A 111,804-nucleotide genomic window follows, 5' to 3' on the forward strand; every position below is an offset into this window, starting at 1 on the left:
ATCTCAGTACTTTTATAATAAAGCACACATTTAAAATGAATCCGACTCCAGCCCTCCCAACAGTTTACACTCCAGGAAAAGCATGTTTACCCGTTTTACCCCCCTTTCACCCCGTTCTTGTAACACACATATTTCTCTCGACATCATTAGCATCTGTATTAGTGTTACTATTATCATACGGGTTTCCGTTGCAAATCGAGTCTTCAGGCTGGAGAGATTTGTGCTCGCTCAGCGCTCGACCTCCCGCCGTCATCCTATAATTTATTCTAATGTATATTTCTATAGGTGGGAAATATAAGCGAATCAAACACCAACATAAAAGGTATTGCAGCATTTCAGAGAAAAGTGACATTCTTTTTGAAACACTTGAAGATGATAAGTCGTCCAAAACAAAAAAACAGTCCTATTTTTCGTTTATGTATACAAACAGTAGGCCTACATATAGCAGTATATAAGCGCAGCTTATTCACATGAATCCAAAATATTAAAAAAATGCTTGCTACAAATATGAAACATTACAGCAAGATGGATTGCATTTAAAGAGATGTCTTATATATATATATATATATATATATATATATTTGTATAATTTATTTTTTAAAAGGTATACATTTTTTTTATTTGCATTTGAATGCATTTCCCCCACAAAATATATTTCATATCAAAAGAATATAATGACATTTTTTTTAATAGATATTTATTCATCCAAAACAAAACTAGCAAAAGTCTTACAAAGTAAACATACAATGTATGGCTTTTTAATGCATCGAAAGAAAACAAATTAAAATTATAATGGAGCCATTTGACATGGGGCATCCACCACGTCTCCAGAGAATCCATCTGGACACTGGCTAGACAGAGAGTGACCTTCCTAATGAGCTGGTGCTCCCATCGTAACCCCGCCATGCTCCTGTAAGGTGCAGGGGACAGCAAACAGGCCAGCCGCAGCCAGATTCCCGATGACGATACATTTTCTTGGATTTAAAAGCAGAATAAGTCAGTGTCTTTTCACTGGATTGATGGAAAAGTCGACGGTCAGAATTGAAATCAGCAAATGAAACCATTGTTGATAGATCATTAGATATTTTACCTTTTGAAGGGTGCAGGGGCTCCTGTATGGTGATGGTAGTGCTTCTTTAAGAGTCAGTTAACCTCCATGAAGTGTGGAGATAAATACAACATTATCCTGGTCCTGAAGCTGGTACTCCAGTTCTCCCTGCAAAGGACATAGGTGGACATGCGCGCACACACAACACATGGTAGTGGAGTAAATGTCAAACCTGGTTAACCAAGAACATCTTTCATAACATTTATAACACATACGCACACAGAACAGTATATATTTAATGTTTACTGTAGAAACAAATAGAAAGACTGGACTCATTTGAAGAGACTCTGGACTTTAAATCAACAATTGATTTGCTGATTTCAGTCATCATTGACAGTTGTCGAGACATTGACTTTTTCAATTGATTGTGTTTCTTTAAATTACGCTCTGATGCCAATACACTTTTTCCTGAAAGAACTGCCAAGCACAACCTTTATGTACACTAGATGAATGGAGGAGCTGATACTAAACCTAAAATGAGCATGTCATTAAAACAGAGAATGGAGGGAGTGATTGAGGATGTACACCCCCCACCCCCCACCCCACACACACACTTACCATCAGTTCCCAGTCTGCGTCGTTAATCAATACAAGAATACCGGGTCTACTGTGAAGAGAAAAAAAAAAGAGCTCATGTAAGTGATGTGGGCTACACTGAGACATGACAGTAACGCAGCTCTCTGATAATATAATGCAAACCGTTTACACACAATGAAAATTGCCAGTCCTGCTGTTTCTCAAAGACCCTTGCATCTGCCTCTCTTGTACAAACATACAATATACAGTATGTATATATATATATACCTATGTGTGTGTGTGTATATATATATATTATTTTATTTTTTTCTCCACGGTATATAAAGAATAATCATAAGAAATGTTTTGTATTATTGAAATGTAATCCATTTAACTGACTACTAAGATAGGTGAACGGATGGTCCCCATTGCTAAATAGTCTATGGTCAGGTTTATAGACCAGGAAAGTGTACCCTGTTTACTGCAGTTACCCACAGCAGATATTTTCTTCACTTTACAACAAGGTTGCATTCATTAACATAAATTAAAGGAATATTCCAGGTTCAATAAAAGTTAAGTGCAGTTGACAGCACGTGGCACGCCTATTACCTCAAAATGTTAAAACAGCATTTTACATGCCCTACAGTAACCTTGATATCTAAATTTAATTTTTTTAAAGAAAAGGAGGGACGAATCGAAATGATATATTTTTGGTAATCAACATTATGCCACAAATGCTGTCGATTGAGCATAACTTGTACTGAACCTGGAATATTCCTGAACAAAAAATTATTTTGCAGCATTTATTGATCTTGGTTAATGTTAGTTTCTACATCCACCATTTTTTTTTTTTTTTTACATTAGTTCATCAATTATGAACTAACATGAACAAAAGTATTAACACAAAACCAATTAACCACATTAACCAAGATTAATATATGCTCTAAAATATTGTCTATTGTTAGTTCATAATACCTAATGCATTAACTAATGTTAACGAATAGAAACTCACTGTTAAGTGTTACTAAATATAATCACATCAGGAAAAAATAATTTTCAACCACTGTTGTCTTTGCTAAGTGAGCAAGATTGAAAAGCAAACCGTACTAATTCCAAGCAGACCACTCACATGCTTGAACTTACAAATAAATGTCTTATGAAAATGTATGCATTTTAATGCATCTGTTGCATTAAAAAAGGAAGTATTTAATCTGTAAAACACACTGCACATGGGAACGCTGTGCGATTCTACCTCCTTGGCCTCACAGCGAATCTATAGAGTACATGCATGTTTGCCTAAGCATCATCCTGCATTGGTAATGTATTTACTGTGCATCTGTGTGTGTGTACTTACACAGTGTCGCCCTGCATAAAGAGCTCGGGGCGCTCCTTCAGCATGTTCCCTCGGATCCATGCAAGCAGCTGCTTCATGTCCCCTGTAAGAGCACCACAGAGGTCAAAGGTTACAGGTCAGAGTTCAGCGAGCCAGCCCTTCGGTCGATGTGACGCGACAGAGCCTCGAATGGGAAGCGGGGGGCTTAATATAAGGCATATCAAGAAAAACTCGGCCACTGTCACTTTCAAATGCAGCATTGAAAATTTTGCAGTGATGCCGATTAAATTCAGATTCGTAATCAGACTGTAGCCGTACCAATCTGATAGCCTTAATCAGGTAAATGTGACTATATAGGTATGTTTTACACTATGGAAGGATAGCACATAAAAGCAGTCTTAATATCTATAAAGGAGGAGGGCGTTGATGATTGATGGATATAAACCCAACGCGCCCATGTTGAAATTCAAATTAAATCTAGGATGTCTGCAACTGCATGCCCTCCCCCACAAAAACAAAATGTACTAGAAAGCCAACATTTGTAACCTTATGGTAAGCAACAGAGTTACCTTTTCGAAATGTTTCCCAAATATCTGAATGTTATTTCAAATACTTTTTAGAGATATACTACATAAACCACTAAAAATATCACAACCTGAAATCATGCAAATATAATCTAATCACAGCTATTGGTTGCTATTTCACTCAGGCAAGGGTAAAGTTTAGACTTCAAGATGTGTGTTGTGTTCTGTGATAAATCTAGTATATGATAATTCATGTTAATTGCTTTATATCAGTGCATGTGTGTGAGCACTGAAGCTCTACTGCCCAACATGGCGGAAAAGTCAGTATATCTCTGGTCCAACATCAACATTGTATCATCAGCGTCCATGTCTGGTTCATACCAGTTTTCTGCTCAGAGGGGTGGCGGTGACAAGACAGAGAAAGAGCAAGAAAGGGAGAGAGTGTCATGGGCAAAAAAAGAGAGCATTTTGTTTTCTTTGATTTGGGGAGGAGCTTAAATTCATTGTTTGTGAGTTTGCTTTGTTCAGCATTGTTCAAATGACAGAGACTGAAGAATGTTTGTGCGCTCTACAAACGCCAAATTCTTGGAGCTCACAAATTCTTCCATATGAAGAGCTATTGCTTTTATCGGAAATGTGACATCACAGACTGAGCTTTAAAACACGTCAAAAATAGTGTCCGCCCACCCTATCCAAACAAATGCGAACACTCATCGGCGCAAATTCTAGTAAAAATATCCAAACATGCATATAGATTTAGCTGTGCCGATTACAAAATCCAGTGCAGTTGCTCAATCTGTGTGAAATCTAGAAAAAGCATTGCAACAATCTTTGTGACTAACCTGAATCGTTAAAAAATAATTAGGATGCAAATAGAATCATATGGTTGTAATGCAATCCCAATCTTGTTAATTTTACATCCTCCAGCAATATTTGATACATAGGAGTATTAAAGAATAGCTGGCACTATATGTGTAGGTGTTTGCTCTTATGCATGTCAACATATATCTTGGCTCTATATCCCATAAGAAATGTTTTTTCAATAAAGGATCCATTAACAATAGCATTTGGCAACATTTAATGCTGAACGTCATCCTTTCCATTTCTGTGCACAGTACCCATCCTGATCTGAGCAACGGGGAGGGACATTATGTCTCAGGTGGGCGATGGTGACTAACATTGGGGGGTGCCAGAGAACCTAGGAGCAGGAACAGGGGTTGCGTTAACCGAAAATTCTCTGTCATTCACTATTTGTTAACACATTGACAAATAATTCCAAATGCTTTCCATCATTTTGACAGATAGAAAAGTAACGAGAAAACTATTTTAACCTAGTGCATAAGTTCTGAGTTCATTCCATCTCACACACACTCTCACTCCTGCTGTGTGCGTGTGTGCGCATTCTGTGCCCTGTCTATTGCCTGGTATTAAAGATGCATTTCTGGCGATCCTATCACAAGTGGACAGGCACTTAGCCATTTAGCCTAAACCTGGTAATATGCATCACTTTTGACCACTTGCATTCAGATTTTGAGTGGAGGGCCTCTGATTTCATGACTGTATAAATTAATCATTATGTGGGTTACTGCATGATAATAAAGTGCAAAAAGAACAAAAAGCAAGCACAAAATAAGCAGCACATAGTTTCTGCCAGTTATACGTGCATTTACTCTAAGGGCAAACATTACTTTTAGAGCAGAAGTGTCAGTCATTTCAATTATGCGCTTTTTCACGTTTTATGATCAGACGGTTATTTCCTTTTAAAGCAGCATGTAACCTACAACATTTTAAAATCTTGTTTTAGCACAGTGACTGGCAGATTAAACTTTCACCCTAGAACTCCTTGGTGTTACCACTCTCGCTTGAGGTATCAAAAACTTGATTGGATTGAGGATACATGATGACCAGCGGATAATTTGCGATTACAGTTGCAACAGCCATTCTGCTACAATTAACTGGCTATGCTAGCTTCTGTAATTAGACCAGGACAAATAATAAGCAATAGGATGAAAGAGGAGGGCAAATGGGAGCAGGCTACACAATACTTTCAACTAGAACTGAAGCTTTTAGAGATGTCAGCACCAATGCGTGCAAGTCTGTGAGTATGCGAGTGGGTGGCATGCTTCTCCGAGAGAGGCAGAGGTCGAGAAACAGAGGCTGTTTCAGGTTAATTGGATCGCTGTCAGCCCCTTCAGTTGTGTAACGATCGCTCTACCTTGCAGCTCGGCTAGCCTGCAATCCTGCACCTATAAAAAAGAGTGATGCTTGCCTCAGTGATGCGCTACCGCAATTAATATCGACTAGCACCAAAAGCAGGGCGCAAAAAACAGATGTGATCACTTTCAACCAAATCATCTCATTGCTTGGGGGGGGGGACTTGAAAACAGTGAATTGAAAGTCGACTGCTTCATTTTCTCAAACAAAAGGTGGTTTGTGTGGGCCAGGCGCAAAGAGCGAAGGGTCAACAAGACGCCCCATGCCTTCGTCGCCCCCTTTTCTTGTTTGGCGAATAGGACTGGAGAAGTTGCAGTGAGGTAGGAAAAGGAAAGATACCATGCGTGGGGCAGGAGGGAGGGGGCAGGAGTGCCTGCGTCACTGCAGACAGTTGCATGCTGGGATATATGCTGCTTGGGAGGGTGATGCCATTTGCGAATCATAGTGCCTGGCTAGCACTCTCCTTTTCCTTTCTACGAACATGATGGTCATCATTATCTGTGGGTGGGAGGGAATTAAGTCATTCATCTTGCTTGGGATATGAGGGTTGGCATTTCTATGACGATCATGTGTGTGTCTGGGGGCTCAGTACTACTCATCAATCACAAAGAGGGGTCTGGACCAGAAGACAGCAAACTTAGGAGGGATTAGTGTTGAATGTCAGTGTCATCCTTTGCAAACCTAGCTAGCCATCCGTGACATACTCAAATCATGCCCACAAACAAACATTGGGACTATAGGCTTCAAAGGTGCTCCAAGGTCAACCTCTGGGCCCCGTTGAGGTCTCGGTGGCTACATTCTCTCCTGCCGTCCACTTTTGTGGGCAGGTTGTCGTGGATACTCCAGAACGACAGAGACTGACCCTTCTCTTGTTTGCCGAGGTTTGTGGAGGTTAGCAAGGCCACCACAGCACAAACATATGAGAATGTTCCCAACCTTCGAGCTGGGTAGGGGATGCAAAAATGTATACTAACATATTTGGTCAGAATTTCTAGTCCCGTTCTAAACAACACAGACCACAAGCAGCGGAAATATTCAGAAGAATAATTAAGTCACTGTCTACGTTCCTGGCCTATGCTAGTGCCAGGAAACTACAAGCAGCAGGACACTACATAAATCTAAACCAACCCTGCCAGTTCCTAGATATATCTGAAGAAAAGATACTTTTCTACCACTGAAAAAACTAAAAGTAAAGTTTACATTGTGGCTTGTTTTAATTACTTAACTATTTGCTAGTTAAGGTAAAGATGACCAAAGTTATATGACCCATCATTGGCCAATGACTAAATATATTTGGATGAAATTGACCCTCAATGTTTCTCAGTGGTACAAAATATAGTGACTGAATGCTAATTGCTAACATTACATTTACATTTATGCATTTGGCAGACGCTTTTATCCAAAGTGATTTACAGTGCACTTATTACAGGGACAATCCCCCCGGAACAACCTGGAATAAGTTTCTTGCTCAAGGACACAATGGTGGTGGCTGTGGGGATCGAACCAATGACCTTCTGATTACCAGTTATGTGCTTTAGTCCAATACGCCACCACCAATGCCAAAAATTGGTCCAGCTTTTCTTTATTCAGTCAATTTAATAATAACAAATGAGATGATTATGCACCATTCTGCTCTCTAGATATCAACATTGCTATCCCATTTGAAAATTGTATTGGTCACCACATCGGTTGACCACTTATCCTACACCAGAAAAATTATCTGCAATTCTTCCAGATACTTCTTAGCATGTGCATGGTATAGATATCTTGCATCGCCAATCTACTGTATCTTTTCTGCTAATGACTCTAGAATGACTTGTGTTCCAATCCAGAGATGCCAGAGAACACGTCACCCACTCTCTGGTTAAATAGAGGGGGGAAATGCCAGTGCTACCCCATAACCAAACATCCCACCACTTTCACCCTGAAGTCCCACCAGGAAGCTGGAGGAATGCAAGGTGGGAGTGAGGCATTTGTAGTGTCAGGCATCCCAAAAAATTACTACACACAAAAAGGACTTAGTGCTTTGTAACAATTGTCCCTCCCTCCTTTACTAGCCCTCCATTCTCCATACCATTCCTGTGACCCCAGCACTGGGCATAAAAGATCCATCAACAGTATCACTGGCTGCATTTACAAGTGAAAGGGGCCCAATAATGGAGCAGTTAGGGGAAGAATGGCTGGGAGCAGGGAGGCTCACAGATGTTGGTTGTGGTTGAGGGGGAGGTGGGATGCCTCGAGAAGGGGCTCAAGCTCCATTGTTGCAGAGAGAGGGGTGGAAAGTAAAAAAACTCTATTTGTGATGGGAGGCCGGCACTGATTCGCCATTGGCCCAACATCAGGGTGAAACAAGACTGCCTGCAAGAAAAGGAGTCCAGGGAAGCGTGTGAACCAGTGCTTGGATAGGTCAAGGGAGGGAGAGAGGTGAATGGAAAAAGTACATCAGGCAGAGGAACAGCAGAAAAAAGATATATGGAGAAAGAGCCACATAATTTGGTATGATGTGTGTATCTTTTTTTCTGTGGAAATAGAGAAAAGGAACCCTTTAGTTCCAGCAGGGCAAAAGGCCAATAAGTGAATCCCACACCCTGATTCTAGGGCAATTCTAGCGGAAAGGGTGGAGAAATTTGGAGCTTATTAAGTCATCAGTATTGTATATGGTAAGGCACTGGTTTGTCATGTTAAAAGATCCAAACTTATGAAGTTTGGCAGAAATTTCCCAAAATATTAAGCAAACTCACAAGACCATCTGGGCATTATAAACGTTACAATATACTCTTAAAACAAAAAATTATAATTCTGCAAAAGTTTACATATATATTTAGTGGTGCTTGCCCATGCAAAACTTGCAACCACAATGCTAGGGTTTTATGAGTGGTTGCCAGGGCATTGCTGTGAGGTTTGTTATGGTGTTCTGAGTGATTGTTAGCACATTGCTATGCGGTTGCTAGGGTGGCGTGAGTGGTTGCTAAGGCATTACTATGTGGTTGCTTTGATTCAGGTCATAAGAGCACACCTCCAAGCCTTAATTCTGCTCCCTGGATTTGGCAAGGGCCCCTCCTTTAAGTCTATTGGATTTTATAATCCGCCAAGCAACAAAGTCCCGGAGTTTAGAAAAGTAAAAGCATAGTAACAAGCGGCATGACTTGAAGTATCATTCATCCTCATAGCACAATTGGTGCAGGACTAGTAATGCATTGAAGTGCTTAAGGTTAGTGATTTGTTCAAATCTCTAACAGTAAGTAATTGTGATGCTTGCCTTAGCAAACACCATTTACAACACACATGTAAACTACATTGTTATATACTCACAGGGATCTGATTGGCTGGGGAGTGTCACATGATGATTCTTGACTCCGTCAAACAGAAGTTCAGCTCCTCCCCTACAAAAATGGGAATGCACACAAATCAGTAAATTCCCCTTACAGCTCAAACTTCTATACTGTACAAAAATACCTATCATATTAATGTTTGAGTAATTTCCTCCCATTTACAAAATGATCTCACAATATTCTTCATGCAGTTTTAATTTCCAGAAGCATAATACACACAAAACATATTTATTCAATAGCAAAAAAGGAATCCATTTGTTTATTGTCTTTAACATCATACACATTTAACAACAGATGTGATTGTCACAGAGATAAAAAAGACCATTAGATGCTTTTAAGCAGGGCAGTATAGCATCCAGTTTAAAAGGATTTAAAACTACAGCATAAGTGTCAAAGAAGTTACCTGTAAATGAGCAGAACTAATTAGGATTATCCAAAGAAAAGATCTCCCGCTCTCCTGCCCATAATCCTAATCCTACCTATCCTATAAAAGTATGCAAGACCACCCCATCTCCCTCTGTTTGCTCAACCATTCAATCATTAGAGGGACAATAGGCATGTGACTACTAGTAAATAGGGATGCAGGATAATATTGGCACATAATAGGAATCAGCTGATAAAAGCTTACAAATTCATTATTGGCATCTGCCCTCTATGAAAAATGTTGCCGATATGCCTTGCCAATAAGATGACTTGTTGATTATGCACTGGCGACAACTCAAATTTGGTAAGGAATGCTAGTAATAAGATCATGTCAGCGGTGTGGACTTACATTACATTAAGCGAGACTGTGAGCAAAGTTGCTATTTGCAATAACAGCAAATCATCAGTCATGCAAGGAAGAGCCAATCCACACTCCAACACCACAAATTTAATAACGCATCTTAAGAATCATCATCCTGATCATTATGACCTTTTTATGAAGCGAAAAGAAAAACCAGCAGCAGCGAAAACTCGTCAGGAGCATCTTCTGCAGTGATTTGAAAAGGCAAAAAAAAAAATTCTAAATCAGCAGCGACCACCCAAAGGTGAAAGCTCTCAACAAAATATTATTGAAATGACTGCTCTTGCTAATCAACTCTTTAGCATGGTGGAAGATGTAGGCTTTCAGAGATTTATTTACAACTTAGAGCTACGGTATGCTGTGCCTAGCCATATACTTTTCAGACGTGGCCCTACCTGAACTGTATAGTGTCATCTATGTCCACATAGTGAAGCTCCACGCTGAGCTCACTTCTGTGAGCTTTACAATGGATATCTGGACTTCAAGTGTTAGTCCCTGTCAGAGCCTCACTGCCCAGTGGATTGACAAGGATTTAATTCTTAAAAAGGCGATTCTGCACAAGGCTCTCACACAGCAGCAATGATTATGTCCGCATTTGAAGGGATGATTGAGAAGTGGAAAATCCCTAAAGAGAAGTTGCATGTAGTGCTACAAGACAATGCACAAAACATGACAAAAAAACGAGGAGTTTGGTGTTCCAAGTTTACCATGCATGGCACAAACGCTGCCAACATGAACGTGTCCTATCGCAACACAGAATTGCAGATGTTGTGGCCTTAGGAAGGAGAATGGTGGGGCATTTCAGGCATTCACAACTTGCATGCAGTCACCTACAAGGGATATGGAAGGAGCTTGGGATGCCAATAAGACGACTTCACCAAGATGTCGCAACTAGGTGGAATTCAACGTTTTACATGATGCAAAGCTTGGTCAAGCAGAAGAGGGCACTAGGTGCATATGCCGCTGAATTTGAACTTCCAGCATCTTTGACGGCAAATCAATGGGGAATTCTTGAAAATATAATCACACCACTTGCCTCATTTGAGCAGCTGACCAGAGAAATCCGTTCTGTGGGGGCTTCTGCAGCTGATGTGATTCCTGCTGTTATGGCCCTGACAGCCAAAAGTACCCTACTGAAAGCAGTCAGTGATCGATTCAATGGTTATAGAGTGATTTTTATGTCATTGCAAAAGGGGCAGGTGGTAGAAGTCTGAGAACATTTTAGAATTTAGTATAATTTTTTTGACCACTTTGTTATTTTGATTATATTTTCATTTAGTTTAAAGTGTAATTTGAATTTAGAAATATTTTTAAACTTTGCACATGTCATAATAGCGCTGCACTTAGTGCTCTTAAAATAGAGCCAAGTGTGTATATTTAAGGCTGTGAACTGGCCACATTCACTTCCAGTGGCTTACTTTAAGTTTTTGCTTTTTGTTTTTGAAATAAACAAGAGACGATTCAAAATATTTTTTTGTGGTTAGCAACATTATGCTACAAATGCTGTCAATTGAGCTTAACTTGTATTGAGCCTGAAACATTTCTGGAAACACAGAGCATCCAAATCAGAGAGATTAAACCAAATGTTCCATTGTGAATCAAAATACCCCACTAAACATATATTGTAAATACAGTATAATTGTTTTTTACGCATAACCTTTTTAGACATCACTTGATGGTTATATAGGTGTTCTTTGATGTACCATGCACAACTTAAGTCAGAAGTTTACATACACTTAAGGTTGAAGTCTTTAAAAAACTTTTTTTTTTTTTTTCCACTCCACAGATTTAGTATTAGCAAACTAGTTTTGGCAAGTCAACTTTGTGCATGACACGAGTAATTTTTCCAACAGTTGTTTACAAACAGATTGTTTCACTTTTAATTGACTATATTACAATTACAGTGGGTCAAAAGTTTACATACACCAAGCTAACTGTCTTTAAGCAGCTTGGAAAATTGAATACAGAAAATGGAAACAGAAAATATCTTAAGCCTTTAGACAATTAGCTTCTGATAGGAGGTGTGCTGAATTGGATGTGTACCCGTGGATGTATTGTAAGGCCTACCTTCAAACTCAGTGCCTCTTTGCTTGACATCATGGGAAAATAAAACAAAATTGTGGACCTCCACAAATCTGGTTCATCCTTGGGTGCAATTTCCAAATGCCTGAAGGTACCACGTTCATCTGTACAAACAATAGTATGCAAGTATATACACCATGGGACCATGCAGCCATCATACTGCTCAGAAAGCGGTCACATTCGGTCTCCTAGAGATGTGCAAATCAATCCCAGAACAACAGCAAAGGACCTTGAAGGATACTGGAGGAAACAGGTAGACAAGCATCTATATCCACAGTAAAAGAAGTAATATATCGACATAACCTGAAAGGCTGCTCAGCAAGGAAGAAGCCACTGCTCCAAACCACCATTAAAAAGCCAGACTACAGTTTGCAAGTGCACATGGGGACAAAGATCTTACTTTTTGGAGAAATATCCTCTGGTCTAAATAAACAAAAAGTTCTGTTATGTTTGGAGGAAAAAGGTTGAGGCTTGAAAGCTGAAGAACACCATCCTTACTGCAATCATGTTGTAGCAGTGCTTTGCTGCAGGAGGGACTGGTGCACGTCAAAAAATAGTTGGCATCATGAGGAAGGAAAATTACGTGGATATATTTCAAGACATCAGCCAGGAAATTAAAGCTTGGTCGCAAATGGGTCTTCCAAATGTACATTGACCCCAAGCATCCCTCCAAAGTTGTGGCAAAATGGCTTAAGGACAACAAAGTCAAGGTAATGAAGTGAACATCACAAAGCCCTGACCTCAATCTGATAGAAAATTTGTGGACAAGGATGTCGAGCAAGGAGGCATACAAACCCGACACCGTTACACCAGTTCTGCCAGGAGGAATGGGCCAAATTTCTAGCAACTTATTGTGAGAAGCTTGTGGAAAGCTACCCAAAATGTTTGACACAAGTTAAACAATTTAAAGGCAATGCTACCAAATGATAAAGTGTTTGTAAACTTCTGTCCCACTGGGAATGTGTGTCCCGGAGGGAGGGAAGCTCAACTCCAATGATGTTTCTGGCAGTTGGCACCACCCTTTGCTGGGCTTTGAGGTTGAGGGCAGCACTCTTTCCATACCAGGCAGTGATGCAGCCAGTAAGGATGCTCTCTACAGTGCTGGTGTAGAACCGTGTGAGTATGCGTTGGTTCATTCCAAACTTCCTCAGCTGTCTCAGGAAGAAGAGGCGCTGGTGAGCCTTCTTCACAACGGCCTCAGTGTGGACGGACCATGTGAGTTCCTCAGTGATGTGGACACTGAGGAACTTGAAGCTGCTGACTCTCTCCACCGGTGCTCCATTGATGGAGATGGAGCTGTGTTCTCTGTCTTTTCTCCTGAAGTCCACCACAAGCTCCTTGGTCTTACTGACGTTGAGGGAGAGGTTGTGCTCCTGGCTCCTTGTGCATGGTTTTCATGCTCGAAAACCCTCCAATGTGGCTGAACTAAGCAGTTCAGCAAAGAAGAGTGGTCCAAAATTCCACCACAGAGCTGTGGAAGACTGACCTCAAGTTAGCGGTAGCATTTGGTTGCAGTTGTTGCTGCTACAGGTGGCACAATCAGCTATTGAGTTTAAGGGGGCAGTTCGTTTTTCACATGGATTAGGTGTTAGATAACTTTTTTGTTTCAATAATAATAAAAAATATCTGAAAAATGTATTTTGTGTTTACTCAGGTTGTCTTTGTTTTATATGTCATTTGAAAAATGTTGTATGAAAAATACACAAAAACAGAAGAAATCAAGATAGGGGCAAACATTTTTCCACAGTACTGAATATCAAAATACCTTGGTATTACTACCTAATACCATCACTGTACTAATTGTCAAACGATATTGGGTTTTCAATATGTGATGTCATTATCTAGACAGCAATGTGGCTGATATTATTCCTGTGAATTTGTGCAGATCAACAACAAAAAAAGACAAGACATTTTTCAATATTATTTTAGGCTTTACTTGCAACAAAGTTAAGTAGTTTTTAATAAAAGCAAATGAGAAGCGATAAAGAACTTTGTAAGTATGATAGATGGTCCTTGAAAGAGAAAAAAAGACTGATAAGGAGGAACATGAAGTCAGAGTTGGACTCATGTAGCAGGTGCAGGCCCAATAAAGACCACTCACATCTCCTGGAGAATGCCCAGTTGTCCTCCAGATCGCCAGGCCTGGCACACTGCCTGTACTCTAGCAGTACAGAGAGAAGCCAGCCTGTGTGCCAGCCTCAGAAAGGCCACTCACAAACACCACCACCTCTGTCCATGGACAGTCACATAGGACTCTGTTAGGACTTAAAAGCAGTGAGGTCTTTGACCGAGTGCCAAATGCAAAATTATTCTGCAACTGATGAACTCTGGCCAAGATTTGTTTTGAGATGCTCTCTCTTTCCCACTCTGATGCAATCTGCTCTCCCTGCAATCTCTCTGTCATTCAATTGCTATGTTCGGAATTGCATATAATAAGTCAAAATATGTAAAAAAAAATCGGACAGTGCTGAGGAAGTAATCCACAGTTTTTAGATTACGTTACTCACCTTGAGTAATTTAATGGAATACATTACAAATGCCAATTTACAGCATGTATTCTGTAATCTGTAGTGGAATACATTTTAAAAGTAACACTCACAACCCTTTCCGTTATTTACCATATGCTGCACATAACATCCGTATATCTCTTTGAAACATGTCTGACTGGGGTCACGTAAACACAACAGAGCCTAATTATACATTATTATCCTTAACGCCATCTAGTCAACTAGTCAAACAACCGGCAAACTAGTCGCCTATGAAATTTTTAAATTTTGCACATCCCTTGCAGTTTAAAAACTATGAACAATGTGCAAATGTTCTGTAAACATGGATTATTTAGAGAACCTAAATTTGCCAAAACATGCAGTATACATCAGAGCGCACTACACGAAACAATGTACTCAACCTCACATATCTAGTGGTATGAATAAACCAGAAATAATCAGCCTCTATTATGCCTCACGTTTTGATCTAATTAATGGATAATGTGTACTGTTTCACATACTGATTTAATGTACACTGAGAAATAAGTAGTAAACAGTATGCTAGTATTCTATTACAAACACAGGCTGTTTCTCCACAGAAACACAGAGAACAGCAGGTAGCGCACATGCTCCGACACACTGAGCTGTAGCGCTTCAGCCGCTGACTGAAGTTCAAATCCAGCTCGCAACATTTCCTGATCCCATTTTCTGTCTCTGCCAAACATTTCCTCTATAAAAGCAGCCAAAAATAATATAAAACTTAAAAGTCCAAGAATACACATTTGTCTATCAGTTTAACCATTCAAAGTAACCATTCGAGTAATTATACATAATGTTTTATGAAATGACATGTATATCTGGGTCAAGAATACAATATTAAAGGAATATTCCGGGCTCAGTACAAGTTAAACTCAGTCGACGGTATTGGTTGCAATGTTGATTACCACAAACATTTATTTTTACTCACCCTTCCTTTTCTAAAATAAAAAAAGAAAATTTGTGGGGGGTTATAAAGCATTCTATTTTAATAAAAGCACATTCATTCATCTGTTAAAACACATAGTATTATTTGAGCTATAAATTTGATTACAATTTTTTTATTTTTACAGTCATATTGGGGTTTGTGGACATTACATTGTCATGGCAACACAGTTGAAAAATCAGCTTTAACTTTATACAGAAAAGCTTAACAAGTGATGTTATAACACTAAAGTCATGTTTATACAAATATCATTTATGTATTGTGGCTATATAAAAATAAAAAATAAAAGTGGGTGGAAAAATGCCCCCCCTAAAGTTACAAAAAGTGCCTCATTGTAACCAAGATTTTTGCTTTTTTTTTTTTTAAAGGAGGGATGAGTCCAAAAATTTATTTTTGTGGTAAAAAATCCATTATGAAACAAATTCTGTTGATTGAGCTAAACTTGTACTGATCCAGAATATTCCTTTAAGAAAAAAGTTCAGATTTAATACAGAAGAATAAAATCCAGGAGAACTCATTATGGGGGTAAATTTGCCCCGTGCCCCAGCAGATCCAGCAGCTCCATTAAAGGAAATATCTTAAATATATATTATAATATGAAATTTTATAAAATATATATATATATAAAAGACAGCTATACTGTCGTCATTGACGTTACAGATTTTATTAGCCAGGTATCAACGATAAAGTTTCCGTCGAAACATCAAGTTGGTTTAAAGAGCTGTCAAACATCAAGAATATTGATGTAGAAGAGATAACACGCAGAAAAAGTTGCTACTTTATGAATAAAGTAATTAATACAAACCCGAACTCCAGGTGGAGAGCTAAGGGCGCTGCCATGTTGCAGTTAAACCCGGAACTAATCTAGCATCTTCTCGGCTTTCCCTAGAAGGTAACACCTAGGCATCCTAAATATCGCGAGAGTATCATTCGCTTTGCCTAAGGTTAGGTTTAGGGTTAGATTTAGTGGTAGATTAAGGGTATTTTTAGGTATAGCTATGGGGTTTCGGTAAGAATCTAAATAAACAGTGTGTGAACGTCGCATTATGGCTCTCGCGAGACTTTAGGTAAATGGGTGGTTACCTTCGACAGACACTACCGTCTTCTCCAGGACCCACTGAAAAGTCCTCGCCTTCTTTTTCCATTCAATTAATGAATCCAATTAATTTTAAATGAAATTCCATTATATAATTTTTTTAATATTTAAATGCGTCAGCACTAAATTGCTGATAGTTTAGAAAATACTTTGTTGTGCTGCTGCTCTTTTCGAGGCAGTCTGGAATTAAATTAGTATTTAATGGTGATGTTTATTTAAATGTTTGAATAATTGCATGATAACAATAATGCATTTTCTTTTACATTATATCATAAAGTTGTCTCTATCTCTGCATGAAAGTGGAAAGGGACAGTGTTGTCATGTATGGTGAAGTGATGCAGTGGTCCCCAACCCCCTCGGCTGTGACAGGTACGTTCGGACTAGAAGCAGATTGAATTGCAAATCTTCTGCCTTCTGTTGCCATCCGAGGCTGAACTGGCTCTTTGCAGCCGACCATTCATGTGATAATTTAAAATCTGATTTAGGGGGGTCACACAAGAGGACACTCAGGACTGACTCCCAAAAAGAGTTGAGTACACAGTATGCAAAACATCAGTTTTAAGTGGGCATTAAAACTGTATCAAATATGAGCACTTGATTTAGAAGACAAAGTGCCAAAGCACCAAGACATGTAATCCAGTCACTTCACATGTACTTAGCTGTTCAGAACACGACAGGCTGTGCATGTACAAGTGGAATTGCTGTAAATAAATCAGCTTCCATAAAACAAGAGAGAAAGAAGGACATACATTCACCACTACAAAACTAAAGAAGATTGTACAACTACTGTAAGCTGTATAAAAATTGAGTTGCACCTGTTTTTCATACCATTTAAAATGGCAAGTCACTGCTTTTCTCGATTGCTTTAACACTATTTCTGTGGCAGGGAGTGCATTTTCAGAACAGTAATGTCAAACTCAAAGCCCTCTTGTTTTGAAATAAATACATAAAAAAAACACTTTGCCCACAAATAGCCCAGAGGCATGCAAAAAGTATTTTCAAAAGATTGAAAAGCAAATAATAAAGTCACATAATATAATACTGCGGTTGAACAGCAGATTCACCTTGAACTCCCATGTATTTTTGTTTTTAAGATTGCATTTGGCTTTCAAACTCAGAGCAACTATTCCCATGTAGAAAGACATTTTCCCCTGGGAAAGACAGAAAGGCAATGTATCTTCTGTGATCAAGTTAGCAAGCTTTTAAATGGGTAGTTCATTGACACAAAATGTCTAACTAATGTCTATAATGAATATAACTATAATATAACTATAGTCTAACTGTAATAAAAAAAAAAACTTACAAGGTTCAAATATATATTAATGTATAATGAATTGTGTATATTTTAGTCTGGTCACCATTTCATTTTTAAGTTGTTCACCATTTTAAATATCCATTTCACCTGCACTAGTTCATTTTAAATGTGTGCAAGCTCATTTTAGTTAAAATATTCCAAATAATATCTCAGTTAATATTATGTCATGTAACTGTATGCAAAAGTATTATAAAATAATTAGCAAAATGCTTTTTAAATTCTCTTATAATTTTCTCACCCTAATGCCATCCCAGATGTGTATGACTTTCTTTCTTCTGCAGAACACAAATTAAGGGTTTTAGAAGAATATATCAGCTCTGTTGGTCCATAACTAAGCGAAAGTGGCAAGAATGTTTAAGCTCTAAATAGCACATAAAGGCAGCATAAAAGTAAGCCATTCTACTTCAGTGGTATAATCCATGTCTTCTGAAGAAATATGATAGGTGTGGGTGAGAAACAGTTTAACATTTATGTCCTTTTTAATATAAATCTCCTCTTTCACTTTCACATTTGTCTTTTTTTTTTGTTGTTGTGATGATTTACATTCTTAATACATATCGCCACCTACTGGGCAAGGAGGAGAATTTATAGTAAAAAGGACTTAACTATCGATCTGTTTCTCACCCACATCTATTACACCATTTCAGAACACATGGATTTAACCACTGGAGTTGTATGGATTATTTTATGCTGCCTTTATGTGCTTTTTGGAGCTTCAAAGTTTTGGTCACCATTCACTTATATTGTATGGACCAACAGAGCTGAGATATTCTTCTAAAAATATTCATTTGTGTTCTGCAGGTGGAAGAAATTCTTACACATCTGGGATAAAAGAGGGCTCAGGACTGGGCTTGAGCTCTGAGATCCCCCCTGGACTATCTGACTAAAGCAAGAAATAGAAGGACAATTTTGAAATAATACTTGGCGCAAGCGTTATATAAAGGTGGGGATGGGAAGGTGGAGGGAGGCTGGAAGAATCGTCACTGGTGCGAGGGAAGCAGCCACTTATACAAGATTGGCAGGCCCGGGATGAACAAGCTCTTCCAGAACTTGCATCTGGAGAATCAAATAATGTCAACTAACCAAATGCATGTCTTTTTATTATTATTATTAGTATTATTATTTGTGAAAGAAACATTATTAATGGTTTTAAGTATACCAAACATATATGTTTTAATAGATCACATAATAAACCAGTGTTTATGTCTAGGTCTTGTTTCAGAGCCAAATTTGTATGTATGCTATCATCTGTTCTATTCATATGCAATTTGGCTGAATACTCAAAAGCAGCCTTTGATAAAAGATCTTAATCTGCATTTCCACAATATTTTGAACACAGTGATGTGTGACGGACAGCTCTGCCATGTCTTTATGTGTTGAGTAAGTGGGCATTCGGTGCACAGTGGCCTCTGCATCCCTGTCAGTGTGCCTGCTTTGCCAGCAGTGCCTGTTGGACCTCACTCTGACTGACACAGCTGTGCAAGAGACAGCACGCATACTCATGCAAGATTTTGTATGCACACACAAACACAAACCCCCTCTCATAGCAACCATCTTGTCTTGGTGAAGTCACTTTAGCCTGATGCACACACAACTCAAAGCCAACAGGTATGCTCTGTGTCACAGTGCATTCACAAATGGGTAACATGGATGTTATTTTGATAAAAAAAACAAAACAGCAGTGTGAACATATTTTCAAATGTATACATATGCTTAATTAAACAGATGCATGCAAGATTGAGAGTTTGAAAATAACATTCAAAGTCAATCAGATTTGATTTGCCCAATTCTGACACAGTTGCAAAATTACAGAACATTTCTAAAATGGTTAATATAACCTAGAAGAGATTACATTTAATAATTATTATTAAAGTTGTGTTTGTATCAGACAGATAATAACATCTGTGAAATAGGACCAAGTGCTGTGAGTTGGCCATGTGAATGCTGACGTCAATGCATGACGCCCTGAATGCCGTATTGTGCGCTCTGGCTTTCCACTGCTTCCACCTTGTGGTCATACTGCAGAGCTGCACTGCATAAATTAAAGCAACAATTCACACAAAAATGTAAATTCTCTCATCATTTACTCACGCTCATGCCGTTCCAGATGTGTATGATTTATTTCTTCTGCTCAACACAAACGAAGATTTTTAGAAGAATATATCAGCTCTGTAGTCTAATAAATCCAAGTGAATGGGGCCAGAACTTTGAAGCTCCAAAAAGCACAAAACCACAGTAGAAAAGTAATACATACAACTCCAGTGGTTTAATCCATGTCTTCAGAAGAGATATGACAGGTGTGGGTGAGAAACAGATCAATATTTAAGTCCTTTTTTCCTAAAATCTCCACTTTCTCTTTCTCTTTCACTTCCTCATTCTTTTTCTTCTATTTTTTGACAATTCACATTCTTTGTGCATATTGTCATGTACTGGGCAGGAGGATCATTTACAGTAAATTATAAAATTATGAAGTAAATGATACCGTATATACAGTGCATTCAGAAAGTATTCAGGCCCCTTCATTTTTTTTTTCACATTTTGTTATGTTGCAGCCTTATGCTAAAATGCTTTAAATTAGGTGTCACGCAATGCTATGTGAAGGTTAGTCGCTTAAAGGCGAGCTCCGTTTAAACTTTGCTACAGTTATCCTTTTAAGCAATATTAACCGGTGAGAACTAGTTTTGTTTGCTAACTGTGCTGGGAGGGCAGGATGTCGAAAAATGTGAAAACGTTGGCCTGTGGGACATTAAAAAGCACCTACATTCTCACGCCTCAGACGCCTCGCATGATCAGGATGGTGGAGTTCCGGTCGATAGTGACAGTGAGCTTCGTGAAGTAGGTCGGGAGATCTTGAACATGTATGTTCGCTGATGAAAATCTCGACTAACTTGGAGGGCCTCGCAGAAATACGTCAAGCAATCACATCTATGGAAGCAAAACTTTCCACCCTAATCACAAGAATGGATGAAGTGGAAAAACGGATCGAGGCCGAAAGAGAGATACAGGCTAACCTGCGTGCTTCCAAGGCTGATATGGAATGCGTGTGGGAAAAACTACAGGATATGGAAAATTGGAGCAGGCGTAATAATGTTCATTTCGTTGGAATCACAGAGGGAAAAGAAGGTCATGATATGGTGAAATTATTGGATGGGCTTATTCCGAAATTGATCGACACTATCAAAATTGAGTGCACCCACAGAGTTTTCAGTCAGCTTCCCGTGGCGGGTGACAGACCCTGATCTCTCCTGGCAAGATACTTGCGGTCGGCTGACAGAGACTTTGTACTATGCGTGGTGAGGAATATATGCAAGTTGTGCTGGGAGGACCACAACATAATGGTTTTTCCGGATTTTGGTAGATCGACTCAAGCGAAGCGAGACGGATTAAAAGTGTGTCAAAAATTGCTTCACCAACAGAAGGTGCAGCTTCACACTGCCTTATCCTGATAAGATGATAATTGACGCCCAGTGTGGTCGCAAGACTTTTACATGCCCACGACAAGCAATGGCCTTCATAAAATCAATGGTGTGAGTGGGTAACTTTGCCTACATTTGATCAACAATACAGTCTACAGATCGTGCATTTTACTGACGCAGCGTGATAGGGTATGTTGTTCTGTTGGCTGCCCACTGACTCTCACTCTACTCTATTTTTTCTTTTCTCCCTTTATTGACTAGTTAAGTTAATTTGTACTTTTTGTGGGTTCGATGTGATTATTTACTGGGGCTTATTTTAGGGAAAATATTTTTATGGAATTTAATTGCACAGTTTATGTAAAAAACAAAAAACAATTCAAGGAGAAAAAAAAAACACCACCAGACTTGAGCAATCTGGTAGTAATAGTGTTGCGGAAAATCTTGTGAGCGTGTGTGGACCAGGGGATGATGTCAGTTGGGACTGTTGTGCGCAACAGTAGAAGTCACACTTTAATATAGGTAAAATGCTTCTCTCCATTTGGAATGTTAATGGGCTGGGGCACCCTATTACAGTAAAATAAGGAAGATTATATCTTGCCTTAAGCATAAAAAATATGATATAGTGTTCCTTCCAGAAATGCACATTTCTCCACAGAAAGCTAAAAAACTTGGTACGGTATGGGGTGGGCATGTGTTTTGTAGTGCTGGTTTGAGAAAGAGCAGGGGAGTCATCACATTGATAAGTAAACATTTTCAATTCAAATATCTCAAACAGATCAAAGATAATTTAGGAAGTCATTATTGTTTTGACTGAAATACAGTGGCAAAATCGTACTTTGGATAATATGTATGCACCCAACGTTGATGATCAGAACTGATTTATAGATCTTGTGGGGAATCTACAAGCCGCTTGGATCCTTCAAGATATGGTTATAGGTGGAGACTTCAATCTTTTAATGTATCAAGACCTTGATCATAGTGATGCAAAGGATGCAAATCCTTTATAGCAACAATACAATAAACACTTTATTTCACTTTTTAAACAACAGCAGTTGACCAAAGTGCTTTCCAACAGATTAAATAAAATAATATAAACATTTACATACACATACAACACGTTGCACCAGTTTACTCTGACTACAGTTCCCATAATTCCCTGCCCTCATCACTTTATGTATTTAATGCCCTGTTGTTTGCTCATACCTTGTCAGTTGGTATGTGTATTGACCTCCTGTGTAATCCAGTTCCAATCGTACATATTTCCTTTTTCCTGTGTTTTTCCATTGTGGATGTTTACTTTGTTCCCGTGTTTACCCTGTTATTCTGTACTTTGTTTATGTTAATAAATACTTTTCAAGCTGTGTTTAGATCCTTCTCCTGTGACCTCCCTCCATATAACAGAAAACTGACCCACCGAAATGGATCTAGCTGCACCCTTCATTTGGCTGATCCGAGCGAACTTACCCGTCCCGGAATATTCCCATCTGTTTTGTGTCCTTGCCAAATGCACTGACATTTTTGGCTCAACCCTGAAGTCCATGTACTGAATCAGACTCATTGCACACCAGTGGAGGGAGCTGCCGGCGACAGGAGACTATACATGGGTGGAATACGTGAGCTTAACTTTAGAAACACTTGATTCAGAGGGTCCTCCTCTCACTACCCTGAACCCGGTTTCCAAGCCTCCCACACCTGAGTCTACTCCATAGAACTGGCTCCACTTATGTTAGAAGTACACAGAGATATTGTACTACCACCAACCATGATGCAAGCCCTGATCAGTCTTATTCTTAACAAATATAAGGATCCAAATGAATGTAAAATTTATCATCCAATTTCCCTGATACAATCAGATGTTAAAAATATTGTCTAAAGTTCTAGCTAATCGATTAAGTAGTGTAATAACCCGGCCCCACCCTCCGCCCTGCCACATGGTTCTTCTGATAATATTAGACGTTTTATAAATATTATGTAGTCAGCAGCGAATGATCAGACCCTGATTGCTGCCATCTCACTTGATACCGAGAAGGCATTTGATAGGGTGGAATGGGAATGTTTTTAAGATTTTGGAAAAGTGTGGGTTTGGGAACACTTTTATTGGGTGATTAAGTTACCGTACTTTATTAACAACCGTTAACAGCAGTGCAAACTAATGAATTCATTTCAGATGATTTTTCTCTTTGGGGAACCCGGCAATTCTGTCCTCTCTCCCCTTTATTGTTCTGTCTTGCCCTGGGAGCATTAGCAGCTGCAATAATGAAAGATTGTTTTCCTGGCACTGGAGCAGGAGGTGTGGTGCATAAACTTCTACTCTACTTAGATGATATATTATTATTTGTCTCCAAACCCAGTAGATTTATGCCTAGCCTCCATAAATTATTAATTCCTTCTACAAATTTTCAGGATACGGGATGAATTGTTCTATATCGGAAGGTCTGAGGACTGCCACGGCTGGGGTACGCCTAACTCAGTTTAAAATGTTGCATAGTTTCTACTAGACTAGATTGTTTAGGCTTGGTTTAAAAGACACACCTACCTGCTGGCAATGTAATTTGCAAGATGGAGACATAGCCCATGATATGTGGTTCTGCACTAAGATTCAAGAATTCTGGGTAAGAGTCCAGATTTGATCTGTGAGGTTTCTGATTCTCAAATTTAATTTATCCCCAGACTATGTATATTGGGTGATGAGGTGGTTATTAAAGTAGGTGAAAAATATACAGAAAGCTGGGTCCACACTAGTATATTGTTGAGCAGAAAAATAATTCTTAGTGGATGGAAGTCAATTGGCACTCCATAATTTCAAGAATGGTTCACCGAATTGGGCAGGGTGGCAGCATTTGAAAGGATGTCATACAAGCAGTTTGGCAGATTGGACATGTTTGGTAAGCAATGGGACAGGTATTTGTCCATTCTGGAATGTTCTCATTGAGGACCATGTGGAGAGAAACTAAATTATGGTAGTAATTATGGATTCTGTTCTTTGTGGAATTCTTTGTTTTCTCTTTGTTTGTTGATTTTTATCCTTTTATTATCTTAATTTTTATTTATTTTTTTTATTGTTTGTTTGTTGACAACAAGTAAAAAACTGATTTTTGATAACTTTGCAAATTTATTAAAATGAAAAAAAAAAAAAATAACTGAAATATTACATTGACATACTGTAAGTATTCAGACTGTTAACTCAGTACTTAGTTGAAGCACCTTTGGCAGCGATTATAGTCTTTTTGGGTAACAAGCTTTGCACATCTGCAATTCTTCTCTGCAGATCCTCTCAAGGTCTGTTAGGTTGGTTGGGGACTGTTGGTGGATTGCCATTTTCAGGTTTCTCCAGAGATGTTCGATTGGGTTGAAGTCCGGGCTCTGGCTGGGCTACTCATGGACATTCACAGAGCTGTCCCTACGCCTTCGGCCCAGTCTGAGGTCCTGAGCTCTCTAAACCAGGTTTTCATTAAGGATATCTCTGTATTTTGGTGCGTTCAGCTTTCCTTCAACTAACAGTCCCTGCTACTGAAAAACACCCCCACATCATGATGCTACCACCATGCTTCACTGTTGAGATGGTATTGCACAGGTGATGAGCAGTGCATGGTTTCCTCCAGACATGACGCTTGTAATTGAGGCCAAACCGTTCAATATTTGTTTCATCAGACCAGAAAATCTTGTTTCTCACAGTCTGAGAGTCCTTTCAATGTTTTTTGTGTCTTGCACTCTTCCCCAATTGCTCAGTTTGGCCAGGGCGGCCAGCTCTAGGAAGAGTCCTGGTTGTTCCAAACTTCTTCCATTTAAGAATTATGGAGACCACTGTGCTTATGGGAACCTGCAATGCAGCCAAAATTTGTAGCCTTCTCCAGATCTGTGCCTCGACACAATCCTATTTATAAACTCTGCAGGCAGTTCCTTTGACCTCATGCTCTGATATGCATTTTCTGTGAGACGTTATATAGACAGGTGCGTGCCTTTCCAAATCATGTCCAATCAGTTGAATTTGCCACAAGTGGACTCCAATCAAAATGTAGAAACATCTTGAAGATGATCCAGAGAAATGGGATGCACCTGATCTAAATTTCAAGTGTCTTAGCAAAGGGTCTGAATACTTATTTCAGTGTGATATTGCAGTTTTTTCTTTTAATTAAATTTGGTTATCAAAAATCTATTTTTTGCTTTGTCATTATGGGGTATGCAGTGCAGATTGATGGGTAAAAAATAATTTAAAGCATTTTAGCATAAGGCTGCAACATAACAAAATATGAAACAATTAAGGGGTGTGAATACTTTCTGAATGCACTGTGTATGTATATATATATATATATACACACACAGAAACGTAGAAAACTACTACTACCACTGACCTGCACATAACGAGGGTTGCAGGGGCACAAGCAAATGTAAAGGTGCCCTTTTAAGCGGACGTGTCTTTAAGAGCGCGGAGATGTAAGTGGAGGTGCCTTTACTACAGCGCACCCCCCACTCAAGAACCCATGCCCCTGCTAAGGTCTGTGCACCTCACTGACTACTACTGCTACGTTAAATCATTTTAGGAGGAAAAACCCTCCACGACACTAGGACACAAGCTTAATGTATTTTATTTTTTGAAAAAAGAGTGCAAAACAGAGGACATACCAGTATGTACAGCACATAATAAAAGGATGCAGTCACATGACCTCGTCCACTTTCTTCATCGTCATCCATTGAAGGGTAACTATTTACAAAATGAAATAGTCACACGTTTACCTTTACAGAAACTTTTCAATAGAGAAACCAAACACACGTTACAAGCCTTTGACCTGTAGGCCTTATTAAAAAAAGTTTTAAAAGGTCCATTTATTGTTTTTTTAAGCTTACTAAACAGAGCCTTTTGCTGGCTAAAAGTGGACTTGCATATGATGCGCTGTTCATCCCAAAATGCTATTCTATACATGACAGCACCATCTACTTTCAGATGTGCCTTTATTAAGATACCTGAAAAACACCTTCGGAAAGTTCCCTGGAAATATGCATTGACTTGATGTGTAGCAGCCTGTATGTGATATGCAACATTAGATCTTTTACTCTTAATGGGTAAGTGTTGTTACCCAGAAATTAGGGTAGAAAATTTACATTGCTTTCAGAGGTATATATATATATATATATATATATATATATATATATATATATATGTATATATACATATATATACATATATATATATGTGACTTTGGGTTTTGTTTGGCTAAATCTACCAGAACATGAAAACAGTACTGGAATCCAATAAGGGCATCTGTGAATACAAGTTAATGAAGGTGGCCATGATCTGGGGCGTGTCCAGGATTTTATTGCCAGGGTTGGCAAAGGGGTGGAAAGAGTGACATACAGCAAGTTTATGTCTGGGCAGAACACTGTGTCCTCCCAGGCAAGGACGGGCTAAGCAGTTGCGCACCTTCTCCAGGACATTCTGGCCCCACCCCTGGCCATGATTTGCTGCTAGCTGAACTTTTTTGAACCCCTTACATTTTTATTTGTTGTTCAAATATTAAATTTTCTGAAAAAAATAAATTTTCTGAAGAAAATGAGAGGTGCTTGCCAGTGCAAATGTCTACACCACTATTAAAGGGTTTTGTGGGTAATTGCGAGGGTGTTGCTATGTGGTTGCTATGGTGTTCTGATTGGTTATTATTGTATTTCTAGGTGGTTACATACTGGCTCAAGTTAAAAAAGCCCACCCACAAGTCTCTATGAAGTTCAGGTCCCTAGATACAGTATGCCTAAGGCGACAAAGTCTATGTTATTTTTTTAGTTCATGTCATCATCTGCCAAAGTGAAAACCGTAATTTCGGTGAGGTTTTGAAAACCCCCAAAACCTAAGCTTGAGCAATAGCAATAGTGAAGCTTTCCTCGTAAACATCCTCCATGTAGCAGGTTGTGATATATATTATTGCCATAACATTTTTAAGAATGCTTAGTTCTTTAAACAAAATACAAAAAAGTAAAATTAAAGGAATGTTCCAGGTTCAATATAAGTTAAGCTCACTAAAAAACTTACAATGGAAGTAAATGGGGCCAGTCCATAAATGCTAAAATAAATACAGTTTCAAAAGTATAGCCACAATACGTAAACATTATCCACATTAACATTATTTTAGCGTGATAATATCGCTTATTGACCTGATCTGTGTTACGTTATTTCAAACACAGGAATACAGGGTTTTGTTATGTTGTCAAGGAAGTTATAATATTGGATATAACTTTACATAGATAAGTAAGCTATTTTATCACATTCAATTTATGTTAACACATATAACGTTTACATTTTGTGGCTATACTTTTGAAATGATATGTATTTTAGCATTTATGCTCTGGCCCATTCACTTCCATTTTGAGTGTCTTACTATAATCACGATTTTTGCTTCTTTTTAAAAACAATAAAAGTACGGACAGGTTGAAATATTTGTTTTTGTGGAAATCAACATTATGCCACAAGTGCAGTTGAACTGAACCAGGAACATTCCTTTAAAAAGCAAAGTTAGACTTTACTAACTTGCGATGCATGATCGAAACATGGACTAAACCTGGCGCATGACAACGTTAGATTGCTTATGTTGACTGTTCATTGAAAATCTTTAACCCAGAGTATCTTTGTTCCAGAATAGGGCACAGATTAGAAAATGCTCCATAAAGTTTGTCTACATGGGCTCTTGAATCATTTCATTCAAACTGACATTCATTGTGATCTCATCTCATTGATAATATGTGTCTAAAAAACTAGAAAGCCATATTGGCTAGCATGCTCTATGATGAAAGATATTAAAGACTCCACGAAATGGTTTGACAAGTAGATTTCTTTTCTGTATTGACCTACTTTCTAATTGGGAAAGACATATTGAAGGGCTTGACCTTATTTTAAATATCCAAATGCCCTTTTGTTTCCATCACAGCCGTGAACCATGATTTGCTATTTGCTATATTGAGTTGATAGCAGGTGGTATTTATAATTTGAGGGGAGGGGACATTCTCATTGTTGAGACCATGCTCCAGCAAATCAGATCATCAAAAGTAAAGTCATCAATACTTTTTAGGGATGTCCCGATACCATTTTTTTGAGAACTAGTACGAGTACCAATACTTCTTTTTTAGTTCAAACTATTCATTTTCAATATAATATTGTATAATTTTTTTTTTTTTATCAAATTAAGGGCTTTTACCGGTATATAGAACCTCACAGCATAATGCAAAATATAACATTGGAGTTTATTTTTGTAAAATAAAGTGCTGCACAACAGAGCATAACATGTTAGATGTTGCTTAAATATAATAAAATTACCATAGATTTTTTTATTATTATTATTAGTAGTATTACAGTAAATATTTCTATATTACATAACTATTCGGTAGTAATTTATTTCTGTCTTATTTTTCCCATTTAATTTGAGCTTTTATTTTGGCGGTAGCTTCTCACTTCTGGAAAATCAGGTCGCTACGTGACCCAATGTGATTATTAAACTGCAAAAGCTGCTTTTTAATTAAATAAATATGTAGTCTGTATGTGACTCACGCTACAAAGTAAATTAGCGGTCTGCTCACTGTCATCGGGTACAAACAGAGCATGTGATGCTCATGATGGTGTTTTTTTTCGGTGTATGAGCATGTACAAGTAGCCGGCATCAACACAGCACTGGTTCCACACACTCACAAGTGCTCACATTTAACTATACTTTATATTTATCTCATTAAATCACAGACTTTTGTGGTTAAAAATCACACTAGGACATAACGTGATTTAATTTGTGCGCTGAATGTTGACGTTATGACATTCGTATGGGGAATCTTTTTTTTTTTTATATCATAAAACTTTGTTCTAACAGACCTTGAGAGAGTGCGGTATCGGACCCGATTCCGATACCAGTATCGTATCGGGACATCCCTAACATTTTAAGTATTTTTTCCTGAAACAGAAAGACTGTAATTTTGAAATATATTTGCCAAAAGTTAATTTAGTCAACTTTTAAGAGTTAATTAGCCTAAAAGCTAATTGACATCCAATTCAATTTTATGGGTCTTTAAAAATAAAAAAACATTCTACAACAGAGCAACAGAAATACAGAAAAAGAAAACATCATGTTACTCTCTTTTTTAACACATACAGACAATAAAGCGCTCAGAGGAGCGATGCTGAAAAACCTGCAGAGAGAGTGAATGTGAACGCATGTAAGACACTCGTTAAAAAATAAACAAACAATTCCTCACAGTAGCTGTCTACTGATAAAGCCATAACAGCATCAAAATCCAGCAGGTATCTTGTTTAAATTCATGATTTGGCAACATACATTCAGACATTTGACAAGTGAGTGTGTGTTAATCAATTCCAGCAGTAAATCGTGCAGTTTCCTCTCTGCGCAAACAACCTGTATGGGAGATGACCTTTCTCTCGTCATCGACACAAAGCTAATGGTGACAAAATCGTTGATTCACAGAAAATAACTTGCACTTTATCACATTCTCTGTTTTTGAAAAAGAAGTTCTTAAACCCTTTATCACATTGTTTTTGTTGATTCTCTGTCCAACGAAAAGATGAGATTTTGGCTTTAGATGTGTATTTCATTTCATTGCTGCAGTTCACATCTGTGTTCTTTAGGGGCGCTATCATGCTCGCATAAAGCCTGTTCCCTTTTGTGCCTTTTCATTCCGTCAATGTCTTATTCTCCATTTCTGCAGTACGTTCACCCCCCCAAAACTTAATAGTCCGGTCTGGGGGTGGAAGTGACAGAGTGGGGAGTGATCATACCATTTGTGGGCGCGGGATGATCAGGGTTTGTGCTATAATTCACTGTGTCGTACGATAGGTTCTAGCTTGTGTGAAAGAGCGGTGAGGACCTTGTCAAACTTCTCGTAGCGCTCGGACTGGCCGCCTTCCGAACCTCGACTGCCCCATAATAGCCTCATCTGAAACTCTGTACAAAAGATTTCCAGTACCTCCTTACGCTCCTGGAAATCTGTGAGGAGAAAGCGGGGAAAAAGAGAGAAAGAGAATCACCAATCACACATAAGAAAACTGAAAACAAAAACAATTAGGCATATCATATGATGCCCCCATTTTCATGTCGGACAAAATAATGGACGTCTATGCTAATACGTGGCAGTTGTCAACCCTATGCTTCGGTAAAAGCTTTTTGGGCTAATCTTGCATACAAGTCCTTGCGCAACATAAGAGGATTTAGTGACGAGTCTCTTTTGACTTTAGCTAGATTTTCTAGATAGATGCTAACACTTACTTGCAAAGGCAAGCAGTCAAGGCTTAAGGGGTCTCTGGTAGCAAGATGGAATTTTATGACAGTGTATTATGTCCCAATACTTGTACCCTGTGTTAGAATATACCCAAAAGTATGAACTTTCCCATCACCACTGAAGTACATAGTCAAAGTTTACACTCAGTTTAATTGTTTACCATTTAATTTGCTCTCAGCGTTGGTGCAATACAATCCTCCGTGGTGAGCAATGGTGCGTGCTGCTTCCAAGTGACTCATGACCACGTCCACCCCAGACTCCACACTCTCCCAGGACTCCAGCGCCTCCCCTGCCGCCACACCGCGCTCCAGCATAGACAACACTGGCACCACGTGCGGGAAGGATGTGTTGGACAGTACACACGTCTCTGAGAGACACAATTTAAAGACAGTTAAACAGATCCTTGATCTGAAAGAACGACACATGGATGAAAAACTAAGAATGCACTCTTAAGTATAAAAAAATTACCTATTTATAAAAACACCACTGATTTCTATTCATTCATTATATCAGTCAGTACGTTTACATTCTGTTTAAAAGTTAGATTTTAGTCCGAATAAAATAATAATCCGTTTAAAAAAAATGTCACGTAAACGTACAGTCTGAGTGAAATCGCACCAGTCTGATTTGAACTTTGTTGGACTAACAGGCCTAGATGATGAGATTGTAGCTCGACTTCGTTCAGTAAGTTTACACCTTAATCGGTTCATCACTGGCCTCAGCGTTGTGTGCATATTAAGTATGATGAACAAATGGCCATAATAATGTGTTCCCTTTACAAAAAGCTTCACTAGGATGCTGCGCTGAGAAAAGCGCTTTGGGAACAATCCTACATTGTGACCAGCTGTGAATATGTGTGTCACGTCAATGAATGAACATTGACCGGAATTTATAGCCTGGGCTGGTGAGATCATTGGATGCACTTGTGGTCAGGCTATAAATAGATGCGTCACCAGCGTGTCGTCAGATCTATTTTTTGTGTTTGTGTCTCACAAGCCTGTCACAAACTTTCTTTCCTCTGCTAGGAGTTAGAACTTGGTTAGGCAGTCCTTGTTCTTCTTTCTTCAAAAAAAAAAAAAAAAGAGAGAGAGAGAATGACTGAAAGTCAGAGCAAACGATGCGTGTACTCTTGTTTATGCTCTATGGCTGAGATGGACACGCATCAGTTTTGCTTTGTTTGTTTGGGGGAAGAGTATGCCTCTCTCACGTTGGAGCGGGGCGGGCGCGAGCATTGCGATCTGCTTTCGGGCAAAATGCTTCACGCTCGCCTCGCTTACTTCTGGGAGTCAGCGCCCACTCTTTCATCGTAGGGCTCTCGCATATATCTGGCTGAGGAGCGAGAGACGGGTCCGTCCCTATCGCTCGCTCTCTCCCCAGATCCAGCTGATCCTTCTCGTAAGCCTGAAGCGTGCCTTGGCTAATAAAGAACGAAGTTTCTGTATTGCATTTCTGTCACTCTAAAGTGACAATATGTTTTACCTTTGCCATCATTCATGGCTTTCAGGAATGGCTTGAGTTTCTTCTCATAGAGAATGGCCCCTTCTGTGTGTCTCTGTCGCAACGTTATCCATGTCTGCTCCAGCCGTGAGATCTAAAGCAAACACACAGAACATATTGCATAAATACTGTATAGTGTGTATAAGTACATAGATATACTGTATATACAGTGTAAGTACCATACTGTAAGTACTTTGTCTTAAAAACTATAATTACAAACAACCTGAAATACTTCTTTGTTGTGTTGTATTTACTTGTTTTGCCTATATACCAAATGCTGACGTGCCCGTATCTTTGCTGGTTTGGCAAACCCCTAAAGCTATCCACTGCAAGAACCTTTTGAGAGACTGTACATTTGAGTTCCTGTCCTTGTCTTCAAGTCTTACAAGCATTAAAATGCCAGCTTGAAGGCGAACCAACTGGCTGGTGTTTTTATGGAGATTTTCAACCTGTCCCTCTCCCTGTCTGTAGTCCCCACATGCTTCAAAATGTCAACCATTGTGCCTGTACTGAAGCAAGCCAAAATCACTTGCTTAAATGACTGGCGCCCTGTTGCTCTGACCCACATCATCAGCAAATGCTTCGAGAAGTTAATCAGAGATCACATCTGCTCTGTGCTGCCCATCTCTCTGGACCCATTGCAGTTTGCCTACCGCAACAACCTCTCCACTGATGATGCCATTGCATCTACAATACACACTGCTCTCTACCCACTCACATGGTCCGTCCACACCGAGGCCGTTGGGAAGAAGGCTCACCAGCACCTCTTCTTCCTGAGACGGCTGAGGAAGTTTGGAATGAACCACCACATCCTCAGACGGTTCTACACCAGCACTGTTGAGAGCATCCTGACTGGCTGCATCACCCCCTGGTACAGCAATAGCACTGCCCACAACCGCAAAGACCTGCAAAGGGTGGTGCGAACTGCCAGACACGTCATCGGAGGTGAGCTTCCCTCCCTCCAGGACATATATAACAGGTGGTGTGTGAAAAAAGCTTGGAGGATCATCAGAGACTCCAGCAACCCAAGTCATGGGCTGCTCTCACTGCTACCATCAGACAGGTGGTATCGCACCATCAGGACCCGCACCAGCCGACTTCATTACAGCCTCCTCCCCCAAGCAATCAGACTTCTGAACACTTGATCTCTCACGATCAATAATCAGCACTTTTATTTTTATTGTATGTGAATTCTATATTGTGTGTGTGGTTTACTGTACATTGTATATAATTATTGTGTTGTGTAAGTATGTGTACATTTGATATGTAAATTGTGTTGTGTAAATATGTTGTTTTTGGTAAATTGGTATATGTCTAGACACTGTCATGACTGCTATGTTGCTCGGAACTGCACACAAGAATTTCACCTACTGTTGCACTTGTGTACATGGTAGTGTGACAATAAAGTGATTTGATTTGATTTGATCCTTACACATGTCCAGGCAGTTCATTTCTTTGCTCTCAACCCTCCCCCATTATATTTTTTCCACATTTATCTCTATCCTCACTCCCTCTCCTCTCACTGCCCTTCAATTCTTTTGTTATGACTCAAAAAACGGCTGAAATGGAATGTGATTTAACTGCTGTTGTGGTAAATGTCAGTGCAAACAAACACAATAGTGCAGCGACAGCTGTATTGTAAGCTGCAAATAACTTTCAATGCTAAATAATGCATCTGATTAACACTTCGATTTACTGACAATCACACAGGAAAAGTACACAGTCTCTCAGGTGCTACATACATACATTATATCTCAAACATGTGGCTTATTGAGGAGAGATGTGCAATTAAGTCTATATAATTGGACTTGACTGGACAATGTTAAACCAACAAAAAAATCTCATAGACTTACATTAAAGAAGCAACCTGAGCCATATCTAGAGACACAAGGATTGGGGTGGGCTCCTTTAACTTCAGCCATTTTTTTTTGAAAATGTAAAGATTTGTTGGTTTTTATGTTGTAAAACCTTCTGTGATTTTACAAATGTGTCATTTAGTAAACACTTTTTATCCAGAGTGACATACACTACACTACACATTGTTTATAGTTCTGGGTCACCCTTTGCACGATTTAAACCTAAAACCTTTCAGTTACCAGCCCAGATCTTTAACAACTAAGCTACATCACCATGATATACAATTTCTTTCCTTCTGTTCTCTGTGCAGATGGTTTCTTATCTCTGTCTTACCTGTGGTAGCTCCAGGGCTCTCATGACCGCTGCAAATCCATACATGTTGCCCATATTGCTCTTGAGTTCAGCAGCTAGTTGGATGGTTTTATGCAGGAGGGCAGCTCTCTCCTCTGTGCTCCCCGTACAGCCCAGCAAATCCACCGCCATCATTATAGACATGGTGTAAAACCTTTGCAATGAGAGACAAAGATAACACAATACAGATGATCACTTACAATACGTTAAAAACAAATGCGGTGATAACTGTTGAGCAAGAGGTTAAGTCGAACATTATGGGAAAGACATAACCCATCCGTAGTTATGTCTTTCTTGATAATTGCTATATTATGACAGACTGATATCACTGTGAATTCAGTAACTAGGTTGAAAATTCTACTGCAGAAATTGGTCTGTGCTTATTTAAATTTAAACCACTTCCCCCCGTGGCTGAAGTTGGAAGTGTTGTTAAACATATGGGCATGTGTGATCTCCAGTTTTCTGGGGAAATGTCCACAGAGTGGCGCCAAAAGCGAGTAGTTTTTTTAGTTGTAAAATTATGTAATACAATCAATAGGAATGGATATTGTATTAACTGTACTCCCTAACTCAAACCACAACCCTTAACCCAACCGTCAGTGGAGTGAAAATGTAATTTCAGAGCGCAAATACAACCTCAAAATCTCACTCATCATTGTTTATGTGAACACAATTACTTTTTCGTTATTGCTCACACAATGTGCAATTAGTAGCGCTAGAGGAAAGGTGACACATCTGAATACATAAAAGTGATGTGTATAGATATACTGATATGTCTATACTGATTATAGAGTATTGCTATGAAGTCAATGTGGATAGCATATAATTCAGTTTTGGAAGAAACTTTTTTTTTTTGATGAAAAAAATATTTGATTTTGGAATATTGTCTCTAGGCAAATCTGAGCACATGTTTGAGACATTGTTAAGATTTCTTCTGAAACTCTAGAGGTGACAAGTTTGATATGATGTAGGGTTAGGGATTAAAATCTGAGAAGCTTTTCAGTCAGCAAAAGTCTCCAGTTGCTCTCCATTTAATCTCTATTAAGGTATTATTGAGGCATTAAAGAGATCTCATAGATTTTAAGAGATTTTCTTTCATGTGTGTTTATTTTCAGCAAATATGCAGATATGAATATGTCTACATGGGTGAAAATGTGTGTGTTTCTGACCTAGCTATAATTTTTGTTACAAGGTTTCTGAAAAATGTCAGCTAAATCTAAAAATGATTGTTTTTTGGATATGCCCACAATGGTTTATAAAGTATCTTAAAGTGTTTATAAAATTTAAAAAAATGCTAGTTTTGTCAAAGCTATTGACAAGCTAAAAAACAAGCTAGTTTGCTGTAATTCAAATATGTTTACCTTTTGCTTTGGTGCTCCTGAAAGCATGTTGCACAATACACAGGTTCTGGTCCAATGGAAACCAGGAAGTAATCGTGTGCACATAATCAATGTTTCAATCCAAGTTGCAAATGTAATTTATGCCAAAAAACATAACATCGCAAATCAATGTGCAGATAAAGCCCGAAGTCAATATGTTCAAAAGAACAAAATCATCACTCCCAGGGAAATTGTAGCCAACATGACACTTTTATTAATGACATACTCACAGTTTAGAACATTCAGACAAAACACTGTGACGAACTTGTCTCATGTCTGGGAGTGACTGCGCATCCATCCTCAGTCAGGCCGTGTGGATCTATTTGATATTGTCAATAAACCTGATCTTCAGCACAGTTTAAGTTTGTATTCGACATATTTGCTCTGCAAACTCAATGCAGGCTTTGGATTTTCATGACACCGTTATTTCAAGATGACCAGAGCAACATTTCAGATGCGATGATTGATTGGTCTAGTTATGAACAAGTTTTTCAGTCACATTACATTTTATGTGCATCTTATATTCTTAATAAATTCAATATGAGTTTATTCTGGGGGCCTGGTATTGACGCTGACTACCACCCCTGGAATCGCAGTTAGAATCCTGGAATCATTAGAATCCAGGGTGTGATGAGTGACACCAGCCAGGTCTCCTAAGCAACCAAATTGGCCCGGTTGCCAGAGAGGGTAGAGTCACATGGAGTAAACTCATTGTGGTCGCAATTAGTGGTTTTCGCACTCAATGGGGCGTGTGGTAAATTGTGCGTGAATCATGGAGAGTAGCATGAGCCTACACATGCTGGGAGTCTCCGCGGTGTCATGTACAGCAAGCCATGTGATAAGATGTGCGGATTGACGGTCTCAGAAGCGGAGGCCTCCACCACCTGTATTGAGGTGAGTAACCGCACCACCACGAGGACCTACTTACTAAGTAGTGGGAACTGGGCATTCAAAATTAGAAGAAAAGGGGATACATTTTTTTTTATTTATTCTGTAAATGTGTTTCCATCATAGTTTATGTGCATTTCTTCATATCGAATAACAAATGTATCCACCTCAAGAAAGTGTATATGTTTTTTATGCACAAGAGATTTTTCTCGCATCTTGTTGTTTCCATCCAGTGCTTTTTTTGCGATATCCCAAAATGCCCATCCACGTATGATGAGCATGATTCAATAGTTGTATTTTTGCTTTAAAACAAAACTTTTGCTCCACTGATGGTTAGGCTTAGGCTGGATTTGGCGTTGAGCCTATTTTTGCGGCGCAGCTCACTCTAAACTCAGCAGAACTGGGTGCAGTTGAAAACTAAAATAATTAGATTAAAGAAAATGTATGCAAAAGCAAATGAAAAATATTTAAACAGAACCTACAATTCACTACAATTCACAGGTCTGCATACAAACAAATACAAAATAACTAAATAAAGGAAAGAATAAATAAATAGTATAGGCTTTAAAACATTAACCAATCATGTCCAAGTAAGCTGATAAACAAACAAGTGCACGTGACTCATGTACTTACGATTTCATGAAGACCAATTTGTTATATTTATCAATTACCTCTTCTCAAAAAATATGTTAAGGCCTTATTAAAGAAAATATTTGGTGTAGGAACCCAAAGATAACTTTATTTTCAGTGCAGAGCTGCAGAACTATCTCAAAGAAATTCGGCCACTGTGAAAGCCCAATGCGACTGCACTGCTCATGCATGTGAATAAGGCGTTATGGTTTGGGTTAGGGCGTATGGTTAATAAAATGTGCATTCCTGTTGACTGTATTACATCATTTACAATTAAAAATACAACTCACTTACCAACTTGCTTTTGGCGCCACTCTGTAGACATTTCACTCGGAAACTTGAGCTCACGTATGACACTTCCAGCTTTGGCCACTGGAGGCAGTGCTTTGAATTTTGGTAAGCACAGACCGATTTCAGCAGCACAACTTTTAACCTACTGTCACCTAATTCACAGTGAGATCAATCTGGAACCATCATCTTCCAATGACAAAGACGTGAACTCATAATTATGGTAACTCCAATATGACGTGAACACACCATAAAGCAAACTTTAAGAACAAAAGATAGAATAGAAAGTCTTTCTTTAGATAGCTGTGTGTGTGTTTTCTCTAACCTCTCCAGTAGATCCAGCCTCAGCTGGTGTCCATGCGGAAGAGTCAGCAACTCCAGCCCCGAGCTCACTCCCATCATCCTCTGCATCTCCTTGGTAACGCCCAGTATCCTAGCAACCTGCGGATGGACATAGAGTTACAAGAGCAATATATTCAACCCCACCCCTTCATTTCTTCGCAAATATATTCACAGTGAATACAGAAGACATCTAATTAGAACTCAACATCAAATGATGAATGTGGTAATCAGTAGGTGGAATGCTCAGCTCAAAGTTTATCAACCCTAAAGGTTTAGATGTCACTGTTAGAGAGCGAACAGATTAAGGTTTTGGGGTGCAGTCCAGACTTTATCAATCAGCTTGAGATGGGATGTCGTCTGTTGGGAGTTTGTCACTGTCTGAGCTCTTATTGATTAGAAAACAACAGTAAAGAGTGATGCTATCTGTCTGCTGTGGTTTTTGCCAGTAGTTTTCCCCTGTTTTTGAACTTCTTTGGAATTGTTTGGGGCAGGGTCGTTACCACCATAGATATTGATGGGGAAACATCCCCCAATCCCATTCAAACAACTTGTGAAACAAAATATTTTATAATAAATATGAATTTGTGGTATTAGTTACAAGAAGCTGTGCAGTTAAGGAAGTACCCAGGACACAGTAAAGGTCTGATGGCCAAAATCTAGACCATAGGACTTGACTGAATAAATTTTTACATTTCCTCTCCAAGCGAGGACACCTAGACACAGAGATCTCTAATGATGATACATAATTAAACAAACAATATTTCGACTATTAAAGCCACATTCTATAATGTCTATTCAATGCTCTCATCTACCATAATGTAGTATCTTTTTGGGGCTTTTCACAGGAAATATTTAAGGAATGTTCTAGGCTCAATTCAAGTAAAGCTCAATTAACAGCAATTGTGGTACAATGTTGATTTCCAAAATAATTAATTTCAACTCGTCCTTCAGTTATTTATTTAAAAAAGAAGAAACAAAAATTGCTGTTACAGTGTGACACTTACAATGGAAGTGAATGGGGCCAGTCCAATGTTAAAATATACAGCATTTTAAAAGTATAGCCACAATATGTAAACCTTATACATGTTAACATGTATAACACACTTATTAACCTTATCTGTGTAAACCTATATACATTGCCATGAAATGAAACCATGTAATCCTGGTATCTGTGTAACTTTACTAATTTTATCACATATTTTATCATATCATGTTTACATCTTGTAGCTATACTTTTGAAAAGTGGTATATTTTAACATTTATGTACCTGCCCCATTCACTTCCATTATAAGCCTCTTAGTTTAACCGTTTTTGAGCTTAATTTGTATTGAACCTGGAACATTCCGTTACTATATGCAATTAATTGCGATTATTCGATTACGGTAAATAATGATACATTTTTTGTTTTTGTTTAAATGAGATTTACATTTTTTATCAATTGACAATTTTAATTAAAACTTTCTAACGTTAAGTAAAAATTATGACAATTTAAAATAAAATATAAAAATATGTATCATAATAATATTTTATTATAATAATTATAAACATTAATAATAAAATAGAACCTGACTCAAACCTTAAATTATAAGTAAAGCTGACCAGAAACCAGACATAAATATTCTGAGCTCTGAGCACAGTGAGTAACAGTTCTAGTAGCATTTCCACTTGAGCACGGTTGGATACGGTAGGATGACAAACTGTTCTCAGAACAGATTTCTTAGCATGGTAAGCTGACTGTACTCAGGACAGAGAAACGAGGCGATCACTTGCTCAGTCAGTCCATTCTAATCCCGGTATGGAACTGCATAGTTCCGCAATCCATTCAGCCTTATGTTGTAAAAAATATTTTGTCATGTCCCATCAGGCTTGCGTCAAGTAGGTCAAGCTAACCCATGAACATTTTTTCCCAGGCCCTGTGACTTCAAGTAACGGCCATGTGCATGCACTTATTTGTACACATTCTGCTGTGTGTGTGTCAATGTGACCTGCCTCACTTTCAAACAGTGATGTTGCCATTGAGTGTATAGCTTCAGTATTTACCGTGCAGTCTGCCTTAGTGATGTGTTTGGCAGCTGTTTTGGGATCAACCTCCGCCAGCAGCTCCTTCACTCTCTTCAACACACTCATCTCTAGTGGTTTATTCTCGGCTGGCAGAAGAGTCGACTGGTACTTCCCAGGTTTGAAAGAGGAGCTGGTCTCCACCAGGGGCAGCATGAAGCCCTCCAGACCGTCCTGATCTCCAGAGCCCGGGCTTTGGCCCTCCTCCACCCTCAACCTCTCCACGTAGCTCTTGCAGGGCGGTGGGGGGGTTTGTCCGGGTCTCAGCTCGCAGTAGCTGCCCCCGGGTTCTGAACACTCTGAGATGTAACTGTGGGCAGGGGTGGAGTGGGTGCAAGAGGGCATGTCTGTGCAGGGAAGGTTGTTATTGGAGGAAGAGGGCGAGAGATGGGGATCGCTAGAGCGCCGCAAAACAGGGGAGGGTGGGATTATGGCGAGGACACGACCACCAGAGCCATGTCTGTGGCGGGAGACTGGATAAACACAAACAGATAAACAAATGATTAATTAAAGGACAAGTTCAAATCAAAATTTAAATTCTGTAATTTACTTTTCTCTTACAGTACATCTGGGATGGAATGAGAGTGAGTAAATGATAAGAGAATTTTCATTTTTGGGTAAACTATGCCTTTAATATTAATAGAAAGTGAATAAATATCCAGATATAGTGTTTGTGGACTCACTGGAGCTGCAGGCAGGAGACAGGGGGCTCTCCCCCACTGGGGACAGAGGGCAGCGGTACTCTTGGATCTGATCCATGCTCATGGCACAGTTCCTCATTGCATCCTTATGGTGCACAGTAGAAGGGCTGGATAAAACAAACACACTATTAGTTCTTGTGTAAGACACATTTAATACTTCAAAACAATTCAGGTGGACACAATAACCCATAAGCCATTGCTAAAAGCCTTATAAACTACACACATCCAGTGCTATTGTGATTGTGTTTATTGTGACACTAGCGAAGGCATTCACACGAGTAGGAGAAGTGAAGGGTTTCCATGTGGCCAAATCTTTTTGGAAATCAGTGAATCAGAGGGGTGAGTGAGAGGGGGTCAATTGTGCCAGCTGTGTACACACACGTAAACACATCTCACACACACCAGCTGCTGCCCTCCACTGGTTTCTCTTCGGGCTCGACTGCCTGAGACATATCTGGCTCTGTAGACTGGGCAGCGCTGATGATAAAAGACATGAGTAAATCAGACCTGCATTTACGGCACATGTGTGTACAACATGTGTGTATTAAAACACCTTGTGTACCCATTAACACACCTTATCTCAGACCTGAGATACCTAAATGGCAAGAATGTAAACAAATATTCCTCATTATACATCATCGCGTCTCATGACCAAACGTCATGATGTCATTTCACAAGGACCAATGAGGTTTGATGTTATTGACAGAGCCGCCATGTTTGATTTAAGCACTTCATTCATGATTTGATTGGAGAGTGAATAATGATTTTAATTTTATTTCGTTCTGTTCATCACATAAATTGTTCAGATGGTTTCAGAAGATTGTGAATAAATTAAAAATAAGGTGCATGAGTGTTTGGTGTTTTACAATTTCCCTTTTTTAAATGTTAATATAGCATTTGGTGCATAAAATACATATGATAACAATTGTTTATTGAAATAATTATATTTTATTCATATTGTATTTGATGTGCTGAACTGAACTGTGATACATTTCAATACATATTTAGAGACCAAGGAAAGGAAGTTGTCATGGCCTCACTGTCAAACATTTAGCATCTCTAAAAAGCCCAGGGAGTCCTCTGATAATACGCCAAGATTTACCAATGTAGCATGTATGGGCTAGGAAAAACTTGAATAAAAATGTTCCTACACAAACACTAATTGCTAGGCCTCAGGAGGATAATGACCTTTAAAGCCTAATTTATCAACTACAATACATAAAAAATTAAAAATAAATTGTACGTTTTCTTTTTTAAATTGGTCTAATGGTACTAAAAACTATTTAATGTAAAAAAACAAAATTGTATCTGAATTTTATGACAATTCTTTAATATGTCATGCTTTATAGTGTTTTTAATGACAAACCTTTGTGGTCACCAGGGGTTAAATTTGGATTGTGCCTTTACCATGGGGTTAAGCAGCAAAATTATCAAAAATGAGTTGATGAAGGTTATTTTCATCATTATAACCTCTCTACCTGTGGGGAATGATCTTTTCAGTTGTGAGTCCATCTGTCATAGTAACGCTCCGTCTCTTGATGTGGGCCCCCCTCTGGACCGATGGTGAATGTGCAGATCCTGGTCTTCCACCTGCTAATGCAAACGTTGCCTCCAGGTATCTCAGCGGCAGAGTTCGGTTGACCGGACACAGTAGCTGTGCGCCGGTGTGTGGGCACACGACTCGACCCGTGCCAGCGTGGTGACTGACCAGTGTGGGCACAGAGTCAAAGCTCTCTTGCTCTAGCATGTACTGGATTTTACTCTGCCCGCTCTTCACCAGGACTTTACTGATCCGACAGTGAATCACTTCCTGCTGCCAGCGACACGTCAGGACATAGTCACCCACAGTGGACAAGGAGTCCCGGACTAGGAAGTCGCCGTTACGTTGGACCACATTTTCTGAGACCTGTTGTGTACACAAATAAATGAATATAGCAAAGCCAAAAGTAACCATATTGTTCATTCATAAACTAAGCTGCACCTCTGCACATTTCTCATGTTATTTTTGGTCTTTTTGCCACTTTATTATGAGAAAAATTGCAAGCCAGATTCACACCTGCACTAACAGCTAGGCCACAGCTCCAAAAGCATGACATATTACTGACTGAAATGTATTTCAAAACAGCCCAGAGTTCTTTCCTCTGTACACATTTTAATGTTTAAGGTAAAACTGACTCAGAAGTGCTGATACAGTTTTTGTTTATTTTTTTAAAATATAATAATAAGCTTAAGGAACAAGCTTTTAGAATTTTACTTATTTTATTATTATTAAAATTAGCAAAACAACTTTTCAGGAATACTTTTTAGAGGAATACTACCAGTTAAGGATCTACTTATTTTTAGCACTTGTTTTACTTGTCAGTGTAAATGTTTGTAAATAGATTAAATTATGCATGTAAATGATAAACATGTTGGCCTAAAATTAATATATTATATAATTGAATATAATATATTAGAGTTGTAAATTCATATAATAGTTTTTATAATGATAAAAACGTCACGGTTACTGTTGTAACCTCCATTCCCCGATGGAAGGAACGAGATGTTGTATTGATTGTAGTGACACAAGAGGTGTCTTCTGAGAGCCTCGCGTACCTCTGAAGTTGAACTTGAGAAAAGGCCAATGTCAAGTTGGCAGACAGAATTTGCATGCCCCGCCCCTGGACATACGGGTATAAAGGGAGCGGGCGAGCGAATGCCAGACAGGTTTTCACTGAGGAGCTGAGAATACGGTTACGGCGCATTACAGTGGTAGGGACAGTGACGTGGCAAAGGGAACACAACGTCTTGTTCCTTCCATCGGGGAATGGAGGTTACAACAGTAACCATGACATTACCCTTCTGTCACTCACTCGACGTTGTGTCGATAGTAGTGTCACAAGGGGTCCCACTTAAAAATGGCATGCACTAACCCGTGTTACGTGCCAGGTGCAAGCAGGCTGTTACGTGATACAGCTAGGTTGGGTGCATGTATCCCTCCCCAACACCCCAATAAAAGGTGTCATATACCACTCTTAGGTTCCCTGTACCCATATGGAAACAGGAGACATGACTTGCATGGGACCCAGCCGGCCAGCCGTGCCTTTTCTCGCTCTATGTTTCTCGTCATAGAGTCTAAAAGTGGCTGGGGCTATCTTAATGCTATAGATGCGTCGGGTGAAGGCGTCCTTTCCCGTTCCTATTCTTTCAGGGGGAAAAGGCCCTGCGGAGATCACAACCTGCCCAAATTGGGGGGAGGTAACTTGTGGCTAATACACACGGGGGTTGTCAGGCCACTCGTGGACATGGTGCGATGGGGGGACTGTACCGCGGAAAATACGTCACAGGGGTTGCTTGAAGCGGGAACTATGCCTGTGGCGCCCAAGCTGAACATGGAGCACTCGACTCGTGGTGGGTCTGGTGGCGAATTCCTCCACCGAATCTGCGGCCAGAGGGCTAGGGAGGAAGAGCATCCAGGGAGCAAGAGTGGATCAGCTTGGGTAAGGGCACAAGGTGCAAGCGGAACACCCAGTCGGTTGTTCTATCGGCTTGGACCTGTCAAAACACGGGACGAGACCGACTCAACCCTGAGGTTGTAGAACCTAGCAAAGGTGTTGGGTGTTGCCCAGCCTGACGCTCTGCAGATGTCTACTAACGAGGTGCCATGGGCCAGTGCCCACGAGGATGCCACACTTCTCGTAGAGTGTGCTCAAACCCGCAAGGGGGGGGACACGGCCTGGGTGTGATAGGCTAGGGAAATAGCGTCAACAACACAGTGAGCTAACCTCTTTTTGGAGACGCCGTTCCCTTTCTGCCGTCCGCCAAAGCAGACAAAGAGCTGCTCAGAGCATCTAGAGCATCTGAAGCGGCCCCAAATCAGCTGGACCACCTGGGGGTGGAGCCTCCACTCTCCGCTGAGTGAGACCTGTCGTGACAGCGCGTCCACCATTGTGTTGCGCTCGCCAGGGATATGAGTGGCGAGCAGCGACCTAAGTCGCAGCTGACTCCAAAGGAGGAGATGGCGGGCGAGTTGTGACATGAGACAGGAGCGTACGCCGCCATGGCGATTTATGTACGCTACCGTGGCGGTGCTGTCTGAGGATTCTGAGGTGACAGATCCAACAGAAAGCTCTCTTGCAGAGGTGGGTGAAGCAGTCGTGACACACAGCTCGATGATCACACAACAGTTAGGCTCCGGAGAAAAAATCTGTCTGGCATTCGCCGCCCGCTTCCTTTAAACCCGTATGTCTGGGGGCGGGTCATGCAAATTCTGTCTGCTAACTTGACATTGGCCTTTTCTCAAGTTCAGAGGTACACGAGGCTCTCAGAAGAGACCCCTTGTGTCACTCCAATTGACACAACGTTGAGTGAGTGACAAAAGCGGAACTATTTTATCATTCGTTTATATATATATATATATATATATATATATATATATATATACATACATACAGTTGTGGCCAAAAATATTGGCACCCTTGGTAAATATGAGCTAACACACAGGCCAAATTCCCTTAGTCATCAATCCAAGTGGGTTACACTAAAGAATATAGTTCTAAAATGCCTTGTTGAGCTTCACAAAATGGGAAGTAGCTATAATAAAATAGCCAAAGCATTGAAAGAAATAAAGATTATTCCACCATTAGGACAATAATTAAGAATTTCCAATCAACTGGAGATCTTAAGAATCGGCCTGGTAAAGGAGGTGATTATATTGTCTCCACACACAGTGAGGAGGATGGTTCAAGTGGCCAAAGAATCTCCAAGGAACACAGCTGGAGAATTGCAGAAATTATTTGGGTCTTGGCTACTGAAAACAAAAATATCAGACATCACCACAAGTTGTTTGGGAGGGTTTCAAGAATAAAAGCCTCTACTCTCATCCAACAACAAACTCAATCATCTTCAGTTTGCCAGACACTGCTGGAACATCAAATGCGACAGGTTCTTATGGTCAGATGAAACAAAAAAATAGCTTTTTGGCAGCAAACACCAGAGATGGGTTTGGCGCACACAGAGATGAAGTACCACCGAAATGTCCACGGTTAAATGTGGTACTGGATCTTTAATATTGGGGGGGGGGGGGGGTTCTGGGAGGTCCTGGACATCTTGTTCAGATACATGGCATCACGGACTCCATCAAATACCAACAGAGAAAAATAAATACCGGGCTGCCTCTGCCAGAAACCTTAAAATGGGCCCTGGTTAGATCTTCCAACAGGACAATGATCCAAAACAAACACAAAAATGGTTCACTGACCACAAAATCAAGGTTCTGCCATGGCCATGCCAGTCCCCTGACCTGGACCCCATAGAAAACCTGTGGGGTGAACTGAAGAGGAGAGTCCACCATCATGAACCTCTGAATTTGAAGGAACTGTAGAGATTCTGTATGGAGGAATGGTCTCAGATTCCTTGCCATCTGTCCACCAACCTCAATAGGCATTATAAGAGAAGACTGAGAGCTGTTATTGTGGCAAACGGAGGTTGCAAGTTTTGAATAATGGAAATAATTATGGCCAATGTGTTATGGAGAATTTTTTTTTATTTAACAATGAGATACTTCCCCTCTTTCAATTGTTTTACTTCAATTAAATGATAGATTTTTGTGATTTTTTTTTTTTTAATGAAATATCAAAAGGATCAATGCAGATTTTTTTTTACAGCCTTAGCTCATATCAAGGGTGCCAATATTTATATATATATATACGGTGGTGGCCAAAAATATTGGCACCCTTGATATGAGCTAAGGTATGTATATATACTATATATACTATAATATATATATATATATATATATATATATATATATATATATATATATATATATATATATATATATATATATATATATATATATATATAATCATTAGTTTTCCATTGTTTTGGTAGACAATGATATGATAATGATATTACAACATTAATGTTAAATTATATTTAGCCTTTGATACACATCTTTTTTTTTTTTAATTTTTAGAGGAATAAAACAAGATAATGTGGCATTAATTTCATAAGTTACCCCCCAATTCTCATTACCACAATGTGAAAAAAGATGGTCATTATGATTACTCATCCTTACATATTTTTTTTTATTATTTAAATTGTAAAATATGTATACACCTTAATAGTACTATCTTGGAACTGCTTTACATTTTCGCTGATTTTCATTAAAAAAAAACGATTTATAGGCCTATAGCACATATCTTACACAATGGTAAATCAAAGTGCTTTACTTAAATAATACAATATACATAAATCAATTTTAAAACCACTTAAGAACAAGTAATGAGAAAAAGGTATATATATATATATATATATATATATATATATATATATATATATATATATATATATATATATATATATATATATATACACACATTATGGTAATGAAAACTGGGGTGTAAAATGTCCTAAAATCCTTTCTATATAAATAGGCAACAATTAAGCATTCGGATGAGGGAGGAATGCGGAAGGAACAATGAAACATTTAGCTGAGCTTTCGCTTTGGTTGAAGTTATCTTAATATTGTATTTTTGTTTAACGCACATTTAGATTTTTCACAAAAATGTGTTCAAACAATTATAGATGGTATCCCTCTTTTTTTAGAAACTGAGGTACAAGTCCAAATAATTTTCGGAGGGTAAAAACAGCATGGCAGGTTGTTTTGCCCTCATGGTGTCGGCAGCTGCACCAATGCAAGCTCTTTTTATATTTTAAACTTGTCAAAGAATGTTCTAAAAAGTAAAGTAGAAAGGCCACAGAAGTGTTTTGTGTTGAAGTCTGCTCAGTTCTCCAGCAGATGGTGCTACAGCACATTTTCTGAGGTCAGAAGAGCAGCATGGGGGCGTATCGCCATGGTGACTGGATATAGTTTTTAATAGAAAGGGCTGGAGTTTCTCTTTACTCCAGCTCCAGTAGGAATACATTATGCTAATGCCCAGATGGCTACTCTCGTAGTACAGACAGCATGGGCAACGTTTGAGGGCTCTATGTTGAAAAAAATGACACACAAACCAAATCACAAACACAGACAGAAAACACAAATACAGTATACACGCAAAACAACTCACACAGACACGTTTTGTTTTCGAGTCCAGCATGCCAACGTTTCCCATATTAAAAGTGGCAAAAATAAAATGACTAATTAGCAAAACCTGACCTCTCGTGGGATATGGCCATGGTACCAGCCGTGGCTCCTCATGTCACTGCTACTGAGCTTGAGTTCCTCCTCCAGCTCTTTTCTGAGTTTCTCTGGGGGCGACTCCAGCAGGTACTTCTCCTTGGAGAACTGTAATAAACATAGAAAAACATAATATTATACAACCCTCTACGATCATGTTGGAGAAAGTAGTTTTTAAAGTTTTAAAGACATTTTTGTTTTTACTCGCCAGACTTTTGACGACATGTAAGCATAATGTAACTAAAAAATATTTTAATCACATTTTAGCTTTTTAAAAAGATTCAAATTTCACATTCTATCAGTTTATATGATGTCATGAAATCGCATTTTTTTATAATGATACATGCTATTGTCACTGTTTTAAATTATTATTATTATTATTTTTTTTTTACATTTTTAACAAAACAATTCACAAGGTACCTAATAATGAAAATTAGGGGTCACGATTGTGAAATTTGGCTGACAATTAATTGTCAAATTAATAATTGCGATAATGACGATTAATTAAGTTTTAAGGCTATGATGATTAATTGTCTGTTTCAGGTGTTTCATGAATATGATGATTAATTACCATACAAACTCACTGTGTGTGCTTCATGCACACAACAAAGTCATTTCTACAAATTTAGCTTGGGTCATATAATAAAGTAAGGGTATATGATTTCCTTTTCAAGCTTCAAAAGCGTATGAATGACAGTCAAATATAAAAGTATAAAATTTTTAATAATTAAAATAATATTTTAATTATCAAAATATGTCTAAATAACTAAAAAATATCTCTTATTTGTCCAGTTTATTATTGATACATTGGACTTTTTCAATGTGTCTTTTTTGTGTTTATTTTGTAACCCAGCCAACCTGTATAGCTATTATATTATATTATATTATATTATATTATATTATATTATATTATATTATATTATATTATATTATATTATATTATGAGCTACAGCATACTTGTAAGAAGTAAAGATAATTTAGACATAGATAATTTAAAACGGCATGTTTACATTCCCTTGTGGCAGGACCGGAAGTGAGTTGTGTTAGCAGTGTGGGAGACCCGGGATGGAACACTGTGTTGAAACCAGTAAGTGATCATGTTTGCATAATCAATGATGAGCACGATTCGGTAATTGCATTTTTCCCTCTAACATATTGTTGGAGCCATTTTAATGGTGACTATTGGGGGGTGCTGTGGGTAGCCATGGTAACCTATTTAGGTGTAGGATAAATTGTTACAGGTGTGGCACACAGCAAGGTCTATTGTTTTTGACCGTGAGCACTGTAAATGTGGTGTGTTTATTTGGAGGAGATAGCCTACTTTGCTTGTTATAATTTCATTTGTAGTTTGAAAATAAATGGATTGGCAAAATCCGATTTTTAGTTTTGGCCTTTTGAACGTTTTTGGGCATGCCATCTACACCGGAGCACACGCGTACATTGCTGGACTAAAAACAAACGGTATGCAAACACATTATATTTCTACTCCACTGATTGTTAGGTTTAGGTTTGGGGTTTGTGTTGGAGGGTTCAGTTTATAATATGCATTCCTCTTCACTGTATGAGAGTCTATACAGCTGAAAACAACTTGCTTCATAACTCGCTTTTAGCGCCCCTCCATGGAAATTACACCCAGAAAATGGAGATCATATGTGGCCAAACTCCCAACAACACTTACCGCTTTGGCCAAAGGGGGCAGTGTTTTGAAAATCTGTAAGCAAAGACTGACTTAAGCTAAAGAAAAGTCAACCCACTGTTTCCGATTGTTACATAAATGTTTCCGATGTTCATCATGAGCGTTACTGGCTGAATTCAATGCCCCGGTTAGTTAGCAGGCTAGTAAGTGTCTGAGTCCAAATCATCATTGCTTTTTATGTATGATAATGTTTTTTTTTTTTTTTTTTTGTTATAGAGTGAAGAAGTACTCCTTGCTGCAGACAGTTGCTACTGTTGTTGTTTGGGAAAACTTTACCATGGAAACCAGACATAATCCCGCCCTCTGTTCCCTGACATAATTGGTTTCTGCGTAGAGACCAGCAAGCTTTTGGGGCCAGTGCGGAACCAGGGTACTGGCCCTGGAATGGCCTTTTCTGAGGTGGAAATGCACGTAACAGTTTGAGAATACGCACCAGCCCAGGAACCCGAACCATGTAGTTGGAAAAGGGCTATCTGATGGTCTCTACCACTCTCGTTTTAAGGTAAATGGAATAGATATCTGCTTCCTGTCCCTCCGATCCTCTTTTACAAGGGGAACAGGAGAAGATGCTAGATTTCAGCTCTTCCACTGTCTTCTGATTGGTCGTGTGTGTATGTGTGTGTACATGTGTATAAATGTGAGTTAGTGAGGCAGGGTCAAGTGTAGGGTGTTATTGCTTTGCTTCTGTCTCCAGGGCAAATCCACTACCTGGGTTTAACCAGACCTCTCTGTTATCATATATAGGTGTTTGTAATTGTCTTTCACTGCCTGAAGATGGCCACAAGGTATGGTTTTCTGCTCTCATATATTATGCATTTAGGACCATGGGGAAAACAAACAGTCAGCGAATTATATGAATGAGTTCATATTGACTTATGAGAGGTGCCTTTCATAGGAGATGTAGGAGCCATTTGCAATTTTGTGAAATTCTTTCCTCAGTGGCCCAACTTTATTAACCTTTATTTGAGGAGTGAGTTGGTGTTTTTAAATTTCATTCATACCACATTTCCTCTTTTAAGACCACAAGAAATGAAGAAAAGTAGATCAAATAAGAGACAAGACGAGATGAGAGCAAATGAGACAAGATGAGATTAGATGAGAAGTGAAAAGACGAGAAGAGAGATAACACGAAGAGATGAGAAGGGAAGATAAATGACAAGAAATGATGCAAACAAATGAGGTGAGAGGAGATGAGAAAGGAAAAGATGACAAGAGATGAGACTCAAGTTGTGATGAGAACAAATGAGACGAGATGAGACAAAATTACACATTAGAAGAGATGAGAGGAATATAAATGAGTCAAGATGAGAAGACAGGAGATAAAGGAAGAGAAGAATCGAGAAGAGAACAAATGAGATAAGAAAAGATGAGATGACATAAGTAGAGATGAGAACAAATAAGAAAAGAAGGGAAGAGAGGAGAAGAGAAGAGAAGGTCTTTAAAAAGATGAAAGTGAGGTTGAAAGAGGGCAAGCTGATCTCTATTGTTCAAATGCTGATCTCTGAAGACTCCAGAGAGACACCTGGACTGATTCAATTACTTTTGCCCCCCTAAAAGGTATATTCCAGGTTCAATACAAGTTCAGCTGAATCAACAGAATTTGTGGCGTAATGGTGATTACCACATAAATTGATTTAGACTCGTCCCTCCTTTTCTTTAAAATATAAAAAAAAAAAGAAGCAAAAATCAAGGTTTCAGTGAGGCACTTACAATGGAATTGAAAGTGCCCAATTTCTGGAGGGCCTCACTGGAACCCAGTTGTGTTTCCATGTTTTATGGGAGCTTTTCATAGACATAATGGTTTTATACAGTACAAATTGTATATTCTATCCTCTAACCCTAACCCTAAACCTAACCCTCACAGAAAACATTCTGCATTTTTACATTTAAAAAAAACAAAATGTCCCCACAAGGTCAAAAATTTCAGGTTTTACTATCCTTATGGGGACATTTGGTCCCCACAAAGTGATAAATACATGCTCTCTCGCACACGCACACACACACACACACACACACGCACACGCGCGCACACACACACACACACACACACACACACACACACACGCACGCACGCACACACGCACTTTTTTTTATATAATTGTGGGTACTCTCCATAGACTTGCATTTTATGGATTTTATACTGATCTAATGATAATTTCTATCCCCTAACCCTACTCCTAAACCTAACCCTCACAGAAACCTTTTTTCATTTTTACATTTACAAAAGAACCATTGTTTAGTATGTTTAATATACCATTTCCCTCGTGGGGACCGCTGGCTGGGCCCCACAAGGTAGGTGATCTCAGGTTTTACTATCCTTGTGGGGACATTTGGTCCCCAGAATGTAGTAAAAACATAGCACACACACACACACACACACACACACACACACACACACACACACACACACACACACACACATGCACTAACACACAATGCAAGCATTTTACTATGTAGACAAAACTCATCTGGCAAATGTTTTTGGGGTATTATTGCCATAACCAGCAGCTAAAGACTAGTGATGAACCGATAAATCAGCTTGTATTTGGCCATTTGAAATGTAGCTACTGACAGTTTGTCAATAAATTGCCACCCTGCTCTCTAGATATCGGAGAAGATGCTATTTTATATTTGACTCAGAGATGAAGCTGAAGGGAAAAAGTTCAGTTCATTTATTTTGTCATACTGTTGTGTTCCAGGGTGTTGATAATTCACTCAATGAAACAAATTTTCAAAAAATAGAGGTAACCTAAATACATCATATTGATTATGGCATTATGTTAGGACCAAACTTTATGATCTAGAATTTGGCTTTTTTTTGCTAATATGAGTCAGTCATTCCATTTGGAATACAAGTAACTATTAACACTTGTGTTTTGAGAACTCGTTTGTTTTGATGTTGAAGCATCAAAAATTGTCTAGTTTTCAGTTGCTTTGTAAATTTGGACTCCTTCCATCTTCAAAAGACTGAAAATCTTTGGATAAATACAGACACAAACACCAACCCTACACGTGTTTTATCTCCAGACCCCCATGGCTTGTCATGAATAACATCCAAGCATGATTCATCACCCAGTTTCACTCAGCACCCCCATTCTCTCCTCCCACCAATCACATCGCTCCATCTAACCTGACCCTCATACCCTAATTTCACCTCCACCAATGAAAGGAACCTGTGTAACCAGTCAGATCCCGTGTGATTGAGTACCGCTGCGTCTTGGTGAAAGGAAAGCATAGATGCAAAAAAACCATTAGGCAAACAGAAACTGCACATATGGCAGATAAAGAATCTTGGGTTAGCATCTAGCATTGAGTCTGCTCTCTGGGGTAGAGCTAATCCAGTTGGCCCTGGTGAATGCTGACCCAATGCTTTCAGAGATAACGGGATGGCTGGTGTTAAAATCACCTGCCACACAGATCTAGAATTTGATTTAGGGGAGATGAAAGCTCTATGCATGTACACAAAAGCATTTGCGATTGCTTGGACCACTGTACTAAACCACTGCAAGTACGCTGCCCTGTTGTACATATTTGATATGTTTTGTTTTACTGTGGCATCGACCCTTAAATTCTGTAATTCAAGCTAAATGTACCATCTTGAAATTTTTGCAAATCTGTGGCAGTAAGGGGCAGTCAGTGCAACTCCAGCTTTACTGTACAGGCAACGCACCAACAAGAGCAACAGGCAGCACTGTCTTCCACAGATGATTCCACAACAGAATGCGTTTATAACTAGAGATGCTGTAAACTAGTGAGACTCAACACAATGATCGCAAAAATGCTCAGAATGCAATTTACACTTGCGCTGTGTTATAGATTAAGTTTAGATTAAGTTTCAGGCCATAGTGGAAGATTTCTTTGACACTTTCAAGTTAAAAGGTCCATAAAAACTTTAAAAGTCCAAAACGTCTTTAGACCCCTGCATTCTATTTCATTCTGCTGAGCTGCATCTACACACGTCATTTGTGCTTCTCAATGTTAGGACAATGACTCAAGGTTTGAAGATAAGCCACATTAAGGTAATTGGCCAACGATAATATGGCATTTTGATTATAAATTGATTTTACAATATAATTAGTAGGTTTATTTTTGTGTTTTTTTGTCCAGTCCTCGGAATCAGTTCTATATGTATACAGACACATACATACAGACCTATGACCCAGGGGTCCTGATTTTAAGATGTGGTCCATCTGCTGTCCATGTGGTGCTGTTGTTCCCTTATCCCACTTTAAGCCATCTTAAACCCCACATTATGCCCTCATCTCTGAGATAAACCATACCTCTATATAACATCCCTATATCCATCCTTCTCTACACCACCCAAACTCTACCAAATCCCCAAATCTGTCATCGCTGGTCTTCAACCCAATATATTACATCCAAAAGTCTTTCAAACACACACCCCTTGAAGTGTAGTGAGAACATATGCAGGTGAACATAGGTCTTAGATGTATCTCATATGATTATTTGCAAATAACTATCAGCATACAGGTACCTCCGGCTCCCATTTATCTCAACCTCCCGTTGATCATCATCACGCCCTCCTCCTTGTCACAACATTACTAAAACGCAACCATAAAAGTAGTCCATAAGACTCGTGCAATATATTTTGTATCTAATTTTCTGAGGCAAAGATCTCATTGTTTCAAGTTTGATAAAAATGTTATCCTACATTCAAAGGCATTCTAAGGGACTTCACAAAAGATTTCACTACAGAGCTGACTAATCTTTAAAAGCTGAGGCAATTTCACTGTAAATAAACACTGCATATATTAATCCAGAGGGTAAGACAGTTTTCATCTCCATCCTTCTATTAATCGCTGTCCTAGAATGCCTTGAGGAACTACAGCACAGGGTTAGTGCTCAGACTGCAGAGAGAATGAATCTGGAATCATTTTACTAATGCATGTGAAATGATGCACTCTGCACCGTGAACTGATATGTAAGCACAGTATGATGTCCAACCCCCTAAAACGTAATCTTTTACTGATCTCAGATCAGTTTCTTTATTCTAGATCTAAACCAGATCTCATCTGTTCAGCAGATATGAGCTTTAGTAAGTTTCTATCTCATGTGAGATTCCATAAAGCATTGAAACACCCTTTCATTGTGCTCACTGCATTCATATTTACAGCTCACACTACTCCAGTCCATCTCTCTTTCTCACCCTCCACCTCTTCATATCTTTCTTACATAAAAAAAAAATGAGCCTTTATAGCAATATTCTCCTGGAATCAGGACATTCTAATCCAGCTCTTAGCGTCAGGCCTCTATTTCTCTATCCTCTTCTTCCATCAATTTCTTGCTTTATCTCTCATTCTGTCTATCCATTGCACTTGTTTCTCCCTCTTGTGCTTTGCAGATAAACTTTGGTCTAACAACTCTTGACTGTGAAGTCTGTGATCTTGTTCTCCACCTGTTTTAAGAGCTAAAGCAGGCTGCAGGGTGACCATCTGTTCCGCAGATAACACGTGGGTCTACACTCACACACAAATATACAGTATATAGTCAGGGGTGAATTATGACTCGCAAGGGCCCTGGGGCCAATTTCTATTTTTGGGGTTCAAAAATAGTGGTCATTTGCTCATTTTTTGGAGACATCCTATTCTGTTCGGAACAACCCCACAGCTTGGCTACCATTATTATTCTTCCATTGAAAAGTCCTGCTAAGGCATCATTTAAGCCTTTTCAAAGAGTCCAAAAATCCCCTACTACATAACATTGACAGAATATTTAAATGAGCTACAAGTCTGTTTTGGAGCTACAATTCTTAATTTCAAATTTTCTTTTGAAATTAAAAGATTTCAGCTTGAGCTTGTTCATCTTTGCCTGCCAATCATATTTCAAATATAAGCGCCTGCTACCCTTGCCCTGGCAACGATTCTTCCGGCATCTCTCCACCTCCCCATCTCCACCTTTGTTTTGCACAGTGCCTATACTAATTATTCCCGATTTAGTCCAATATTCCAGGGGGGCTCTCAGAGCTCAGGCCCAGTCCCGCACTTGAGCAAAACTTTCACAAAAGCCCTTTAAAGGTATTGTAAGCAATTTTAGCTTTCACGTGACTGAGCCTTTGAATTAGCCACGCCCCCTCATTCAAAAACCCCACCCTCCATAGATAATTTTGAGTCCAAATCCGAACAAAATAGCAGCATTGTTTGTCCCTGTTGTTGTCAAATTCAACAGTGGCACAATAGCGCCCTCGACTGACAAACATTTTGAATCATAGCCTCAATGATTTGCTTCAAATACAACACTATGAGAACGAGCAAAATGATTGACAGGTGAAAAGGATCACTGTCCGCAGCCCACAGAACCATTTTTGATTGCTGTTTACAAAGTGTACAGCTGCCACAGAGAGAAGTGAGATATCTCATGACACTTATTTCATTAATATCTTTAAGGGAGTAGGAAAATATTTTGCATACTTTTCCATAAAAAAAAAATGCTTATAGCACCTTTAATCTGCTTCAAGCTGCTCTCTTCTTTCATGTAAAAAAATTCTAATTCTAACTATTTTAAACTTTCAGACAAGGTTTTTCCAACCAATATTATAGTCTGTCACAACAAACTTTAGAAATCTTGCTTAATCAGTACTTTTGAACCATACAAAGTAAAATATCTGTATTTTCTTTGTTCCCAACCAAGTTATTTTTTGTAAGGTAGGGCAAACATGCAGTTGTAGCAATGAAGAGTATAATAAAGGTTTTTGTTCGACTGCCCTTTTATACAAAGAATCCAGCTTAACCATATAAAGCCTAACATATGAAATAATTGACCTTTTATTTTTTAAACCTGTTTAAAACAAATTTTCTTTAAAATAATGACATTTAAAGCACATGTTGCTTGAATTTAATAAATATTAATATTGAAATATCAGTAAAAATATAAACGTTATTGTTAATTTTACTTTATCATAATCAGCAAACTTTTCACATAAAAAGATGAGTGCATTAAAATATAAGGTAGCTATTTTGGAAATTATTTTACAAGGTCTTCTACTTCCAGAAGAGCATGGAAACTTTCACCAGGCGGAATAAAAAAAAGAAATTTGAAACAGGAAGGCAAAAGGTTCTTTTAAGATGCCTCCCCAGGCCCCTGGTAGTCAAGGGCCCTTGGGCACTGGCCCCATTGGCCCAGTCCGTAATTCACATATGTATATAGTGTGTATATACACACTCTCTAAAAATCAATGAGCTTACAGTAAATCATCCATTGTATGTCTCAGTGATGGTATCAGATGGAACACAATACCATGGAACACATGGCACTAAGGCAAATGGCACAATACATCATGGCACTGAATACTACTATTACATGTACCATGGTATTTACATGGTATGCAAAAAAATCAATAACTCCTCAAAAGCAGTATTGCCATGGTGTGTATATAACTGTTTAATAAAATTGTCCAAAAAACATGACTTGCTTTCAAAATGAACTATTTTATGTCATTTTGTAGTGCAAGTAGAATATTTACACTGAAAATGGAACTAAAAGAAGTGTACAACAAGTACTTGGATGATTCACTTTTTCAACTGTTAAAAAGGAGTGTGGTATTTGACACTTCATACACTTGGTGCTTGCAGCTTGCTGTACGTAGCGGAAGGGGTAGAGTTACCTGGCTGTGTTGTTTGTTTGACAAAACTGTTGTAAATAATGGATAATGTAGTAACTAGTGAAATATCAGTGAAAACAGCACCTTTAGTTAAATACTTTACCATCAACCTATGCTTTGTGAATATGGCTGTTATTTGAGATACAAATGTTGAACTGAGGTTGGCTAATGTGCTACAGCTAGTGGCAACACATTGCATGCATTTGAAAAGTCAATTACATCAGCTGTTAAATTGCAAATGTTTCAGTGTAGTAAACAACATTAAGTGTTGCATTTGGAATGATACCACGATACATAGTACAGTATATTTTATAAGTGCATCGTGTATAGTGTGTCATTTGGGACACAGTTATGGTAGTTGCATGGCACCTGGTTGAAAAAAATCTGTCCAAAACCATGGTAGAATCATGGATGGTACCATGCCCAAACAAACATGGTATGGTACCATGATAAAACAACATTGTAGTACCAAGATACCATGTCTAAAAAAACATTGGTAGTACTTTCGGGTACATTTTAGACAACACACTCAATACAAACACAAGTGATGTGATACAAGTGACACAACAACCTGCATTCCATCTTAAAAATGGAAATACAGGAGTTTCAAATGTACAGCACAACCTCAGAGCAGAGCAGTAATTAGGTCATCTCCATCCCACCCGCCATTCCTGTTATTGGCAACCCTCCTGGCCTATTAAAAATGAAGGAGCAAACTTTAGCATTTTGATAAAGTCCAACGTCAAAAAACGCATGCATTCTCCTGTCACACGCAATCAGTCAGCTGCATGCCACCGGGAGCATTTTGTTTTGCTGTGCTCACCCAAGGATCACACAGGATGTATGGAAGTATGTTTGTGTGGGTGTAAGAAAGAGGGTAGCATATCATGTGCCAACATTGTGGCCTCAGCTTTCTGAAAGCAAACACCTAGGCATGCTGTTGTCATGGAAATTATTCTTCATCCCCTGAGTTGGGGCTACTGAAGGTCGGATGAGCTGTGTCTTGGGGAAATTAATGGGAAGACAGTATGAATGTGGGAAATGGGGGTGAAACGCAGGTTGAATATGAACGCCCGTCAGCCAGCTGTTCTGTCCACAACATTAGGTCTCCACGCCATGTCAGTCCCCTGATGCACTGTTCTTGCTCCAAGCATGTTGGGAATTCAGGGTGTGCTAGCACACATTCCATTTCAATCATGTTTGCATAACATGAATGCTTCCTGTTGTCTATCTAGCCTTGGGGTTTGAATGATTTCCTATAATGATTGTTTCAAATGAGATTGATAATTAAGAATCAATTATGAATTAACTTCCACGCCTCCAATTTGACTCAAGAACATTGGGAATTACTGGAATTTGCGGCTGCAGAGAGTGTCTGCGCACTTGATTGGCTGTCCATGACTATATTTTCTTTTCATGCCTTTTCTTCAATTAAAAAATTTATTTTGCTATTTGTTCAGTTTACTTCATTTTAACAAACTAAAACAAACCAATTCTTGACCATTTTGTCTAAATTATTGCATTCTATCCATTTAAATTTGTAAAATTGAAGTTTACTTAATCTATTTGTGTGGGGACTACATTAATACCTTTTGTGGTGTTAATTTAACATTTATAATACAGGGCAGGGGATTTCCACTTCCCAGTTTGCTTTACATGGGACTGAATTGGGAGAACAAGTGGTGAAAATAATGTTTTCACAAATGTTTGAGCAAGATGTGGGTATGAGGAGATTTGTTAATGCTTAATGTTCTGTTATATTAAATAAAATTCTGTTATTTAAAAATACTCTTTTTGGTGGATACCATTGTGGTGAAGAAAGGCATATATGGGGGGACTGGGTAGCTTAGCGAGTATTGACGCTGACTACCAACCCTGGAGTAGCAAGTTCGAATCCAGGGTGTGCTGAGTGACTCCAGCCAGGTCTCCTATGCAACCAAATTGGCCCAGTTACAAGGGAGGGTATAGTCACATGGGGTAACCTCCTTGTGGACGCTATAATGTGGTTCTCGCTCTTGGTGGGGTGCATGGTGAGATATGTGTGGATGCTGCAGAAAATAGTGTGAAACCTCCATGTGCGCTACGTCTTTGCGATAACGTGCTCAACCATCCACGTGATAAAATGCGCGGATTGATGGTCTCAGAAGCGGAGGCAACGGAGATTCGTCCTCCGCCACCCGGATTGAGGCAAGTCACTATACCACCATGATGATTTACAGCACATTGGGAATTGGGAATTCCAAAGCTGACAGTGCAAAAGATTCACTTTCTTTTCACCTGGCATATACTAATGATTACTCAAATAAATTAAGCTAAGACAATTAATAAGACAATTAATTGAACTAAACCCTAGTAAATTAAGTTTGACAAACCTAATGATGTTGAGTTTATACTTGTTAGGAATTCCTTGTCTTGTTTCACTGTTGCCCTCTGTCTGCCATTTTTGTCACCTTTGCATTCCTTAGTTTTCATTTTTGTCCCTTGTGTAGCCCCTTAATCTCTTTGTTAGCCTTCGTGTTCACTTGTCATTGTTGAAGAACTACACTTCCCAGAATCCACCTGCCATCATCACTGCCATTTTGTTCATTGTTCTCACCTGTGTCTTATTCAGTCATCACTCACTGTGTATTTAAGCCCTGCTTTTTGTTCACTCCTTGTCGTTCGTTGAATGTTGTTGTTAGCCTGGTATGTGTTTTCTAGTTTTATGTTTTATTTCCCCATTGAGGGTTTTTCCTTTGTTCCCGTGTTTTGTGTACCCGCCTTGTTTATTTTTCTAATAAAGTTTAAACTGCTTTTGGATCCGCATCTCCTCGTCTGCTTCGCTGCCTCCATTCATAACAATACTACTATAGTACATCAATTTGACCTAATCCAACTAAATTAAGTTGGCTCAATGAAAGTCAATAATCTAAATTAAAGACATTAAATTGCTTGTAAAAACATTCTCAAATTCAATTAATTAAAAGTAATGACATTTTTTAACCCTGTCCTGCCATATTCCCTTAGTAACATTGGGATATAAAGTGCGGGTTGCATTTATGGACCTTTTTCACATTTCTAGGTTTGGAACAGAAAAATAAACTATAGTGGGATACACTTGTATAGCGGTGATTAGGAGACCACACCAAATATTATTTTTTGTTCCCATTTACTCCAACAGGGAACAAAAAATAGTTTTACACAACTTTCTATTAGAGAGAAATATGGACAGCAGTGGATTTTGGTGAACCAATCTTCACCCAGAGGACAGCAATCTCCGCCCAGAGGATGGTGGCGCTCTCATCCTTCACTAACGTGACGTGAGAACGCTGCAGAATCGGGGCGGACGCCTGGTGAATTGAATCGTATAGCCAAGTCGGATGGTTCTGGCCAACAAGCAAGACGGTTGGAAAGCGATAACCACGTATCCAAGCTCCAGACAATGGGCACTAGGGGGAGGATCGCATCTGACGTTCCTGGGGGTGAGGCCTCGCAGCGGGGTTTCGGCCGTGCTGAGGGGGCCCCTCGAACCACTTACCTTGCTCTGTGCATCCGGCAACTGAGGAGAAGGGCTTCTGAGGCCGTCCTCGAGACTCATCTCCAGCGGCTGGCCGGGGGTGTGGTTTGTGTAGTGCATTGAGGCACACGAAGGTGGCGCGCCGCATGTGCCCGGTGTGCAGTGGCGGTAGGGACGGCGACTGTGAACACCAGCGCTGTGACCTGAGGAGAGAGGAAACTGCTCTTTTTTTGACAATGTGGGTGCCACAGCCCAAGTAGGGTGTGGTGAACAGAAAAGGAAACAAAATATTTACCTCCCTGCCCTCCACCGGGGGAAAGAGTGGTCTATTTACCAGCTCTGAGGTTTCCGAAGACATCTCTAACCTCAGGTCGCCCTTCTCAAGGGAGCTTAGGAGCCCTCTTGGGGGTCTTCGTGGCAGGCCAAGAAACGGGGGGCATACCTCTCGTGCAGGGGGCTCTACGTCGGGTTGGGGCGGGGCTGCTGGTAGGGTTTGGATGTGCTGAATCACCTTTGTGTGCTGTTTCACTGCCGAGAACTGCTGGGCGAAGTCCTCAATAGTGTCGCCGAAGAGGCCGACCTGGGAAATGGGAGCATTTAGGAAGCGTGCACTGTCCGCGTCCCTCATCTTCACCAGGTTCAGCCACAGGTGGCGCTCCTGGACCACAAGCGTGGACATCATCTACCCGAGTGCGCGTAGTGACCTTAGTCGCACGGAGGGCGAGGTCAGTGGCCGAGTGCAGTTCTTGTAGCACCCCGGGATCAGAACTACCCTTGTCAAGCTCTTTCAAAGCCTTGGCCTGATAGACCTGGAGAAGGGCCATGGCATGGAGGGCGGAAGTGGCCTTCCCAGCAGCGCTGTAGGCTTCTGTAGTCAGTGATGACGTCGCTCTACAGGCTAGTACCAGGCGACTCCACCAGGTGGTAGCACTCAGCGGGCACAGGTGTGCGGCTATTGCTTTGTCCACCTGGGGTATTGTGGGATAACCCTCTGCCATCCCCCCATCAAGGGTAGTGAGGGCGCACGAGCCGAAGGATTGCGTTCGGGCAGTATAAGTTGCCATCCACGATCGCGTCAGTTCGTCATGTACTTCCGGGAAGAATGGGACTGGGGGGGTGGGTTGTGGCCGCAAACAGTGCACGAACCCAGGAAACTGTCATCCAGCCATGATTGTTGGGGGCTGGGTGGAATATTCCAATCCAGCCCAACACTCACGGCAGCCTGGGAAAGCATGGCATCACCAAGGTGCCCTCTGATGCAGCGATCTCATCCGGCTCGCGAGTGCCGGAAAAGAGACACTGGCACTGAGGCAAGCCTGTGTTATCCCAGTGCTGGATGGAAGCAAATGGAGTGGGTGGTCCGTGGGGATTTACCCGGCAGAGCCATACTCACTAAAGCTCCCAAATCGCCTCCGGTGTCAGCCGAAGTGGTCTTGTAGGTAGGAGGAGCCGCGAGGGGGACAGCCAAAGTGGCTTTCCCTTAGAAGAAGGAAAGCCTCGGCCACAACATTGCCATGGTCATGTTCTCGCAGTGAGAACATGAACCATCCACAAACTCTTCCGCAACGTGTTTATTGCCCAGGCACACGTGAGGCAGTGATCGTGACCGTCAGAGGCGGAGAGGTTACGACCACATCCAGGAACGGCACAGAAGGCATCTTTAAAAAGATGTGTCTTTAAAAAGACGTTCAACATCGCTGTGCCTTGCTCTAATAGAGAAAACACTCTTTTAGAAGAAATTTATCTTTAAAAGAGCTGTCGAAGCACCCATTGGTGTTCAGAGTGGAGAGAGAACTGCTGGAATGTGCCTTATATCCATCAGCAGAATGCTCTTGAAGAGGTGAATGGGAAACGGCAGTGGAATTCAGCTGGCTATAATACGACCGCTTGGCTCCGAAGGAAAAAGTCTGACTGAATCCGCATCCCAATCTCCCTTTTATACCCGTATGTTGGGGGAGTGGCATGCAAATTCAACTCGCCAATTCGCCAACTTCTCATTGGTCTTTTCTAAAAGATCTGAAGGTGGATCGGGCTCCCAAGAGCGACCCCTAGTGTCACTATTTGACACAAAGTCGAATTGAGTGATAGAAGAGCAACTGAGGTTACTTATTTAGGCTTATTTTGGTTAGGCAATTCACTTTTTTTGGCTTGATTTGTCAGACCAGGTTGCTTGTTTTATATCTATTAATATATATATTTTGTGTTCTACTGCAGGTTCGTAATGCAGCTTTGTGACACACGGGCCTGTTACACTGACAGGCACAGGAAAAACATCCTGATCACCCTCTTCTCTCTGGGCTAATGAGAGAGAGAGAGAGAGAGAGAGAGAGAGAGAGAGAGAGAGAGAGGACAGGCAGCATGAGGAATCTGGGCATATGGGTTCTACGGGTGGTTTGGTCTCTGTATGTTAGGGAGGCAGCACAGAGCGAATGCATTTCTGATGGTTTGGGGCATATGGTGTCATCGAGGGGGGCAAGTTCCACAGGAAAACACACATGACTTATCTTTCATCATGAGCTTGTAGAGGATATATCACTGCAGATAAATGCCTCAACATTCACGGCATCTGCATTAGCCAAGTAGCATCTGAGTGGGGTGATTTAGTGAGTGTAACAAAGAGCTGAAATCATGAGAACATCGGAAGCCCTATCCAAATATCGAATTCCCACAAAGAGTGGCAAAAACGCAATAATTAGAATGTGCATAATGACTGTGTTGGTTAACTACAAGGGGCAGACATTTTTAATTGCTTAACTGTTTTATTTTTACTACTTGTGTGTTAATAATATGTATAACATAATAGCTCAAAACATATTGCCTAGCAAGCTATCTAGATAAGATAATACAAAATTAAAAAAGGAGCAAACTTGCCACAAATTAGACGCTTGTGATTCACCGCAAATTTTTGACAGATGTTTGCAGCTCTTCACAGGTAGTGGTGAACCTCCGACAAACCTTTGGCAACAATGGACATGTGTTGATTGATTGATTTGTTATATAAATAGTGATTGAACAGCATAGTTTGGGCCATTTTGTGATTTGTTTTATTTATATTTAAACATTTTTATGTATTTTATTTATGTTGAGAGATCATGGCAAATTGTCCATTGTTGCCAAAGGTTTGCTGCAGGTTCACCACTACCAGTGAAGAGCTGCAAACTTCTGGCAAACATTAGCGGCAAATCACAAGCTCATTTAGCATGTGAAAATAATGAGTGGCAAATTTGCAAAAAAGATTGCATCTAGTTTTCCAGAACTCTAGATTTGTTGTAAGGGTTCCTGTATAATTTACAGCATTAGCTGAAAGAGAATTTTAACGATGCAAGCAAAAATGGACATAATAAATGTAATATACCCAATTAAATCAGGATCGAACCAAATCAAAATCAGAATTGGGAAATCCATTTCAATACTCAGTCCTACTTATTAGAGTATTGCTTAGCTTAGCTACAGGTTAATAGCAAATATAATTGGAATAACATGAGGAGCGTTATACAGTATGTGTAGCATACAAAGTTGCTGCTTATGTACAGTCTTTCAAATAAGTTACTTATGAAGTTCCAATTCAGTTAGGATGCTGCCTCTGAAGCAGCATGCCTTAGGAAACAAGGCAACTCACTAAGTTTAGAACAGAGCTAATGAGTCAGTTCCAATAGCAGTTGTTTTTTAAATGATGAAAAGAGGATATTTTGGACCACTGACAGTCACCTGACCTGACCGCACAAACGTACACATAAGTTCAATATTCATGAACTGTCACAATGTGCCATTACAATCTGCAGCAACACCTTTGCTTCCTGTTTCTCCAAGAGAGCAACCAATTAGTAGCCAATTTACAGGCTGTGAGGGGCCAAAGGGCATGGCACTGATGGACGGTGGGGTCTTAGAGCACATCAATACAACCCCCTTTAGACACTGTAGCGAATCCACCCATGTCTCTAAATTGTAAAAAGTGTGTGTGTTATTAAGCAGCACTGTGCATTAGCCACATGTGAAGGAGAAAGGCCAGGGGCTGTTTTATGTTCAAATAAACCACAGATCCCACAATTTTGCACTGGACACAGCCCCAGAGAATGAAAATGCATTGGGGGTAAGTTGGCGAAGGAATATAGAGACACATCTGATTGATTATTCAATAAATGTCAGACGTAGATTAATTACACAGCTTGGAAGACATACAAGCTGAAATTACGAAGACACCAGATTCAATAAAAGACTTTGGGCAGCACTTCTGGGGAGCATCAGTTAAGTTATTAAAGTAAAAGGACTGGGAACATGGGCCAACTCATTTGATTTTTGCAGACCGATTCAGAAATAATCCTTAATGCTAAACTCAATCCAATTGTGCCCATTTCATTGGCTGTTTTCGCAGTTTCTGATTCACTTAAACAGATCACCATGCTGTCACAGAGACAAAGATCGGTCTGAAAGGTCAATGCAAGTGAATTTATGAGTTTCCATAATCCATCATCTATCTCTCAGAGCTTCATTGAGAAGAACTGAGGAGAAAAATAAGGGAAAAAAAGGACCTGAATTGGAGGAGAAAACTCAGACAAAGAACCTAGCCTCTCGGCAGTGTTTGTTCTTTGAGGAAATGTTATTGGATCACTCTACCTTTGCTGATGGAACTCTTAAGTGGCATGAATGTGTACATGTGACAATGACAACATTCTCATTGCAATCCAAAGTGCACAGTCCTGATTTTCTGCTCAAATATGTTTAACTTAAAAATGTGTCCCATATCAGACACTAACAAAATTTTTAAATTGGAAACGTTACACACATAAGCAAGTTAGCAAGTGATTTTATTAGACTAAAATCATGTTAACATGCATATTGTATGTCTTGTGGCTAAACTATAAAAATCAGATTTGGGCCACATTCAGCTGCCATGTGAACATAACATATGATTATGTGTGTGAGCGCATCTCTTTTGCAATGATGGCTTTCAAGCGAGACACATTAGAATTGATGCATCACCCACTCTGATCAATACACATACACGGTAACACTATCAGTCTTCAGAGGGACATCAGATTAAAGAGTAGAGTAGCTGTTGCTGATGTGTCAAAACTGTCCCTATACACTAAGCACATTATACAAACACCTAAACAAATACTTGTGACCTATCGATGTCCTGACATTACAGATAAGCACAACTTACATAACAGCATGTCTTAAACAGGCATGACGTGATAAAGAGATAAAGAATAAAGCTATCTTTTCAATGTAAGTCAGAGTTTTTGTCATGACCAGCTGTGATAAGGACAGGGGATTTTGTTGGGTTGTTTCTATTTCTGTGACGTTGCAGTGGGTACTGCGAAAATTAATTGGTACAAAGTCCTGCTCCTTATAATTGTGCATCAAATATCTTGATGCACTGAGATAGCTGAGATTGTGTCACTTCACGCAGCAATTTCGTGTTCAATGTGGACACATAAATTGCTTGAGGCGGGAAACAAGCAAAGCTTAGAACACAATGTACATGTTGTACAAAGCAAGTACAGGTACAAGTTTCTAGCTATGTAAGCTTGATTTCATGTTTCGATATTCCGAAATGAGTTTGAATGCAATTCATAACACAATACACTTATGCGTTGCATTCTCTGCATATAACAAGTGGCACTATAGCATCCATTAGCAAAAACGGTCTTCTAGAGTTTTCCCTTTCAGATCAATAATTGCAAGTACACACAAGTGCTTGAAATACACTGTCCAAGCATTGTCTCCATTTGCATACATGTGTAGTGTATGGCTTCATATGAAAATATTGGGAGCTGTGTGGATGTCTCATGAAGGCACCTTGTAAAGACGCTTGTTTTGGATGCCCTACCAAGGCACCATAATGTTATATACAAAATTATCTTAAAATATTTTAAGTGTGCTTTAGACACAACCAAACAAATATTTAGATATTACAATTGTTTTTTATCGCTAGGAATGGAGTCATATGTTGGTAAAAATTGGACATTTAATGTATAAACGATACTGCTTTCACCTGCTCTATCAGACACCTTGTTTATTCTTTCAACCAACCAGCAAACCATACACAGAGGTTTTTGGGATATCGAAGGACGTGAAGGCTGGATCCATGTGCCTACTCTGGTTCAGGTCATGTTGTGTTTATTGAATGCCAAATCCACTTTGTATTATTGAACATGCATTCTAGTCAGCAACATCAGGGCAAATATACTGCCCAAGTTGGGTAGCACACATACACACACACACTTTGAAAAAGTAGTTCTGCCTCGTAATGCTAGCTGGCAGGTCACAGAGAGATATCACTTTCAGACACACACACACACACACACACACACACACACACACACACACACACACACACACACACACACACACACACACACACACACACACACAAATACACACACCTTCCCATCTGTCATCCTGTCATGCGTCCCAGAACGCCTTTGAGGTCATTTCAGCATCATGTCTGGTATCGCAACTAGCTTCCTGTGTCACCTCAGTGTCTCTGCACTGTTGAGCCTGCAGCAGTCAACCCTTGAGCTATACTGCAATTGGCTGGAGATGATGTCATCTCTTCTGGAGAGCTCCGCAGCAATGCATACCATTGGCCGACAATGCAGACAGGAGCGGAGTGCTGAGCTCTCAATTCATTCATGTGTAGCTGGATTTAGTGCAGCTGAGGTGGGGCATGCATTGGCGGGCTCATGTCCTCGCAGACAGGGCCGTTGCATTATAATGATACACTGTTAAAACTGTCCTGGCACAATGATACTTAAGACATACACTAGAATGAAGTGCTAATGGGAGTTTATAATAGGATGAAAGGAAGTGTAGCACCCGGGGCTTGGTTAAAAAACAGCAGTATGTGCACACACACACACACACACACACACACACACATGCAAATAAGTATATGTCTGCACTAGCAGGCTTAACTGTATTTACACATTCATTACACACACATTTACACACAGACACATGGTGACTTGAGCGAGCTAATTGGTGAGTCTCTGATGGGGGTTGGAATAAGGGTGTAGAGGGTTGTTGTCCTGGAGCGTGAGGCTGTCACCATGGCGACGTTGCAGATGATGAACTCCTCCTGGAGTGGGGTGGGGGAGCAGAGTAAAGATGGAGAGTGCTGGGGAACTCCCTCATACACGATAAACACACACCAGACTACATGTGTGTGAGTGTGTTACCACTTAGCTAATCTCCCACTGGACATACACTATCCCTGCTCAGCATTTCTAAACCATGTCACACAAACTAGATATTAGCCAGCAATCTCCCACTTGACATCACAACTTCCCTTTCTCTGTTATCTTGCTTGCTCTCTCTCCTTCTGTACCCAGCATAAGGTGTCATTGTTTCTCAGTAGTTGCTGCAGAGGCATATGAATATGATTCCTTCCAGGAGCTCCAAGGAGAAATCCATATTCCACACCTCTGGATCCTTTCAGACTCCTTGTCCTCATTTCCTTGCTGTTAGCTCTGCTAGAACTAGAGCCCCTGCCTTGCACAATACTAGAAAAAACTGGATTAATTCAATTTGATATACAATGCAAAACTAGAGATTACATGCTCATTCACGAGTCTATAACTAATCCAATCCACCCAACACAACAGTATAAAGAAGCTTAAAAGATTCCAGCTATGCCATTTTCTACTGCAATTGTAATTTAATTATCTACACACTTTGGTAAGGTGCGATTGAAATGGAATTGAATTAATTTACAAAAATGAACCATCTAATCTTTTTTCATTTTCTTTCTTTATCATTTTTTCATTTAGGTCAATTCAGTTGCTGAGCAGTGGGTGGTATCGCTTCAATCTCAGACAATAAATGCCTTTCAGTGCATGTTCTGATCTATTGGTTTATCAGGTATAGCATAATTCTGTACAGTCTACGGTAAATCACTGAAGTGGCTCTTTTCAAGTGATGGGCCCTGTTATAATGCAGAATGATGAATTCAGGGGCAGGTGGGAGTCCTTAGGTAACTACTACAGCTTCCAATAAACCACTAGTACTCAGTCAAATATCACAGAGATTTGAAAACACACGCTCCCTTGCTTGAACCAGTCAAGCACATGTTCAAACATTGCAAGATAACCACAAACTTGGATTCACCTGTCTGAACCATGTGAAAAGTATAAAGTGGACACATTTTTGATTTGCCAAAAAACAGGCGATAAGATATAACATAATCTCACACAAAACCATAAAGATGAAGAGCAACCATGTGCATTGATAAAGCTTAAGATAAGGCCACTTATAATTTTAAAATGACTGGGGTAAAAAAGACAGAGAGTTAAAAAGGACAAGCCATGTCTTAAATCCCCATCTCTGATCAAGTGTATCCTGCATGAATGACTACCTGACTGCCTGTCCAGATCAGTACATCAGGCCCCACTGATCGCCTTGAAGTGATCCCCTCTCTTGTGGCCAAAAAAAGTGAGTAATGACAAGTCCCTCTTTGTCTAATGAAGGTCTACTGAGAAACCTCCTCACAAACACGCATGCACTTAACCAACCTGTGTTTGATTTGTGTTCAAATGTCCTGTGTTAAAATGTCTGACCTGTGTCTTTTTATCAGTGAATGGAAAAAGGGCATCCCAATGCCCATTGACCTCAGAGGTTGAGCTGAACTAAGGTCAAGTGGACATACAAAAGAGACCTGACTCCAGCCAACTCCATCACCCAGCCCCCTTTTCTCCAGTTCACACCCACCTGCTCAACAGGCCCTTTAAGGGACCAAAGCTATAGGACAAGTTGGCTTATATATTACTTCAGAGGAAATGATTTCCTGGAGGTATGCTCTGCCACTTCCTGCTCAGACCTAACAACAAATCATATTGACTTATTGGATTGACAGTGCCATTGTCTTGGAGGAAGTGGAGATGATGAGTAGAGGGAGGGAGTGAAGAGAGGCAGTGAACAGTAAAAACTGGACTGAGATGAGCATCTCATCTCTCTGTGATCTCACTGCTCAGTAAAAGGGATGGAAGTATAAAATACTTCTAACGGACATCCACAAAAATTGTCTCACTCTTATCTCTGCACAGAAAATACAAAAGCATCACTCATTAATTCCACTTCCATTTAGCTAACACATATATATCATGTAAAATAAATCTAAAATAGCACACAAGAAGCCCATAGTTCTTTAGAGACAGTGCACTGACTGAGTCAGGGTAAGCCAGTATCAAGACTCAACCACATTAATTTTCTTCTTATAAAGCAAAAATGTTCTGTATATTTCACCATATAACAATATGTTAGAGAATGTAGCCATTTGCTGAAGCAATTTGAAGACAAACAACTGCCAGATCAAATAAACTTGTTTTCCCAGTCTTTATCCTGGAGTATCTAACACACCTGATTCAACTCATCGGCTCATTAGTTGAAGCTTGTCAAATAAGGAAGACATCCAAAAGTTGGGGTTACTCCAGGACCAGGAATTGACCCTTCTGAGAACTTCAGGATAACTTACCTTCCAAATTTCAGGAACACAAAGGTTTACAACAGCATACCATGTTTGCACAGTTTGTCTGTGTCTAATTATAGATTTGGACAACTTCAGCATCTTCATTTGTGTGATAAGCAAAGCAGAACAAACATAATTACATTAAGAAGTATACACAGTATGAATGAAAAGGCTCTGAGGGGCTTCTAGTTCAGCCACATTCATCCAAACCTGCCCTCAAATTTTAAAGTCACATGGGAGTGACGAATAAAAAGAACTCTGTGCAGAAACACTTTAGGGGGAAGTATAAAACCCCAGCACTCTAAATCCGCATGCCGTTCATTAGGAGAAAAAACAGCCCTGTGTAATTAGGTTATCCTCACATTCAGTAACAGCCAGATTTACTCTTGAACTTCTCTGTTTAACAGCTGCTAAGCCATGGCATCCCTGGGGAAGAGACGGTGGCTCCAGAGGGGATTTGGAGAAGATGGAAAGAAAAACACAAGAAAAAGGGAGGAAGGGTAGGAGGGTCGTACCCCTGAATATTGAATATGATATTTATGTTTTTTACAAAGACTGAGTGAGAGAGATGTGAGGGGGGAATCTGCCAATTCACCCGCCAGTTTAGAGTGACGACCCACCATAACAGACAATCACACCAGCCTTAATGTGTCTGGAATCTGTGTTAATAGTAGTAGGGTATTCATTTTAGACCCCGTTTGTTAATATGATTCCCAACCCCTGGGGTTAAAACTGGCATAACAACATGCAAGTGGGGTCACAGATGAAAGGACCGCCGAACCACTATCCGGTAGAGAACCAGGGGGATTAAGATTGACTAAAATAATCAAAGTGCAACTGCGAGATGCAGATGGGGAATTTGGGGATGATGTCATATTTGACAAATGCACAGCACCCTAGCCCAATTAAAATAAAACCTTATTGGGAATGAGGCTGATGGATTGGCACTAAAAGCAAGAGAACATCAGAATCTGTAGAATCTACTGTAGGATCAATGGGAGAACTGCATACTGTAAATCAGACTTTAGGATCCAAATTGGACCTCAGAACTCAAGCTCAGTCTGGTGAGACATCCTGTGACAAGATGCAAACTATGCCTTATGGCTGGGTTAGGGTTAATGGTAAGATAGGGCTAGTAACACCAGGTTTTGGTTTAGGTCTTATATTAGTGTCAAACAAATGCAACCAAAATATCCCACTATACCAAACTATCTTATAAATTCCATAAACTGTTAAGCACAGGATCTGTGATTAATTCAAAGGTACAGACCAGGTCAATATGCCTGGCTGAATTTTAAGTATAAAATGAATGCCTCCACGGTCTGTTTCCTTATTTTCATATCAAGCCAGAAAGGCCATTATCAGTCTGCAGCTGAGACAGCCTCTCTGAGCTCAGGTGGCCAGTGAGACAAACACATACATCATAACAGACACTCAATGGACCTTTTTGGTCCCTACATGGATATTGTAAATAGTTCAATTATTTTTCTTAGTATATATAAAATTGTAATATAAGTGTGGGTTCTATGTTCTGTACTGGACTTCAACTAGCTACGTGTCTTGCCTTAATGCAATTCAGAACAGTAAATGTGATAGCACCCCCACCCCCCCAACCCAATATATAGAGATTGATTGTACCAATATTAAACAACTATGATTATATCAAAGTATATAGAGAGTCAGGGTAACCTTTAAAGAGGGTTAAGCTTACCTTAACCCAATGGTTAGGTTTGGGCTAGGGGTTAGAACTACTGTAAACTCCCTATAACCTCATATGCTAAGATTTTTATGTTTTCTTGTCTTACATTTTCTATTTACTAAGGGGCACATTTTATACAATCTTCTCCCAGCTATGCATTTATGATGCTTTAAGGGTGTGCAGTGAGGGACTAGGTCACTTTAGCAAATAGAAGTGTAAAAATACTTAAATAGCATAAACAACCCCTGCTCTTAGCAAGACTGAAAACAGCAGCAAAAACAAACAGAGAGTGAGAAAAGTGAGATAGAGAGAGACGAGAAGAGGCAAAGTATTGTCTCTAATTCTATAGTGCATCACCCAAACTCAGCCAAAATAATACTGCTGTTCTCCAGTCCAAGTTGGCTACAATATCGATGACAATTAGACACCCATTCCCCGACTTCAGCTTTCCTACTCAAATCCTGTGTCATGTTGGGATCATGTATCTGGCCTCGACAGGATAATGCAGGGATTTTTTGTATTCTGAGCCATGCATGAAACAATATATCTTCACTTTCAGATATAAAAGCATGACCTCTAGAGCTACTTTAATGGATTCTGTTTCCTGAGCCCCATTACAATCCACTACATAACCGCAGAGTGACAACATAACCCTGCCTGCTCACTCATCCAACTGTGCATCGTCAACACTAGTGTTACAGCTGAGCCAAAGTCAGCTCAGCCCTGTTGGTGCACACATACACACCCACATGCTCGGTTCAGTGATATCATTGCCCAGGCTGGTGGAATGACACATTTGTTGGAGTTGCACAATTACAACGGGCCAAACACATAGCCTTGAGGAGCACCCTTCCCTACAAGCAGATGCTCTGGATGGAATCACAACAATCAATATGTATGCTTACATACACCACAAAATGTATCTACCTCCACTTCTCATGCAAGAACTCCTGAGGACACATTTAGAGATGATGTAACCCATATCCACACCTTTTCTCACACATCAATCAGTGTATTTATTCATAGACTCAATAACTGCATGCACACACATGCACACCCTCACGTACAGGAGGCAGCCCCCCTCTCACCTGCACCTGCATGAAGGAACCCCTGTAGAAACAGCAGGCAGCGGCTGACAGGGCACTCCAAAGGCTGCATCTTTCCGTCATGGCTCCTTTCCTCCTCACTTCAGCTCTTCCACCTCTGGAGTCCACTAGAAGCCCCGGGTCATGCCCCTATCCCCTCGTGCACACCCGAGCACAAGCCACCGCTGCAAGTGATCAGTGCTATCGCTGTTCTGCTGGAGCCAGTGTCATCCCAGATCCGCACCGGCTTTCTCTCTCTCTATTCCTCTCAATGTCTTGTTCTCTCTGTCTCCCTCTTGGACTCTCAATGTATCCCTTTCACTCAGTTCTGCTACCTCTCACTCTATTGCATGCTATGCTTCACAGCGTTGGCAGGGATTACCTCATCGCTCTTGGATGAAAGCGGTGGGTGGGGGGAGGGACAGAGGGGGAGAGTGAGGGATGTAGAAAGAGAGAGATGCTTGCAGGCACTGAGACCCCACCCCGCCTCCAGGGCTCCAAACAATGCTGGGGTGGGGGGGAGGGGGGGATGTGGAGAAAGACCAAGAGAAAGAGAGAATGAGAGAGAGAGAGTGGTATTTGGCTCATGCATTCAGCACCTTCTCAAAGGAATTTTCTCTTTTATTCTGGTTTGAAAGAGAGCAAAAGAAAAGTAGAGGGGGCTGTAAGGGGAAAGAGTCTATACACACCCACACAAACATACACACTCCCACTTCCAAGTCACACATGCAGCAAAAACAATTAAAAACATGCACACACATCTGTTTATGTATGATATTTTTGCACAAGGGTGGATGCAGTATGCCATGGCATGCATGAGCTATTTCAAGCTTGGAAATAAAATGTTGTTTTCTAGGAACATGGCAAAAACCTGCTAATGAGCCTCAGTGCTTGAGTATATCACACACTACCCACACACGGTCACACTTATATCACACACTCCCACTCCAGTTAAATGAGGTTGACTTCAGCACAGCAGTCTAGGGTGTGGTGTTTTCTCCCTGGGGACCATTATGACATCACAAAGGACTCCTTGCTATGGCAACCGACTCAAAGCTTTAACAGCGACATCCTTAAAGGGACAGTTCACCCAAAAATTGCTACGTTCACACAGCAGCAGTATGCATTAGTCAGTCCTGTATTAGAGTGCTTTATACCTTTATGTTCAAACACAGGTTGGTTAAGTACGAGAGTTACAACCGCATTCTAGAACTGAACTGACACCCATACATTTCCGCATTTAATTTTAAATAAAAATGACTGAATAAGAGTGTAACGAATTACTTTTTTGTCCCACACCATTTAGCTTTCTGAAGCTCTCACATTGGAGGGTGAAGTCATTGAAGGGCACAAGCATGGGCATGCATAGGCATCATATGCGGGTTGACGGGTCCGCATGAACGCAAAGGTTTTGCATGCAAGAAGTGACGTCATCATGCCGTAGCTATTGGGCCTGATATCAAGATTTAGAGTGAATAAGGACTTTTTGGTCTGTTTCTCAAACAAGGCTATAATATCACTTCAGACAACTTGGAATTTATCAATCGAATTGTATGGATTACTTTTGTGCTCATGTGCTTTATGGCGTTTAAAAGTATTGATCCCTATTCACTTGCATTGCATGAAAAAAAAAAAACACCTCAGATATTCATGAAAATATATTTGTTCGGGTTCCATCGAAGAAAGTAAGTAATCCTTGTTTGAAACAACATGAGGGTGAGTGCGCGATAGCAAAATGTTTATTTTGGGGTGACCCATTGCTTTAAATACATCATCTAAGACCAGACAGCCTATGTGCATCATCTGTCTGCATGTTCACCTCAAATAATAACCTTGGCATGTTTGCATGTATATATGTCTTTATCAGGCTTATCGAAGGATAAAGATTACAGCATCATCCAGTGAAGCCACACAATAGAAAACAAAGAGATAATTAGACGAGATCCATTCTGTATAGAAATCTCACTGATGCTATTGTGGATATTCAGATAATCCTGTAAGAACATGTTCATTTCAACGCTGATCAGCCTGAGACAATGAGAGGATGAATGTCAAGTTGAAGCTCTTAGAGAGGGTAAGATAGCATGTGGTGTAACCCGGTGCGTGGTTTAACATTTGTTATGGTGAGTGTGTCTTGAGATCAAGGAATGAAATAAGGATTTGATGCTGCATTGCATATAATGAGAAGATTCACATTACACATGGTAATACATGCATAAAAGCATGCACAAAACACTTCATCTGTTTACTCTCTTTCTTTCTATCTTTATCCCTTGCTACTCAGATAAAAATGTATTGGTCAGAAGTTGCTCTTTTAAGGTAGTTATTAAAGTCCATTTAAAGGTGATGGGTGTAATTTCGTATGTTAAAATACAGTTTAATGTGCAAAGACAACTATAAGTTGTCAATAAATTGTATAACTATTAAATAAGAATTGTTTGAATAATTTGGTCTCTGAAGAATATGATGAGAAATGTTGGAGACTGAATTTAATCTCTGAAGTTTTCGCCCAAACTTTGATATTTTGGCAAATCTAAACACAGTTTATAACATTCTTGATATCTCTTCAATAACTCTAGATGTGAAACAATGAGGATCTTTTTCTCTTGAGTGTAGTCTGAGAAGCAGGAGATTTCAGCAAATGTCTCCATTTGCACTCCATTTAATCTCATTTCTTTCTAGAAGAACATCTTGGTCTTTCCTAAGAATAACCTTTCCTACCTCTAGTTAGCCTATTTGTCTATGCTCTATGTTCCCTCTCTTTTTCTGGTTTTCTGTCTCATGCTGCTTGTGTATCTATGCTGATCATGGCTTTTCCTTCACAACCCCTCCTCACTTCTTCATTCACACTCTCTGTCTTTCTCTCAGTTAAATATTAAATTCACAGTGAGTGGGGGGTTCTTCCTCCAGCTGCCTACAGAGTCCAAACAGCTCACCTCCCCTTTCTCTTTAACATTAATAAGCACAGCCCTTTCGGAGTTCTGGGTATTGTAGTTTGGATGGTGGTATGTCTCCTGCCCAAATCAGGGCTGATTTGCTAATCAAACAGATCGGTCATTCAGTTTGTTGACAATGAGAAGCATGTTAGTGAGTGAAGTGAAGCCGATTTACTGGGCTAATCAATGCAGAGCTGTGTAGTGATTTGATTAAAAGGAATAATTGGCACTTCTGTATGTATTTTCATGCACATAAACTTGAGGCAGGGGAAATGGAGGGCGAACAGCAACCCCATCCTTCACCAGCTGGGTCTATATAGCTGTATCTTTCTAAATACTGATTTATGCATGTGTAACATCTGTGTCCATTTTGCAGAGGGTGTCTCTATTGGCTGTTCTCCTCTCCATGTCTTGATCTTTTATAGTGGTGCTTGCTAAGGGATGCATCACTATGACTATTACTCATACTTAGGGTTGGTGATTTGAATAAACCACTAGCAACCTGGTCTCATAGAATTATGTTACTATAACTACATTTGTGCAAATTGATTTTTACATGCCTTGTTGTACATATCACAGCAGTTTTCTGGTGAAATGAACACTAGAGGTGCTACAACAACAATTACTTTTATTTACTTTCACACAAATTACAAATAAAATGGCAGACTAGAAGTTAATAAAACTTACTTTAACTTACTGTTTCTCAAAAAATGCTATCTTAAGACATCTAAGCACTTTTACTATAGTGTATGACTTGTAAGGTGAAATATTATAATGTTTACCTTACATAATAAACCAAAATTACAAGCTTGTTAGACCACAATCAAATTGGGCATGGGCAAGCACCACTCACATTTATTTCTGAAAAATAAAAAATTAGGGCTGTCGATTTAACGTTAATTTAGTGCAATTAATTTTATGGAAAAACAGTTAACACAATGAATCATGCCCCTGACCCACACACAAATTCCATAAAAAGGAATGTTCCTACCATCAGATTAATTCAAGCTGTGGCAGTAGGGGGCAATCAGTGCAACTCCAGCTGTACATCTTACACAGATGACGCTCACTTGCATTTAAAGACAGCTGGACCAAGCTCAACAGAATGTAGGGATCTTGAGATGAGTTTTTCAAAGTTTTAAACTACATTTAACTTGACAAAGCGTTCTAAAATCACAGCGCTTATGAATAGACGCTGACAACTAGTGAGACGTAAAGCAACCAATGTGAGATGCTCCAAAAGTGTCCATCTGACGCATGAGTACAGAGATCAACAATTAAAAATAGCATAGATGGAAGTAGGCCAATAATAGCGTTATGCTCAATGATATAGCAAAAAAACAATATTTTTACTCTCAAAGCCCCATTTGTATTGTGTAAAGGCTTTACTTGCCTGCTGCAAAAACATATCTATATGATGTAATGTATTTCAATTTTCTGAATTATAATTTTATTATATATCATATTAAATGTATATTTATATACTGTAAGTGTGTGTGTGTTTCATTATTATATATTAAATTGTTTCTTTGGGGGCCTATTAAATATGTATTTAATTTATTTAATTAGATTCATTTATCACCACATCATGTTATTATTTGATTAAAAATTGTAATCGATTGACAGCCCTATTAAAATCAAATTTTGTCCAATGTTTTTTGGACATAGTACCATCGTACAGTAGTTAATTATTCCTGTCCATGCTACAGTACAAAATACAGCAGTATTACAATCTGATACTGTCACTCTACCATGGTACAGCCACGGTAATTTTTGGTATGGACAGACCAGTGGCTTTCAGTAGAATTTCAGTGATATGAGCACAGAGGACACAGCTAATTGTGTTGCTATCCTTGCTGCTAGCAGAAAAGGTACCTTGGAGTTCACTCCAAAGGTGCCAAAAAAAGTGTAAGATCCAAGAACTGCTGAGATAATGAGATCACAGTCCAGCAGCAAATAAACATCCGGTAGAAATGGCTGAATTGCATAAATACAATTACAAACAATTCAACCGATCACTCGCGTTCTGGCTTCTGGGGATGTTCTGTTCTACAGTGAAGACCAGTTGTTCATCTCTGTTTCCAGCTGAATAAGCTCTTTTTGCCATTACAGTGAACATTCAGGGCAAAACTGCATTTTAACTCAGACACCATTAAATTTTCAGATGTTCAAGGTGGAGAAAATAGAGCAAAGGATGGCAACCAAGAGATGGGAGGAGAGAAGAGAATGAGAAGCAAAAGAGAGAATGTAAATAAAAACATGGTGTGCTCAAAAGCATTTTTATGTCCTTAAATGCTGTTTAAGGACCTAAGGCTGGAAGAGGAAAGGTAATATACAGTTGAAGTAAGAAGTTTACATACACTTAAGTCATTAAAACTCTTTTTTTAATCATTCCACAGATTTAATATTAGCAAATTATAGTTTTGACAAGTCGTTTAGGACATCTACTTTGTGCATGACACAAGTCATTTTTCCAACAATTGTTTACAGACAGATTGCTTCTTTTAATTGACTATATCACAATTCCAGTGGGTCAGAAGTTTACATACACTAAGTTAATTGTGCTTTTAAGCAGCTTGGACAATTCCAAAAAATTACTTCAAGCCTTTAGACAATTAGCTTCTGATACGAGGTGTACTGAATTGGAGGTGTACCTGTGGATGTATTTTAAGGACTATCTTCAAAGACTATCTTGTGGACCCCCACAACTCTTGTTCATCATTGGGAGCAATTTCCAAATGCCTGAATGTAACACATTCATCTGTACAAACAATAGTACGCAAGTATAAAAACAATTGTACAATGCATCCATCATACTTCTCAGGAAGGAGATGCATTCTGTCTCCTAGAGATGAATGTAGTTTGGTGCGAAAAGTGCAAATCAATGCCAGAACAACAGCAAAGCACCTTGTGAAGATGCTGAAGGAAACAGGTAGACAAGTATGTATATCCACAGGAAAACGAGTCATATATCGACATAACCTGAAAAGCTGCTCAGCAAGGAAGAAGCTCCAAACCCACCATAAAAAAGCCAGACTACAGTTTGCAAGTGCACATGAAGACAAAGATCTTGTAGAAATGTCCTCTGGCCCGATGAAACCAAAATTGAACTGTTTGGCCATAATGACCATCTTTATGTTTGGAGGAAAAAGGGTGAAGCTTGCAAGCAAAAGACCACCATCCCAACCATGAAGCAAGGGGGTGGTAGCATCATGTTTTGGGGGTGCTTTGCTGCAGGAGAGACTGGTGCACTTCACAAAATAGATGGCATCATGAGGAAGGAAAATTATCTGAATATATTGAAGCAACATCTCAAGACATCAGCTAGGAATTTAAAGCTCAGTCACAAATGGGTCTTCCGAATGGACAATGACCAAAAGCATACCTCCAAAGTTGTGGAAAAATGGCTTAAGGACAATAAAGACTAGGTATTGGAGTGGCCATCACAAAGCCCTGACCTCAATCCGATAGAAAATGTGTGGGCAGAACTGAAAAACTGTGTGAGAGCAAGGAGGCCTACAAATCTGTCCCAGTTCTGTCTGAAGGAATAGGCCATAATTCCAGCAACTCATTGTGAGAAGCTTGTGGAAGGCTACCCAAAAGGTTTGACTTAAGTTAAACAATTTAAAGGCAATGCTACCAAATACTAACAAAGTGTATGTAAACTTCTGACCCTCTGAGGATGTGATGAAAGAAATAAAAGCTGAAATAAATCATTTGATCTGCTATTATTCTGACATTTAACATTCTTAAAATAAAGTAGTGTTCCTAACTGACCTAAGACAGGGAATGTTTTCTACGATTAAGTGTCAAGAATTGTGAAAAAATGACTTTAAATGTATTTGGCTAAGGTTTATGTAATCTTCTGACTTCAACTGTATGCATTAGACCAATGGTTCTCAACTGGAGGGCCACAATAAAAAAAATTCTGGTAGGGTAGCAAATTCAAATAACAAAATGTAAAATATGACCCCTAGGCGATTGTTTGTCAATTGACAATTTTCCTATTCAGCCTGTTCAGTCGTGTTAATACTTTTGCATTTTGTTGGGCATATGCAGTTCTTAAATTATTCAAAATTTTGATTTAAAAGTTTCAATTTTAAGGACATTTCCATTTACTTTTGTATGATAAGCAAACTCTGTTGGGTTGCCACTTGATGTCAAAATGTAAAACTGTCACCCAGTTGTGCTGTTTTATACTGTGCACAAGTGAGGTGTCTAAAATGTCTGAATAACCCCAATAGCTTTTGGACAGAGAGGAATTCTGAGTGTGTGTGTATATATATTCATATGTAATGTTGTGGAATGTGTGTAAAACGGTGTGTTTTGAAAGCTGAAGTGTCTAGCCACACCTCTAGCTCCTAGCTTCAGGATTTAAAAACAGTTTACAGCTCTCTCTAGTGGTAGCAGAGTTTACTACACAACCATTACATGAGAATCTAATGTCTTAAAGGCAAAGGACAGGGGACAGCAAAGATTAATTTGTACCAAATCAGCATTTACCACAAGAACTCATTACATTAATTTTCCCTTCTGTCACTCGACGTTATGTCAAACATACCTCTAAACCTGAGAAAAGGCCAATGTCAAGTTGGCAGACAGAATTTCATGCCCCACCCCGCACATACGGGTATAAAGGGAAGCGGGACAGCGAGTGCCAGTCAGAATTTTTCTTCGGAGCCGAACGGTTGTGCAACAGCAAGCTAAGTTCACCACTGTTTCACACACCTCTTCTGGCGATAAGCACTGTTGTTGGATCTACGGCGCGTTTCCAGCTGACATTGTCTCTCTCTGCAAACTGTGAAGTCTACTCCCCTGGGCGCTTTTACAAGCATTTTCATTGCCTGAAAGAGTGTTTCTCCTCCTAAAAAGAGTTTATTTCCTCTAAAAGAGTTTGAGTTCCCACTCATAAAAGAGCAATACACAGCAGGCTTTGAACGCCCTTTTAAGGACTTGTCTTTTTAAAGATGTCTTTCCGCCTCTGGGAAGTTCCTGGATGCGGTTGATTTCTCACCACTTCTGACGGTCATAAAAGCTGCCTCTCATGCCTGGGCTGCGATCACACGCAGGCAGCGTTTTATGAATGGTTCATGTTCTCAGTGCGAGAACATAGCCAAGGCAACATTGCGGTAGCGGCTTTCTTTTCTCAAGAGAGAAAGCCACTTTTCTCAGCACCCAAGCCAAGCATCCAAGCTTTTCTCATTACCTGCTCCCCCCGACGCAAAGCCCCGCCCGGTCATGTTCATCATCCGTTAGTGCCCCTCGCGTGGAGTTTGGATGCGTGGCTTTCACTTCACAATCTGTCACGCTGGCTGTTCAGGACCATCCGACTCTGCAGACCGGAGTCCCCTTGCAGCAGGTGTCCAGATGTGTCGTGGTGACCACAGACACCTCTTGACAGGGTAGGGGCGCCGTGTGCAATGGGCACACTGCCGCTGGCCTCTGGACAGGACCCCGGCAGCGTTGGCATATCAACTGCCTATCAACTGAGTTGTTGGCTGTATCTCTTACCGGGTGTTCCGCTTGCACACAGCTCCCTTCACCAAGTTGATACAGTGCACCTTCTATCCCAGGTTAGCAACTAAGCGTCGCTCCCTGGATGTTCTCCCTAGCCTTCTGGCTGGCGAATTCAGCGGAGCAATTTGCCACTACGAGTCACAGGTGCTCTGTACTGGGGTTGGTCTCCACGGGCTTAGTTCCCTTTTTAGGCAAACTCCCCGTAATGTATTTCCCGCGGTACATTCCCCCTTTCGGCGGACCCGTGTTTCCCATGGCAGCCCCGCCATGCTTGTAGAGTCCCCCCTCATTAGGCTGGACCTACCACCGCGCCATTTCCCATATACGGCTTTACAACCCTCGTGGTGTATTTGCCACATGTTACCTCCTCCTAGACTGGGCAGGATGTGGCCTCTGCAGGGTCTTTTCTCCCTGAAAGAATAGGACCAGGAAAGACTGTCTTCCCCGACGTGTTTCATAGCTTTAAGTTTTTAATGTGAGAGACATAGTGAGAGAAAAGACGGCGGCAACTGGGCTTGCTCCCATGCTAGTCATGTAGCACCTGTTCCCCCCTTCAGGGATGCGGGGAACCTAAGGTCTGTATGTGACATCTCTTTGGGGGAGCTGGGGAGGGCTACGTGCAGCCGACACAGTTGCCTGTAGCACGCAGTAGCCTGCTTGCACCTGTCTCAACAGTTCACATAACATGGTCAGTGCGTGCCGTTTTTAGATGGGACCCCTTGCGTCACTTCATTCGACACAACGTCGAGTGAGTGACAGAAGGGGAAAGTCATGGTTACTGTTGTAACCTCCGTTCCCCGAGGGAAGGAATGAGACGCTGTGTCCCTCCTGCCACAGCACTAGACCTACCACTGTAAATGGCCGTACCTTATTTTCGGCTCCTCAGTGCAAAATCCTGACTGGCACTCGCTGCCCCGCTTCCCATTATACCCGTATGTCTGGGGCAGGGCATGCAAATTCTGTCTGCCAACTTGACATTGGCCTTTTCTCAGGTTCAGAGTTATGTTTCGTGTCCCAGGAAGACCCCTTGTGTCACTTCATTAGACACAACGTCTCGTTCCTTCCCACGGGGAACGGAGGTTACAACAGTAACCATGACGTTCTCATTACATATCATTAAATTCTGCTTTCAGTTAATGGATTCAGGATTTTAATGGATGTTTCACGACAGATTCAAGAATTTAAGACACACATACTGAATTTCCTGCAACATTTACGCACACAAATTGCATCCGAATATCCATAATTCCCTACTATATAGTATGCTAAAATAGTATGTCAATGGAGTAGTATGTCCAAGTCATCAGTGTTCATGAAGCTGTAAGCGAGAAATAACTGGACTATTTCCAGTGACATTCTGAAGTGCGGATCGACTGGATACTTTACGATCCCATAATGACTCGGGAGCTGAGGCAACGTCACGCTAAGATGCTGGATTTATAAATGATGGTGAACCTTACAGGTGCATGTTATGAGATATTTGTGTTGGCACTCTTAGAAGTGTCATGATGCAGATGTGTTTGCAGCATTGGATCTGTGCAGGTATGCCGAAAAGACCAATCCATAACAATGCAAGTAATGCTTCACGAACAATAAATTGGTTTTCAAGGATGTGTACCTTGTCTTCATGATTAACACAGGGTAATGATTAGGGTAAATTCTGTCACGTGACGCAATATTTTTGCGTAAATGCCAATTTTCTCGACAAAAATAGTTTCCAAACCAGTTTTTTTGTGACATTTAAAGTATCGACATAGAATTTATGTGCTAGAGATAACCGGAATTTTTTTTGTTGCAAAAAACCCTTGGATGGAAACGTAGTTAATGACTTCAAGTCTCATTCTATGAGTAGAATTCACACGAGATCAGTAAAGGATGCTTTTTTAATCGCTCAATGATGATTTAAAGTAATATGCAGTAGATCATATGTAATTGTCATCAGTGCTTAATGTAGAAGAAAAAAGTGCAAGTACTCTCCTTGTTAGTAATAAACTTTTTTGGCAAATAAATGATAATGTGAGACTGTTACTGTCCACAACATAAATAAATAAACTTGGGGTTTATACTGTACTGTATGGAAGGGCTCTTCATCTATTTTCTTACGGGGGCCAAATTAACCAGATGAACACTGAACCGGGGTCAAACTTTTTTTTCCCAATATTTATCTTACCGAACACTTTTATTAAAAACTGTTAATAATATGCATGTATTTACATAAAAATAGTATTTAATTACATTAAAAGATTATTATATTCTGTTTTTAAGGTCTGGCTGTAAATTCCTTCTTGAGATCTGGCTGAAGAACAAATTTGACCTCACGCCACCAACAAACAAACAGGTTTTGATAAACTTTAGTTTGAAAATAAAAACATACAATGAAGATTTGTTTATGAAAAGTGAGGAAGAATATTTAAGTCTGTATCTTTCACAATATCAACCCACATAAGAGAACAATGGCAATCTAATGTACAGCTGTGTTTTTACATAAAATAAATGCAATACTGAAAAAAGAGCATTATGTGTGTTTTTCCTTTTTCTTTATTACCCTTCCACTCAATGATGGCAAAATTAGCTTTTCCTTGTCCTGCACATATGATGAATTTGCACACAGTAAGCAGATACTATTATACTGTGTAGATAATAATCATAAGATACGGTGAACAAACTAATTTGATGTTTTTCATCAAATGTTATTCTTTTTTACAAGAACTACAGAAAAGTATGGAGAATAAAAACACATTTTCCTGTGAATTTTATTTGAAGCTTCAGTTTTTATCATCGATGTACCTTTTGTGAAAAAAGCTGACATCACTTCTGTAACAGCTTTGACATTTTTTTGTTGTCTGTAGTTTGACTGCACCCAGCAGCTAAACAATTTGCATAATACATTTGAGTGAATAAGATCACGCAGGCCATTTTCAGTTAGGAAATTCTGGTTTGGAGGTGTTTCATCTTGGGAATGATGGAAAAGGTAGGCACTTATTTCAAAATACCTAATTTCTTCTATTTTGTCATGCAAAAACATAAATGAGGCAGTTTAGGGTGCAGCCCCGGCCTCAAAAATCTCTCATTCTGAATCCAGCCTCTGTTAAATTCTTCACCATGTTCACACATTTTTCCCCATTCTAATGCTAGGTAAGATGGGTTATCTGGCGCTCTCTGCTGAGTGACCTTTTTTTATACTTGCCTGATCGAATTTGGCCTCTGTCCCCATGGCCAAGTGTATCAGGTTTATAATTGCGCCATCTGCTGTCATTTCCCCAGGTATGTTGCATGTGAGACCGAAGCATGTGTTTCGTCCCATCCCATCAGAGTGACTTGTGGGTGCTACTATGCCCTGTTACTATTGAAACGGATCGAATCTCTGCAGATGGTCCTTTCATTAGAACAGGTGTGTCTCCACAAAGTGATACTGACAGATGCCTCCTCTGTGGGTTGCTGTGTATAAATAAAAATAAATAAAAAAGTCCAGCTCAGGGAGTATGGATAGGTCAGCGGCTGAAGTGGCAAGATGTTAGAGGTGCTATTGGCCTTAAAGTTCTTCCTTCTGGAATTTTGTGGCAGTCATGTCCTCATCCAGGGGTATGGACATTACATCCTCAGATTGTAGAACAAATATGGGAGTTTCGGCAGAATGATCTCCTCTGGTTTTCGCTCTCAACCTTAACACTGCTGGGCATCAGTGCGCTGGTGCATCAGTGGCCGACAGTGCGTCTGTATGTGTTTCCACCGATCAACCTACTGCACTCGGTTCTGCAGAGGATTCAGGAGGATCGTGTTCAGCTTCTGTTAGTGAAGCCGTATTGGCCATCTCAAGTGTGGTTTTCGACTCTGGTCTCCACTGATGTGGTCCCAATTGTGTCAATACGCAATGTCTTGTTTCCTCTCAGGAAACCAAGTTTATGTTTGTAACTGAGATGTTTAGCAGCCAAAGTTTTTTTGAAAGTTTGCCCTCACACCCATTCTTTCGTCTATTTCGTTGCAAGTTTGGAGGAGCTTTTAACCAACAGCATTTTGAATAACAAATATACAGAAAGAAAGAAAGAAAGAAAGAAAGAAAGAAAGAAAATGTCTCACCTCAACATATTCTCCTTGGCTGTCTGTGATGTCCAACTTTCTGTGAAAAGACATTAACAGTGTGGAAAAGGATTAATTTACACAAAATATTCATATGGTTTTATAAACTTATATATGGTTGATTCTTTAACTTTGGGTACTTTTAGCACTGTGGATTTCTAGAGAGTAACATTTTCACACGTTTATCAAGATTTTTAATCTGTCTACTAACAATGTCCAACGGTGTATGTACATGCATCACAGGAGCTTAATATAATCTTTGTCATTTTCTCCCACCACAGTGTCATTTCCAGCACATCTCAATAAACATTAACATTCTGTGGTGGAAATGACACTGATGGAAATTACATTTCATGTTTTTGTAATAAAATTGCTCCTCCTTTGTCTTGCTAAGGGTAATTTCATTGCTAACATGAAATTATGTTTATGTTTACTAAATACACACATTTAAATCATATTTTGACACTTTTTGCTAAATTTAGCAAAATTGCTTCTTGACTGGAAATGATGCCAAATAAAAATATTCTGCTCACAAGTAATATTTACCTTGATTCGATTGTCTTATATTTTACAAGATTATTTAAAGCATGCTCTTCACGTACACTTACACTTTTTCCAACTTGGTTAACAAGTACACTAACCTTTGGAAAAAAATTATGATATCCAAAGGTTGATAATTATATCTAAATTGTTTGGTGTGGTGGAAATGATGATTTACAATGATGATAGTTTTAAGCATAATAATTTGTCTTTTATAATTGATGTTTATCATTTAATATTGAAAGTCTTAAAATCTGCTCACAAATGGCTCTGAAAAAGTAGCAAAAATAATAAATGAAGGCCTAGTCTAACCATATAACAAAAAATAAAAATAAATAAATAATAAAATCTGTTAGTTTTAGTAAAAATCAAACCCTGGGACATAAAATTGGAATTCTCAGAGAATGATAGCTGTGATGAGATGGGTTTCATTACTGGGTTACACTATCTGTTTGACATCACAAGATGCTTAATAAGATTCACAGAGGAACTTCACCTCTGGTTAACATTTAAGTGTGTGTTCATGTTCCTCTTTTTCACATACCATATCAATGGCCAGATCAGATGGGAACAAATACAAAAAGGAAGTGCAAAATCGTGTGCATGTGAGCACATTAACATTCTGAACATATATATATATATATAATATGACTTAATTAAAAAGAAAGGATAAAATCATTCTCTCTCTTTAATTCCCATTAAATCTTTCTTTCTGGACCAATGAATTCATTGCAAAGAGGATGGATAAAAACTGTTGAGAAGGGGAAAACTTAAGAGAAACATCAGTGCCGCATCACTCAGCATTCAGATCTCACCAAAACGTCTTGGTTACTGTTGCAACCTCTGTTCCCTGATGGAGGGAACAAGACATCGGTTACAACAGTAACCAAGACGTCCCTATCTGTCACTCACTCGACGTTGTGTCAATGTAGTGTCACTAGGGGTCCCTATACAAAACGCCACAACTGCTGAACAGTGGTATGCGGATCGGCGGTGCAGATGCAGGCAGGCTACTGCAGAGAAGGAGGAGCTCAGGAGCAGCTATGGTCGCCACATACAATTTTAAGGTGGAGGGGGACAGCTGCCCCACCAACCTCTCCTGCAAGAAGGAAAGCACCATCCTGACTGACCATCTCTGTGGGTCTTTACCTCAGGAAGAACACCAATTTGTGAAAAGACGCCACTTCAAGGCCAACAGCTGCCTCTGAGTAACTTGAGTAACAGAGCTCTGGCCTGAGTGAAAGTGTCTACCACCACTGGTGGTAACCCACTTAGGTCTTCCGCATCCAGTCCAGGGGTTAGACATGGAGGTTCCAGAGGTCTGGGTTTGGGTGCCAAATCGTGCCCCATCCCTGAGAAAGGAGGTCCCTCCTCAGAGGATTTGTCGCGAGGAGCGTGAGCTCCAAGAACCAAGTCTGGGTGGGCCAGTACAGTGCCACCAACACGACTTGTTCTACGTCTTCCCTGACTCGGCCCTGGGGCCAGCTGTGCCAATGCATCCGTGCCGAGTGGGGCCACGGTCAGGGAGTACAGTAGCAGTGGGAGGACTCCTGGGAAGCTCCTCCTGGCCTTCCACCTGGGGATGGAGTGGTCTGTGTACCACCCCCTGGTTGACAGCGGGTCTCCTCACCCCTGGGTCGCCCATCTCAGGTATGCTTCGAAGGGGGGGGGGGGGTTTGAAAAGTCCCACAAAAAGACTTTGTGAGCTCCTCATGCACCTCCGGGAAGAAAGGAACTGGGGCAGAGTGGGGCTGTGTGCAGTGCTCTGAGCCCAGGAATGAGTGGATGCAAGCCATGTCCTTTTATACTCGTATGTCCGGAGGAGTGGTATGCAAATTTCAGAGGTGATTGGGGCTTACGTCGAGCGAGTGACAGATAGGGAAACTGAGATATGAAATGCTCATCTCTGTTTGTGAGGCATTTATGCATTTGGAGGAGCCTCTAAAAGTTTGACAATTCAGAATTTTGTGAAGATTTTTTATAAAAAAATTTTAATTAATGCAAAAGTTCAGGTTATCAGAATTATACTAGCAAGTTGTCAAATTTTTATATGTTGCAATTCTAAACAATGTATTATTTAAAATTTCAGTTGCACAAAACATTTTATGCAACCTTTTCCATTTTTGCTGTTTATAGATTTATTTTATGTTTCATTATTAATGAAGGTTTCTAATATCAAAAGTGTTCTTTCTATCAACAGTATCTTTTTTTTCTTCTTCTGGTCAATAATGGTGAAAATTTAATATTTTTGTAGTTAAGACTTCAATGTATGTGTCTAATATTTTCTCCTGTTATTATTATAGAAAACCTTTGGGTGAAAAAAAATTCTAAGTTCTTATTAAAAATAGATTACACTGCGTAAATATGATTTCAGTGTTTTTAACCACCAAAGAATTCATATGTAATAGGTTAAGTATATAATGGGGAACAATTACAGTACATAGAGAAGCTGAAATTAACAAAATATACTTGGTTCGTCTTTCAACACTCTCTGTCGACTTTAACTCAAGTTGTTCTCATGTTTTTAATGTTGATATGAGGCTATTTCCTGAAGCGGTTAATTATTTAACCACATGAGAGCATATGACACTCATGCACAAAGTGCTTAAAAACATTCTGAGCAGACAATCTTACACAATAATTATATACATATATTAACAACAACATTAAAAGAGGAGTGTAAAAGCCAATTAAATTCATCCATGGCATCTATTAAATAGATGGCCTTTAGAGCACAATCAGTTTTGAGTATAAATATTCATTAATTGGATTAAATAGTTTAATATTGTGTGTTTAAAAACCAAAAGGCAGAAAGATTACTTTACAATGTAGAGGAGAGTATGTCAAGTGGTTTGATAAACAAGCACTGAAGAAGTAATGGTTGCTATAGCCAAAAAGCAGACTAGAGATAAATATAGACATAAAACATGTGGTACTGTGTCCTCAGACAGTGAATACAAAAGCAGGAAGACGTTTGACACAGTTTTCCTGACAAAATTTTGCTCACATCCTCCAGATGTGCTGTCTGCTCTCCCATCTTTTTCCTTCCTCAATCTTATTTAGAGATCATGTTTGCGAACAAACATGTTATTTAGGCCATTAAATAATCTTAAATGAAAAAGTAATTTCTGATAATTCTGCAACATGTAAGAACCTTACTAAAGGTTGTTTTACAGTTTTTTTTGCAGGGACTCATAATTAGGATCTTATTATTGACATATCTGAAGAGTGGCAAAGCTCTTTTTTGCCCATTGATTTATTGGGCCATGGTCATCTATTCACCACACTTATGGTTATGTCACTGGCATTACTCCAAAATAATCAAAGTGATTTGATTCTCTATATTTATTTATTATCTCTTCAACACTTTCCCCAACTCCTTCCTCTCACCCACCCACCCACTCACTCACATACACAAACACAAACACACTGTTCAAATGGTTTTTCTGAATGTCCCGGTTACACTCAACTGAAATTGAACACATTTACCAGAAACTGTGACATCACAATTTATATTGAAATCCCTACCAAATATTCACCATGGCAATCAACAAAAGTCTACAATAAAAATGTACACTCTTGGCATTTGCCAACACAGACATAAAAAAATAAATTAAACAATTGAACAGAAAGTTTGAGGTTTAATTTACAATGTTTTTATAATAGTCACACCATAATGACGATAATAAACTCACCTCAGACATGTTCCCTGCTTCATAATCCAGCAACACAATTTCCAACTGATAAGACCAACAAACTTTAGCTGTTTTTGAAGAATATCCAGAGATAAAATTGTGCTTCCAATTAAACTTCTAAACCTGAAAATAAAATGTTCTTATCCACACGCCATGTCAAGTGTGTTTAGAGTTCCATTGGGAAGCAGACAGAAGAGAACCTTGGTTGCCTGAAAGAAGGCACAAGACACTGCATCAGAAGCTGATGCTGTGGGAGCACCTCCCAGGGGTGGTGATCTTAAAATCCTATACCAGCATGCCAATTTGATTGGCTGGTGACACTTAGAGTTCTGCCAATGCTGACGTCATCGTGGGCATATAAGGCAGAGCCCAGTGCCACACCATCAGGATTTTACGACTGAAGGGTCCCTGTGAAAAAGTAATAGCTGCGGAAAAGATATGCAACGTCTCGTTCCCTCCTTTCAAGGAACCAAGGTGACAAGAGCAGTGTTGGGGAGTAGCTAACTACATGTAGCGACACTACTAACTTAACTACATTTTCAGTAGCTTGACAGTAACTTAGCTGCTTTTAAAACAGAGTAGCTTTTTCAGTAGCGAACTACTAGCAAGTAGCAATGTAGCGTGACCAAACGCTACATCATGTTGGTCAGAACTAATAGCTTTCCTTATTGCGTAGAAGCCAAACTTTAACCAGCAAAACGTAAGACGATCTGGCAACATATTTTTGTCTGCTGATCAGAATCAGGCAGCGTCGTCTTCTTTTGTAATGGCAGTTCACAAACAAAAATAGTGAATTACCGCCATCTACTGAGAGCTTATTACAGCTCACTTGGATAAGAAGCGAGCAACCACAGTTTGTTTACCTTTACAAGACGTACGGGGACAGGCAAATCTGAAAATGATAAAAGATCACCATTTTATTATTATTTACAGTATTTATTATTATAATAATTACTATCATGCAGAACTATTTGATTTCTCCATTTCTTAGCCTTTAATAAACTATTGTTTTCATGTAAAATAAATAAAATGATTGGTAAAAGAAATCATTTATGGCATGTATTATTATGCAACAATCTAGGATGACCATCCGTCCACATTTTTGGACCTGAACAAAGCGAACACGTATTTGTAGAGCAACCTCTGTATGTGACCTGTAAAGCAGGCACTTGCATGCCAATGGCAAAAAAGTCAGAAAATACAATGAGCATGAACCCAGGAAAGGGGAGAAACTAGACCTGAGTCTTTATTTACATATTATCTGCACTAAATATTATGCGACAAGAACAAAACATGCCAGCCCAAGGAGAGTTTGTCATAAAAATGTGATCTTTAGGGAAGCAGACTACACCTGGCCACAGCAGGACTATAAAGTGTGAAGTATAGTATAAAAAAATGTTTTTTAATGGCGTCTGATTTTTTTGTTTTTATTTTATACTGTTATATTTTATTTTATGGCCATTATTAACTGTATTAATGAACTGTAATGTATATTAATTAAACACATTAAATGTATTTAATTAATACATTAATTAATAAAGGTCATTAGTGTAAATTTTGTTATTAATATTATTGGTTTGATAGTAACATAAAAAATAATATATAAATACTGCCTCATTAAGTAGCTTCAAAGAAGCTAGCTACTTTTTGATAGTAACTTGTAGTGTAGAGTAACTTGACTGTAGCTTAACTACTTAAAATTATGAGTAGCTTGTAGCTTGTCAAACTACAGTTTTCCCCAACACTGGACAAGAGTAACCTAGATGTACCCTTTCAAGAAGGTAAAATTGACGCTGCATCAAAAGCTGACGCTATGGGTGTTGTATACCATAATGCCATAGCACTGATGTGCAAAGCCCGCTAGCCAACAGGGAGGTAAAAATGCATTGCTGTAACCACCCTTTCATATTGAAAAATAGGAAGGAAAGTGGGGAACAATAAACCAACAGCTCAATGACAGAGACAACAGCCATCTCAAGTAGTGGTCCAGTGTTTTAACACATCTACCCAGTTAGCAGGAAAGGGGAGCAGAGCAGTCGCCTGGCTAATGACTTTTGTACAATGACACTAGCCAACAGGGTTCACTGCGAACACATGAGTATCAAGATGCTACCTTCACGGTTGTCGTTCTTCTCAAAGGATGCCACTGAATCTACGGCCACCCGCAGTACCCCCGCTGTGGCTCTAGTGCAAACTGGGATTCCTGCTCTACATCTAAAGTGTTTTTGCCTGCAGAATATGCCAGTGAAGTTCTCCATCACTCTGTTAGGACAGTTGGGCTGATGTTGCTTGGCATTTCCACAGACAATATATAGTGTCTATTGCGGCATGGAAGGCGGGGCATGGTTCAGCAGATCTTTTATGCATTCTCCCAAGGAACAGAGAAGACGTGCCCCGGCATAAGGTGCCATTCTCACAGAGAATATGTGCCGAACTCTCCAAAACATGGTGTGCGCCCTACTCAGCATGCACGCACGTTTCAGGAGTGGATGCCTCCACCGCAGACATTTTGCAGATCTTTCAGGAAAAATCCTGGAGGACATGGAGGAATGGAATCCCGACCACGTGCTCTTCAAAGACTTGACCACGAGTAAGCGTCACAGCCAGGCTCGCGCCACGGCGGGGAAAGACCTCTAGGCTAGACGAAGTGCTCCTGACTATGTCAGATTGGCAAAATCAGAAACCAGAGCTACTTTATAAACGATTGTTTGCCCTTGCCTAAAAGGAGGCTTTGGAGAGAGTTAAAATCATGTGTTCTTGCAAACATAAAAATTAGAGTACGCATCTCAAAGCTGTTGCCCAGAGATACAGTTAAATACTCAAAAAAGAGCTCTTTTTCGCACAGTATTACCACAGTATTATCACCATGAACAAGCCTAATAGGTCTATAATGACATATAAAGTGCCTAAAGTAACTTGCAGTATTTCTGACTCAGAAATGTTTCTGACCAGAACTTCAGTATAAAATGTGTGATTCAAACAAACAATACGTCAGTGGTGGCATATATAAAATACACCAGAAAGGATGTTGGTGACATCCAATGTTGAATTTAACACACCATCCACCCATGCGGGGTCATAATACCTTAAATCGGTCTAGGCAGTTCAAATTTTCCCCGAAGACTGACTTGCAGAGCTGACATGCTCTCACATCAAGGCATTTGCCCATGAGTCAGGCTCTGCTGGGTTCAGATGCCTTAACCTACGAATGACAAATTGGAAATATGCATTTCCTCATTATAAATCTGCCTAAATTAGGCTACATTCCTACAGTTTTATCCGCCCCCTTCAGAGCACATGTGATACCTTACAGGCTTTCTCTCCCCTCCCTTTCAGTCGGTGAAAGAAAGTTGATTGCACACACTCTGCCCTGTGAGAGCATTGAGCATTTCATAGAGCATATGCCAGCTCTTTGTATGCTTTGGAGGCCGTTCCAAAGGTACAGCAGTCTCTAAACAGAGGCAGTCTCTCTGGGCATCTGCCAGGCAGCAAGTTGGGCTTCCCCAAATATTTCGCTAAATTTTATAATCTAGACGTTTCACTCCCTGTCTTCCCAGGTGCTTTCCGTGAAGGGAGATTAAGTTACTTTTATTACTAATGAGTAGCATGGAACACATGTCTTGAGATCATTTTATATACTCCCCCCTTAGGCTAGTTACAACATGACTGTCTCTATAAGGCTTCACAAAAAAAAAAAAAAAAAAAAAACCCACACACATATGTAGAAGGTTGTTTCCTGTTGGGTAAACACCTCTGGGTTGTTAAACATGATAGCAGTTTTAATAAAAAAAAAAAAATCAAACGATGTCAGTCTTTTTGTATACTTCCCATTTGGCTAGTTACACTAAGAAGTCACTTCGGGGGTTAGCTGTAAGGTTAGCTGTAAGGTTTTGACAACTAGGGGTTAGCTGGAAGTTTTTTTACTCTCTCCATTTGATGTAAGAGATCAATCCTATCTCAAGTTATGCAACACCATTGTATCTGTGGGACAGTGTGTCCTTATGAACATGTGATAACTGCCTCCCAGCAGTAAGCCAGTTAAGACATTCTTTAAATCCTTTAAATTAGGAAATATTTTCTATCAGTAAAGAGCTTCCCCAAGAGGGAGCCCTTTCTCTACCAACATTAACTGCCTACCAACAGCAGCAAAACAGTTATTGTTATCATTCTAGTCTAGTGATTTATTCCTAGACTACATGTAAGTATTTTCTTCAGTCTATCATATTTCTTCTACTCTAGCTGTTTCCTTTCAGTGCAAAACAGTTACTGCAGTCACTTGCAGTCCAGTGATTCATTCGTAGATTCCACACAGGAAGCTTTTCTCTACCTGTCTCTCATATTTAAAAGTGCTCCACCATGGTCGAGCCTTTTCTATTACATTAATTGTTTCCCAATATCGGTAAAAGTTATTGTTATCATTTTTATCTAGTGGCTTACTCCAAGATTACACGAAGAATTCTCTTCTGTCTCTTATAAAGAAAGCGGCTCCTCCACATAATGTCTCGTTCCCTTCTTTCAATATTGATTGCCACTGAAAAGGTTTTAGAAATCCCTTCGCCTCTTCAGTTAAAGGTCCTGAGGAGGCTGTCCAATCTGCCTTATAAATGCTCACTGAGCATGGAAGGCAGGACTTCGAAAGACATCTTCCAATGAAATTGCCGTGATGGAAAGCCATTCAGAGAGATCAGGGCTCTCGGGGGCATCAGTTCACTGACGTAACATCTCGTTCCCTCCTTTAAGGGAAGTTGGGTTACCATAGTAACCTAGACGATTTCATGTACTTTTTTTTAGATGCTTTCTGATAGTTATCAGCTTATCTTTGTTCATGGTAACACACTCATAGTCCTGTTTATCAGACATTTACAGATATCTGATCTATACAGCCAGTAACACACCAACAATAATTTATAATTATGGTTAAATCAAGTTGTGACTGCTGTGAAGACAATGTTTTAAACTTTAATGAAAAGAGAGAAGCCTCACCCCTATGTACTATCCAAAAACACAGTTAAATGTCTTGCTGATTCTCAAAGTTAATCACTTCAAAGTAATAATTGTAAAATGATTACGTTTTAAATCGTTTTTTGACAAATTGTCATTAGCACACGAGAAAGTGACACAAAGGATTTAACTGCAGTCTAGGGCCTCAGTACCAGGGGTCATTGTTTTACTCTTTTAGAATGGTCACATGTATGAAAATCATGAAAATGTTCTTTTCTCAGCCTTCATTGCATAAGAACAAACGTCAAGCATGACATCAGTGCAGATGTTCATGTTTAATGAAATAGAACTGTTAGTGGTGTCACTAAGGAACAGAGAGCAAAAAAAAAGTATTTTTGTGACGGTGCTTGTTCCTGAATTATCTGTGAAGAGTTCCTTGAAAATGATCCTTCTTTCTCAGACTTTGCAATCCCACTGACAATCATTTATCTCCTGATATTTATGATGATTACATTTGTGATATTTTGAATTTGCTCACAATTCGTCTCACAATTGTGACTTTATTTACAGAAATGTCAACTTTAATACTTTAAGTTTAATAAGTTTATATAAAAATATTTTTTATTCTGTTATATAATTTAGAAGGATCCATCGTCCATATTGATTAGTTGGTTAAACTAGACTAAAAAGTACAGTAAAAATAAAGGTTGTTCAATGGATATTTGCAACAAGGTTACACAAATGTTTTTAGCTGTATAGGGTTCCTGAGTTGACTGTATGATCCTTAGGAGATAATTAAACTTCATGTTTCATTATAGGCTCTTAGTTTATTGGTTTCTGGGTTCTTTAAAGGAATATTCCGGGTTCAATACAAGTGTGGCAGGGTGGAGGGTGGGGCCGGGTCATGATTCCACACACCGGTCCTTTATCAGGCTAATTAAGCCTCCGAGAGGGATAAAGGCCGACAGTGGAGGATGGTGCGGGAGAGAGAGATAGTTTACGGACATGTCCATCATGTGTGTGTTTGTGTCTTATGTTTATGTTTTAGATTGCCAAGTCGGTTCTCGCCCCCTCCTTTCCATTGAACTGCTTTACAACAAGTTATGCTCAGTCGACAGCATTGTCTGGCATAATTTTGATAACCAAAAAACGTAATTTTGACTTGCCCCTCCAAATCTGGGATACAGTGAAGTGCTTACAATGGAAGTGAATGGGTCCAATTTTTGACATTTTTGAATATCCACTTTTTCAAATTTATAAACATATGCTTGTAAACATGATTTTAGTGTGATAAAATCACTTTCTAACTTTTCTGTGTAAAGTTATAGCCAATTTTACTACTTTATTGCCAAAATAATGTAATGTCAACAAACCCTAAAATCCCAAAATGACTGTAAAGATTACAATTTAAACAACTTTACAGCTCAAATAATACATGAATTTAAAAGAATAATTGATGTAAGTGCTTTTATAAAATGATAAGCATCACATTTCTGCATTTAAACCGTCAAAATATTGTCCCCATTCACATCCATTGTAAGTGCTTCACTGTTACCCAGATTTTTGCAGAAAAGGAAAAGGACGAGTCAAAATGTATTTTTGTGGTAATCAGCATTATGCCACAATGCAGTTTATTGAGCTTAACTTGTATTGAACTCTGAGTATTCCTTTAAGGTACCAATACATAGAGGCTTTTCTAAAAAACAACAAAAAGAAGAAGATATTTGTGGAACTTAAAAATAAATTTTTGTTCTTTTCTTGATGAATATCCTGTTTCACTCGAAAATACATCATATTACAATAATATCGATTGCGGTTTGTGTTTCATTAACAGTGTACTTGGGTATAAACAAACATTGCTGACAATCAGCCATTTATCAAAGAATGAGTCAAGAAATGTATCTGATTCCTACCTGTTGGGTTCCTTCTCCTCTTTATTGTCTTGCTTACAGCCTGATCCCATATTAGACTCTTGCTCTTTCTTCTGCTCTGCATAACTGACAATCTTCAGAGGCAAGTTAATCAAGTTACTGTCCGAATGGAGCTCCTCAGCACCTTTCATGGAAGTGTCTCCTTTGTGTCTCTTCATGGGCAGCACTGGCTGAACCTTTGACTCTTTGGTCAGACTTAGATTTGGTGGCAAAACATCTGAAGATTGTACACGTGGAGCTGGCTGATTAACATGTCGAATAGAGTCAAGTATGGGCTCTTTATCTGTAGTTCCTTGCTCCATTGTGCATCCATCCAGAGTTGGTGGAGGAGGAAGATCACGATCCTGAATGTCTCTTGTCTGCATAGCTGGCTTGTCCTCCACGATGGGCTTTTCCAAGGCTTCCAAGCCCTTCCCAGAAAGCACACTTAGAAGAGGTGAATCAACTACATAGTCCTGCGAAGGTCTCAAGCTCTGGCTCCGACCCAGAATTGTCTTGTCCTTAGACTTGTTCTTCTTTAAACTTCTGTCCTTCTTATGGTGACGCGGCATAGTGCCCATGTGGGTGTACAATTCACTGGAGCTGGCATAACTTGGGCTCTGTGGATGCATGCCCATGTCGTCAGTCGATATCTCTTTAACTGACAGCATGTCAGAAGGTCCTTTGTCCTTTTGGGCATCTGACTTTCGTCTGAGGTTGGTGAGACTACCAAACCACTTAATGCCTGAGAAATAAGAAAACATGTTGTTTGTGACTCAACGCAGTCCTCAGTCTAAACCCTTTAACAACCAATAAATAGCTTATAGTACTAGCTGTTCACCCAGTGTGGCTAAAGATGCATCATTGAGTTTCTGTTGTTCCAAGAGTTCCTTTAACATGAGAACCCAACATGCAGCCTTTAAAGTAAATATTTGAGCCCTGACCTTGTCTGGGGGAAATTCATTGGTCCCTTACGTCCTCAAAAACACTCAACTAAACTCAAAACATTTAGTTTCACATAAGTGAAGCCATAATATATCATTCTTTCAGCTGACACTGATTTAGAAAGGCTACAAAGCTATGATACTGATGAACGGGGGAGGAAATGAAGATAAACAAAAAGCTATGTCATTCTTTTTAAATGTTTCTGGTATGATTTGCAATGTCAGGGCCTGAAATGTATAATTGTCATTAATGGAATGTCTATCCATACATCTTAATAATTATAGCTCTAGGGGGACCACCAATGTCTAAACCCCTTCTGTTTTGATTCTTGTCAAATTGTCTGGTGTTATGGCCCAGACTGCTCCTGAGAATATTCAGTCATGGACTTGAAATAGCACAAGGGACTTTAAAAGTTGATGTCATTCTTTATGTATTTCTGGGTATTCTGATTATAAGACCGCAGAAAAAGACAGCTAATCATAATAATAACAAATAATAGAAGGACAATAATGCAATAATGCATTTAAAAATCATAACAATGGTACCTAAGGGGAAGTTTCACCCAAAATGTCTTATTCTCTCATAATTTTCTCACCCTAATGTCACCATAGATGGATATGACTTTTTTCTGCTGAACACAAATTAACATTTTTAAAAGAATATTTCTGCTCTGTAGGTCCATACAATGTATGTTAATGGATAACAAAAATGTGAAGCTCCAAAAAGCATTAAAAGTAATCCACACAACTTAAACAGTGGTTTAATCCATGTCTTCTGGAGCAATATGATAGGTGTGGATAAGAAACAGATAAATATTGATCTATGAGACTATGAATCCACACTTTCACCAGCCCTCCTATTTCACGTTGATATGGATTTAACCACTGGATTCGTATGGATTAAATATACAGTGTATATATAATATATACATAATATATACATAATAATGCTTTATTAGGTTTTCATGACCATGTTTTATTTTTTATAGTATTACACATTCAGTTGTGGTTTTATATCTATGACTTTTGGACCCCATTGTACAATACAGATGAAAAATAAAGGAAAAAACAAACAAAAATTAATTATGGTGTGAAATGGGTGAAAGGGAAAAAGAGACAAAAATACAAAACTGCTTTTTAACAATCTGTTATATTTTTATTTATTTATACCATAATCTTTTTTTCTTCTTTTTATATCTTTGGACCCTGACAAAGATACAAACAAAAATTACATGTTGGCATAACTAGATTGCAAAAATAAAATATAATTAAAAATTAAAAATAATCACTAATCATACTTATTTAACTATTATATAAAAAATATATATATATATGTATATATATATATATATATATGTATGTATGTGTGTGTATATGTGTATATGTATATATATATATATGTATATGTATGTATTTGTATGTGTATATGTACAGTATATGTGTATATGTATATATATATATATATATATATATATATATATATATATATATATATATATATATATATATATAGTAACAATAAAATATACTAACCTTGAAAGCAACATTAGCCTTTTAAGGCCACCATGAAAATCAACACTGTCAACATTACTGTTTTTATTAATCCTCTTTAGCTTCAAATAGAACAATGGAATTTTATTTAAAGAAATAGTTCACTGACCCTCACATAAAGCTCTCAGATGTCTTCAGAAGACTTGGGATATAGCACGCAAGTCATATAGATCACTTGTATGACAATTTTGTTGTGCTTTTTTGTCATTATGGAGCTTGACAGTTCCAATCCCCATTCACTTTCATTATATGGTTAAAGTGGCTAGAATATTCTTCAGTAATTAACCTTTTGTGTTCAACCAAACTAACAAAAGCATACATATTTGGAACTACATGAGAGATGGTAAATAATGACAGAGTTGTATTTTTTAGGATACTATTATTTTAAATAGTCTTGCTTAACCGATCACAGACCTTAACCAAAATTAGAAACCTCATGGCAAAGCAATAGCACACTCAATGATAACTCCCTGGCATGATGGAAGCCCACAATCAAATATACTCACTCAGTTTGCGTTTGATCATGGTTCCTGACTCTGTCCCACAGGATGTAGATGGTCTTTTCTGGAATGCAGATCTACAGTTTTACCACGGCTGACTCTTTTAGGTGTGTTTGCATGTGTGTAGATACAAGTGTGTACTTCCGCTGCAAAGAGATGATGCTCTTTAGAAGTAACAGTGAACGAATACTTCCTGTGGTTGCTGGGCGTATGCATGTGTTAGTTTTGAAAGTAAGCAATACCACTTTTAATAAATAATAGCACTACATGTGCAAGAAAGTTTCAAGGGTCTCTCTCTCAAAGATGACACCACCGGATTTTGTCTTGGCACACTCATGCAAATAAATGTGCTGTATATCAGTGCACACACTGAATTTCCAGATGCATTTCCTTTAGATGCAAAATGACATAATATATTAAGTCTTGTTTTCAGATAAATCTAACTAAATCTAGTGAGGTGTATGCTAAAAACTAGAAGTTAATTTTTTATTTAACAATTTATATTATTTGAATTAAGATTCTTCTTACTCCATTGGTGAATAGTTGTTTCTTGCTTTAAGCATAAACATCAGCACATTTTTCTGAAGAAAAAAAGACAACATTTTATGTTGTTTCCAGTAATTTTATCTTATAGATATTTTTACTGAAATAAGACCATTTAGATAAGGAATTATTTATTTACATATTTATTAATTTTTATGCATTATAGAAAGCACAGTATCTTCTTTTCAAGTATGAATGATATGACAGATATAAATTTGGTAGGCCTACCAAAATCAAATTTTTGCACTCGTGCTGGCATGGACCGTTTGCACTAAGTGGAACAAAGTTACTTAGTGGCCAAGAAGAAATATTGCAGATTTTAAATATGTCTTCTTCATTTGATCTCATAACTTTACTTTGAATAAATATTTTGAAATCTTAAAACGTAACTTTTTTTATTATCATTTTAATGAAGAAAGAAAGAAAATCCCAGCTTTTAATGTGAACTCAGACTTGTGGTCCCAAATTTATATTTCTTTCACCCTATAAATCCTGACATATGAAATAATAGTCAGAAAGTTCTACATTTGGGAAACGTAGTTGATTTTTTTAACCTTACAGACGAGTAACTTTTGAATATGTACATTTTTTTTCATGTGTCATATTTGATACATCATGATTTATATATAGATCATTATCCTCCTGAGACCCAGCAATAAAACTTTTTGTATAGGATTTTTAAGTTTCTCTTAGCCCATACATGCCACAGGATAAATATAGAGTTGTCTTAAGTAATCACTGGGTTTTTCAGATATACCAAATGTTTGGGAGTTCCTCAACTTCCTCTCCTTGGTCTGTATAAAAATGTATGACGTTATAACTCAACACACCAGATACAATATGAATAATAATAAAAAAAACAACAACAATAATTATCAAATGCTTTTTTTATGCACCAAACACAAAAAGCCAATTTGTAAAACCTTTTATTGTTGGGTCTGAGGAGGTTATAGTAAGAAGAAGGCATCATGATAACTTAAACAGTGAGATCTTTCAAATCTATTCAGAAGATAATTTCAGACCCCACCCATGTCCTCCACTCAGAGTACCAGCTCCTACACTAAGGCAGATGCTTTAGAGTGCCCAAGTGTAGACTGAATGATTTTAAGTACCCAATCTGTCACTCACTCAACATTGTGTCAATGTAGTGACACTAGGGGTTGAACTTGGGAGCCCCAAACCCCTCTGATATTTGAGAAAAGGCCCACGAGAATGGACCTGCCATTCCCCAGCATGCTTGTTTCGACCGGTTTAGTTCATGGATGAGTCAGGTGGCTGGAGTGGAACCCTCCACACTGCCCTGAGCATTCGCGGCTGGACGATTGGTTCCTGGGCTCAGAGCACCACACACAGCCCCACTCTGCCCCAGTTCCTTTCTTCCCGAAAGTGCATGAGGAGCTCACAAAGTCATGGCAGGCACCTTTTTACTGCCCGGCCCCATTTCTTGGGTTCTTCCACTCTCACTACCTTTGATGGTGGGGCGGCCAGGGGGTACACAGAGGTTCCTCAAGTGGAGCAGGGGATGTCCCTGTGCCCGCAAAATGCCGGCACCTGGCAGAATCGTCCTAGGCTCCCATCCAGGGCCTGTAAGTTTACTTAGTCCGCCTCCACCTTGCATGCCATGGCCATCCTGCAGGCCCACCAGGCCTAGGCTCTGAAAGAGCGGCTCGAGAGTAGTCCTGACCCGGGATACAAGAGCTGCACCCGGTGACCTACTTCCCTCAATAATCTCGACGATTGGCTGATTCTAGCTTACTCTCGAGATTTATTGTTTGCGCACAGGGACCTGTTGCTCGGACACCTCAGCCGTTTGGGGCTTCGGGTTAACTGGGAAAATAGTCAGGGAGGATGAAGAACATGTCATGTTGGTGGCACCGTACTGGCCCACCCAGACTTGATTCTCGGAGCTCACGTTCCTCACGACAGCCCCTCACTGGCAAATTCCCCTGAGGAAGGACCTCCTTTCTCAGGGACGGGCACGATTTGGCACCTGCGCTCAGACCTTTGGAACCTCCATGTCTGGCCCCTGGACAGGATGTGGGAGACCTAAGTGGGCTACCACCAGTGGTGGTAGACACCATCATTCAGGCCAGACCTTCCTCCACAAGGCAGCTGTATGCCTTGAAGTGGCGTCTGTTCACGAATTAGTGTTCTCTCAGAGTTGAAGCAGGTGCGCAGTCAGGAGAGGTTGGAGCGGCGGCTGTCCCCCTCCACCTTGGAAGTGGGTATGAACAGGTATGTAGATGGTAAATCCTTCCCTTGAGGAAGGATGACTTGGTCATCAGGTTCCTTAGAGGTGCCAGGAGGTTGAATCGTCCTAGGCCATGCCTCATTCCCTAATGGGACATCTCTGCACTATTGCTGGGCCTACAGAGAGCTCTGTTTGAGCCCCTGGAGTCAGTTGAGCTGAAGCCCACTCATTAAAGTCGGCCTATTGACTGCGCTCACTTACATCAAATGGGTTGATACATGCCTAGAGTTCAATCTGGTATACTCTCACATGATTCTGAGATCTCGGCCAGGCTATGTGCCCAAAGTTCCCACAACCCCTTTTAAGGATCAAGTGGCAAACTTGCAAACGCTGCCCCAGGAAGAGGCAGACTCAGCCTTGTCATTGCTGTATCCAGTACGCGCCTCGTTTATTTACTTGAACTGCACAGAGAGCTTTAGACACTCTGAGCAGCTCTTTGTCTGTTTTGGGGGACAGCGGAAGGGGAAGGCTGTCCCCAAACAGAGGATTGCCCACTGGTTCCTGAATATCATTGTTTTAGCATACCAGGCCAGGGCATGCTGTGCCCCCTGGGAGTACAAGCACACTCCACTGGGAGTGTGGCATCCTCCTGGGCTCTGGGTCTCTCTAACAGACATCTGTAGAGCAGCACGCTGGATGACATACAATACCTTTGAGGGATTTTACAATCTTCGGGTTGAGCCAGTTTTGTCCCGTGTGTTAGCAGGTACGAACAGGTAAGTATGTGGACAGCTGGCCGGCTGTACCTCTTGCACACAGTGCCTTTCTCCTCCCTGAGGGGATAATGTGCGTTTTATTGTCCATGTGAGTTCCCGGGACCGGAAAACCCTGGATGTCTTTCTTCCCCAGCACCCTGTGGCAGGTGAATTCGGCAGAGGATTTCGATGCCAGGCAGATGCCAGGTACTCGTGAAGTATGCCCAGTCAGGTCAGCCCATGCACTTGGGACAGGTGCTCCATATGTGGTGGTTCCCTGTCGGTAATCCCATATGAGGTATTTTCCATGGTACGGTTCCCCTGATGGTAAACCCATGTCTTCCCTTGGGCAGAGTTCTGCTCTGCCACCAGTTGCTGCGCTTGTAGTGCTCCTCTCTTTCAGGTAAGACCTACCATGGGACTTCATTCCATGTGTGGTAATTCCCAGTTGGTATGTCCAAGTGATGTATTCTCCACATGTTAACCTCCCCTTCGGGCAGGATGTGGTCTCTGCAGTGTCTTTTCTCCATGGGGAAAAGAACACCAAGAAAAACTCTTTTGTCCCCTTGTCCATCAAAGCTTTAAATGACAAGCTAGCTAAAAAGCACATAAGCGACATGTAATATTAATCTTATTCTGTACAAATTAATTTCAGAAGTTACATTGTATGAAGGGATAGTGCAAAATTTTGTCAGTGGCAATCCAAGTGTGTGGATTTGCTATGTGTGTTATTATGGATGACAAACGTGTAAGTACTATCTTTTCAAACAACAGATGCAGTATATGTCCAAGACAAATATCCTTCGGGACAATAAAGTTTAATCAAATCAAAATCAAATCATAATGATGAGGCTGCGTACAGTATATAAAAATGCAGAAATATCAGTTCTCACTTTAAATGTATCTTAAAACAGTTTTTGGTAAGTATTTTTAAACCTCTTTGTTTTTGTGGTGGACATGGAGGGAATTAAATGATGATTGAGAGATAGACCTCAAAAGCATGTTGTATCACATTTAAATTCTAAGCAAGCACAAGTTTCTTCAATTCAGCAAATACTCATTTTGAAATATCAGTAAAAATAAAAACATTATTGTTACTTTAACTTTATCAAAATCAGTAAAGAATTCACAGCAAAAAGATGTGTGTATCACATTATGAAGGTGGTCATTTTCTAAATCATATTACAAGGTCTTCTTCTTCCAGAAGAGCACAGAAACTTTCACAAGGACCTAGTAGACTTCTAATACATTGCATACAACCAGGACTGGATCTAGGAGGAAATGACTCCCCCAAAATTATCCCTACGCATCCCCCCCAAGTACAAGTAAAATGAACTACCAAATTGTATTGTCATGGTCGAAACCTAACCCTAAATGCACAGGAAGGGAAGACATGCACACTCCCAACAAATAGAAGTGTGAAAAGGCCTTGATAGTTTTGTGGAATCAGGACAGTGTTAAAAACTGCAATCTAATTCATCACGCTGTATCATTTATAATGGAAAAATGGCCCTGAATTCAAAGATTTAAAGGGATAGTTCACTCATAAATTCAAATTGTGTCATCATTACTGTAACCCACCTTCATATTGTTCCAAACCCGTATTACTTCCACAGCATTTTTTTTTTCATGTATGAACTTAAAAGTGAAGTAATAATGAATTTGAAGGTTATTAATGTATCTTTAAGATAATACTTACATGCAAATGACAATATGTGACAAGTTGTTCTGTGATAACAAGGCACAATTAATGACATGGTAGTATGTTCCAATACCACTGTACTGTCTTACTACACACTCAATTGTATCTGCTTTATCATTAGCGATGTATATACTTTTAGTCCGTAGTATGAGTATGCAAACTGGGACACACTTAGCAGCATTCACGCTTGTCTGAAACACCACATGCAATGATTTGCTTGACCACCAGAGAACAGCAGCACTTCAGCTAAACTCTCAACAGTAGCTTTGAACTGAGCATAGGCCTACAGTATATTAACAGCATATTAGCCTCGAGTTTGTTTAATGTGCCATAAATGAGTTAAATTTGGCAAAAGCATCTATGTCTGTCATGAAACATTAGATCATGTAAGTGAAAGCCTGTTAATAACATCATAACAGGAGGCTATTAATAACTAAACACAGTTCATCAAATGGAGCAAAATCTACTGGTCAATTACATTCTGGCCAACTTTAACAGGTTTATTCAATTCTAGATGGAGTTTTCAATGGGAAGCAACTGACCTGTTCAACAATAAAACAAACAATTCTTACGATACAGTAGTGTTGCACCATGGTACAGAGATGGCATCAGATGGAAAAACCATAGTTGATATGTGGTACTAATACTATATTCAGGTAAGTAGCCTTTTATCTACAGAGTACTCTTAAGGTACCACAATACTATGATGGTACATGTTCAAAAAGACACCATAGCTTACTATGGTAGTTTAGTATTTTATTAAAAATGTTTTGAGAATGAATGAATCAATAATTAAATACACTACATAATTAAGCAATAAGGTATGAAAATATTTTTTTTATTGCAGAACTTAAATATACAAACATACATAAACGATCAGGGAAATGAAGCATGGTTGTATCTTTTACAATGAACAATCATAACAACAGAAAACAATATTATGGATTTGCGGACATCAACCTATGAAGTTATATACACAGGAAAAAAAAAGAAAAGCATAAGGTTAAATCATATCATTTATGAAACTTGCTCATTTTGTGGTTTAAACAGCTCCCCATTTATTTTGTGATTGTAGTATAACCAATAAATCTTGGATTGACTTAAGCTCTCATGTTTTTAGCCCCACAAATAGCTATAGTTTACATGATATGGCTATGACCTAACGTCACATCAAAACAAGTCAAGAATAATCGAGCACATGCTTCAATCTACGATAAACCAATGGTAAGCAGGACACGCCCACATCATTATCATACAAGAGACAGAAATATAAGAATAAATATAAAAATAAATACATGTGGGAATATTTAAATATGGAAATAAATACAGGTGGGAATAAATAAATATAAAAATAAATGAATGCATATTCATTTTATCAAGACATTTTATCAAGACATTTTATCAAGACATTTTTATTTATTTTCTTATTATTACATTAAATTATTTATTATTATTGCAGGTTTTGTCCTATGTTACGATTCCCTTGTTGTCTGCCCCGTGTTTCACTTGTCTTTGTCTTAAAAACTTCCCACAATTCCCGGTCCTCATCACTGCAATCATTGTGTCATTGTTTGCACCTGTTTGTCATTTGTGATCCTCCTGTGTCTGTGTATATAAACCCTGTTTGTTCTCCACTCCTTGTCGTTCGTTGAATGTTGATGTAGTCTGACTGTTTTCATGTTTCCCTGTCCTTACGTTCCCTCTGCTGCCCGTCTTGTCATATTTATCCTGCCATGTTTATCCGTTCCGTGTTTCTTTGATGTCTCCCTGTTTTAGTTTCATTTTCCCCTCGTGGATGTTTCATTTGTTCCAGTTTTGTCTTATTTTCACTTTTGTTCAATAAACCACATTTAGATCCCACTTCTTGTCTGCCCTCGTCTGCATTCATAACACATACACTATACACCTCAGTTAAAAAATAAAGAAAAAGATAGATCCCCTTCCATCACAGCACAGAAAATATTTTTATAACACCACTGCGTTTCAAATGCTGTCATATCATTCATTAATTTATAATACTTAAAGTCAACAACAATTCTAGACTTAACATCGGCTTTAAATAGACACATAATCTCTTGGCCAAGTCTATTCTCTATTCTATTTTTCCTGCTTATATAGATTGCAAGCTTTGCTTGACCAATCACATAGTTGATCAGCTGCCATTTTACTCTTTGCTTTTGACTATACCCTGCCCCCAAAATAAAAGCATTATGCGTGAACTTCTCTCCAAATTTTAAAAACACTTGACTCAATAAAACAAAAAGCGATTTAAGTCTTACACATTCTAAAAAACAATGAAACACTGTTTCCCTAAGACCACAAAACACACACTTATCATTAACACTTGGATTAATAACAGAAATAAATGCATTAACTGCCACAGAACCGTGTAAAATTCACCATTGTAAATCTCCAGATTTCTTAATCAATGGTGGTTTATAAAACACTCTCCAAAATGGTTTAATTTTTTCACCCATCCCAAGCTTTTCCTTCCAGACTGTATCAACTCTCCCATTTAAAGCAACTCTATTAAAAACTTTTACACAACACTGATAAAGAACTTTGCCCTCTATTATATCCAAATCCAAGTCTTTCAGCCCGTGAAGGTCTAGCAAAGGACCTGACATATCCTTCAAGTCCGGAGTAATTCCAATTTTTGGAACAGGATCTTCTTTATCAGGAACCTCCAAAACCCTTCCCAAAATCCTTAAGTACCGTAATTTCCGGACTATAAGCCGCAACTTTTTGAGATGAAGCAATTCAATCCCGCTAGGGGAAGACGGTGAGCAGAATGTAGAAGGTAACTTAAAGGTTTTGCTTTTAGTCCAAGTACAGTTTTCTATAGAAATATTAATGTGAGTGAGTCTTTATAAAAACTTGTACAACAGTAAAGGAAGGCTTGCATAGACACAAGTGGATCAAATACAGCCTCTTTCTCTGACATGATCAATAAGATCGTTCAGAAAAACAGTACCGCGGCATAGAGGGCGAGTGCGTCTACACGGCAAGTTGCTGATTATCTGTCAGAGCCTATAATTCCAGGGCACGAGAGCACACTTATGTACTGGGGCACTAATCAAAGCCACCTGCCTACGCCTGCACAATTGGCGAGAAGATACTTGTCTGCTTAAGTATGAAATGCCACAGGGATCAGTTATATGGCCTCTGCTTTTCTCCTTATACATGCTTCCCCTAGGAGATATTATCAGGAATCATGGAATAAGTTTCCACTGTTTTGCCGACAATACTCAACTTTATTTCTTCTAAACCCAACGAAATTCACAATTCTCCAAATTAGCAGAGTGTAAACAATGAAATCAAAGATAGGATGGGCATACATTTCCTTCTACTCAATTCTGACCAAACAGAGGTTTTTGGTCCAATAATTAGTACCTCTAAAAATAAGACGCTAAAATATAATTTGACTCTAGATGGATGTATTGTTACGCCATCTTCTACAGTGAAGACCTTGGGTGTTATATTTGATACCAATCTGTCCTTTGAAAATCAAATTTACAATGTTCGTAGAGCAGCATTTTACCACCTCAGAAATATTGCTCAGTTATGACATATGCTGTCTGTTGCTAATGCCGAAAAACTAATTCATGCGTTCATGACCTCAAGACTAGATTATTGTAATGCATTACTGGGAGGATGTCCAGCAAATTCAATAAATACATTTCCATTGGTTCAAAATGCAGCTGCCAGAGTGCTGACTAGAACCAATAAAAATTATCATATTAGCCCCATTTTATCATTACATTGGCTACCTGTGAAATTTAGTATACATTTTTTAAATTTTGTTAACTACATACAAATCTTTTAATAGTCTAGCTTGGACCCCACCGAACCTCACCGAAATGACCTGCTGGTTGAACTGCAATGCACCTCATTAATCTCTGCCTGCTTTGTCTGTTGATGGACAACACTCTTGAAGTGGAATACATAGTCTATCATTAAATTGCCAACAGAAGCCTTCATCAGTGTTACGATGTGGACGAAGACAGAGGCAGACGAGGAGGTGGGATCCACGTGCGGTTCTTTATTTAAATCAAAGTGAAGACAAAATACACAGGAACAAAATAAGACATCCACGGGGGGGACAAAACTGAAAATAAAACAAGAAAACATTGAGGGTACACGGAACTTGATGAGCAAGGTGGGATAACAACGGCGAAACATGAAGAGCAACCATAACATAAACATTCAACAACATTCACAAACAACAACTGACAGAGACTGAACAAACAACCAGGGTTTAAATACAGAAAGGAACAAACAAGGGAATGAGGGACACCTGGGGAAACAATCATAAAAAGAAACTACAAAGGACTACAAAAACCAAACAGGAACTAAACTAAACTTCAACATAAAAGCACAAAAACAAAAGACAACAGTGAACATGACAGAATCCCCCCTCAAAGGATCGGATTCCAGACGATCTTAAAACAAAAATGACAAAAAACCCCACAAAAAACAAAAACAAAATGAGGGCACCGGGGGCAAACAGACAGACCAAGGGGGTACAACGGGCAGACAGACAGACCAAGGGGGTACAAGGGGCAGACAGACAGTCCGAGGGGGCACAAGGGGCAAGAGGGCAGTCCAAGGGGGCACAGAGGGCAAGAAGGCAGTCCAAGGGGGCACAGAGGGCAAGGAGGCAGTCCAAGGGGCAGGGACAGGTTCAGGAGGCCTGGGAGGTGGCCACAAGACAGGGATAGGTTTAGGAGGCCTGGGAGGTGGCCACAGGACAGGGACAGGTTCAGGAGGCGGAGCTGAGGGAAGCTCGGGAGGCTCAGGGGCCTCAGGAGGCGGAGATGTGAGAGGCAGAAACATGGAAAGCTCTAGAGGCTCAGGGGGCGGAGCTGTGGGAGGCTCAGGAGGCAGAGCTGAGGGAGGCTCAGGAGGCAGAGCAGAGGGAGGTGGCGCCGTAGGATGCTCTAGAGGTGGAGCCCTAGAAGGCGTAGGAGGCTCGGGAGGCGGAGCCCTGGAAGGCTCGGGAGGCTCTGGAGGTGGCTCGGGAGGCGGGGCCCTAGAAGGCTCTGGAGGCGGAGCCCTGGAAGGCTCTGGAGGTGGAGCCGTAGGAGGCTCTGGAGGCTCAGGCGGCGGAGCTGTGGGAGGCCCAGGAGGCGGAGTCGAGGGAAACTCAGGAGGCACAATGGGCAGACAGACAGTCCAAAGTCATTGTTGTCTTTTTGTTTTTGTGCTTTTATGTTGAAGTTTAGTTTAGTTCCTGTTTCCTGTTTGGTTTTTGTAGTCCTTTGTAGTTTCTTTTTATGATTGGTTTTCCCCTGATTGTTGCCCCAGGTGTCCCTCATTCCCTTGTTTGTTCCTTTGTGTATTTAAACCCTACTGTTTCTCTATTCCCCTGTCGGTCGTTAATGTTTGTGGATGCGTGTTTCAGTGCTCTCAGTCTATGTTTATCCTACCTGTGATCCAGTGGCGGCTGCTGGTCTTTCAAAGAGGGGAAGCTCATTTTCGGCCTACATTATAAACATATTTACCCTATTTTTTGCACTAAATCAATCTTAGGTGTTGATCTGCCCTGCTGTTTAATTCTAATTTTTTCCTCGTAAGGAAGACTTTCAAATGGCTTTGCCAAAATCAGGTCGACAATATTAGCACCGTCTGCCATCGATGCGTAGTTTCACCCGTACTGACGCTAGCCTAGCCTACTGTATGAACGAACGAACGAGCGAGCGAACGAACGAACGAGCGAACGCTCTAAAACAAAATATATTAAACTTGGTAAAACTGAAACAAGGAATGTGGTGTATAATTGTGTGAAATGTATTATGCAAATTGACTAGCAATTTCAGCCAAACAAATATAAAGAAATAGGTTGCAGCAGTTTGTCTTTCGACTACATTTGAGAAATCCGTGATGGGACTGAGCGTGAAATAGCTTCAGTGACTTCTTATAGTACAGATTCAGCTGTCAATCAAAAGGAGATGCAGTCTTTCGACAGATCCTCCAATCATCACGCGGAAGCCGGAGTCGGGCCAGCCCACTCCTCATTCACCCCCAGAGGCGCTGGCGTCCGTGGGCGGGACATAATCGTAGCATTTATCCAATGACCGTCTATTTTCGGATCACAGAAAAAAACTGTTCAGAGCAGCCACATTGAAGTCAATGGACGCTTCGGCTTCAACAAGGAAATGCACTGGCGCTTCTGGGAATGTATGAGAAGTAAATCGAGTCAGCCGACCTGCTATATGTACATGTAACTGATTCTAGCTGATTCTTGAGATGAATGTTCTAACGCATTTTTAGTCAATAAATTGTTTACACAATAGTACATATTTGACCATTATTGTTTTGACATTATAGGGGAGGCTGAGCTTCCCTTGCAGTCTTAAAGAAATCCCCACTGCTGTGATCGTATGTCTTCCATGTTTTTGCTTTCTTTTCCCCATTGCGGGTATTTCCTTTGTTCCTGTTTTGTCTGTTTCCATTTTTTGTTGCAACAAAGACCACTGCAGATAGATCCTCGCCCCTCGTCTGCCTTCACCTACATTCGTAACAATTGCTACCTCAGTTTGGGAAACACTGCTCTAAAAGGTCTACAGACCTTTGCACCACTATGATCAAGGACTGGAACCAATAAAAGATTGAAGTCTCCACTCAAAGCCATATCATGAAGGATCCCAGCTGCTTGTAGCCTTCCCTCAATATCTATAAAAAAGTTCTGATCATCAGCGTTGGGTGCATACATATTATCCAAAATAAGATTTTGCCCCTCTATTTCAGCCAAAACAATAATGATCCTTCCTAAATTATCTTTGATCTGTTTGAATTGTAAATGCTTGCTAATCAATGTGATTACTCCCCTGCTCTTACTCTAACCAGTACTACAGAACAAATATCCATTGGCATGTCCCGCCAAGTTTTTCATCTTCCTGTGGAGAAAGGTGCATTTCTTGAAGGAACAATATAACAGATTTGTTACACTTAAGAAAAGATACCACCTTTCTTCTTTTTATAGGGTGCCCCAGTCAATTAACATTCCATGTGGAGAGAAACATTTGACCTATATTAAAGTGTGACATACTGACCTGCAAAGAAAAATTGGGTACCCAAGGCTAAATGATATAGACCACTATCCAACATTAATGCAACCATAACATCCCCAATAACCCACAGAACAGAAAAAAGTGATTTCATCTCGTGCTCAACGGTACCAACTGGTGTCCATATAGCTCTCCGATGGTCAATGCACTCTCACGAGATTTTCTGCGACACTATTTCTACCAGAAATAGTCCAGTGATTCTCTCTCTCTCGCTCTCGCTCTCGCTCTCTCTCTCTCTCTCTCTCTCTCTCTCTCTCTCTCACACAT

At 39.6% G+C, this 111,804-nt stretch overlaps 2 protein-coding genes across 3 annotated transcripts; both read right to left on the minus strand.

The window, feature by feature from the left end:
* Window positions 1-682: 682 nt before the first annotated feature.
* Window positions 683-16,280, minus strand: urm1 (ubiquitin related modifier 1). The gene is made up of 6 exons (XM_052116502.1): window positions 16,167-16,280; window positions 9,008-9,078; window positions 2,979-3,060; window positions 1,667-1,715; window positions 1,091-1,216; window positions 683-974 (listed from the first exon to the last, which is right to left on the minus strand). Exons 1-5 carry the CDS (start codon window positions 16,199-16,201, stop codon window positions 1,148-1,150), a joined length of 306 nt encoding a protein of 101 aa, XP_051972462.1. The 5' UTR covers window positions 16,202-16,280; the 3' UTR covers window positions 683-974; window positions 1,091-1,147.
* Window positions 16,281-25,764: 9,484 nt separating this feature from the next.
* On the minus strand, window positions 25,765-99,398 carry LOC127636180 (SH2 domain-containing protein 3C-like). Of its 2 annotated transcripts, XM_052116603.1 has the most exons (12): window positions 99,283-99,398; window positions 96,285-97,026; window positions 85,196-85,235; window positions 47,582-47,710; window positions 41,919-42,346; window positions 40,423-40,547; window positions 39,722-40,212; window positions 37,665-37,780; window positions 34,137-34,308; window positions 31,929-32,040; window positions 30,610-30,816; window positions 25,765-30,157 (listed from the first exon to the last, which is right to left on the minus strand). In XM_052116603.1, the coding sequence occupies exons 1-12, from the start codon at window positions 99,299-99,301 to the stop codon at window positions 29,982-29,984; spliced, it is 2,757 nt and encodes a 918-aa protein (XP_051972563.1). In that variant the 5' UTR covers window positions 99,302-99,398; the 3' UTR covers window positions 25,765-29,981. The 2 variants fall into 2 exon arrangements, with proteins under 2 accessions (XP_051972563.1, XP_051972564.1); XM_052116604.1 differs by lacking the exons at window positions 85,196-85,235; window positions 96,285-97,026; window positions 99,283-99,398 and adding an exon at window positions 72,669-73,013.
* Window positions 99,399-111,804: the final 12,406 nt, after the last annotated feature.

Source organism: Xyrauchen texanus, chromosome 43 (genome assembly GCF_025860055.1).
Source record: "Xyrauchen texanus isolate HMW12.3.18 chromosome 43, RBS_HiC_50CHRs, whole genome shotgun sequence".
Lineage (NCBI taxonomy): Eukaryota > Metazoa > Chordata > Actinopteri > Cypriniformes > Catostomidae > Xyrauchen > Xyrauchen texanus.

Coding starts and splice junctions, on each gene's coding strand:
- urm1 (XM_052116502.1), bottom strand. CDS start 16,201: ATGGCAGCGCCCTTAGCTCTCCACCTGGAGTTCGG. Junction 3,061..9,007: donor CCCCAGCCAATCAGATCCCT/GTGAGTATATAA, acceptor GTGCTCTTACAG/GGGACATGAAGCAGCTGCTT. Junction 1,716..2,978: donor TTTATGCAGGGCGACACTGT/GTAAGTACACAC, acceptor TTCTCTTCACAG/TAGACCCGGTATTCTTGTAT.
- LOC127636180 (XM_052116603.1), bottom strand. Junction 40,213..40,422: donor GTCTCCTGCCTGCAGCTCCA/GTGAGTCCACAA, acceptor GTGTTTATCCAG/TCTCCCGCCACAGACATGGC. Junction 30,158..30,609: donor CGCTGAGAGCAAATTAAATG/GTAAACAATTAA, acceptor TTCTCCTCACAG/ATTTCCAGGAGCGTAAGGAG.